Source organism: Pocillopora verrucosa, chromosome 6 (assembly GCF_036669915.1).
Source record: "Pocillopora verrucosa isolate sample1 chromosome 6, ASM3666991v2, whole genome shotgun sequence".
Lineage (NCBI taxonomy): Eukaryota > Metazoa > Cnidaria > Anthozoa > Scleractinia > Pocilloporidae > Pocillopora > Pocillopora verrucosa.
In genome coordinates, this window is record NC_089317.1 from 18,747,256 (window position 1) to 18,875,089 (window position 127,834).

At 38.5% G+C, this 127,834-nt stretch overlaps 7 protein-coding genes and 1 pseudogene across 15 annotated transcripts in view; 2 read left to right on the forward strand and 6 right to left on the reverse strand.

Moving 5' to 3' along the window:
• LOC131797600 (A disintegrin and metalloproteinase with thrombospondin motifs 6) overlaps positions 1 to 9,204 on the reverse strand; it is a 17,802-nt gene extending 8,598 nt beyond the window's left edge. The window contains exons 1-14 of one of the 3 annotated variants that reach the window (XM_059115239.2): positions 9,113 to 9,204; positions 6,754 to 6,825; positions 6,639 to 6,667; positions 6,110 to 6,182; positions 5,454 to 5,773; positions 5,152 to 5,305; positions 4,903 to 5,051; positions 4,679 to 4,762; positions 3,927 to 4,048; positions 3,527 to 3,540; positions 3,067 to 3,172; positions 2,115 to 2,240; positions 1,105 to 1,258; positions 208 to 303 (exon numbers count right to left, since the gene is read on the reverse strand). In XM_059115239.2, coding sequence (XP_058971222.2) covers positions 208 to 303; positions 1,105 to 1,258; positions 2,115 to 2,240; positions 3,067 to 3,172; positions 3,527 to 3,540; positions 3,927 to 4,048; positions 4,679 to 4,762; positions 4,903 to 5,051; positions 5,152 to 5,305; positions 5,454 to 5,773; positions 6,110 to 6,182; positions 6,639 to 6,667; positions 6,754 to 6,811 — 1,485 coding nt within the window. In that variant the 5' untranslated portion in view covers positions 6,812 to 6,825; positions 9,113 to 9,204. Of the gene's footprint in view, positions 1 to 207; positions 304 to 1,104; positions 1,259 to 2,114; positions 2,241 to 3,066; positions 3,173 to 3,526; positions 3,541 to 3,926; positions 4,049 to 4,678; positions 4,763 to 4,902; positions 5,052 to 5,151; positions 5,306 to 5,453; positions 5,774 to 6,109; positions 6,183 to 6,638; positions 6,668 to 6,753; positions 6,826 to 7,916; positions 8,014 to 8,169; positions 8,201 to 9,112 lie in introns of those variants that run through there. The other 2 variants (XM_059115241.2, XM_059115238.2) reach the window with 2 other exon arrangements.
• Positions 9,205 to 10,609: 1,405 nt separating this feature from the next.
• LOC131797599 (A disintegrin and metalloproteinase with thrombospondin motifs 6) lies at positions 10,610 to 32,643 on the reverse strand. Of its 2 annotated transcripts, none has more exons than XM_059115237.2 (27): positions 32,506 to 32,643; positions 29,214 to 29,297; positions 28,524 to 28,558; positions 27,921 to 27,993; positions 26,532 to 26,857; positions 25,575 to 25,725; positions 24,654 to 24,838; positions 23,844 to 23,927; positions 23,231 to 23,355; positions 22,737 to 22,750; positions 22,179 to 22,284; positions 21,233 to 21,370; positions 20,418 to 20,571; positions 19,393 to 19,491; positions 19,107 to 19,246; positions 18,632 to 18,698; positions 18,023 to 18,104; positions 17,096 to 17,223; positions 16,743 to 16,860; positions 15,949 to 16,029; positions 15,352 to 15,512; positions 14,534 to 14,666; positions 14,228 to 14,357; positions 13,776 to 13,986; positions 12,780 to 12,936; positions 11,993 to 12,319; positions 10,610 to 10,812 (listed from the first exon to the last, which is right to left on the reverse strand). In XM_059115237.2, exons 2-26 carry the CDS (start codon positions 29,275 to 29,277, stop codon positions 11,997 to 11,999), a joined length of 3,285 nt encoding a protein of 1,094 aa, XP_058971220.2. In that variant the 5' UTR covers positions 29,278 to 29,297; positions 32,506 to 32,643; the 3' UTR covers positions 10,610 to 10,812; positions 11,993 to 11,996. The 2 variants fall into 2 exon arrangements, with proteins under 2 accessions (XP_058971220.2, XP_066023978.1); XM_066167881.1 differs by lacking the exon at positions 32,506 to 32,643 and adding an exon at positions 29,394 to 29,525.
• Positions 32,644 to 34,590: 1,947 nt separating this feature from the next.
• Positions 34,591 to 59,321, reverse strand: LOC131797616 (A disintegrin and metalloproteinase with thrombospondin motifs 1). Of its 3 annotated transcripts, none has more exons than XM_066167879.1 (28): positions 59,196 to 59,321; positions 52,583 to 52,650; positions 52,204 to 52,229; positions 51,651 to 51,717; positions 51,121 to 51,440; positions 50,247 to 50,397; positions 49,457 to 49,638; positions 49,081 to 49,170; positions 47,822 to 47,955; positions 47,225 to 47,238; positions 46,769 to 46,874; positions 45,620 to 45,760; positions 45,140 to 45,296; positions 44,815 to 44,910; positions 43,889 to 44,028; positions 43,384 to 43,450; positions 43,079 to 43,169; positions 42,316 to 42,443; positions 41,631 to 41,751; positions 40,891 to 40,980; positions 40,257 to 40,411; positions 39,192 to 39,318; positions 38,509 to 38,617; positions 37,829 to 38,033; positions 36,884 to 37,046; positions 35,928 to 36,215; positions 35,362 to 35,669; positions 34,591 to 35,022 (listed from the first exon to the last, which is right to left on the reverse strand). In XM_066167879.1, the coding sequence occupies exons 1-28, from the start codon at positions 59,210 to 59,212 to the stop codon at positions 34,939 to 34,941; spliced, it is 3,645 nt and encodes a 1,214-aa protein (XP_066023976.1). In that variant the 5' UTR covers positions 59,213 to 59,321; the 3' UTR covers positions 34,591 to 34,938. The 3 variants fall into 3 exon arrangements, with proteins under 3 accessions (XP_066023976.1, XP_058971251.2, XP_058971252.2); XM_059115268.2 differs by lacking the exon at positions 59,196 to 59,321 and adding an exon at positions 55,790 to 55,898; XM_059115269.2 differs by lacking the exon at positions 59,196 to 59,321 and adding an exon at positions 54,468 to 54,558.
• A 670-nt stretch (positions 59,322 to 59,991) lies between these two features.
• LOC131797597 (A disintegrin and metalloproteinase with thrombospondin motifs 6) lies at positions 59,992 to 89,515 on the reverse strand. 3 transcript variants are annotated; one of them, XM_066167877.1, is made up of 32 exons: positions 86,080 to 86,227; positions 85,658 to 85,746; positions 80,274 to 80,328; positions 79,417 to 79,439; positions 78,711 to 78,777; positions 77,900 to 78,216; positions 77,435 to 77,606; positions 76,431 to 76,615; positions 75,983 to 76,069; positions 75,376 to 75,491; positions 74,877 to 74,893; positions 74,067 to 74,169; positions 73,035 to 73,169; positions 72,441 to 72,588; positions 71,577 to 71,669; positions 70,746 to 70,882; positions 69,903 to 69,963; positions 69,208 to 69,307; positions 68,688 to 68,806; positions 68,041 to 68,164; positions 67,582 to 67,671; positions 66,134 to 66,297; positions 65,772 to 65,913; positions 65,316 to 65,436; positions 64,640 to 64,847; positions 63,728 to 63,884; positions 63,514 to 63,633; positions 62,807 to 62,929; positions 62,042 to 62,161; positions 61,505 to 61,789; positions 60,850 to 61,149; positions 59,992 to 60,250 (listed from the first exon to the last, which is right to left on the reverse strand). In XM_066167877.1, exons 3-32 carry the CDS (start codon positions 80,326 to 80,328, stop codon positions 60,246 to 60,248), a joined length of 3,894 nt encoding a protein of 1,297 aa, XP_066023974.1. In that variant the 5' UTR covers positions 85,658 to 85,746; positions 86,080 to 86,227; the 3' UTR covers positions 59,992 to 60,245. The 3 variants fall into 3 exon arrangements, with proteins under 3 accessions (XP_066023974.1, XP_066023975.1, XP_066023973.1); XM_066167878.1 differs by lacking the exons at positions 85,658 to 85,746; positions 86,080 to 86,227 and adding an exon at positions 89,364 to 89,515; XM_066167876.1 differs by lacking the exons at positions 85,658 to 85,746; positions 86,080 to 86,227 and adding an exon at positions 81,195 to 81,245.
• Positions 89,516 to 89,824: 309 nt separating this feature from the next.
• On the reverse strand, positions 89,825 to 97,835 carry LOC131777573 (uncharacterized). 2 transcript variants are annotated; one of them, XM_066167884.1, is made up of 8 exons: positions 97,359 to 97,835; positions 95,700 to 95,907; positions 94,256 to 94,566; positions 93,818 to 93,946; positions 93,392 to 93,663; positions 91,777 to 92,931; positions 91,285 to 91,552; positions 89,825 to 90,986 (listed from the first exon to the last, which is right to left on the reverse strand). In XM_066167884.1, the coding sequence occupies exons 1-8, from the start codon at positions 97,503 to 97,505 to the stop codon at positions 90,603 to 90,605; spliced, it is 2,874 nt and encodes a 957-aa protein (XP_066023981.1). In that variant the 5' UTR covers positions 97,506 to 97,835; the 3' UTR covers positions 89,825 to 90,602. The 2 variants fall into 2 exon arrangements, with proteins under 2 accessions (XP_066023981.1, XP_066023982.1); XM_066167885.1 differs by having other exon boundaries at positions 95,700 to 95,888; positions 97,359 to 97,453.
• Positions 97,836 to 100,848: 3,013 nt separating this feature from the next.
• LOC131797560 (uncharacterized) lies at positions 100,849 to 102,220 on the forward strand (annotated as a pseudogene).
• A 2,056-nt stretch (positions 102,221 to 104,276) lies between these two features.
• LOC131777577 (uncharacterized) lies at positions 104,277 to 116,347 on the reverse strand. Its single transcript, XM_066167882.1, has 8 exons — positions 116,038 to 116,347; positions 111,825 to 112,032; positions 110,330 to 110,640; positions 109,314 to 109,454; positions 108,718 to 109,040; positions 107,282 to 108,433; positions 106,222 to 106,489; positions 104,277 to 105,471 (listed from the first exon to the last, which is right to left on the reverse strand). Exons 1-8 carry the CDS (start codon positions 116,206 to 116,208, stop codon positions 105,064 to 105,066), a joined length of 2,982 nt encoding a protein of 993 aa, XP_066023979.1. The 5' UTR covers positions 116,209 to 116,347; the 3' UTR covers positions 104,277 to 105,063.
• Positions 116,348 to 118,752: 2,405 nt separating this feature from the next.
• On the forward strand, positions 118,753 to 120,333 carry LOC136281927 (uncharacterized). The gene has a single exon (XM_066168965.1). It carries the CDS (start codon positions 118,753 to 118,755, stop codon positions 120,331 to 120,333), a length of 1,581 nt encoding a protein of 526 aa, XP_066025062.1.
• The last annotated feature ends 7,501 nt before the right edge of the window (positions 120,334 to 127,834 follow it).

Genomic DNA, 127,834 nt, shown 5'->3' on the forward strand with positions numbered 1-127,834 from the left:
ATTAGTCTGCCGCAAACGTAAGGGTCTAGTAGAATTTCCGTTACACATACAGATTGCGCGGTCTATTTTTTCAAGATTTACTTTATTGGTTAGAGAGCTTATTCAAGGAATTGGTTGGCTCAGCTCAGCTTAAGCTCAGCCGTTTTACGAGAAGCAAGAGATGTAGCAGCAAGTTCAAATTCAGTTGTTTTGAGCTTTTTTACTTACGTGCCTATCACCACATCTCGTGCCATCGACAGGCGGAGCTCCACGAGATATACATTTATACCCATCGTTGGTGCAGTATAAGACACCACAGTCAGCCTAATGAAAAAGCAACCACAGGCCTTTTGAATTTTTCTCAGGTCTCATCTCATAAGCTTTCAAAGTGTTAAACCGTAATGTTTTGAAACCCTTCTCTTACATTCGTTTTACGCACGTGATTGACTTTAAGTGTTAGGTTTGTCAGTATTATCGCAACTGAGAATTGATAAAAGTAAGTCTGCTGACGAGACTGACAATTTTAGTTGTTGTAGGTTATTCTGTTGTATTGTTGGCCCCCCTCCCCTTGCCCAGAGGAGCATGCCATACCATCCCAGTATTTCAGCCAGTACCCACTCGTGCTTTTGTAAGGGGAGAGGCACTATGAGGGAAAATTTCACTGCCCAAGAACACAACACAAGCTTTCCACTATTCCAGACAGAAACATTTTAACATGCAACCAAACAAATGAATTACATCAGAGTCGACAGATTACTTGAGATTACCTTCCGTGGCAGAATTTCTGATAGAAAACAGAAATAAGCAACTTTTTTTTTTATCTATGTCTCTATATCACTGAGCTTTTTCTATTTATTTCAGATTTGTGACCATGACCTTTATACTGACAGACGGTAATTCGGTAGCTAGCACTCGGACTATTGAACTCGGAATGAGATAACAAAGTGAACGCGTTCGTCATTCTTACTTTTGCACGAGCTCGCATGAACAAAAGTTTCCCTGTCAAAAACTATTGTTGCTAACCAGGAGGTCGCAGGTTTGACTCTTATTGAAAGCACTCGGAGTTATTTTTCAAGTACGCCTGTGTTATTCACTTAAAAACATCATCTTTCAATTTTTACTTACTTTCCTCTGGGGACAATGAAAGTATCCTTGACCAAATTGCAACCTACACTGTAGTGTAGCGTTCACAATCTGTCCCGGTAGCTTCTTGTGGAAGACGCTGGGCATTTCTGTGAAGTTATGTGGGTTGTCATCCAGACATTCCGAACCAGATCCACTGTCAGGAAATACCACACCTAGAGTTTTATTCTCAGAGCAGAACCTGACTTTTAGCCCATCCTCTTACATGAGGGGCAAGGGTGTAGGAAGACCCTTCTTGAGTTTTCTGAGCCACGTTTTAGCTTAACTGATTTTCTATTCTGCCATAGATTCGTCACTATTCTACGTTTAAATTGTAATTATAATTATTATGTTTGCTAGAAAGAGTCGATCATATAAAAGGGCTTTTGGTCTCTCATGAGCTTCTTTGCCACTTTTAATTACCCTTAACACTTGATAAATAAATTTCTGGCTAAAAAATTAATAAATGAAAAAAATTTAAAAAATAGATCGTTTTTAGCCTTTGACAGAAAGCCTTCGATAAATATTTAAGATTGGGTGTCTAAATTGTGAGCCGCAACACCACTGAAGGCACGCTATCTTTTGAGGAGGTCGAGAGGGTTTCCTAGTCTTACAAATTATCAATCTTCCTCGTGGTCCTCCCTCCCTCTCTCAAGGAGGTGAGGAGGGAAAAGAGAGCACCCTAAGAGTAAAAATCTTTTCTTAAAAATTGAATGGAATTACGTAGAAAACATACAATTGGCTACAAGCCTTCACATCAGCTTTCCTCTGCATTTTACTCATTCATTATAAGAACAGCTGTGCTTGATCATGTATATTCTGTTTGAAACTATTGGGAGTACTTTAAGATATAAATCAAAATAATCTAATGTTCATCATTCAATGCTGTTGATTGTTTGTCTTCCAATTGGAATTTTCGTTTCGCTGTTCAATTTCTCAGAGCCTTTTACCAACCTTCATCTCTGTTAATTTTCAAATCCCAGGATTTAGTACTTTCTCGTATATATACTTACGTGAGAAATTCTTGAATGCGAGTACGGCTGCAATTTGACCATTTGAATGCATTTTCCCCGTCGCTTACGACGCTTGCCATGATATACCCGTTGTTGCACCGCTCTTCATCATGACCCACGCCAAATCTACATGGAAGATAATGACCAGCTCCCAGTTGGCTTGTTAGCTCAGTTGATAGAGCGCTGCACCGGTACCACAGAGGTCATGGGTTCAAATCCCGTACGGGCCTAAATCTTTTTCAGGCCATATTCCAACTACTAGTTCAGTAGTGTTCATAACTGCGAGGATCGATTCTATATTCTTCTTTTCAACTGCAGTGCATATATATAATTTTCATATTTATATTCACAGCCATTATTCACCACTTGGAAGGTTTTGTTTGGATCCAACATAATGACCAGATTCCAACTAGCTTGTTAGCTCAGTTGGTAGAGCGCAGCACCGGTATCGCAGAGGTCATGGGTTCAAATCCCGTACAGGCCTGAATTTTTTCTAAGTACGAGGATCGATTCTATATTCGAAGGGTAATTAAGTGTTATCAACTGAGTTGAGAACGTAAATTGGCCACCGCAAAGAGTTTGAAGGCTGACGTTTCGAGCGTTAGCGACTGACGAAGGGCTGACGCTCGAAGCGTCAACCTTCAATCTCTTTAAGGTGGTCAATTTACGTTTCCAATTCAGTTAATAACACTAAATTACCCACCGACGCAGCACCACAGTTTCTTTAGATACCCACGCCCTAAATGCAGATAAGTTGCTCAAGACTGCAGGGGCTGTCGGATGAACGAGATTATCCAATTGCACCGTTCGGTATCGCAAAAGAAGTGTATTTATAAAGTCTTTTATTTTATGACTAATACAACAAGTAGTAGATATTATTTATTTGGACCCGTTATCCCTCGTAATTTTCCTGCTAACTGTTCATCACTGATATATATATATATATACTCACGTGTGAGCTGTTTCATGAGCGATAATGATGGCTGATGTTAGGCCAATGTCATTGTTAACAGTTTTGCCAAACTGTGAGGAGCAAGTAGAACCCACGGCAGCTAAACCTAAAAATTGATTAAATGATGAAGTCTTTTGTTCTTAAAAGCTAAAAATCAATAATGTTCGTCTCGTTTTCTGTGTAAGGCAGTAAAAGAGAGTAAACCGAAAGTTAAAAGAATAATTGAAAAATGGAAAAACATTTATTCAAAAGTGATAAGGAGCTGGTGGAGGTCTTAATTCTCATGTCTAGGCTCTGACACGACGATCTAATCGAGGCAAGAATTTCTGAAAGTTAATCTCGAAAAACGTTCATTGTATACTACAAAAATTGGAAAGGGAAATCGATTCAGAGGTGTAGTAACATGACTGACACAGAATTAAAAATCTTTATCGATTTAGACAACAACTCATCCGTTTACCTCCAAAGCCATCCCTGTGAAAAAAAAGAGGACTTTGTTTTAGGTTTCCGCTCACTGTAAACTCTGATTGATCCAAATAAGTCGTCCAGCGGGGATGAGTTAGGCATTCTAGGCTTACGTTTTCGTTTGAAAGAAAAACCTTTCGAAAGCAGACCTAACCGAAAAGCACTATTTTATTTATTTTTTTGCGTGATAAAGCCCTACGCATTAAAATATTTCTAAGCATGTGAAACGTTGCATAAACTTCCCTCAGGCTGGGCGTGGAAAAGATAACAATTTGGAAGTTGTTCCAGAATAAGTCACCGCTTTTTTTGGAAACAAATATAACCCATCCTAGCCCACTTACTCTGTGTCTTTGGATGATGCCCCATTAATAAAAGAGTTTATAATTGTTACTCACCCTGTCAGTAATATAACAATGTCAGCATGTTTAGGATCGTCGTCTGACTCTGGCAGGCTGTCACCCCAAGCTTTCACTTTACTTAGTCTGACATGATTGGAAGCTGAAGAATCGTAACCAAACTGAAAATTGATTGGTAGAGATCATTCACTCAATGTCCGCTCTCTGACAGTGCTTACTGGATGTTATAAAAGAAAGATTTGTAGAAAAATAAACCAATAGAAAAAATTATCAAAACAAAGTAACAAAATCTGGAACAAAAATAAAATTAGAAAAAAACACACTGGGGTTACACACTCAGAAGCAGTGGCTATTCAAATGCACACAATAATTTTCCTAACATCCTTGTGACTACGTTTACGAACACTCATTTAATTTCCATTTACGACTATGGTGCTTTAATCTGCACCGGATATTGCTTGATACTTGTGTTACAGAAATCATGTATCGCTCAGTTCTTTGGAAAGATATCAAATAAAAAGGTTATTGCCACAATCACCTGGAAGAAAATGATCATTTATCACAGTGAAGGACACTGTTCATAAAGAATGAAAGGATGTCATTTTGTTTTCACGTGTTGAATAGGCAATGGTTGCCAGTAGCCAGAATCGACTAACATATCAATGATCTATTCTGTAGACTGACAAAACACCAGAATGATCCAATGCTTACGTAAAGATCCTTACAAGAGGGTAGCTAGAGGCATCGTTTTTGAAGAAACACAGAAAAACAATCCAAAGAGACAACCTTACCCCATCTTTCTTGATCTCCAGTTTAACTACCACCAATGATACCTTTTTCTCTCCAACACTTTCGTCGTGAAACATGCTATCGACCTGACAAGTTTAATAAAAAATGAGAATACAAGATTTAAGATGCATTCCAAAAATTAGGTCATTGAAAAGGGTTTTATTTCAACTAAGTTTAATACGAGAGAAATGCACTGTAAGACAACAAAAGAGTAAGGTTTCTTTACCAAGTGGATCAACATGAGGAGATGTCTTTCCAGATTTTCTTCCCCACGATTTTTGACCACCAAATCGTCTGCTACTATGGCAACTTCTAAATGCTTATGTGATACTGAACGTTTAATTTCCAAGCTTCTTTTCATTCTCTCGTGAGAATCTGTGTTGCAAAACCAAGGTTGATTAGAATTACAATGTTTCACGATTTGGAAGTTTTATATTGTTGGTTTCCCCTTAGGCGTTATCAGTATGTATTCTACCTGATATGTCACATCCTCTACCGATGACATCTCCTAGCGATATTTTAAAGATCAAATGAGGCTGCGCACCACTAAATGACCCATAATCCTTTGCGAGGTGATTGGGTAGTGGCTGTATAAAGAGTGCCTGCTTTATAAGGTTGATCATACCACTCTAAGAAATAAAGAGAGTTAACAATTATGTTTTGTCATCTCATAGGAAGCTTATAGCATGTCATACACGGAAAAAGAGCTTTACTTTAACGTAAAGCAAAAACAGGAACATTTACACTCATTACTCATTGAAGTCTAGATATTTATACCAATCCATCGTGGTTGCTGACGGCAACTACAGAACCAGGACGGGACACTACATGGCCTCTATAGAAGGTATTCTTAGGTGGTGCGGCGTAGGATTTGCTCCCGTTTTCATGGACTGTTTCTACAATAGCTCCAGGGGCCAGTATATGTCTTGATTTGGTGACATTCAAATGGAGTTTGAAACCAAACGCTTCCATGTTATAAAACCAGTTGTTGGGTTGATCTGTGCTTCGCTTCCTGCGACTACGTTTGTGAAGTTCATGAGAAAGAAATTCCCCAGTTTCGTCTGCTTGGAATGGCGAGATGACTTCATACTCAGGCACTAACGATGACAATAATAAAACATAACAGTCATTTGATAAAACACGAGTGCAAATATATAACAAACAATAAATACGACAAGATGAGCAGTGTTTGTTAAGTTTCTGATACAAACTGAGAATTTCAATGCAGTATGGGAGGGGTGGGAGGATTTTGGTTGTCTCACACTAACATTTACGTGATCCCCCTGAGGCTCTGTGGTATTTCAATTTGTGATCCCCCCTCTGTTCCCTCTGAAAAAGATTTGATCGCCCCAAAACCCTCCAAACCCACTTCTCTCAGGCGATGAATAAAAAGGGGCCCCGAAATGAGAAAAATAATTACATTGAATACGGACCTTCTGAGTGGGAGTTCGCTCCAAAATAGTTTGATATCTCCCTTTTTGTCATTCGATGATGGAGTGCTGGAACCTAATCACAAGATCATGAAAAACTTTTATTGGCATTTTACAACTACTTTCAGTATAGCATGTAAACCTCGGTTCGCTAGACTCAATTTGTCCATCAAGATCGCACTAAAAACGTCTGGGGTCCAAGAAACAAAGCTTCGCACTTTGTGTAGTGGACGTAAATGTCGCTGGTTGGAAGTGGCATTTTGAGATGCGCGAATGACGCGAGGTTTGAGTCTCTGGGGCAAGCTTTCCTAAAGGGCTCGCTTTTAGTTTTCAAAAAGGTGGGATCTTCCATTTTGAAGACAGACTGGCCCCTAAGGAATTAATTGTCTCAATCGCAGTAATTATGTTTACATAAATGATTCACTCTTTAACAATAGCTATGGTGAGATCACCCGTAGACGTCGAAAACGCAATAATGAAGTTTTGATTTTCGTGACAATGAGACATTTTCAAATCAAAATCTTATGAATACCTTTCGGTTGATGGTAGACGTGACCGATTCTAGGAAATAAAAGCAAAGTATTGTTATATCTCACTGTCACACGAAACGATAATAAAGCTATGGTTTTCAAATATAATTTTCATACCTGAAACGATACTTAGAACAACGCCCACTTGTACTAGAATTTTAGTCACAGAGAGCATTGCTGCCGAGGATTCTGAAAAGAAAAGTTGAGAAAAATTTTTGTGATCATGTGGATCATGAGGGAACCGACAGTCCTAGACGTATATCTCTTAAGCAATGCACCATTTCTTTGTGTAATTTCAAAGATTCTAGGGTTTGCTTGTAACTAACTAACTGTACAACGCTTCAGTTAGCGTAGTGCGAGGCGTTGGTGATTTGAACTCCATTTAGTCGATTTAATTCAGTTTAGCGACAGACCAAAGTTTGCATATCTGCATAAACTGCATAAAAGTTAGTGAGCTTAGCATTATTTTAAATCTCATGAAGAGCAACAGAACTTTTAAACCGAAGCCTTCTTGAAAGCTCTTGTTTAGGACAGAAAAGTATATCAGCCTATTCTGTCAAAACTCGTTAGGACCATATCCGTAATAGTTTATCCTTTTCGCCTTGTAGATGCTTCATTTTTATCAGAAATTCTGAAAACTGCGAAGAAAAATCTTTTTGTCATCACCTGTTCTCAAACGCGAAATCTTTTTATAGTAGTAAGAAGGTGAGCTAAGAGCAGTGCGTATAAGTACAAAGTGCATTCCCGTGCATCTATAGGCTCGCCGTTGTGAAATATTTCCATGAATTAGTTACTTTTTAAGAATTTTGAGTCCAAAAGGAATGTAATGGTCGAAACAAAAGCCATCAAGTTTTAAACAGATTACACAATTAAGAGTGAGATTTAACTGAAAGTCAAGGCAACATTGGGTGAGTTTCGACATTAAATATGATCTTCTTTGAGTCGAACTCAATATAGAGGTAGATTTCTAAGCGAAGCAATGACAAATCAACTGTAAGACTGGGCTTCACTACCACGAAACTGGAGCCAAGCTGATTTCAGAATAAGTAACTTATTGAGATTTTGGAAAAATAGACTTAAGAATGTTTTCCTCATCCCAGAACATGAAGGTTGTGGTTTTCACCTCAAATGGAAATGGCGAGATCAATGAAATTTAGCCGCACAAGTCCGTCTGTTAGTTTGCAGCTAATAAATTTGAAAATTAAAATGGCGAAAGCTTCTCTGAACAACAGAATATTCTTTGTAAAGTAAAAGATAGACCAAGAAAAGCACAACGTTACCTTGTTGTATGCAAAAAAGCTCGCGCAGTAGTCTAATTCAAAGGGGACCGAGACTGCAGTAAAACAAGAACATGAGAAAATTTCCTTTCATTTCGCTAAAAGGCAGATGTTATTTGTGTTTGTTAGCGGAAAAAGCAATGTAAATTAGGCTTGTCTGACAAAAACGTTTAAACTGTTTTGTACATAGAATGTCAGTTTTTTAGAGAGTAATTTTATTTCCCCCGAAAACTATGTGGGATAGTAGAGCACTTACCCAAATTTTGCAGACTGGTTTGTTACTGTTTTATCCTGAAAATCTTGTTGCCATGTGTTGATTCTCAAATGAAAATTTTCTTTCGTGAGGCTAGTATTTATCAATATTTATGCCTTGGAAGGGTATTTCAAACAAAAAGTGTCAATTTTTTATTGACATTCACTGAGTTAATCATTGCCCTTAACAATTCAGTCTTTAAGTACGCCTGTCAAGGTGAGCTGCGCCTTTATATTTTTTTTGAGAATTTTTGACTAAACGACCCAATGCAACGAGAATTGCCTTCTTTGAAGTAATTGGCACTTTAGGTTCTGAAAGCTGATACTTGCAAAGGCATGGAATCGCAGGAAATCGGGCAAATATCAAAGAACGAGAACAAACAGAAATGATTCATGTAGACCCATTTCAAATTACACGCAAATAGAATTCTAAACCGCTGCATTTCTCGCAAGTGTTGTAGTTATTCATTTAAACAAAACGAAAAACATACAGTACTGATGACAGACTTGTCTGCAACTAACTGCAGTAACACATCTCTTGCTATAGCTTATATGTTCTCTAAATAATTTTCTTAACACCCGGTAAGTCCGGATAACATTCAACGACAAAAAGTAAACAAGTGCAATAACATTTATTTGATTTCTCGCTCCAACACTTTTCCAATTGTTAAAACCGCGCCAGCTTCTGTCATTGTGGTATTCAACTAAGTAACACATGAATTAAAATCCCTGGAGTCACAGCATATTCTTCAATGCAATGAAAAGTTTGTCTTATCCTTGAAATGTGCCTCCCTATTGAAGAAAAGCCGAAAAATCTCTTCGAAACAGGTTGACACCATCTTTTGTTGCTAATTGATCTTTCTCACGTTGTAATGATTTATGGAAAGCCTAGGTATCCTTGCTCTATCTTTAGATCAACAATGCCGAGTTATTCCAATTCCACTTACCTCTTTATCCAATATGTAGATCAAATCTTGCCAACAATTGTGAAAAAGGGCTGTCGAATCATGTGAGAAGACGAGGAGATCGACTGTATTTGTTTTAGTGCTGAATGACAGAGTATTTCCAGTGTTTACAGACCAACCAGGTGCCTATTGTTGACTTTCAGGTACATTTTGTCTTAAATGTGAAAACTGGTGAAATACTGAAAGAATCAATACTCTTAAAATTATTCCAAAGCAACTTATTTTTAAATGTGAAAACTGAACGAAGGATTCCAGCTGTGTTTATACGAAAGGGGTGTTCACGACGTTGTATCTTAAGTCAGCACCTATACTGCTTGTGTAATTTTTATATTTTATTTCATCTATCTCGGCGCGTATGGATAGAAAATTGCTTTTTATTGTTTAAACTGACGTGTTTTATGTTTTTCAGAGTCTATATGTGGTTGCGAAACAGAAACAGAAACCAACGGAGAGGGAGAGTAGGAAAGATTTGTCGTAGTTATTGCAAGGATTGATTAAGGGTCCGACTTTAGGATACTCAAACTTGATATGGATGAGCCCCTGGGAGACTGGAGCTCGCCCCGTTAATAAAATCAAGCAGTTTTCATTTTTTTCGTAAATATCTGGATTTGCATTGGTTTTGCTTCCCTCTCAACCATTCATACGAAATTAAATCCAGACTCAATTTGGTCATTCGCGTATTCACTCTTGCTTCTCTTTGCCTCCTTGAGTTATTTTTCTTTTTTCTAGATAGGCAGTTGTCATAACATTGGTTTTTGTCTCATAAGTCTCGATCGAAAAGCACCGATCGAGTTGCAACTGAAGCAACTATAAAAGAGCGATAACCGCTACGCAAGGAAAATAGAATGCCAAAGCAGGGATTTTGTTGGCGAATACATGTTAATGTTGTTAATATTACGGTGACGACCATGAAATCTGGATATCTCTATTTAATTTAGATTATCTCTCTCTATGGGGACGGCGATAGCGCTCCTCTGGTAAATTAAAGTGTTAAGAAAACCGTTTTTTGACCAAAAAATAAAACGCCAAACCAAACAACTGAAAAGAAAATGCAGACGCTTATATTTTTAAACGTGGTGACCAAAGTATTCACACAGGTTATGCATACTTCCTAAAACTTCAGAATGCGGTATATACCAGACGGACGGTCATAAAATTACGACAAAATTTTTTCAACATGTAAGGTTACCATTTTCTCTTTGTTATGGAGCTACGCAAGCGTATTACATGAACCGCGGGAGCTAAATTATTCTATGAGACCTGCCACAGCACCACTGATATGGTGGAAGGATGATGAAGTACGTGTACCGTTCGCCATCCAAAAGTTACTGTGGGCCATGGTGGGTATGATGTACAATTACATTTTATCTCTAAAATGTAATTGCGGTTAATCTCCGAGTTATCAATTAATTAAAAAAAGCCACTTGATTGCGAAAATAGAAGGAGCACGAGAGCAAGCAAGGTGACAAGTTTTGTTTATTTAGACTGTTTAATATTTCACCCATGATACCTTAACAGTAAGTTTTTTTTTTGCAAACGGAAGAAAAATGGCGCTAAGTATTCGTAACTACATAAACTGTTATGTTAGGTGCTTGATATTTTTTTCCTTAATTCCTTTTTCTTTGATCTTGTTTGAATATTCTTCACATCGTATTCAGAGAGGTTTTATCATCAGTCCAATCCTGCGGAAAAAAATAACGCAGAAAATGTAAAGTTAGTGATTGACATGAAGTATTGCTTCTCCTCTGTATGAAATGTTAGTTCATCGGAAGCTATTCCCTCTCTTCCCTAACATTTCTTTTGGTTTGCTTCATAAATCCCAGATTCTTTTGCTTTGCTTGTGATCCCCAATAAACTCATTCTCTGTAAAGATATCAGCCCTCTTAAGAGTAAGCCAAGAAGCTCCTCAATAGTTTTGCCTTGTGAGTTGGTCAGAACAATAGCTCAGCACGTGCATTTTAAAACTTTGTACATTTCTTAGCCGTCCTATACAAAACAACAACGTGAAATCATCACAATTTGCGTCGTCTGCGAACCGAAACCGCGACGGCAAATTATTTTAATTTCCATATGGAACTCAACGCTTCTTTAAACGTTTTGCTGAAGTTGAGGTGTGGCGCCGTATGAGACGGTAAACAAATGCAGCCATTTTTGAAATTCTAATTTAAGGCAGAAATTCATTTTTAATCGAAGTCTTCCTTGGCGTTGCCGTCCTGACTGTTTAAGGTCCTTAGTTAGCAAACAGAACCGGCTAATAGCAAAACATCATCATCGTGCTACAAAACATACATTCTATATTTTCCTTGTAGATGTATCAAACTCAAAAAAAAAATTATGGCTAGTAAACCAGTTTGGGAGCACGGTCACATCAGTACAATTAACCATCCATTGGAGAGGGGATTCAGCAGAAGGGGGAAAAGGAAAAATAGAATCGATGCTACTTTGAGACGTTGTAGCTTGGTGCTCGGTGCTTACTCATAAACAGAAACGGCTTTTACATCTACTCTTGGAGAATACAAGTCAACATTACAACGAAATGACTATCTTTCACGATTGAAGGGGACTTGGCGAACAGACATTTTAACTTCCGTAGTTTGTTACAATCTAAGAATCACAAAGTAGAGGAAAACGGACAAGCGGCCATGACTGCTCGGACATGCATGCTGAGGCGACCACGTGAACTTATTGCTAGGGTTGCTAAGAGAAAATTCAACATAAGTGTTTTCTTTCATTTCGTTTGAAAGCATTTCCCACATTTTTCTCTGGAAGTCTTATGACCATATTCCATTATGTTCATTCACTCGATCCAGTTTCCCGGCCCCGTTTAGACAGACCAAACCTGAGTATTTGAGGCACACATACCACTTTAGTCGACAAACTTGTAAACAAAATTGATTCCAGCACTTCCCACTCCTTCCCAACAATGTTCAATTTTATCTTCACCGTAAGGCAGGGCACCGTATTTATCGTATGTCTTTAAACCATTGGTACCGGAGAAACATTCACCGTAGAACTGAAGGGCGAACACCTTCAGACTAGGATCTCTCTCTGCTGTCGCCTTGGCGCATTTCGCCACGGTCTCGGACATGTCACGCCAGTTAATGCCCTTTCTTAAGTTTTTGATCGGTAGTGGTAAGGCTCTAGGGTTACCGTCTCTGAAACATCCTAATGGTTCGTACAGGCGATCACCTGAGGATTTGGAAAAGAGTGGTGTATAGATAGAAATAACTACGAGAAAGATCAGAATGACTATAGTAATGATTATACTGATATTAATGAGGGTGATGATAAAAATAATAGTACTCATAATATCAATAACGATGATAATAGTAACATTTTGAAGCAGCTTATTAGTTGGTTTATTGGCTACAGCCTTCGAATAAGTGAAATTTAACATTCTTTTTAAGGATGCATGCAGAAATGATACTTTACCAAACGAAAAATTAACTCGTTCTAACCTTTAGTTTTTCGTTCGTTCGTTCTATTTTCCCTTTTTTTTCGTTTATTTCATCGTTCACCGGTTCGTCCCTTCGCCTGTTGTTAGTTTCTCCACTTTTTCGCTCTATTGCGTGTTCGCTTGCTAATACACTCGTTATGTCTTATTATTATTATTATAATAAAATAATTATAATAATTATTATAATTATACCTGGGCATTTTACATCCTGATTGCAGCCTTCTTGTAAAGGGGGAACAGTTGCTGCCGAACACATGACCTCCGGAACAGGCTCAAACACACCTGTCTCTTTTAAACGCTGACAAGACTTTTTCCTGGTTTTGATTCCCGCTCCGCATGAAGTGGAACACTGTAAATAACAATCCAGATGATTTTGTTTTATCATATAAGCAGCGAGGCACATCACAAGTGATCGATGTAGTCAATGAACTTTCGGAAGGGAACGATGTCTGATCTCCCTCCTAAAAAGGCGTTTAGATTTTATAAGCACGAGACCTGATTAGGTGTGGGCTTTGTTTCGTACCCAGCTGGGTCGTTTTGTACCTAGTCAGTTTAATAGTTTCATACCCAGCTCGGTCGTTTCGTGAGAAAAAAGAAAAGAAAAGTCATAACAAATACTTAATGAGAAAAATATCTCACTTACACGTATAAGTCACAAGTATAAACAAAAGATTATCCTAATAAAAATATCACACTTACCTTGCTCTAGGCAATAAGGTTATAACTATAAGAAATAGAATTTTGTGTGCTTTTTAAAGACTTGCTTGACTCTACTAACTTGCAAAAATTGCTATCTGCCCATGCGCTCGCGCGTGAGGTATTTCAAATAAACGTTTACTGATCGATTCTTACCTTCCAGGTAAGAATCGATCAGCGGTTTGGGTACGAATAAACTCAAACTTGGGTATGAATCGACTGCATTTGGGTACGAAACGACTGTGGGCTCGAAACGACCGGATAACGTAGCGCCTGATGGATAAAAAGAGCTCAAACCCCTCACTCCCCCCCCCTCGTGAGCCGTACCCCATCAATATCTACGCCATCTGTTCAAAGGACGCCAAAATGTCCGTCATTGTATTTTAGTGCGGGACAATTTAGCCCCCTTTTTTCAGATCGACAGACGTATTTACTAGCTCTCGGTGAAACCCTGGTACATTTGTCTGTAATGACTTTCTTAATTTCACTTACGGCTGACCAATCTCCTGGAACGTTTTCAGCAGGGCAGTCTATCTTATTGCAGTCACGTGACACCGGGTCAGACGGTTTGTTGCCGGTGCATTTGGAGTCGGATAGTGTTTGGAATTTTCCTCTGGTTACCTCTTGTCGACAAACGACTTCACGTGTTTGCGCTCCTTTACCACAAGTCTTAGAACATGGACGCCATCCAGATACGTACCAACTAGACGGTAAACAAAAATTTAGGGCCAGACATTATTAAACGGTAATTGACGTCAAAATGATGTCTGATCAAATTACTTGTACGATAACTGTAGGAAAGAAGATGATACGTGAGAGCAAATCAAAATGCGTGTAGCATCATGCATGAGATAGTTTCTACAAATTGATTAATTCATCTCTCTTTTTTCGGTTTCCTTCAGAGTTTAAAAAACATGATGAGCTGGAAATTTTGATTTACTTACGTAGGAGGACAGCTCTGTGTGTTACAGTCCTGCTGTTTAGCGGGTTTTGGAGTCGTTTTTTCGCAAACGGCATCATTTAAATAAGTCGCGTCTGTTTGTAAGATACATTCCACTGTTCTCGTTTGAATTCCTTATAAATGATAATAAAGAAATTAAGGTGAGTTAAATTTTTCAAAACTAAACGAAGTTCTAGGTCACTAGGTAATTTAACACTAGATTACCCTTTTATACTCTCCCACCGACGCAGCACCACAGTTTCTTATTCCCTATACTTATAAATCACTAGGTTTTGTTGAATCTTCCTACCTCCTGCACATGAGTGCGTGCATACACTCCATTCGCCTTTAACCCAATTAGCTGCTCCTGGTTTTAAATGTTCATCGCCAGCAGGTTCATTAAGCGAGTAATCCACTGGCTGCCTTGCAACAAATTGCTTATACTACAAATACACCAGAAGAGAAAAAGTGTTTGAAGCTTAATCTACTGATTGATCATTTAGCAATTTCAATTAGTTGGTCTTCTTTGTGCGTCTATGTACAAAAGGCCTTGTTTAGAGAACGCCATTGATTTCTGTCGATTTGAGTTTGTGCAAGTTGCCCATTTCCAACCGCTGTCATTCATTTCCGTTTCCACGGTTCTCAGAAAATTCGATTAATTAACGACTTTTGATTATGAAATTTCGGTATTGATAGACATTGTTCATGTCGTATGTTAATTTCCAGCTGCAGATTAAGTGGAAACCTCAAGACTGGACACAACAGGGAGAACAAACAGTTTTCTCTGAAGCATTCCTTTTATACTGCCGCATTTTTTCGAAAATCGAAATAAGAGTCAATAAGATTTATTGTCTTGACTTTCTGCCATACCCAATGAATATATGTCTGAGTATGGTGTTGGATTATTTATCGCCTGGGAGGGGGGAGGGGGCGGGGGGTTGGAGGATTTTGGAAGATTGAACGGTTTTCAGGTGGAATGGACGAAGGATCAGTCGTTGCCATCAGAATGTAAAGCGGAGACTTAAGTAAACTGACTGCTAATCAATCTGATGAGGGGAAAGGGGGATAATAAGCATATAACAGAGCTTTATGAGGGTATCAAGTAAATAACATCGACCGCCCTCTTACGTAGACTTGAAGATGTTCATTGGTTGGTCCGGGAATGAAGACTCTATCAGCGTCTTCGTTCTTTTCGTGATAATAATACACAATGGTCCCTGCAGCGGGTTTAGATGTACTCCATGTACGCATCACAGGATATACGTCTTTTCCAGAATCATCTTTTACACCTTAGGTCGTGAATAGAAAAAATGATTAAAGATAAAAACTGTAAAGAAAAGTGTATCACATTACTGCTGTGACTTTTCGGTTTACATTAAATGAAGCTTTGGTTTGGTACTCGTGTTTACTCCCCAGTACAAGAGTACGAAAAGTAGCGGTAGAGTAGAGCGCCTCGCCCAGGAACACGACACAATGAACCGGCCAGGGTTTGCATTCGCACTTCTCTTGCAGAGGTCCAGCGCCTATTATACTCACCAAACACGTATCCTAAGGCGACCATTCCCATCCCCTCAACAGCATCAAGAACTATTGCTTATTGCAACAGTCACCTACTTCAGTTTACCTCCTCCAATGCCTATGTGTTTACAGGAATCTACGCTCATATCTCGGAGCGGTTCCAATTGGAAATTTTAAACTTTATCAATCGAACAGAGAAACCCTTACCCAGAAAATTCCAGTCTTCCACTTCTTCATTGACCGTTATATTCGTTGCACCAATGGGAACGTCTAAAACTGTGCAACTTCCTAAATCAATAAATGGAGAAAATAATTTCTTAGGCTATATGACTACTAAGGGTATGTGGATCAATCAGGAGAGCACGACGGAGCCAATCCTCATAACGGCCTCTCCCTATCCGTAGTTGAGCTACCTGGCAAATTTTGGAATAGTTAAGGATCCTGTAGGGCTGTGATGGCATTTCTCTCCGGCACTGAGGTGCGCCTTTTATTCTCATAAAGATTAATTATTTATCAAATATGGCCTATCAGAACTCATGCTGCTCATGATGTTTGGGAGAGAAAGAAACGTTTTTGAAAAATCGTTCGTGGAGTTCGTCTGATGGATGTTAAAAAGTGGATAGATTTTGGGATTCATCCATTAGCTTCTACTATTGATGCGTGTCATCAATCTAACCTTCTACATGGTTTTGGTCATCCACTTCGAGATCGTTTTCAAATGAGTTAAGTGCTCATGGCTGTTGCTCTAAGTTGTGATTGCCAGGATTGAACGACCAAAAGAACAAAAACGGGAGCAAGAACAAAAGACGTTCTGAAGCTGTATTTCTCATCCCAGATTGCTATCCTATGATGTAGTAATTTCTCACTGAGGTCTTAATCTTTGTACCTAGCCTCCAATAAATCACAAGTGAGAACCAATCTAAACCTGCATGGAGTGATGATAATATACTTTCAGTAAATTATTATCATCTATTCATGTGATCAGCCGTGTTCCAACAAACCTTTACAGGGCGTTAGTACTTTGCCGTAGACCATTTTGCAGGTTGTACTGTCTCCGTTACAAACTTTACAGCGGTCGTACTTCACACCAGATTCCAGAATATTGTCACAACCAACAGACTACGATTAAAATAATTTTAAGCGGGTAAGTTCTTCAACTTGTCATCGATAGAGCTGTCATCGGTATCGATTACTTTAATGAATTAATAGAAATTATGTTTAAATTGATCTTACTCAGTTTTATGATGTATAGTTTTGTTTGTGTTGAATGCCTTTAAAACTTGTCGTTCTTAAATCTAAAGCCAAGTTGGACAACCTCTTAAAGAATGCCATTTTTTTCAATTTATTGACGAACCTTGCATTTGCCTCCGATACAAACATCTTTGATTTTTCTGTCCAGGTTACATCGTGTTCCATCTTTCACAGTTCCATATGGCTGGCCTTTGGTTCCATACTTACAGACCAACTGACAAGGATGTCTGTCTGCGTTGAGTAAAACAGAATAAAAAACTTTAAATACTTCGTAAAGTAGAGATATATGGATTAGGGACAATCCCAGATCAAGTAATTTCCTGGGACGCTTCCTTTTTTGAGTGAAGAACAGGAAAACAGCGCTTCCTTATATTTCCCTTTCCCCATTAAAATGTTCCTTTAATTTTTTCTCTGAATATAGGTCGCAAAATGGAAAGGAAAGTAGTCCCTTTCGCAGTCCTTGTTAAGTCTTATTGCGCAATACACGTTCTTTAAGGAAGGCGCTGCGTGACGGAACCAAACGACACGTGTGCGCAAGGGGCAGGTAAAGCTATCATTTCACGACGACCACGTCACGATGAATGCTCAAACCATTTTTGTCGAAGATGATAGTCTTTCCATTTCCTCAGTAATGTGGCTTTGTTGGTTTTCACTTAGAAGGAACTCTTTGTGTTATTACATAAGAGAAAAGCTGAGGCTTAGTCTATAAGAGCTGCACCAACAGACTCCTCTTAATTAATCTTGCCGTGTGCGCATTTTGCCTAAAATAGAACGAACCCTCTAAGTAATATTTCGTGAGGTAGCTAATCAACAAAGAGGTAGGAGTCAACCAGAAACAAGACCCAAAGATGGTCAAGATTTTCAAATATCCAGATAATTCCAAGTGAAAGACGTGTAAGATCAAGGTTAATTTCTACGGGATACTTTGGCCGTGAAAGACTTTGAGATGACGGCCTCTATATTTCCCAAATGTAGTGAAATCAAAATTTCATAGGTCCCTTTTTTGAATGTTTAGATACATTATACTTACTAGGTAACTTATGGGGATATGATCCTGACCATTTCGCGGTGCATTGTGCCTCTCGATGGGTCGGTGTTCCCTCTGGACAAGCCTGCCATAATAGATCTTACAGTCAGAGTAGATTTCTTACTGATGAGATTCTAAAACGATTTTTATTTGTCGTTTTCCGGCTGAAATTAGTCGTCAAAAACATTTTTGTCTACTACAGTGACCGACGTTTCCATAGCTTGATCGGAAAACATTATCATGTTGGTTCAGCGGAAGTTGCTTTTCATTCGTACTTTTTAGTTCTGCTTCGTTGAAACTGATCAACATATGAAACTGCCCGCGTATAAAACCCAAGTTGCTTTCGGCCTTTGTAATCTGTGATCAGTTTCGATTTTTCAGTCAAGGTGGGTCGGCTGTGATCTATTTGTTGCTTTAGATAGTCTCGTAATGCCTCTATAAATAATAACTATGGTCACGAGGCTATGCAGCAATGTCACTTTTGATAAAGTTTATCTCACCCAATCAACATTCTTCTTATCACAATAATGATAATAATAATAATAATAATGATTACTATTATCATCATTATTTAACTATCATCATTTTCGTTATTGCCGCCATTATCATTACCTCTGGATTGCATATTCTCCAATGTCCTACACTCTCCCCTTCGCAATCCATGCCTCCATTTTTAGGTCTACAAAATAGTCAGAAAAATGAGAAGAAAAAAAATTACTGTAGAAAAAGACAGAGACAAACAAAAAGTGACCGAAACAAACTAACATACGAACGGACGGACGGACGGACAATAGTCAGACATAGAGATAAGGAAAGAGGGAGAACGCCCCCTCCCCCTTAAAAAATCCTACCCCAATCTAAAACCAATTGTGCAAAAACAGTAAAGACACGGGTCTGCTTTATGCCTCTCAGTCTTATTAAAAGGACTCATGATAAATTATGACTGATTATTCATAAACAAACAGAAACAGGCTAGAAGGGCCATCGTCTATTTTCGGCTGGAGGGTTATTAAACCTCATATAAATATATTTCAAGTAAATGCTGTGATCACAAATTGCTGTTGAAAAAGAATACATATATACTTACGGGGGATTAGTGCAAGTTCTTGTTCTGTACTGTGCACCACCACCACAGGAATATGAACATTCTGCATAGCTTGACCACTGACTCCAACCTCCGTCAATCATCGGCGATCCGTCATCAACGCATTCTCCTTTAATGCACCACTTTTGATCACAGGCAGGACACATCAATTAGTGCAACATGAGGGTACACGAAAGAACAAGAAAGTAAAATTGGAGGAACATTTGAGAGAGGACATTTTGTGGAAGAGATTATTCTAGCACAAATGCAGCTTTGTAATATTGTTTACCTGTCTTTCACCGCATTTTGAACCATCTGCTTGTGGCACAACGCTGCTCACACAAGAGGCACCGCCATCCTTTGTGCAATACAAAGAGCCGCAACTCGACTGGAGGAAACAAAATGATGATTGTTATAATTTTATTTTCGAGTTAAAATGGGAAAAGTATAACTTCCTTTGGATCACATAGAACAAAATGGGTGTTGTGCATCTTCCTTTCAAAACTAAAATCTCATCAGCGTTCACTCAAATTTGCATTACGGGAATTTCCAACCGAAGCCGGGTAAAGATAGTTTGGAACACATCAGTTTGCCTCACAGTACTGTGATTGGTCTAAGAATCTCGCAACGTCCTCTCAGATGGAAATCCAAATCCACTGGTCACCCGCTATTCCCCGCGATTAAGATCCTTCACATGCTTTAGGTTTGAATCTACATTAGTTCTTTGACAAGTTAATTTCTGCGCTGATATGTGGTGTTCGTTTCTTGGGTTTTGGTTAACGACACTCGAAAGAAATTGCTCCAAAATTTAATTTACTAAACCGTTAGGTTGGAAAGCATCAAAATCATCCTCAGAATATCAGTCAGCAGAATGTATTCATCACAGGTTAAGGTCAGGAGAATCAAGAGTGCGATCGTCAAAGAACAGTGCCCAGAATTTTGACAAATTTCCACAAGTACTGTTTTGAATAATGTTTGCAGCACACATGTAAGAAGAATTTCATTTGAACTTTATGTTAAAGTTGGGGCTCATAGGTTTTATGAAAATACTAGGGACCAGTCAATTTTTATCGCGTGGGTGGAGGAGTATCGGAGGATTTTGGAGAATCACGTGCCAAAGGAGTATAAAGCGGGAAATATAGAAAACTGACTGTAAATACCGCCAATTGGGAGGGGGGAGTGGGGGAGAATCGTAAGAATATTACAGAGCCTTAAGGGGAATCAGGTAAATATTATCTTGATACAACCAAAATTCTCCGACCCTCCAGGTGCAACAGAGTGACTGGTCCCTTAAGTTTATGAATATCTTGATACCCTCATCCTTGAACACAGTTTATAGCTGGCACCAAACTGAAGTGCGCATTGTGCATCGCTATCGTACACTTGACCAGGTAATTTAGTATGATTAGCTCTTGATCCGGAAACATCTTTGAGAGGATGGTCGTTTAAACAAGACGAAGATGAACCGCTAGAAGGAAGGAAATGTATTGAAAAAACATGGATTTATGAAGAAATCTTTTTCCCAATTGCGAAATAAAAGCCCTAACAATAAAACTTCAGCATAAAGTCACGTTTCCTCGAAACATCAAGTGACTGAATAAACATTAGGGTTGCAAGTCAAAAATCCTTGTTTAGATTAATCTGATGTGCCAATACTCAAGGAATGATTCTCTTACTTACAGCTAAGGCTCTAGTAAGTGCACCTGTTTAACACTTCAGGCGTCTTTTAAATAAGTCTCCCTCTCTCTAAAAAAGTCCGCCCCCTCCTTCTTCGCCTGATTAAAAACTATTCAGGAGAAAGATTTACTCTTTTGGGCCGGGTGACTTTGAAATCCAAAAAATGTTTGTGTTTGAGAACCAGTACAATAAAAGTTTTGAATGTCATAAGTTTGCAGCTAAAGACATGGATGCTATCAAGGTATTAGGTAAATTCGGACGATAATCTCGAAGAACAAATAACTTGCAATATGGCCAAGAGTGGGCTTTTACGAAGCTCCGCCCCCCTCTTTGATTGCCCCCTCTCCTTGGGGGAGGGAAATTCAACTACCCCCACCCCTTATTTGGAAGCCCTATGTTTTTTGCCTTAATAAGCCCCCTATCCCCATCCTAGGAATTGATAGAACATTTACCTTAGGAAAGACTGTAAGGTAGCGCTACTGCAGGGAGACCACCTGAAGGCATTTTTCCCTCCCGTTGTTGTGGTGGACATGATGAACGTGTCGTCTGGACAACCAGCTTCTTTGTTACCGTCGTGACCAACACCAAGGCTAAAGGAAAGTGAAAGAATGAAAAGTGCAAATTGAAGCGACAGTAGGATTTGTCGTCACCATTAGATGTCATTTGAACTTGTTTAATCTAGAAAATCTCTTTCAGCTATACTCTCAAATCTGTCCTCTGTCGTAAAAAGTTAGCGTATACACCCAGAACATGTCTCATCCCGTTTCTGAATGCGTGCCGTGCCTGGGTTACTAATTCAGAGCCTTATTAACCCCTGGGCTGTGTTATTCAAAGCTCGATTAGGTCTGATCAACTGAGGTTAACTGTCAAACCAGCCATGGATAATGATAGGCGATGTAATAAACTATATCCTCCCTTAGAACAATCGTTACTTCGCAGAGGGAATCAAAGTTTAAAAGTAAGATCTACCTCGGATTGCTATCAAAATTCCACTCAAGAACCCCCACTAAGGAAGCAATCATTATTTATTGCCTGGGGGCAGGGGGAGGGGCTTTCAGGCAGAACGGAGGGTAGAGGGGGAAGGGTCAATCGTTGCCAACGGAGTATAAAGGAGAAAATATACAACATTTACTTCTAATTAACTGCTGCCTATTAGACGGGGGATCAGGTAAATTTTGTCGTGATACAATAAAAATTATCCCCTTCCCCGGAAGATTATTAATGACCGGTCCCTTTAAGGTCTTTTTCTGCGCAAGTGCAATAAAATGTGTATCGAAACTTTAAAAACAATAAATAATTTGAAGACAGTCAATAGTTATGATTTGATTTCCATGCGTGCATAAGATTCTCATCGAGTATAATATTTCTAATTAAACTATGATATACAAGTTTACATACGCGTGTGCACTTTCGTGAGCCAAGATTAAGGCGGTCGCTAGGCCCAAGTCACCATTGCTTACACTTGCCCCATACCCTTTGCAGGTTGATCCACTTTGAGCTAATCCTGAGAGAGAATTATTCAATACAGGAGATTGTACAATCAAATGCATAAAGAATCTTACTAACTTTATCTGACACCGGAAAAGATAGAAATCTTACGTAAATGGTTTTCAAGCAATAACACTTTGAGAACTGGGACAGTTAAACAAGCAAATAGCAAAAAAACTAAGCATTGCACTTCAAGAAAAGATAAGCAGGTGATAATGTCTTGTATATGTGATTTACCAAATGCCCGACTGTAGTGATAAAGAATAGCTAGATTCTCAGTTTGTGAAAAAAGTTGAAATGTGGTGCTGTCTTTTGCTTGGGGTAAAAAGGACCAGAAAAAAAAATTTCGGCAGGAAATGACTCTAGTATTCCTATGTACTCTGGAACCTTTTCAAACAAGGGAAAGAGAAAAGAGAAAGAAAAAGAAGAATAACTTCCCTCGCCTTCAACCTTAGATGGCAGCCTTACCTCCAAATCCTTGGCTAGAAGATGAATAAAGACAAAAGTTAATAAAAACAAGAAAATAAAACATAATGATGAGTTTTGAAGATTGGTTTAAATGGCCTTTTCATAAGAAAAACAACCTAGTAAAATCATTGAAAAGCGTTGGTCTTTGACAAAAGAAATGAGTAACATTAAATGTAAAGGCAAATAGATGAATAAATTATGTGATAAGTGAATGGATAAATCAACCGATGAAAGACGGGATGAGCAATCGAAGAACAAACGAGTGAATGACAAAATCCATTAATGCTGTCACTTAGTGTCCCAAATCAGTAGAGCTTTTTTCCCCGCGTAAATATCACTGACACTTAAATAAAGTTATTAATTGATTAATCGATTGGAGGCAGGAATAGATAGATGTTCAGAATTATGGATAGATAAAAGACTGATATATAAAATAATTAACGAATTAAATAACCAACGTACGAGCAAGATAATCGAAGCATTATTATACACACCCGCTGACAAGCAGAACTTGGTCTCCATGTTCTTTATCAGCGTCTGACTCTGGCATATTACCACCAGTCCAAACTTCCATGGCACTCAGCCTTTGTCCTGAAGTTGCCTTACTAGTGTAACTTAGCTGTATAAAAACATAAATCCGTTTTATTCTTCCTTGTTTAGTCTTAAGGAAATGATTATTAGTACAAAGCAAAAAGAGCACTTGGTGTTGCACAAGGTTGCAGGGTTACCAAAGAAAGAAACATGCTTTGCTTAAGCTACACGTGGACAGGTCCAAAACAGGCCTTTCAGAGCACTTTGCTTGCTTACTCACCTCATTTTTTATTCACTTGGTTAAAACAATAATTTTTTTCCCATGAACTAATGGGCTCACATATTAGGACCGGTTTTTATCTGAAACTTCCATGAAACCAATCCTTACAACTGACCATTTCTTCTTAAAACTGATCGGACTGGCTACTCAGTTCCTACAACTGAAGAGCTCTAGACCGGGGCACAGAGGCAGGATTGAACCGAACACACAGTCAGTACTTTTCCTCCTCACTTTTGTTAAGCAAATTTTACATCCTCTTATTTCCTGGCATGCGCTATTATGCCATTAATACTCACTCCATGATGAAGCAGTACTATCTTCACAACTGAGACGGTCACTTTGATATCCCCAATGCTTTCGTCATGATACATTGCATTTACCTGAAATAAAAGTTCGGCTCTACATGTTTAGATGCGGGATTGAAAAAACTGGGTGAGTTCATTGAACTAAGGGCCATTAGCCATCATGTCCCACAAGAAATTAAAGAAAAGAAAACGCTGTTTCCATTATTCGCTGATCTGTGTATTCTTTATGAAAATTTTAATATTTCAGTTTACCAGCCAGCCCCTATTTAAAAATTCCCACCCAGTTTTTCCCAGTGCGCCTTCAAAAACATCGATACAACTAAATATATAGATCAACAGATTGAACACCACAAGTGCAGACGACAGGTTTATCAAGGATCAAAACACAAATGATAAAGTGTTTGCATAGGCTTAAAGACAGCAAAGAAAAATCAATAGTATCAAGATCTTTTATAGTAAATTTGGAGGTATACGCCGTGTAATCTATTCGCGAGATTTAACAGATTCAACGTGCAAAGCCGACACCATAAAAATTGGTATCCCTATGCAGCCTACTAGACACGGCAGCGAAATTATTTCAATGAATGAATAAAGGACCTGGTGCCGCGTCAGTGGGAGGTATTGCTAGGTAATTTGGTGTCGTCACCTAAGTCGATAGTGTAAGTTGGCCGCCTAAAGTTTATTAAATGCTTTACGATAAATAGATTCATAGATATCATAGATAAACAAATAATGATAATGATTTAATAAATAAAAAAGTAAACAGACGACAAAACGAGGAGAGTAATATGAGGTACTGACAATGTTAGCTAGTGTTAAAAGCAGATCCGTGGCTTCTTTATCGCTGTGGAATTTATTCAGATACAGATGATCAGCTGCCAGTAGAACCTCTAGATGTTTGTCTGGGACGGATCTTGATTTTCTAGAACTCGAGAAGCTTCTGCTTGTTTCCTTATCTAATGATGATTTCCTTTTTAACTGTGTTTCTGTTCCAAGGTAAAAAAAAAAAAAAAAAAAAAAGAAGAGTAACATCGTAAGGTTAAAATCTAAGGTCGTAGAGCGATCTCCTATGAGCTGGGTTGTCGATGATGCAAACAGCTCGAACGTTTTTCTTCCTCTTGGACTGCAAGTGAATTTGTTATTGACAAAGTGTCAGAAAACATGACACTAGGGAAGGGTGGTTAAGCATCGCTTTGAACGTTGGACGATTCAGCAAAGAACCTCGCTTTACAATCACTACTTTACGAGTGAGTCTATTCTTTATGAGAGACTTTAAGAGACGAAAAGATATCAACGAGAGAACAAAGATTGTCAGTGGTTGTTTCCTGACAAGTTTGTTGGAATCGACCAAGAGGGGGGGGGGCTTAAACCAAGGGCAAACTTCCCTGTCAGGTGTCAATCAAACAACCCTGTTACGTGTATCTTCCTTGTAATTGGCTGATGGGGATAGGCCGCTGGATGAGGTTACATTTTGATAATAATGGAATTGCGTTTCAATAGAGCTATAAGAATGAGGTTGCACATTTTTGGGATTAAGAAATTGTGATATAAAGGAATATAAAAATGAGAAGATTCGTTTCTACCAAACGTGACTAAGATGAGACCTATAAATGGCCAAAGAATAGACTATTATAGGGTAAGTGTTCTGAGAAGCAAGCGACCCAGCAAAAATTTATCCGAGTACCTCCCACCCCCGTTAAGGCTTTCTTATATACGTCTCACCTATGACTCCAAATCTGCTCTCTTCATTATCCAAAGATCGCCGGAAAATGAGATGTGGCTGAGAACCACTAGAAACACCATGGTACCTTGCGAGGCGGGAAGGTAACGGTTGCATAAAGAAGGAACTTCCAAAGTGATTAATAATTCCTTTCTGGAAACAAGTCAAAATGAAAAAAACAAATAAAAAGACTGAATCCATTTGTTAACCAACAGTAAAATCCGAGAGCAAACGTGAGATTGAAATTGAATTAACATGTGAATAAGTATTCATCAAATGAAATAAGTTACTGTGTAATAAAAACAAATCATAATAAGTCAATTTGCAAACTAAATCGAGGATGATAAGAAAATTTAGTTTTATCAACTGAGTCTAATATATAGATTTAGCCAAGCCTAAAGACGGAGCTCACATTTTTTTCCCCGCACGTCTCAAGGGCACAATGCCTTGCCCCGGCCAGGACAAGAACCCGGGTCGTCCGACTCGGAGCCCAGTGCACTGACCACTGGACTACTGAACAAAGCCGTGGCGTTGGCGTACCGCGGTACAGTTGACCACGCATGTTAAAAGTAGCACCTTGTGCGGTCGTACGGTCGGAGGGTCGTACATCCAAATTTTTTCGGCTTGATGGGTTACTACTATTTTGTATAATTATGGGGCTACGCTCTGCGAGCTCCGCTATAATGTAAATTGGACTCCGTAAAGGCTTTCTGAAGCTGACATTTCGAGCGTTAACCCATCGTCAGAATGTCAGCTCTTCATCATTCCCCCACCAACGAAGCACGATTGTTTCTTTAGAGACTTACCTTCTTAATTCACGGATAGATAGAGTTAATAATCAGTTAAAAAATATTTTTAAATTTTCGAGTTTTGTTACTTTTGAATTAAAAACACATGTTCTGAATATCCTTTCCCATTAATTGTTGTCGACAATAGATTCAAAATGCGGCTCTACTTACAAGTCCATCATGGTTGCCAATAGCAACCACTGAGTTGGGATCTGAAGTCACGTGTCCAGCGTAGAAGGCGGAGTGCGGCGGTTCACTGTATTCCTTGCTGCCATTCTTATTTATCTTTTCAACCACCAGGCCGGGTGCTAGGAGATTATTATTTTTGGTGAGATTTAAATGAAGGGATACACCAAATGCCTGCACTTGATAGTACCAAAGGTTTGGTTCGTCATGACTGGCGTCTCTCTTTCGTCGCGCATGCTCATGCAGTTTGTAGCTGAGAAAGTTACCGGATTCATCCGCTTGGAACGGGCTTGTGACGTCATACTCAGGAACTGCATTTAATTTGAATAAAAAAAGATTAATGAAATACACAGTCGCCGTCGTTCATTGACACCCTTAAATCTGATATGAGTTATTACCGTGTAATCTTCAAGTGACAAAAATGTTTATCATAACAGCAGCCAAGACCTCGACGGTACTGAGAAAACTCACGCGGTAATGGAAGGGACGGAAAAATTCGAACTTAGAATCAGTGTTTTCTCTCTTCTCATTGGTATTGGGTATAATCACGGAAAAGGCCAAAGGACCAGATTTGTCCACTCAGCAAGATTCAGTTCTCATTTTCAATTAATAAGCGTTTAATTTAGGAATCAGGGTTTGAAAGGTAAGTACCGTAACTAATGAATAAGAATCAGTAGGGCATCTCCACTAAGGGCAACACGGGAATACACTTTGAACGAGTCTCATATGACTGAGATCCCTAAGGTATCAAACAAAGAAATGATCTTTGCAGGTGGTTTGCAATTTCAGCAGAAAAGAGGGTAGCAAAGGGTTTATACGTGACGCGTAAAATTTTAAGGCCAAAATAAATATGCGACGCTTATTTTTTTACAAAAAGGCGAGCGTAAATCGTAAATTTAAGACCCCGAGTAAGGCGTGATTTTCCTCCTGAAGTGAATTTTACTTTCATTTCTTGAAACCTCGCACTTGAGAAGAAAAATTTGGAGGTTTCTCTTTTTAATTTGGTACATTTTGTTTTAAAAAAATTCGTGAGGAGGATCAGGATCTCCCCTTTGCTACCCCTAATAATGAAGTTTAACAAACAACGGGAATCAATCCAGTGCCTCTCAAATACTCGTTGGCCCACGGCTACCCACTGAGTTACCAAGTCACAATTGGGAGGAGAGGGCAAATTTAAGAGGTTTCATCTTATCCGTAAAGGAATCTGATCACAATTTTTTTGTGATTTTTCAAAAAAAATTGTGATCTCTAAAAGAAGTCGCAGTTAAACTCAGTTTGGCCTAGTTTAAAAAATCATCGTTCAATTTAACCGTTGTTGGCTCGCCAGTAGGGGATGATATCATTCTACAGTGTAAATGATAACAAATATAATACCTTTTTCATGTGTGTCAACGCCAAAATATGTTCGTATTTCCCTTCTCGTCATATAATGATGTACTTTTAAGGGCTGCAATTTTAAAGAAAAGCTTCAGTTATCTTTCACAGCTATCCGAGAAAATTGAAATGTTAGTACATGGATCGATGATGAATGTTTATGTGTGTTGTTCAGTAAGTTTCTGATGCGTGTGTTGTTCAGTAAGTTTCTGATGCGCACCAACTCTTCACTTTTAGCCATAAGGGGAGAAAATCTGTGGCAGCAGAGGTATTGGAAAGTGCGTGTAAATTATGTTAAACATTTTAACCTCCTCCGCCGTTTTATAAATTGCGTTTTTTTGTTCCTTTAACAACGTAATCAAATACTTCCAAAGTCAAGGTTGAAAGGAAAGTTCTTCTGCTCTCATAAAGACTCTATGATACAGATAGGGCCAATTAAAGAGTTACTGAATTTAAACCGATTCTAATGAAAATATTTTAGGTGAACATCTCACGTTTCGCTATGTAAAAACAAAGAATTGTGGAAATTCAACCAAGCCTGTGTGTACCATAAAAAGATTCCCTCGAAAGAAATGAAATTACCCTGGATCGGCTTGAACATACCTTGTTTATACTCTGTTGATTCAACTTGAGCGCATCTGTAGACGAAACAAAATTTTATCCAGTTAGCTACTGTTCCTTGGATCAAAAAAAATTATGATAATAAATATCGCCCATTTAAGTACATCTAGCCTTTGCAGTTAATTTCAATTCATCATAAGTGCGGTTTGATAAGGTTATTGTTTAGATGATTGTGACGGACTGTTTCCCGATGATACGGTTTTCAAAAACGATTGATCTACGAGTCTTAGTGAGTGGGATGCTCACAAAAACGATCCAATGGTCACTTAAAAGCCGCATTTATCATGAAGTTTGTACACCTTAAAACGTCTAGCGTTAAGAATTCACGTTGGTTTGTTTTAAAATCCTTGTCAGTCCTCAACTACTCCAACAAAATTTATGTTTTGTTCAGTTTTATTTCTATCTGGAAATGTTTTACCCTGCTAAACTACATGTATCTGAAGGTTGTCCTCCCATTTTAGATGGCCACTTTTCAAAGCCTAATAGTTGTTAGTTTCAACCTTTTATACGTTCGTGCAATATATACAACTCCCCTCCAAATGTAGCTGTATACTTGTTAATCTAATGCCATACTAATCTTCTAGCTAGCCATTGTTTTTTCATACTGATTACAAGACGTAATAAATCTGCTGTTTTAAAAAATACTATTGATTATTAAGGATTTTAACGTACCCACTACAAAAATCCAACTGACGAGTATACACCAGCACAATTCTATTCTTATATTCCAAGCCATGAGCAATCATGTGATAAGGGCTGAAAGATAAAAAAGACACAGCTATGTAAGTAGTTTAAATTAATAAAATTTAAATTAAAAATTTTACCTTTCAAAAGAAAAGGTTTTTTTTTTACGTTGTTGACTTTCACTTCAGAACCTTTGAACACTTTTCTTTCTCTGGAGTGAACACGTTTACGTGGATTGACAACCAAATATAGCAAGTCTACTGCCAAAGTATTTCGTGGCTTTTTTCGTTTGCGTTTTTGCTCTCCAAACTCTCCTGGAGATACCGGAGAGAAAACGTCATCTTATAGTATCACAGATAATAATCCTTGTCAAAACAGTTCGACGGACAAAGGGTTGTCGATAATGTGACAATAAAGATAACGGCGTATCCGGGCCTTCGAAGGACAGTTAAAAGAGGCCGAAAAAGGCGGCTAGTCAGAGAATTACAAAGCCGACAAAGTTGTACTAATCTTTATCAGATATTATCAGAAACATGAAAAAATAAAAACCGGCTGAAGAAGAACGCTTTGTTAGAAAAAGAAGTAGAGACAGCAAAGACAACAACCACAAGAAATTTGAACTCGGCCAAGAAATTGTTTTCGGGTGGTAGTTCATACTCATGAATCTAGGTTTTTGTACGCACTTTCTTCGCCGTTCGCATTTAACGTGTCTTTTAAGAAGTTGTGACGGAAAAACCTTTTGTTACACCTAATGTGTTTGAATCGTGATTTGAGTTTGTATGGTCAAATGCAAGAGACCAAAGGATCGCATGTCAAATGATCATATTCACATTGGCTTTGACTTCCATGAAAGGGGAGAACCAAGAATTACCTCGTGTCATGTTTAGTCACGATGAGATAACACACAGTGTACACTGACTATTAGGCGGTATTCATCTTGAGTTGAACCCAGAATTCATTGTGATTTGGTGCCCCTCAAATCAGCTGCATACTGTTGATGAAATTGCTGAAATCGTCTTTGATTCTAAGTGCTGCTAATTTAAAGGTTGCCTTTTCGAAACCTTGTATTGAGCCGGCGACATTTAATTTGACTGAATTGAGTCTAGGAAATTTCCTTGCAGTGAACGGCAATTATTTCCCTTGGGTTACAAATATATGAAACACAGTTTATGAGCATAGTAGGTGACAAAAGAATGGATGACTCTTTAACCTGTAAAAGCATGGTTTGCAATGATCATTGAAGACAAAATATGATTTGAAATTTGTCTTTTATATGGCCTTCCAGACTGAATGCATAGCGCGAAAATCGAAAATTTTATAAAGAAACTAATTTATAGCGAAAACGGTTAAGTTAGTAATACTTGGTATTATCACTAATAATGAGTGCTACTTTCATTTTCTATTACAGTTGGTTGTTTATTTTTTCGGTTAGAGGACTTGATTGACAAAGATGAGAAAGTTATCAGGTTATGAATGTACTCGAGCATCTGTTGCTGTGAATGTGGCTACTTAAAAGAGATTCGTACGGGAACTCTATGTACATATACCCTACAGGCTTCGGTTGTTCGAAAGGCTGATAACGCTATCCAACGTGCGGATAAATCGCTATCCAGCAGATAAGTGCCAACAATACGCGCTACACTACACATTGGATGGAGATTTATCCTGTGGAAAGCGTTACCCACCCCTCAAACAAGCCGGGGCCAGGACTTTAAAATCGCCTTGTTATTGCTTAATTTAGAATCTAAGTAAATGATTTGAACTAGGGGGTAAAACGTCGATCGTGTAGTCTGATTGTCTGAATAAGAATAGCCCTGCGAGATACTGTTATCAGTACAAGCGACTGAACCTTCGACAACCTGAGCGGATGTTACTATCAAAGTCGAGTTAGGAGTTCGAATGTTAAAATTTTGACTCATGAAACCTGATTGGTTAGTTTTGTATTGATGTAATCGGCGGTATTTACTCACTGTAACTCTGCTAAGTAGGAAGACAAAAAATACTCTCGAAAGCCGACAAAAGTCAACAAACTTGAAACCGATCAATACATAACAGACTGCGACTCATAGCTACTCTAGCATTCAATAAGTTCAGTACAATCAGTGTTTTGTCATTATTAAAAGACTTGAAAATTTATTGCGTCCTAAGTACAGAAGGCGTATCTTTTCGGAAATGACCGCCCAACACACTTGAGTTTTGTCGATCTTTTCACCACATGTCAGTCAATATTCGTAAGCCACCCCTAAGATACGATTGGATGAAATATAAATTAACCCCTTGGTTGTTTGAACAAAAAAGAATTGAAGCAATATTTGTTTTTGTCAAAAAATTTAACTTTCGACTTTTTCGCCGCGAGAATTTTTTAATTTTTTAGTAAACTTTCCCTGTTTTACAACTGCTTTTAAATGTGTGGCTAACATGTTATTTGATGAAAACTCTGTCTTACTAGTCTGAGTTGAATTATCCTTTCACTGTGTATCGGTCTCGTTTAAAGTTTCTGTCGTTCTCTCTTTGTGTGTACAGCACAACAGCTGTGGTTTCAGACAAGCGTCAGTCTTACTTTGTCATCTTTATTCCCATGAACCTTTTAATCCAAAATGTTACCTCTCCAAAAAGTAAAGAATATGACAAGTTCCCGGAATATTGTCAAAATTAATAGAAGGCCATAATGGGGTGATGGCTTTTACGGCTAACGGTTAATATCTTTCCATTGTTGTCGCTAGAAATTTTTTTACTGTTAACTTCTTTTATGACTATCGGTTAAAATTTGTCATTTTTACGCCTCACGGCAAAATTTTTGAGGCGTTTTACGGCTAACGGTTAACCCATTGAGAGTCTCTTCATAGCACTCAAGCTTCAAGCAGTACATGTACATGAACTACCAGCGTGTTGTTTACGAAACACAAAATAACAAGAGAGAAACTCATTTCATAGAAAAATAACGATAAAAGATTCGAAATTTTTCTGTTTCCATCAAATTTTACATCACAATTCTGAATTTTTTCGCAAATATTTTAAACAATATTTCATTGTAAACAAGAGATACTAATTTCTATAATTACACAACTTAAACTTTCCATATTTCTTTTAATCTCCCCACGTTACTTTTATATCTTTTTCATTCCTTACCTTTGAATGGGGACTTTTGCTAGTTTACATGTCCATGTCATTAATTGCAAGTGGCTTAGGAACAGTTTTACTTATGCTCGTTTCGCAAATTGAGACGTGAAGGCTTTGGAGTTGAAGTTATAGGGATGCACACCAGGACTAAGGCACTTACCTTTGTAATCTGTTATCAAACCTTGAATTACCGCGTTCAATTTATATGAAACCGAATGTACTTCTCAGGCAGAATTGGCGGCGTTTATAAAGTGCTTCTCAAGTTTCCGTTTAGGGCTCTTCGCGTTGAAATAATTGTTTTTCGTGTCAGAGAGTTTTGAAATCCAGTCACCAATGGTGTCATTAGTATTAAATACATTGATAGACGACGGATGTTTGGTTACTTTTGTATAACGCCCTAAAAACACTCAGAAACCTGAGCCAAGAGCAAAGCACTCATGCCACGGTTAACGTCATAGAAGTAAGATAAACTAATCAAGTCCCACTTAAGAGCGGAAGAGATAAATCTCGGTAAAATACCGGACCAATATTCTTCTTTATTGTGTTTTATTATTTCTGAATTTTGTGGATTATACCTGTAATATATTTCCATAGAAGTGTTAATGAGTTTTTCGGGATCCATTGTTGCCACTCTTCATCAGCTTTCCTGTTAAATCCCCGTCTTTTTTTTTTGCAAGGAAAAAACACTTCATATTTGATGATAACAGTTAAACTACGTGAGAAAACAAGAACTGAGATAAGTGTTCTGCATGAAACATAAACGTTTTACTCGAAAACTTCTAGCACGGCAGTGGAATATTCAAGGATATTTATTTGCTTTGGCTAGGGCGTAAAGAAAAGAAATAAAATCTGAGTTCCCGCTTGGAGTTGATAGTGTGTCGGAGTGCGAAATGTCTGAGGTTCGATCCCTCCTTGACCCTCATTTTTTTTCTGTCCCACGCTCGAAGTAAGACGAGTAACATATTTCTTGAAAATTAAGCTTTTTTTATGAAAAGTATTTCTATTCAGGTTTATGTGTGCAGGTTTTTGGTCTAATTTTTCTATTGTATATTAATTGACACTGAAAACATAGTACCAGAGTCCCACTTTATAAAAGAAAGATAAGTACTGCACATGCAAAGCAAACGTTTTGAAGAGATTATCTTGTATTTTAAGATGCGATAAAAAGATAAAAAATAAAGTAAAGAGAATGGGAATTAAGAGGAAATCTATGGTAAAATTTAAAAAGGAAAATTCATTGTAAGAAATCTTAGACCAAGTATAAAGGGGGCATACGATGGTTTTACTCATAATTTTTTTCAAGGATTTGAAATAACCTTGAAAGTCTTTAGGTACACGACAGGATAGCCATGATTATGGAGCAAACAACGTGCCAAAGACACTTAATAGTGCAATATAATATATAATTCCAACGAATACTCGTTTCTCAAAACATAACACGCATAGCAAGACATTGACACTATAATTAATCATTCTGAGTAAACATGGCTCGCAATGTTGTCTGATGACTCTCAAACTTCGGGAAAAATTAGCGAGTTATTATTTAGATTATAATAAAGTTCGTTTATGATGCTTGCTGTCATTGGTTGAAAGAGCGTCTTGTGTTTCTCCCTACACATCTTTCGTGCTCTAGCCGCTTCCTGCGAGCTTCACAACAGAACAGAACACAGTCAAGGCTTCTCTATTTGTTAAATAACGCTTTTTCTGGATGCGGCACGACCCGCCTCTGGTTTAAGACGCTGGGTTTACCGATTAGTAGTCTGCAGACCTTATGATTAAATTCTCCATTTTTTCATTCGATTAACTAATTTCAGTATATTGGCTTTAAAACGAGGTTTCGGGGAAATGAACAAGGAAAAGCTCCTTTTCACTTTCCTTGGTTTGGTCCTTTAGGACTCGCTTGTAAGCTTGAGGAACTGAATAGCTAGCTGGTTTGCCTTTCTTCAGTTTGAATCAAAATTCTCATAATTAAATCTTTATTCACTAGAATCGTTTATCCTTTTATACTTTCTGCAATTGACACAGTTCACCAGATACTTGGAACTAAAACAGTATTTTTAAGAAATTGTGGGGAGGGAAAACCAAAGCTCATTCAAAGTTTTTACAAAACGAGTACTCAGTATCGGGTGTAATGGAAACTTCAAAGATACGTTTGCCACTTATTTGGTCCCAAACTTTTCGTGTAAAGTTGGTGGTTTAATGGAAAAAGGAATGGTGGTTGAGTAGGATACTGGATTTTAATTCAGCAAATCGCAACTTTCCTAGTGCTACACGGTCAAACACTATAGTTTCTACTCCAACAAACTCAATATGTTGCAGAACACTATCATATAACGGCCATTAAATAATGTCTAAATTCCGCGTGGCCTTAACTAGAGTGTAAAATAATGAGACTCCCAGGTAAAACGTTCTTTTTCTTTTTTTTATTAGCGCTTGATGCCTTTAAAGACCCCAACAAGATCGTTCTACATAAGTTTTCAAAAAGCGTTGACATTTAAAACCTAATTTTCTCAGCTAAATTCTCTAGAGCGGCCAATCCTAGCTCTGCTTCGTGAATTATATTAAACATATGACAGTGACAATTTCGAAATCACTATTTGGCTATGATATTAGCATTGTTATTGTCCACAATGTTTGAAGACGAGTCATGGTCTGGCTCAGTTTTCCTGGTTTTTATCTGCAAGAAAATAAGAGAATGAAATAAAGCCCTCGTAAATGTGCCTAATTCTATATAAGGTGTTCAAGAGAAGTACTCCCGCCTTGACTGGTTGGCGTGACGTTATTTTTCCTCAAGGTATGTGGGATTACATCACGCGCGTTCGACCGACAAACAAATGATGTCGTGGTGCCCAAAAGCAGAAGGTTGGGAAAAGAAATATTTTCTCTCCTTCCTACAAAGCCTGACTTTTCCTGACCCCAAAATATCAACTGGAAAACGACATATCGACCCGTTTCAGCCAGGGTTTAGAATTATAGATTGTGCTCATTATGTTAAAAGAAGCTGGAGTAAACTCACCTGTTTGAATCGATAAACATAGTTTGTAAAGGGAGCTCCCACACCCAACCGGCATTTCCTCAGATCTTTTTGTGGATGATGCCTGTTATAAGTCTCTGCAGCGTCTGGAGAGGACCAGCATTCTCCGTAAAATTGAACTGCGAAGTACTTGTAGCCTTTATCTCGGGCAACGAGTGCGCACTGGCGGATTGTAGAGTTCAAGTTGTGCCAGTCGATGAAGAATCGGAAATTTGCGTAGTTATCTGACATCGCGCGGTCACCTTCCTTGTCTTTGAAGCATCCAACTGGTTCATACTCTGGCAACGGATCTGTAGGCACAATGACGGATTTGTGTTAAAGCAATAAATTGAGAATGTGACTTGTAGTGTATAGTGCAATGGTTTTACTTAAAGAGAAAAGAGGAAGGATATTTTTGTCTATTTGAGTGATGTTTTAGTTGCTTTGCAACAAACCCATTGTCGCCTTCTGTGTTCCTTCTAGTTGACTTCGGATTACAGGTTCAGCCTATAACTTTGAATACACCAAAACTGTTAGAACAAATTAATAAAAGGAAACCACGTCTTTACCAAAGGAATAAACAACACTGAATGGCCCCTGTCCAATAACTCCCGAGCATTTATCTGCATCAGTTTTTCTGCCAGGCTGTTTGTGTTTGTAGTATTTGTTTTTTGCGTCCGCGCCTGACATGCACAAACCATCAAAGCCAAGGGCGAACACACGGTAACCATTCCTATGTGCTAATTCGCCGCACTGCATGACGGCCTGGTTCGGATCTGTCTTAGCCTCTGCTCTGAAGTCACCAAGGGTCTTTGAGAATAAGCCAGAAGGAGTCTTAAAACAGCCGATCGCATGCTCTACAGGTATTATAGGAGAAAACAATCAAGACTGGATTAAATGAAGTTTCTCTCCCATTGTTGTATTTTCTTCGAATGTTAAGGTCTGAGATGCACTTGTAGGCTTGTAAACATGAAAAAAGCGATGCAAAGGTTCAGGCTGAGAGCATTTAGTCATCAAGTGATCAAATGAACCTAGACCAGCACTAGATTTTTAACCCACAGTCTCTTATAAAGAGAACTGTCTCCCAGCTCGAATGCTGCCAAGTTCTGGCCTATCAGGCTCGATATTTGACCAAGTGTGGCATTTGGCAGAGTTTAATTCATTAACTCGTAATTCGTTAAACCGGTGGAAAACTTCAAGGTTTTTTTCCTTTTGAACAAAAGTCCATATTTTTGAGAGGTTCTGATTTACATTTCGGGCCAAACGTTTTACGTTCAAAGGTTTTTGCATTGATGATATTTAGAATTATTGCAAGTATTCCAATTAACCTTACTTTGCCCAGCTTCACTTAGGTTAAAAACAAAGTGTGTGACTAAGATAGGAGAGTCAACATGACAAATAGTTAAGAAATGCTGGATGCACAAAAAACCAAGAAAGACAGGGAGATTGCTCGATTTTCGGCAAACTACAAACCTACATATCTCAGGTCTCAGAACAGTTCTCTAGAGTGCCAGAGATAACTTACTTTTACAAGGGTTGTCATCATTGCATGTTTCATTGGCAGATGGAGGAGCGCTGCCTTCATAAACGCATTGTATGTCTGACACCTCTTCGCTTTCTCCCAGGGCATTGATGCGTGAACATTTTGTGTAGTTTTTTCGGACCCCAGGAAGGCAGACTGTAGAACACTATGAAATGGGTTAAAAAAATAATTTCAATAAATCTAAGTCACCCAAAACAGAAGTGATTGTGTGTTAAAAGGAATAGTTTTATTGACGAATGAGGGAGAAAAGGCCTCAAAAGTCTTCTTTTGATGATCAAGGGGAGAAGGAAGCTTGAAATCCAAAAGTGCTAATTATAACTCTCCAATTTTAGGCTGTTAGCTTCAAAATTCCGAAATGTTCAAAGTTATTCTATACTTATCACGATTAAATGACTGGGCTTGCCGGAAAGCTTACGACAATTGACATTTCTACTCCATTTTTATCTCAATTTCATATTGACGAATGTTAGAATGTGGATAAAATATCTAGTAGGGCATATTTAGCGCAAATGTACTGCTACAAAAGCATAGTAGATATATAGTTCAAGGCCCTTCATAAATCGTAAATGTTTGAATAAAAAAGCGCTTGTCGGAAAGAACTACCTAGCCCCCTGAGAGAGACACAACGCAATAAAGAACAAAGTGGCTTACTGAATAAAGGGGTAAGTTTCTAAAGAAACTGTGGTGTTGCGTTGGTGGGAGAGTATAACAGGGTAATTCAGCAATATCAACTGAGTTGGTAACGTAAATTGGCCACCGTAAATATCTTAAAAGCTGACGTTTGGAGCGTTAGCCCTGATGCTAACGCTCCAAACGTTAGCTTTTAACCTTTTTTTAAAAAATAGCTCATTGTTTAGTAGAAAACACTGTTGGACAACTAGAGAGCCCTAGTGTGCCGTTAGTATAAAAAGTGAAATCATGTCATACCTTTGTCCAGTGAGTTGTTCGGGACGCAGGACAGTTTATCTCATTACAGAAGCGTGTTTCGATCGGTTTTTTGGTGGCGTTACAAACTTCGTCGAACTCGATTTGATAGTCAGTGTCAGTAACTCTTGCGCGACAAACAACTGATCGTGATTGGTTTCCTCGTCCACATGTCTTCGTACAAGCCTGCCAGTTTGAAACGTGCCATCTGAGTCGTTGATAGAAAAATAGGGAGAAAATCTGATTTAAATAAAGATGTTCGTTTTGCCACGAGCGTGAGACAGCATCGGAGCGCAAATTCGTTGGATCAAATTTGTTCTACGAAATTCCTTCCACAGGCAGAACTCGAATGATGAGTTAGGCTGTTGATATAGACGAGAGATAGATAGAGTAGACGTGGAAAGCGTCATGCAAGTAAATAGAATGAGAAAGTTGAAACATTTTTTTCTTTAATTTGACGAACGGGCTTAAAATTTACCAACTTTCCCTCCTACTTAATTACAAAAAATGACATTGTCACGCTCATAACAAACAAACATACAAACAAAAACGCATTAAAATCGATATAAACAACATCAAGAAGAAAAAATTATGGAGAGTATGCAAGGTCCACAAAAATCTGTTGCATTATCATAAAACATTTTCATTTCTATTATGCATCTTTTTCCACCTCAGTGACTTACTCAAAACAAAGCTGAATTTCATCAGGTTTTGAATCTTCTCCACAGCAACTAGCACTCGCAGGGGTCATATCATCGTCTCTTACACAGTGGACATCACGGGTCTGCTGACCTGTGGAAGAGAAAACATTTAATGTTAATTTGGATAAACACTTCGCTGATTTTAGAAAAAGACTGAAGGAATTCTTGATAAAGAAAAGAAAAAATTATTCAAAATGAAATTAAAAGATGTTTAAAATTTTTCTGGTGTACTATTTATCGATTGATCCTTTGTCAGTGTGGCAACAAAAATAATCACTCAATGTTGTCCAAGGAGGTGGCGTGGTTCAGGTAATCTTTACGAAGTTGGTGTTGCGAAATCGCTTATCTTACCCCTAATAAGTGCATTGAGAGCAATCCATCGACATTCGGCCAAAAGTCAATTGACAGTTGACCGACAAACGGTCAGCTATCCTTTGATAATTGACCGACTCGTTGGCCAACTAGTCGGCCGAGCTTTTGCCGGCAAAATGTTTCATTACATTTGCAAGCCTGCTTTGACTTTGTGGCTTTTTTAGCAAGAAACATGTATAGGCGTTGCGTTTCTCTCCATATCCTATTTGCAGTCCCTCTAATTGACCATTTAGGTTGTGAATTGAGAGTAATTATTTATTTAACGGTAAAAGTGACTTCATAAATGGAGAAACCTGTAGAGCAGTCAGTCCAGTTTGTTGTTACCCAGCTACACGTTGGTGGCATAGAAGTCTCGTTCAACTCAAGTGGTCTGTAATATTGGTAGTCAACTGCCACATTGGGAGCCTGTAGGTGAACATACTGCAAAAAATGGAGAAAAATGAAATTGAACCAGTCAATGGAATCCTATGCAACCATAAGCCCTTGTGAAAACGAGAAACTTAAGAGAGGAAGTTTCAGACCCGTAAAAACTACTCGACGAAAGAAAGCATTTTAATTTGCTGGGAATAGAACCATAAGTTTGGATAGTATAGCAGATATGTAACGAATTTAAGAAAATGAACGACTCTTTTAAAATTAAAACACATGTTTAGACAGTTCTTCTGTCATCCTCAGTTCTGAATAATAACCATAGCGACAGAACAAAGTAGGCATTTACAAGGAAAGTCTTTAATTAACATGATAAAGTTGGTGATTAAGAGTAGGTTTCTCCCATTAAATGTAATTAAAATCAAAGAAGCTTTCCACATTCAATGGGAGAAACTTTAATCACCGACTTTATCATGTTCATTTAAAACTTTCCTTGTAAATGCATACGTTGTCCATTTTGTTACACACTTTAAATTCAACTTTGTACTTTGCGTTATTCAGAACTGAAGATTACAGAAGAACTGTCGAAACATGTCTTTTAATTTTAAAAGCTTCGTTCATTTTCTTTAATTAGAATAGAACAATAGTTTGAACATAACAGGGAAATATTTATGGCGTGACGGTCAGGCCATATTCTTATTATATTACCTTCCTCCGTGAAATTGTGAATACTTTAGAATTTTTCATCGAAATTTGAAATCAAAAACTTATTACCAGGTTACCCATCGAGTTTACATTAATTTTCCTCGTTTTCTGATATCCCGCGCACAGCGACAATTTATACATTGTGATCCGAGAATTCACGAGTTAAAAATTAAAACTACCGTAAAAGATCCAAAGCTCTTCTTATAGTCACAGTTGACTTATGCAGTTTGGAAGCTGCTTCAATCTCTCATACAGTTTACATTAATAGTTCCTCGTATAATTACCACTATTCTTAGGGGCACTGCTATTGGTCCATCGATTTCCAACCGGTCTGGACTTCTGTAGTCATTTATATAAGAAATTTTTGTTCCATGTTTGTAGATGGTCTTTCCTGTCCAAGTTGGTATTGGAATCAAATCTTTTTTTTCATATTGAACACCTAAATAAAGGAAAATAAATTAAGGCAACATCGATGAAGCTGCGTTGATACGAACATCAAAACTGATGGCCAGAAATCCACTAAAGATTTCACGCTGTGGAAATCATCTACCACTGTAGCTTAGGCCCACAGCAAGAAGAGAATAGACTACGAATGAATTGAAAATTAAGCATCAGGAAGGAGTTATTCGTATACGTCGTAATCCCGGCTGCCTTCCTGTATCTCAAGTCACATACTTATTCACACAAGGGTGGAGACCTCATTTGAGGTAGTAGGCACACCTTCATAACATAAGCGGTTTGGTAATTAACTTCAAAAATCCTTAAAAAAAAGGTTGTGCTTTATTCACATAATGGCTGTTGATGTTTCCAGAATTTCATCTCTTCAATTTATTGTTGATTATGTTATTGACCATTAATAAGATGAATTTTTTTCACAATTTTTTCAATGGCCAATGACGGTTCCCAAAAAAATCTCACCAATAACGTTGTATTGTTTTACGTTTCTCTGCTGGAAGATCGCATGGGAAGTGTTTGGTGGTAGAACAACGATGGTGTCTGCGGACCAATCTGAAAAGGAAATTCAAATCGGTTAATGCATTATTCAATCATTGCATTTATCAATATTTACATTTAGCTGAAAGTTGTCTACTTTAGCGAACCGAAAGATCTTTCTGCATAGCGGTATCACACCTAAATGGTGGTGGTAAGAATTAAGAATAGAAAAAGTGTGGCGGAATGATGAAACGTGTACGATTTTCAATCCTGGGCCTTTGATCATTAATGTGAAGGACTTTATAATCCTTTCCAGTCACAAATTTTCAACCATTAATTCAAAGAGTACCCTCTTTCTAAGTCAAATGAGTCACTTTGGCATAAATTTAACAATTTCCAGCTCCTTATCACCACGACTAGTAAATTGACCTACCGTTAGACGTGATGAGCACCCCATCCGTTGATTATTTTTACGAACATACAAACTCAAAATCAGAGCATGCTTATCTATTTCTTCGTCTAGTTATTGTATTATAATTCATTATTGTGATGGTTTCAGTGGATCCTAAATTGCTACTATTTTTGTAAGAGCATTGAGATTTTTTTGATGCAATGCGCTAAAAATAAATAAAAATAAACCGCTGATATTGACGATCAAAATCGAACTAACGCTTTCTAATTATGAGATCAGGATCAAATATGTATCATTGCGTAGGGAAACTCACATTTCTTGTAGTCCTTTGTGTAGCTAGAGTTCACTAATATACATGAATCCCCATTTCCATCGCAAACGCCACATCTATCCTTTACTTTTCCAGAATTGAGAATACCATCACAACCAACCGTCTGGAATTTAAACAAATCACGTTAAAATAAGTCAACTAAGAAACTAAATGCAATAATGAAAAAAAAAAAAAAGACATCAAAATAAGTAAACGAATGATGAAATTGGTGAGATAAAGTCCAAAATTTAATTTCCCCCCATAGTTACAGGAAGTACATAGTCAGTGAGGTTATCGCTTGTATTTACTCCCGTATAAAATATACTCCTGTAAATTGCGAATATGCCTGAGTTGCACGTATAACGGCAACAAGTAAACAAAATGAATAAAAAGATAAAAAGAAAAAAGTTAGCAAAAAAAGATTAGAACAGAGCAGAAGAATATTAAAAAAAGAGAAATGATAAGTAATGACACCAATTATGAACAGCTGAAATCTGTGATCGCATGCTATTGATCAAGATTATCTCATAACCGTCCTTGGGAATCTTTCCTTTGAAGACTTTCCGAGGAGAACGGAAAGACACTATTCTAAAATCGTTGCACTTTTTTATAGGCTACTATTTTTCAACTTCTTTCCCAAAATCGAAATTTAGTTGCCCCGTATGATAAACTCGAGATGGCCGTATACCTTGCATTCTCCCTCGATGCATACGTCATACACATAAGGATTTTCACTACATTGAGTGCCGTCTAGCACGTTTCCATAGAAACCGAAAGTGCTCCCTGATCGACAAGCAAGTCTACATGGGTTATGGTCTGAAAGAGAAATATCATTATTTTTCCTTTTATGGATAAATATCAAAAGCCTCTCTACATGTGTATACATCAGCCTGTAAAGGCTAACAATTTTGAGGAGTTTGGACCTCTACAGACTAAAATCACTTCACCCAAGCACCAGACCTACAAGCTGACTGGCGCCTTCTTTGTAGTAAAAGAATATAAGAGTGAATAGAGCTCCCAACAACCTTCTCGGTTTTTTTTTCGGTGTTTAAATATATTTAAAGTATTTCTTTGCAATAATTAGCCTGTTGAGTTAAAGATTGTTGTTTATGCTATCCAAATACGTTTCTGTGGGCCAGGACCTCATCTGAGATAGTGCATCTCTCATTTTTGTTTCTTCAAGATAATTCTTTCGTCTCGTGAGTGGAATTTCCCGACTTTGAACGATACTTTCTGTCTTTTTAACCTGGATCATGAAATAATACATCTTTCCATTGTAATGCAACCTATATCAAAGAACCTTTTTATCGTATTAATTTTTCATTCCAAATGTTGTACCTTACTGATGGAGTTCTCCAAAGATTTTGAAAATGAACTGTCTCTCTGAAGTTATCTTATCTTTCGCTTCTATCAATTACTTAATAATGATTTGAAAAAACTAGCGCACTTACTGGGAGGATAGTAAGCGTAGGAATCAGCGTTTATCCTTTTACACTGATAATCACGAAAAGATGGCTGACCATCAGAAATGATACAAGGGACCTGAAATAAAAATAGTAAGGAGTCCCGAAACCTGTCAATTCTTGGTTTATATGGGGTAAATCACAAAAATAATAATAATAATAATAACTGAAAAGAAAGAAAAAAGGTGTAAAAATCAGAAACAATTTTGAGGGATTCATTTATCAGCTAGCGCAAAGCAGAATTATCAAGGGAGCTTGCTCAAGAGTAAAGTTTTAATTGTAAGTGCTCTTACCTCGTTATTACAGGTTTCCCAGAACGATATCGCAGGACCTTCACAGTCTGCGCCACCATTTTCAGGTCTTGTGAGAATCAGTAAAAAAAAAAAAGAAAAATTAAAAGGAGCTTAGCAACTGCTTTTGAATCACATTTCTGTGAGTGCTTTCCAGTTGCGATAGGAACACGGTCATTCCGGTGGAAAATAACATGAACAGGCTCAGTTTCTATTTTACGAAATTGTTTCGGAAATAATGAATTTTCTTCTCTTGTTTTTTAGTGGAAAATCAATATGTCCATGAGTTGTACCATAAGCTATGTATGTTGGCGAAGATATAAGTGATGTGGGTCACGCCAGGTCTATTCAGGTAATAGCAGGTGACGTATTTTTTTACTGAGAAATGAAAACCACCAGCAAAGGCAAAAGGAACACGTATGCACTTTGTTCACGAGAAAAAATCTCGGTTTTCACCAATTATATCCTAAAAATTAGGACTACATTTGTAGTAGAGTGTTTTTCTTACAGTGGGTTGGTGCATGTTCTTCCTCGGTGGCGAACTCCTCTTCCACACGCTGGAAAGCACTCCGTGTAGTTAGACCACTCGCTCCATCCTCCATTGATGATTGGGGAGCCGTTATCGACGCAAGAGCCTTTAATGCACCACTTGAATTGTAATTACATGCAAGAGAAACATCAGTCGTGAACACTGAGCAGTGGAGTTGAGACTAAATTTATGTTTGGATGTAGGAGATAGAGATTCACAGTCTTGTCGCCTGGCTGGTTATGTTGGTATCTTTATTAGTTGTGTGTTAGTTGTGTAGAAAATGCAAAAAATTTTATACCAAGAGTTCAAGACCATCTTAATTTCTTTCGCTCATCGACTAGACTTCTCCTATGAATTTGATTAACTTTAGTTTCAATCGTTGAATAATTAAAAAATTAAGAATTAGGGTATTCGAGATCGTTGCGAAATCACAAGGGTTCACTATGAGAGAAAATATTAAAAGATGTCCAGGAATGATCGATCATTCCTTTGCCATCTATACTATTCATCATATGGTGTAGCAGTGCTGTAAACCGTTTACATGGATATCTTTCCTTATTCTTTTGCGGAGGGAATACTTTGCGTTGCTTAACCATATAAACCCTACAACTAATTAGTGAATGCCGTTAAGAGGTGTCTCAATTATCGAAGTCTTTCAACGATTATCACTGATCAAACACCGTAGACTTTCATAACTAGAGAAGACTTACAGTACTATGCCTTGGAGGAATGGCTACTGGTGAAAAAGGCAGTGACCCATTGAAAAACATGGCATGACAGCGTCTCTTTAACTGGTTAGAATTTGATTCAAGTCGGCCAGGACTGTGAACTCTAGAGAGAATTAAGACGTGTGCGAGAATTCTGCCACAGGCAGAGTTAGAGGACCATTTTGATGATAAACTTACTTTACGCAGCCCGCATGGTGCTCCATCTGCTACCCTTAAATAGCTCGAAAAGCAGTTGCGTCCGTTTGATGTGCACCAAAGGGAACCGCAGACGCTCTAAAAATAAAATGAAGGAATTTCTCGATCAACTGTTTAAAAAAAAAAATCAACTTGATTCGATTGTCAAACCATTCTTTACAGGCTACCTACCCTTAATAAATTTGCTCAAAATTGCAAACCATCGTTCAAGATTATCTGGTTTCCTTCCTGTATTTTATCTGAAGTGTAAACGAGGAGGTTCTCCCCTTAAAAATTTTTTTTGATTAGATAAGTCTTTTTTTCTTACCTTTCTTTGCGGACATTGTCTGTATCCAGGGCCATACTGGAACAAACATTGTTTATCTGCGTCGAAGAGTTCTCCTGGTAGCTCGGTGTAGAGGTCAGAGGGAAGCTTAGGACGAGTCGAGGGAGGAGGATCATTTAAACATGTGGATTTGCTGCTCCTTTGAAAATGAATAAATAAATAAAAAGGAAATTACACTGTTATGAAAGCAATAAATGGGAAAGCGAACCTTATTATCAACCAGATCAGGAGTTTCTCCATATTGTACGAATTGCTCTGTCTGACACTGCAATCTCTACTAACGATACTGCCCATTGTATGCTTGCAGATAAGGATATTTAAATTTGATTACAGCGACCAAAACAGAGTCAAATTTCCCAGTCTCAACTTATTATATGGGCTTCTTAGGCACGCTTGATGGAGCCTGAAAGTAAGTTACGAGAAGATAAAAGGTGCTTTCAGCACTTTCGAGACTTCTCTTACTTGAGAAAACTTTGAATTTTTGCCTTGCTGCACGATGACCACTCCCAAGAACCAGGTCCTCCTTGTCCTGTCGTTGACATGACGTTAACAAAGTTGGAACAGTTTTTACTTGATCCTTTGGAATCATGGGGTACCCCTAAGCTGCAGAGTGAAACCAATACCTTTTTCAGTCAATAAAAGGGGCAAGTTTCTAACGAAACTTTGATGCTGCGTCTGTGGGGGTGTTCAAGATAATTTGGTTTTATCAACCGAGTTGATAATGTAAATTTGCCACCGCAAAGAGTTTCAAAGCTGACGTTTCTAGCGTTAGCCCCTTGTAGGAGCTAAGGGTTGACGAAGGGCTAACGACAAAACAAAAACTTTAAATCTCTTTACGGTGGCTAATTTACTTTATCAACTTAATTGATAAAACCAATTTTCCCTTAACATCGATTTTACTTCAATAAGCCGTGGTGATTGCGTTTGTAAAGTGTTACTCCGTATATGTAGGCATTCATGTAATTTGACTGATCTCTCGTTCAATACCCGTCTACTCTCATACCTAAAGCTAATTTCCTCAGGTTTTTTCAGGGTAAAGTATTTTTGCTAACGAAAACCACATTACATCTAGCTGGATCACTCCAAATTGTTCTAAGTTAAGGAGACGGAAAGAAATCGTAGCATGGGTTGAATGATCAACCATAACTCATGATGTGTCGTTCTAAAATATTGGAATTTTTTTGTATCCTTCACGAATATGTCTTAGAGCAAAGAGCTGGGGTCTCTATTGGATATTCAGTTTGATTACCGCGAGGCATGAAAATTGATTGAAATTTCTGTTGGAAAACACTGTAATTTTTGCAACTTTTTATTCAAGTGAAAGAGCACTATCGCGGAAAGAAACAAACTGTATATTTTCCGCCGATTTTCAACTTATCGAGGTGCAAAGAGGCAAGGTGATTCTTATCTTAACAATTCGAATGAGTTCAAATTAAATCCGCCGAGTAAAAATGAGTTGATACATGACTGGTATGCATCTATCTTCATTAGAATGAGCAAATCACATTTTAACCGCGCAAAATCCGTAGAGATTAAAACTCACAAAATTTTCATGCAACACGGTATCTTGCTTAAAGGTTCTAAGGGATTTCCAAGTTAACATAAACATACTTATGTGCCACTTCGTGTGCGATGAAAGATGCAGTTTGAAGACCATTATCCCTCACCACACTAACAGTGTTGGTACGTTTACAAACTCCACCAAACGATGCTAAACCTAATTGAGACACGAAATGAAAAATGTCGGTTTGAACACAGAAGTTTTCAGAATATTACTGAAGCAAATTTACCTATATTCATGTTTTAAACGTCAGCACTCGAACAATAGATTTTTTTTTCGTTGATTGCATATGTTAACAACACTTAGTCGACTGAAAACAATGTTCAACTTAGGTTAAGAAAGAAAAACTGCATCTTATTTTAAACGATATATGTTTCTACTTAGGTACCCACTTCCTGGAATAAAATGCATGCTATCCAAATAAGTTTCACCATTGGTCAGCTGTTTGATCATGAATAACATATTCTATGAAAATTTTAAGAAGGGTATGATTGAAATTGACTAACCTCCTATTCCACCGCTGTGAAATGAAACAAAAACAATAAAAAAAGCACAAGATAAGTACAAACATCACTTTTCATGATAACCCAACTGTCGTGGTTAACCATTAGTTAAGATGAATTAAAAGTAAAAACGAAACACTGAAGCGCCCAGGTGAGATTTAAAGCTAACTCTTAAGGTATTTGTCCAAACAAAGTAAGAAGTGTTATTAATTTATCCAGCTTCGCAAAGTAGGTTTAAGATGGTTTAGAATGCGGCTTCACCAAGCGTCGGACGGCATAGTTTTGTTGAAGTAAGCGGCCCGTTAAAACTAGGTCATCATGGGAGTGTTAATGAAAAAAGTGAAAAACTTTTATATGAGGTAGCAAAGAAAAGTTACTGCGGACAACAGAGTGCTAAATGACTTAAAAAGACATCATGGAGGTAATGTTAAGGGTTTACAGAAGACTTGTGGGTATTCTAGCGAGCTCCACTCGCTAAAATTGACGAAGGGCGATCATGACAAGGAAACTCGCAAAGAAAATCTTGCTGGTGTGTAATTAATTTCTGGTAAGATTCGAGGTGCCTACGCATCAACACTTAACTAAAATAACACGACTTACCCACGAACAAGAACAGCAACGTCGAATTGCAAAGGATCCGATTCATCTGGTCTGTTGTTTTCTGAAGCCCATTTTCCCACTTTACCAATAATGTCCAAGTGACGTACACCGGAAGAAGCAGAATTGACTCCAAACTGGTCAAAGATAAAATAAAAATATTATTTTCAGTATTATGTAGTCAAAGAGGACTTAATTATGGGTCAAGGGGTATTTGAACGGTCCGCAAATGAAAGCGAGGAGATAAAAGTGTTCATAAGTGAAACAAAAACGCTGTGTTTATCTTTTTTAAACTTCATCCTGAATCCTTGGAAGCCGAGGATGGTTTACATGGATTAGTAGAGAAAGAAGTAGTAGGAGTTGATATGCTAGGCTTTCAAATGTAGGCGCTGGTGGTAGTGTCGATTAGTGGTGATTAATTTTAGCCGGAATTATTCCACCTAATTGTATGGCTAGTTAGGCATGTGTGCTCTGACACAGTTGAATTTTCTTTTTTGCTGAAGAAGACCGCTTTTTGATGCTATTTAAAAGGTGTACCAAACTGACGTTTGGTCTGTCCGAGATACTCGTGATCACATTCATTGCACAGAATAGAGTAAATAGCGTCGTTTCGTTGTTCTTTCGTGATGGGATCTTTAGGTTTGGCAAAAATATGCCCCAAGTTCTGAAAAGGTTTTTGAGCAACTTTAACGTTGTGGCTATTAAAAATTATCTTGATGGTTTCTGCAACACCCTGAAAGTGTAAGGAGTAACTGCAAAACCAGTCGCTGGTTCCCTCTCATCAGGAGTGTTACTTGTTGTAACTGGTTCTTGCAGTTACGCAGAAATGTGTTGGTATAGCCATTTACCTTTAGGACGTCCGAAACATATTTTCTCTCCTCAGCCTTCGAATCAAATGAAGATGGCGGACAGTCCGCCCTCCTGCGTACAGTTTTAGCTACAGAATTTTTACGGCAAATAGGGGGATGGGAGTCAAAGCGAGGTATCCGTCGGTGCGGGTAGGTTTATGATAAACACCTATCTCTAAATTCCCCTGTTCCGCTCTGCACCCATTTAAATCAATCCTTTATCCTTTTTACGCTCAAGGGTGAATTGGATAGACGGCTCCGCTGAATTCAAATGCGATAGGAGGCATTCCGCTTCATTTCCAGATACTTCTGAAATAAAATCATCGACATATCGCTTCCAGAACAAGGGTCTAACCGGTGAAGTGGCTAACTGAAGACGATTTGGTCTTTCCATTTTCTACATTAAAGAATTACCTCAGTGTTTTTGACAAAGACAAGGCGAGTTGCTACAAAATTGATCTTTTGCTCTCCGATAGTTGGATCTTGGAAAATTCCAGCGTCTACCTGTAGAACGTCAAGGAAAGGAGTGAGCGTCGGAACAAACACAATCAAAGGAAAGGAAACGGAAGAGAAACCAAAGAAAAAGTACAGCAATCAGATTTTGTAGAGACTCTTTCTTTGATTTGAATGCATAACTAACAGATCATGTTATAATGCACAAACTTAAAATCCAGATTTCATCCGAAAGTTGCTTAGCAGTGTGATGACGAAATTTTTACTGTGATTTGCTGATTGGAAATGAGAGATGGAAGGCCATAATGAGTAATATTCTTGGAACCTTTTAACTTACTATGCTGGCTAAAACTAATAGGTATTCCTCGGAGTGATTTCCATGAACCTCGACAATACTTTCATCAGCAAGTATCGCTACCTCCAAGTATTTATCATTTACTGCGCTGTTGTGGTTGTCTTCCTGAACACCGCCTGCTCTCTCTGAAGAGCGACGAGCTCTCCTCTCTCGGGGAATCGTTTCTAATGAGATTCGAAATTCAGAACATTCAAGTAAATGCAATGGATGAAGCTTTGAATGTAACTGAATTAATTTCCCTTTCCTTGGTATGGATAAGAAAGCCGTCTATTTTAGGCAGAAGAAAAACCTTCAGCAAGCTGACCAAAAGTATCTAACTTACGATGCTCCTACGAAAAGCAGTCTCGATTTTCCAGGTTGGATTTAGCTCGTTTTTGTCTTCAATGGTGAGTTTTGTATGGACTTCTTAGTCAGGAATTGATCGTTATGAGACTGAATTCCCAATTGTCTAAAGCGAGATAAACGTGCGTGACCAAGTTGTGATTAGTTTGGGGTTAGCACCTGATTGGTTGAAAGGGTAGCGTGATTTTTCTTGGCGAATCACGGAACAGAAAAAAGCTAAACCATTGTAGTCTCAGATAACTTTCTTATCTCAAATGAAAATTGCTCTATTCCTTCGTCATCAAAACTGCAAAATCTCAAGAAAGATTCTTGAAACGTTTTTCCTCAAAGACGAGATATCTTACGACCAAACAGAGCGTCAGAGGGATTTCTTTTGGATGAAGGGCTCCATGAGATATTCAGTGTCATCACTCACTCCTTTAGCTCTTACCTGTATTTGTTTGACACCTATTGTTCTCTTGTGAGGATCTTCGGTAAATCAAATGTGGTTTTGCTCCTTCTTTATCTCCGAAGTGTCGAGCCAGCCGTTTGGGTAAAGGATGAATTAAGAAAGTGTCACGTGATCTTCTCACTATACCAGTCTACCGATAGAGAAAAATGTAATGCAAATTATACAGAACCGTGGAAAACGAAAATCCGAATCAACCCAGTTTTTGCTTACAGCAAGTTTAACACCCAGACTAAGCCACAAGGGACTTGTTTGCAAGTAAATTCATGTGCTGGGAAATTTAACACTGTATCAGCAAAAGTATTGAAGCTAAAGCCGAACAAAGTGTTCGTGGGAAGGGAAAATAGAGACTTTAGTACGATCCAGTGAGGCCCTGACGTGCGCTAATTTCATCGCGTTTGGTGGAGCTTTTAAAAATTCATAGCTTGCGCAACTCGAAAACTCATCATTATCAATTCGTCTTAATCGTTTCGCCCTCTTTGTTTCATACTGTCTTTTATATTTCCATAATATGTTTTATTTTCCGTTATGGTGAAGATAACTTTATTTTGCTATATTGGTTTTGAAAGTCTTCTTAATCAACGATTTTAAGGTTAGGAGGTCCTCGTTTGTTTGTTTTAGTGTTCAAAAATTGTATTTTCCCTGATAAATTGTAAGTTGCAATTCGTCAGATCGTTTCAATATAATTCAAATTCCATTCAAGATGGTGTATAATTTGGAGCAAAAACCAATACCCATAACGAAGAAATTTGTCGGTACATGTAGCCATTGAACTAACTACAATTTTGCTCGGCGCAAAAAATGACTCATTTTGTAACATAGTTCCCTCTAGGTGCCCTTCCATAGATAATCTTACCAGCCCTTCTCTAACACTCAATGCAACCACTGAATCTGGATCCGAAGCCACTGAGCCGGTCACAAACGCATCCCTGGACACTGGTCTGGAAACCCTTTGTCCATTCCCATCACGGGTTTCCAACATTAAATCAGGAGCCATAAATTTTGTGTTTCTTTTAACGTGGAGATGTAGCTTTTCTCCTAGGGCGTTAATATGATAGTGGTAAGTCGCACCATCGTCTTCTTCGAGGCTTCTCCTAAATCGGCCATTCATTGAGTACGAATTGGCGAAGTTGCCATCCTTTGACTCAAGCGGCACTGTGACATCGTATTCAGGGACTTAAAAGGAAAGCAAAAATGATGCATCACTTCGAGTCGTATGTGTAAAAAGTGATACCTATTCAATATTTATTAGTATGTAAGTCAGCTTTGTGTTAAAATTGTATATGTATGTCTTAGGAGCCTCGTTACACCTGATTGGACATGATGGAATTTAGCACTGTACTTCTAAATATACATATATTCAAACTAAGAAAAATTGTCTCTTACCATTTGACAGGTTCTCTGAGCCAAAATAACGTTTCAATTCCCCTTCTGTCATCAAATGATGGAGGGGCTAGAAAGAGGTGATAACAGAAGAAAAGCAAAAAGTAAATGTAAGTCGTATTGCCCGAAATAAGCGACGACACTAATTAGAAGAATCCTCAAAAATAAAACATTTCAATCACTATTTATAACCCTCCCCCACCAAAATGGAATAGAACTTTTAAAGCTGGGTACTCAAGAAGCAAGACAGTCACTGTGTAATGTTGATGTAGTTTCGTGTCAGCGCAAAGCAATATACATTTTTTTAAAATATGATTTCAAGACATTGACATCTATATAGCTAGTTAAATAACAGTAACTGCTGATAGAGTATTTTCATCGAGTTCACATCGGAAAATTTTACGACAAACCATCTCAAATTTTTCTCTGCATAAATTTCTTTTCTCACTGACGCGTTGCCGAGTGGTTTTATGTTACTCGGCTTCAGCAATACCCATTTTGTGAAACGCACACTAACTTATGAGAAGCAAACTGAAAAACTAAACAATAATCTTACCTTTCCATCGATTGTGCGGTGTTCACCTACATAATAAAAAGAAAATATATATATCACTTAAAGCAAAAACTTCAACTTTCCAACGCAACCTATAAGGGAAACCCATAATATCGTTATTCGTCGTTCGCTAGCTAGAGAGGGACTGAAATAGCGGTTTTCATCACCGGCCAACACTTTTGACTAGGTATTATTAATTGCACGTATAATGGTAAGAAGGCCCAAGAGAATGTGAATTCAAAGATTATTTCGCCAGGCAAGGTTCCCTGTCAGTAGAATTATGATCGAGACACTGAATTACGCTGCTCGGTCCGCTGAGCCCCTCTGAAGGAGATTTGGTAAAAATTTGCTGGGGTTGAAAATGTCGTTGTGTTTAACTTACTGTTATGAAACAGTGATGTCAAATAGAATAAGATACATATCCAAGTGGGAGATTGCTTCATCTTGCCGCTAAAAAAAATGAAAATAGACAAAGACGATAAGTTTTATGAACAACGAAGACTCGATCCACTCCTACATGTAATAGGCTCGATTTTTTTATATCAAAATGCTCATTATCGTAGATACAATCAGTTTTAGAACGGGGAGAACTCTTGAGAAAACAGGTATCAGACAATGAAATACGAAATAAAACAAACCGAAAAAACAAAGAAACAAACAAAAAGAAAAAAATAGAAAAAAATAGTAAATACACGCAACATTTACCCTTTAACTTCTAAAGTGTTTTTTGGCTTCTGTTTCCAGTTCTTTTCTTACTCTATGGTAGTTTTGAATTCGCTTTTTTTTCAGTTTTTTTTAGAGATATCTGCCGAATGAATGAATTTTTAATTGGAACATCTACAATAAATTGCATCAAGTCTGATTGTTTTTGAAACGAAGATAACTGAAGAAAACAAAGGAAAAAGTTTAAGTTAAGAACCAAACTCCATATCATCTCCGTCGAAATGATTTTTTTAAAACATTCATTACTTAGATAAGTATCATCTTTACAACACAACACTTGCATTCTTAATATGCATTTTGGTTTCAATGATTAACTCAATAACAGATGCTGTAAAGAACTTATTTAAAACGCTATAATGTTTTTATCGTGATCTTAATAAAAGCAAGAATTGAGTAGACAAGTGAGACGAAGTATTTTTGAGACTCCTCAGTCATGTACGAAAAACTAATAGATGCGACACGTATGCGGCTTAAGCTGGGATGCGGTAAATTATGTGGGTTTAAAATTGCGGTTCTTTTCATAGATGTGAAGCTTGCCAATAATCTATTCAAATAAATAGGGAATTTTCTTCGCTTAAAAATAACTTTTAAGATTTTAAGTGCTGCTTTTTGGGCGTTCTGCACTTTACTAGGCCAAGGATAATTCTCACGACGAACCAGTTTGCGGGGTACTATACTTTTGAAAAAAATAATAAGATTATAGAAAATGGGTCCTTTTTTTCTCTTTAAATATCATAGACAAACTCTTACAACTTTTTGGTCTCATCAAAAGAATAATGATTGTTCTAAGATAGCGGGAAGACCTGATAGAGATGAATAAATTGAGTAATTAAAACACATCAAACAAAGTAGTCTGAAAGATAGGCCTTGAAGTTCTACGTACAAGAAGTCTTCGAGCACTCAAGCGAAATTCCACATAAAAAAACCGTGTAAGCGGTGGCAGCGATAAAAATGTGATGCAAACGAGACTTCAAGATTAATTTTCAGTATATGAGTATATCAAGCGTGGGGGCTGCTGAGTTAGCGCGTGTAAGTTCGCACAAACCTGCTTAGAGAGCGATGGGAATGGAGTTTCCCACAAAATTGTCAAGTCGTTGAAAATTAGCTAGAATACAAAACAAACTAATTTAGTTGGCAGGAATCAAGTAAGAAATTGTGTTCAGGGATCGCGGATGCTTTTCCTCGTGTATGTCCTCCTGCACACCACAGAGATATTTTTGGACGAACGCTAATCACGATTTTAAACGTGTAAATTGACTATATTTGAGCCAAGGTCTTTCCTTGCCTCATGTTAATTTATTCAGCTCTATTGGGCCTTCGCGCTCTCCTGGAATAACCAGTAAGCTCTTGACTATTGCGTCATTATACCAGCGATCCGCGGAGTTCTTTGTAAAAAAAAAGTCCTAAATACTTTTATCTTAAAAAGCTAAATATAAAAGAGTGGTCTCTAAGACCAGGAGATAACCTGATTCCTCAGTATAATTGGAAAATTGATACCGCCTTGTGATATTGGATCTGTTTTATGGATGATAATAGGTACCTACCTAGAATTGACCATTATATCCTTGATTCTTTTCAGGGGCTATTACAGGTCTCTGAAGTTTCTCGAAAGTGTAGGAAAATGTCAATAATTTTTCTTATAGCTGATGTTTTCATACGGGAACTGTTGTTACATCACATCATCCAATATCAATGACTGAAGAGTCCCCTGCGGCAAAATCTTCTCAGTCAAAGGAACCGGAAACCAGCGATACAACTGCGTCACTAAAAGGTTATCTTGGTCATAGCAGAATTTTGACCACAACAAAAACTTGAAACGCTCCAGCGAGAGTAGCTTTCCTTTACGTGATTTGGCAAAGATTTTTTTTCTTTCGAGGGAAATGAGTTTTAATTGCAATGCAAAATATTTATCTCAACATTTACACACCGAAAGAAAGCCGATGTTGAAAGCTTAAGTTAAACTACAAATCGAAATTATAGCTGAAGCCGGATGAATTTTAGATGAAATTAACTTCTAAGGATTTCTGTTTCAGAGAACAAAAGCCAAATTTTTTCCTAAACAAAATATCAGCGCGTTGAGTGCCGAAGATTCCGTGTATAATTAAAAGATCTTAAGGACATTAACATAGCTTGTTTCTCTATAAGTGCCTCTTTTTTGATAAGCGGGTTTGACTGTTGGTGAAAACGAAATAAAAGAACGGAAAATAAATATTGACAAATTACAAAGGTTTTTTAAAACTGATCCTTGTTCAAAGATTTTACACGACTGCCTCGTTGATCTAGATGGGGCTTGTTGGAAGATACAAATTCTCTGATATCAAAATCATATTAGCATGCAACGTCATTTCAATTTATCTATAAGCATGTTTTAAGAAATCGTTAAAAATTGGTAAAAATTTCTTTGGCGAACAGCAAAAAAGCCAATTCATTGAAGGAAGTTGTTTTTTTTTGGTTTTTTTTTTTCTTCATTTCCGCTGAATTGGCATCGATCAGTGAGTGGCGTTCATTATTCCAGCGATTCCGTGTAACATGATGACGTTTTCTCGCTTCACTTAATCTGTTTCTCTGGAGAAAAGAGAGCTTTACCGTTTAGAGTCGGTTTAGGTAAAGAAGATTTATCAGTTTAATAGATGAAAAATGAAAATGAAAATATTAGAGTTGCCTGGGAAAACAAGAGTAGACTGATAAGAACCCATATATAATCTATCAAATAGCGGAACAATTGTAAAAATGCTACGTGTCATATCAAATTCAGAGATTATCTAAGGAACGGGATGTGGGAGTGAAGACTGATTTACTGAGCCAGTCAAAATGATTTGATTTGAAATGAAATTAAAAAAATAGCTAGAAATGTACTGATACTTACGTGTAATGCAGACACATGCAAGTCCGAACGGTCGCTTCTCAGAAATGCCTTTATCGAGTTTCTCTTTCTGTTCGCGACCAGCGTCTTGACTTATATAGCATATGCGGGAATAATTTAGAACTTTTATTTTGTTTTTTGTATACTGATATATGCTTATCAAATTGCTCTTTGACAGTGATACACTTTTATAACTGTAGTTTATCTCCTCAAATAACATTCTGTTATCTGTGTCTTCCTTGTTTTTTGACTTAAAATCTGAGTAATAAAGTTTTCCTGCATTACCCGCATATGCATCATTAAAGTTAGAAAGTTTTAGATAAATGAAAAAATTACTCACACAATTTTCTCACCATGGTAACTCTTCAACTAATGAAGATTTTAGATTGGCCATCTTAAAAATGTTTTAACTAATCCCAAGTTTCAAAATTAAATGCTTTTAACTTCCTTTTTTATCCATTAAAGCAAGGATATCATCGATTTAATTGACAGAAGATACAGTAGATAAAAGTCATTAGAGTCCATGTTCCGTAAGATATGAGTCTTCCTCTTTGCATCTATGTTCTACTATTTAATTCTACTTTCTTTAAGAAGAAATTGTACATACGCGTAAACTTTATTCAAACAAGGAAAAAAAATATTTGGTCATTTTTTAGTACTCAGTTGTGAAGCAGATTTCCTGCCTTCATTTAGAAACAGTGACTTAGCATTTACAAAATAAATGTCGCGGAAAGGCTTCCCCTTTGGCGAGAATTTTGTTGATGAAACGGTCCCTTTCCTCTTTGCTCCTCTCTTGTCGATGCTAGCTGATAAAAAGGACATGCAGACACTACGAGTAGAGCGGTATGTCTCACCAAAATGGTGATAGTGCTTTTTGATTGTACTTAACTACAAATTAAGTAGTTACATGACAGTTTTTGCTTTAATTCCTTTTTTTTTTTTCACGCCCTTGCGGAGGCTAAGTTTTACCATAAGTGGTTGGTTTACCTCCGCTCTCCCAAACGAAGTCCGCAGCAATCAAACAGAACCGATACGATAGTATTGAAATATAACAAAAATGATGGTAATAATAATGATAATAAATAATAGTAATGACAATGTTTCAAAAATTAACAAAATTCAATAAGTTTAAAAGATTTTACTCGCTGAACAAGACAGAAAGATCTCTACAAAGTTTAACAGGGCAATTAAATAAGCATTATCAACTGAATTGATAGCGTGAATTGGCCACCGTAAAGAGTTTCAAAGCCGTCGTTTCGAGCGTCAGCTCTTCATCGAGGCAATTTTGTCTAACAAATATATCCTAAGATGCCGTGCGTCTCCCGGATGACGTCAAAGTGTGATAAGAACTAAAATTTGGCACACGAGGTGCGGCCACACACTTTAAACCGTCTTGTCACTTCCGCTGTCACGGGGGAAGTACTTATCTTACTGGATCACAAATTATTTTATTTTTTCTATTGTTTTTAAAAGATTAAATCCCGTCACTGACCCCGCTTCATTAATCTTCAAGTACGTTTCTTCGAAAATTACGCAATTTAGTCCAACATTTTAAGCAGCGCGTTCATTGAATTTAGCTTCTCTCCTGCACGTTCCATCTATTCTCTGTTTTTTTTTATTTAAAAAGACTCGCGACTGAAAAAAAAGTATTTGTAAACAAATTATTAGATCATTAATGTAGCTACGATTGTTTGCAGAAGCAATTAAAAAGCATAATCAATGCACACTCCAGTAGTGCAAAATTTGAACTCTACGAAACAAAATTTAAGTCTACGGTTACATCTGAAAGTAAGCAAATAAACGCTACAATGCTCCTAGTGTGTCTTGATTTTTGCATGCCTTGAAGCATTTGTCGAGACAGGAAAACATGACATCTTGTCATGGTACGCGGTTACTTCAAGATGTTAATGTTGATGTCGATTTTGTGGGTGGAAATTGTCTGTGATCAGAAGTATTTCCTTTTGACGTGATCGGGAGAAATCCGCTACAGTCCGCTGACGCTCTACGTGTAGGTGTGCACGTCGAAGTGGTTTGACACAATGAGACACTCTTAGTTCCCGTGACACAAAAGTGATGGTCTAGTAGACATGTTTCTTGTGTATCGCAGATAAATTGCATTTCCATAATTTTCTTCGGGTGCCACCTCACTTCAACGCACCGTTAATTTTCAAGTACCTGAATTGTGCAATGGTATAACTACTTTAAGCGATACCCTCACTGTTTGTATTCTTTCACTTGCGTGTTAGTTCTTTTATATTCCACTATGGGGACTCAAAATTTATTCTTTGTCTCACGCTGGTGACATGACGAAAAAGATCTTTCTCTATTCCTTTAACGAGCTCAAAACTAACCATCTTCCTTATTCTATTAGTAAAAGATTACAAATTATGATGTGAAAGACAGCGACCATTAATTGATAGTGAGTACCTATCGATGTTGAACAAACTGATACAACATAGCAATTCCTTTATGACCCTTGATATATACTTTTCTGTCTGCAGACGACTTCAAAATTAGAATAATAGAAGTGATAATAAAACATGAAATTTCTTGAAAAACTAAGACGGCAGTCACAAAATCTGATATGTTGTCGAGGAAAGATGTTAATTTGGGTTAGTGAAGGAGACTTTTTGTAAACAAAGAAGTTCCATATTATTTAATTTTCAGGCTTTAGTAGCAGAAACTAAAGTTCGTTTTTTCGCTTAACGATTAGCGCGATGGACTATGGATCGAAAGATCTTGAATCGAATCTCTTCAAGTCATGGTGTTGTTCTCTGAAAAGAGAAATGTCACGCCAATAATGCCTCATTTGACTCAGCGTAAAGTTAAATGGTCACTGGTGAAATGTCACAGAAATCTTATGAATGCTTGAGGTCTTTGAGGGTATGGTCCACTTTCAAAAGGACCAGCACCCATTTTTATTCCTGCTTGCTCTTTCGCTTCGAAACGTAAAGGCCTTATATCAAAAAACATCTATACATTTTTTTTTGCGGAAGGCGTCTTGCTAAGACGAACAAATGTCTTGCGTGATACCGCAGAAATGAAAAATGAATGATCTTGGCTAAACAATTTATTAAAAGAAAAGCAAATGAAAAGATAATTGTACCACAAATACGTGTTAATTCCTTGCTCAGCTTCCGTTGGAATTTTAATTTCGCGCCCATTTTTGAACAACATAACTGACGAAAAAATTTAACGCCTAAATGCACAGTTTTGAAAGAGCTAGATCAGCGGTAATTTTTAGAAGGATATGATTTGAGATATTATTTTTCAATGTATTTTCAGAACCAAGAAATAGTGGTACAATCTAAAAGAAGTAGAAAAACAAAAACAACACAAAACCTCAGTTCAACCAATGTGGCCATACGAGATGCTAATTCTTAGTTTTTAAAATCTAATTATTCCTGACCTTCCCTCTCGACGCATTCTTAGTTAAATCTTTGAGTGCTCTTGGATTTTTTTGTAGACGTTTCTATGGATCACTTCGTATGCAGTATAAAATTACTTGAGCAGTGCAGCTGGCGAGTTTCGTCAACACTCCTTCATGAACCATGTTGAATGGCACAAGCCTTCTGACAGTTATGCTGTCATACTTGAATGTTCACAATAGTATATCGGTCGCGTCTTTTCACTAACATTTCCCATTGTTTCTTTAATCATAAGCGAATAATACGATTTTTATGCTGCGAATCCAGCTTTTGTCTAACGAGGTCAAAATTTACCCTCAATTAAGATAACGTATATTCAACTCGGCTTTGAGGTACGATTTAAGCTGCTTTCCATTTGTAATTAACTGCGCACCATCAATCATTCGAAGGAAAAGCGAAGTAAAAAAATTGTGCTTTTTTCTGCAGTTTTAACTCTTGTCAGGTGGTTTAACTTATGAAACGCGCGGGTATTTTGGGATTTGCGTTACTAATTAAGTTACCAATAAAGATCAGTAAATGAAAATACCACGTTGACAAATGTGCCCACTCTGACATTCTAAATCAAACAAACTAGATTCTTGACATGATTAAAATTTCAACTGCCCGACTGTCTTTTGAAAACTCCATAAACTATTAGGAGCACCCTTAGTAGCATTAAACTTGGGATAGACGTTGTGCCCTATTTATTTTGACGAGGCCCGTGTTGAGGAAGACTTGAGAAGGAAGACGCGCAGGAGGATTTAATAAAAATTTCATTTGTTAAAAAACACTACTGTGTAGGTTGAAAATTTATTTTATTGCGTATTTTCATTAGCAGTTTGTTTGATTACAAATCATTCAATTTAATATTTTCTTCCCTTTCTGTCTTAAAATTACGTGAAAATTACTCAAACAGATACCAAAATTTAAGTAGGCACACTATTTTGCAGAATTATTGTTAAATAAAAGGTTATAAGAGAAATTTCTCCGTCGAACGGTTCGTTGAAGCTACCAGAGACATCAAGTCTGTCCACTTATCAAATTAGCGCCAGCTATTCTACAAAAGAAAAGACACATTCTATATCAGTTATTCACACCAACAGTAATGCGGACCGCAATAAGCGAGTTTGGACTCACTCCCGCAATACATAGACCCGGTTATGTATAGAACGCTGGATAACGTAAATTTCAAACTAACTTAGTCTGAAGCATTTCTTTGACAATCAATGGTTATAATATCAAAACTGTATAAAGCGGTCAGTCACGGTGGAAGGCGTTCCGAAATTTTTGGTAATATATAAAACATATATATATAATATATAACAAATATATAATTGACCACTCATTGTATAAAACCTGGCTCAATACTATTAACATCGATTTCGGGAGAGAAACATAGATTAAATTTTACTAGAAAAACTATTTTTAGTTTAATTCGAGTAGTTCCGCTTTAAGTCACTGCTAAATGCAGGTGGATGACAATACAAACAAGCCATTGGGACTCACTCAAAGGTGACCGCGACCCCTTAATTGAGATGAGAATTACAGTGATTAAAGGGAAAAAAAATTTGGGACTTTGACAACCGATCACTTAATACAGGTGACCGCTTAATACGATGCCGCCTTACACAGGTTCGACTGAAATGCAATTCTTACCATTCAACTGATACACCATGTTCGCTCCTTTCAACCCTATTCCTCCCTTGCATTTTTGAGAAGGACCAAGGTCATCGTAGGTGTCCTTAGCATTCACATCAGACCAACATTCTGCCGTGTTCTGCACAGCAAAATATGCGTAACCCTTGGCCTTTGCTACGCGGGCGCACTGATCAACAGTCACTCCGTTCTGTTTGTTCTTTTGATTGCGGAAGTTGATGTATCTAATTCGCAAAGGTTTTGGTCTCTTCTTAGCCGAGGCAACGTAGCAACCGAGAGACTTGTAAGATGGAACTGACTCTAGATGCCAAAGAAAAAGTGTATTGACGAGGAAAGTGTGTGAAAATTATATAACTATTATCGTATATTAAAGTTCACATGGTAACCAGGTGGACAATCAGACATGGTTTGATGCTACCTGGTTTACAAATTAAAAGAATGTAACCGAAGAAGTCACAATTCATAGACCCAACGTCTCGTCACTCCTGTGTTTTCTAATGAACATTGAAAAAGCTAAAAAAAGAGGAATGGCAATAAAAAATTGTTTACACAACACGACTTACACACTCCATATAACGGCAAGTTGACTTCAAAATATTGCAAGAACAAATTAAAAGGTGGCACACGAGACGCAGCCACAAGTGAATTTACTTACCAAACGTAAAAACGACAGAAGAGGCTTTTGAGCCAATGCCTTTAGCGCATTTCTTGTTAGGAGCAGCACCTTTTGTAAAATAGCTTTCACCAGCTTTTGGACCAGAGAAGCAAATTCCGTTCAGTCCGACAGAAAAGTACTTATAACCTTTCTCTTGGGCTAGCTCTGCACATTTCATAATCGTGGGTTGAGTATCTTTGAGATTCACTTCTTTTCTCAGGTCTACCAGTGTGGGTATCACATTTGCTTTGTGATTAAAACATCCGATGCGATAAAACGCTGAAACTGTAACAAATTAAATTAAAATTAAATTGTGTTCAAAAAATAATGGTGAGAATTCATTAGGCTCGAACCTGGAACTAACAAATTGTGAGTGTTTCATTAATTATTCGAAATCTCCACATTAACACTTCCCTTAAAGTAGCATTTGTGGAATTAATTATACCACAAATGGTTTTGGTCAAATTACACTTTCATAAAAAGAGCTTTGAAAATTAAAGAGCACTTCAAATGCTTCAAAAGTCCATGCAATGTTACCTTGACAACGCTGACCCGTAAGGCCTTGAGGGCACGTACAAGTATATTCGTCTGAGAGACCTTTATCGTCACAAGTGGCTCCGTTTAAACAAGGATTGCTCATGCAAGCTGTTATTTTAGCTGAAGTGAAAGGTGGATATATCAATATAAACAGTAATACTTGAAAGAGAAACAGACGCTTTTGAAAGAGCAAATAATTCGACTGAACTTCGAGATATCTTCAGATAAGGCTCCTAGAACGATTATGTATCTGATTTTTCAAGTAATGTGAACAATGTTAAAACAGTATGCTTAAATTTTGGTATTTGTTTGAGTAATTTTCACGTAATTTTAATTTGATATTGAATAAACATCGATAGAAAAGGGAGAGAATATTAAATTGAATGATTTGTTATCAAGGAATATGAATGAATGGAAGTAGAATGTTAATGGGAGAGATAAAGACCGGAATATTTCAACTGCTCAATCTTAGCTGGACGAAACACCTTATTTATACAGTGGTAGAGTACTACAAATTTTATTCGCAATCGATGCATCTTCGTAATACCACTTCGCAAAACTATATTTACACAGTAAAGCGCGTGTAGAAAGATCCAACAATCACTACCTATAAGGGTTAAAATTGCTTTGTGTGATTTTTATGAACTTCTGGCAACAATTAATGTCAATTAATGTAATGGAAAAATGTAGGAGCACATTTTTAAACCGCCAAATGCAGGCTACTTTATTTATTTTCACATGAAAGCGAAAATACAATGAACTTACTTTCGCAGTTCCTTCCTGTAAAGAGAGGGGGACACTTGCAGGTGTGATTGTAATGATGAATGATCCCCGCTGAGCACTCACCACCATTTAAACACGGTTTCTTGTCGCATGGGTTTAATTTTACTATTGATAAATAAAAAAAAAGACATAATAAAGGAAAAATTTAATGGTTTAGTAATTTGAGATGGAAATTCGTAAATCGGAAGCTCTAGGATCAAAACTATGGGGCTCGGGTAGGATTGCTGACTGATGCAGCTCGACGACATCACGTGCCTCTTTATACCTACTTTAAGTGTATTCATGGGCGCCATCGGTACTGTGAAGGAGCTCTGTCAGAACAATGAGGACAAGTTCTTTGATGATTTGGTTTCCCACAACATTTCCAGTGATAGAAAGATGTTTTTCGTCTTGTCTGTATGCAAGATGCGTGTCATATGAACTTCGTAATAGGCCTCGCTCACCGTAGAGTCTCTGTGGCTCAGTTGTAGAGCATCGGATCGCGGAATACGAAGGTTTGAGGTTCGATTCCTTATGTTGACTCAGAATTTTCTTCTTTGGCCCACGCTCATGACAAGACGAAAAACATCTTTTTTATATTTCTTTACCGAGCCCAAAACTTACCATCTACTCATCGTTCTAGTTATTTCATACTTTAAAAGCCTGGATAAACTCCAACAGCGCAGGCCACTTGGCTCATGCACACTTACTTTCGCACTCGACGCCAGTAAATCCCTTGTCACAAACGCACTTGTAACCTGATGGATCCGGTTGACAGCTTCCTCCATTCGAGCAGTTATGTCCAATGGGAGGGCAGGTGGGTGGTCTCGCTGAGCCAAGAAATATAAGCGGACATTATTTTGATACCTCTGAAATAATTTTCTTTTCTTCTTCTAGATACGAGAACAAAATAAAGTAACTTACATCCACAAGGTTTATTCTCGTTACATTTCATTTCAGAAAGAGGTTTGTTCATATATCGGCAAAACTCTGGATCAATGATGGTTAAGTTTCCGGATTCGTCGATTCTTGAGCATGAAACCTCACGACGGATCATTCCAACTGCACACTTTGTGGGGCACTGCAGTTCGGGAAACATGAAAAATCAAACTTTTACTCTATGGGCTAGCTTGATAAAAAGTGCCTCCATCAATACGATCATCATTTTGCCGGGAAAATACGTTATAATTTTGTACTACTAATAAGGCCTTGTAAGCTATGCCATGGGAATCACCAATTCTGATTTCAATCTTGCCCTTTTTGCTTGAGAAACTGGAAACAATTTAGATAGTTCTCTTACGCTAAAAGATTGAATATTCAGGGTGATGCTAGCGTGAGGCTTCTCAAAAGCGAAAGGGAAATACCAAATAGTGGTCCTCAGTCGGATTCTGGGATTTTAGATTCGTAGATACTAGCTTGATATTCCTGGGACACTCACTAAAGCTCATTCGTCTGAAATACATCGAACCAGCTATGACATGTTTGCAAAGAACTGCCTGCTCACTTTAAACAGTATTAAAAAAAACAGCATGAGGGCCTTCCTTTTCCACATAGAATTTAAATATTTCAAATTCAGGGTCCTCAAGCTTTTCTAGGGTATGGAGGACCTTCTCAATATCAAAAAGCTCCTCATATAAATATATTCAAATTTCCTTGATGATGTTACCGAGGTTGAAATCCGAGTGGTTACCTCTTTCCTTTCTTCCCCTATACTCGTAACATGTGAAGGGTATCTTTTTTTTTATTCGTCGACCGAGTGCAAAAGTTACAATCTTTATTTTCATAGAGGTTTATGTTGTCTGATTAGGGTTTAACTTAATATACAATTCAACTAACCGCAGACCAGGGCCCAACATTCCATGCAGCCGGACAAGGGTATCTATTGCAGGCCAGCAGAGCTGGTCCAACGTTAACGGGTTTCGGTTCTGAGCATAAATCAGTTTCTCTGAAGTCGTCCAAGGCTACTTCGTGCAGGCATTTTAGTTGACGTTGTTGATGTCCGTTTCCACATGTTTTCGAACAAGAGGTCCATTCTTGAGTCCATCTGAAACATTGAAATAAAGTTACCGTTAATGTCTTTGGAAACACGGTCTCCACGACACTTATGAAGCGCTTTCATATTTGCATTTTTTCCCCACGCCTCTTTTTCCCGTTGCGATTACTTTATTTTGGTTTAACGACACCACAATGTAATCCGTTATAAATAGATAAACTTTTAGGTTCTGTAGGGCGTTTGCTGCTGGTAAGAACAGGTTGGCTTTGGCAATACATTTATAAAAAGTATTCCCTAATTGAGTAGAACTGCACGTGAAAAAGTTCGAGAAAGATCTGCTTGTTAAAACTTACGAGTAAGGTCGGTCAAACCCGACCACTGCTACGATGCAATGAGTTGTCTAACTCCAGCAATCTTGGACTCAAGAGGTCGGTCACGAAAACCGACGATGATGCTAAAACTTGTCGCCTGCGTAAAACGCTTCCCTAAGGAAATGAGACTTAAATCGGTACAACTCACTTTGCTGCACAAGGCTGCGTGTTGCAGTCTTCGACTGCTGGCATTTCTCCAGGGCAAGCAGAGTTACTGGCAGGACTTTCGTCATCTATCCTAATACAACGAACATCACGTGTTCTTGTACCTGTAAGAAAGAAGAATCTATAAAACCTGGAGCTCTTCCCTCTCATTCGAAGATTTTTTTTTTTGTAATGAGAAGTGGGGACGTTTCAAAAGAAATCTTGGTGCTGCTTCAGTTGGGGGTATAACAGGATGATTTGGTTTTTAAATAATGTAACTTAGCCACCATAAAGAGTTTTTAAAGCTAACGTTTTGGGGGAATAGAAAAATTGCAGGCTCTGTGTGATTTATTGAAAAAAAATTTAGTTTTGGACCATAGAATGTCTGGAATAGAATTTCACCTCTAGATATTAATTTACATTTAGATTGGCGGCTATTAAAATACGTTTTACGCCTCACCGACAGCGCAAGTCCTTGAACAAGTAGACCATTCCCCAACCACCCATTTATAGCCGAGTGAAGAGATTGAGGACGAGCCTTCAATGAGGTATTGATACATCACGCCAGGGTTGTCTCCAGTTTTTGGTGATCTCTTTATGTACTTTAAAAAGGGAAAAAATAACTTTCGTTAACAAATAATTTTTGGTTTAATTAGATCACGATCAATCACTGAAAGAAAGATAGATGAAACACAGTTACGTTGGACGATGACATAATTGATTCAGAATGTCAAAATGGGCGATTGCTAACTATAATTGATTTTCTGAATTTTATTTGTTCCTCTTCAAAAGCAATCATGCGGCGGCCTTTTCCTTATTTACCATTACTCTCAGCGAAGCGTTCGTAGGGCCAACTATAGTAACTACGTCTCTTGCTGCCGGCCTATTTCTATGGGTATACTTTATCACTGTGCCAGCGGCAGGTTTTTCTTGATTTCCGCCCAGATGTCCCCCAACTATGAATTTGCCTTGAGCGTCAATTACACCTACAAAGAAAAGGAAATAAATAAAGTAACCAAAATTGCACATTTTGCAATGCAACTGAAGCAATTCTCCATCAAGTGTCAAAGTTACTCTGGCCTTGCTTCACTACAATACCCTACCCAATCAATCCAATATACAACCAAAACTAATCACGACGTATTCACTTTTGTTTTCCCGCGTTTCAGGCAGATTGCTCGTTCCTTTTTGACACACTACTTACCAAAGATCAAAGAGCAGAATTTCTTTCTTCTTTTTAAGAAAATACTCCATTTTTAAATTCAGATTAGCGTGATTTATCTTGCAATTTTTAATCAATTTCAATTTTTTTTTCACGATTGTAATTTTTATCACCAGGGCTCCTACAGAGAATAGCCATGTTGCTGAATGGGCTACGCTGGCTCCTTAAAAGTAGTTTAGCGCCGGTGATCTTTTATCGACAACGAGATTTGCCTTCACGAGGCGCAGCCGAGTGAGTCCGCAACAAATTTTGACCACTGTGGTGACGAATATCGATAAGAGTACAGACCGCGCTGAATCAATGTCGATTTGTTTTTATCATAATATCGATGTCAAATACACGATTGTTTGAACGATGTTTGAGAGCTGAAAAAAGCATTGCGTGACACGTTGACGCCAGAAGCATTGTGTGTACTGTTATGGACAACGGTAAATTGGCAGTTGGCCAATCAGATTGCAACATTACTGCCAGTTGTGGTGAAAATAAAGTTAACCTAACCTTTCTTTGTGATCTCAATGGTTTCTTGTCACAATTTCTTTGTTTTTAAATTGCAACTAGTGATTACTTTGGTTTGGTTTACGACAATCAATCAAAAGTAACTCTAATTATATGATAAGCTGAATTCGACACGCATTTTGATGGGTTCTCACTGAATCTCTCGGAGGACAGACGCATAGATGACGTCACCACTAATAACTGAATAGACCATTTCACAGTTGTCTACTTAGTTTCCAAGCCTTTGATTTGGAACGAGTCTGAGGATGACCTTGTTGTGATAGAGACCAGTATCTAGTTGGCGTAACAACAAAGCAATTTACATTTGAAATACAGCAAGGTTTATATCATAACAAGGTTAAACTTAGCCTCACTCCTGTTCCAAGGCTTGGCAACCACTCACAACTGTAAAGTGTACTATTTCTGCTACTTTATCCTATAAAAGAGCCGAAGCTATCCTTGGTTGCTCTTAGCACTCAATTGAAATTTCTCCATGTTTTATATCTGATTTTTCATTAGAGTCCCCTTGTTTCGGAGAAATATCTGTACTGACCTAAATAATTTAAAGTGTTGGCAACCATCACGAAACCAGCATTTCTAGTTCCAACTGGAAGTTCTGCTACCTCTATCGCATTCTCGGGGCCTGTTTAAATTAGAAATTAAAAAGAAATTTAATTGAAATTAAACGTATAAAACTACCGTTCTACCACAAATGGCAAATGATATTAACTTTTTCTGAAGCAACAGCCTCAGTTTAAAAAGGAGGAAATTAAACGTATAAAACTACCGTTCTACCACAAATGGCAAATGATATTAACTTTTTCTGAAGCAAAAGCCTCATTTTAAAAAGGAGGAAGAGGAAGTAAATTTGTCAGAAAGACAAAGAGAACAATTAACATAGCAAGTACTGATAACTTTAGAGCAGAAGAACCATACAGAACTATAGTAAATATAGGGGGGAAACCGACCGCCCAGGCAAATAAATAGCGACTGGTCCCTTAGCCCTTAATACCTGCTTCAGCTGGAGAGTCTTTGAAGGTTGCTTTGATCTTACTGCAGGTATCTCCGTCTCCTCCGCAAACACCGCAACGGTCGATTGCTGTTTTTCCATCTAACTCGTTATCACAACCAACCGACTTATACATAAAGTAATGAAATAGATAAAATTAACTCAGTTTTGAATACGTCGAATTTAAGAGGTGATAGAACTTGCTTTAAATTATGAAAGCGTGAAGAACGAAAACATCAAGTGAAGAGTCGTTGCGACAAGTCGCAGGTATGAGTCGCAACAACATAATTTTTCATATGAGGTGAACAATTCTCGAGAATTATTTTTTCCTGGGACAGATTGAATTGGTTTGAGTTTGTGCAGTGATGTATAACATTGATAAATCAGTTGCCATGATATGTCATGGAAGCAATAGAAACGAAACGGTTTGCCGTAGACTTTGCCAAGTCGAAATATATAGGATTGGTCACAAAATCTCTGCGGCTTTTAATTTACTTTTATTGGCTCTCCGATGGAAAAAACTTACTACCAAGCCTAATGGAAATAATTCATACTCCTTCAAGGCGAAATTAAATCGGATATATATTTTTATATTTCACAGATAGGTATATGCACAAGATAAACACGTAAGCTACGATAGCAAAACTTACTCTACATTTTCCTTGAACACAGACGCTGCGGTCCTTTCTATTGTTGGTACATCTGATACCGTCTTTGAAGGTTCCTATTCTCCTTACCAGATTTCCTTCTCTACAGTATATGCGACATGCTAAAATAAATAGGTTTGAAGTTTGTGAGCTCGTTTAGTCTACCTTAACGTGTTTCTTCAACGATGTGAATACAATATTTCACTCAAAACATTTGGACGCGATTATCTTGCTGTACAGTAGAAATTGGGGCGGGATCAAGACAACAATAACAACTTTGCTGCAAAGACAATGCAAAAAAAATTTTAACTGATAAGCAATGGGCAACGGACAATGGAACTACTAGCATGACCTCGAACAATTCCGAACGGGAGCTACCAGAAACTCGGTAGAAATACCAGCACTATCCTGACCGGGAACTAGACCGGGATCTCGGATCTCGGATCTCGGATCTCGGATCTCGGTTCTCGAAATTTTAGTAATTTCTTCACTTTGTCGTCGATCAAATGATATGGTCTGTTACCGTCTCTTGCGAGGTTGTAAAGGAAGTAATTGGGGTTCCTTCCTTTGCACACTTGCTGACCATATACATTCCTGAAGTTTTGTTCCTCACTTGGGCAATCCTGGAAACCAAAAGCATCACCAGAAAATTACGATTCAATCGACAAGGTATCATAGATGTGAGGGGAACCTCAGATAAGCCTATTTGAAGATAAGAAGATCATAGCAAGACAATGGGTTGATGAAGGGAAAATGGATATAGACGTGTCTAGCATATACTAAAATAGGGGATAGCGTTGAAGGCGCGCTCTGATTGGCTATTCAAAATCCGAATATCCTTTGTTATTCACTTCCGAGCAACCTGCGCGGGATTAGCGCCTGCGCTTTATTATCTAAATATTTAAGTTTATGCTGAAACAACTATTCACCTCTGTGTCGGTAGCTAGCGGTAGATATTTACCTCGCCGCAAATGGTTAAATATACAGCAAAACCGTCGTAAAATCACTGTATTTTTCGTTTGTATAATAAATGTCATTCAACAATATCCATCTGACTCTTTTGAATAAAAGCCAAGCTTGGAGTAATGTCTCAATTTATTGTTGAAAGTAGTCCATGATTGTAATAGTTTTATTTCGCCTCACTGTGCGACGGATATTTTTAAAAAACTGAAAAAAAATTACAATGAAAAGCCTTGTCGATGCATGCGTAGTACTAACCTGCGGATTACAAAGCCTGTATTCTTTCCTGACGCCTTTACAATTTTTTCCATAACGAGGCCTAAGGATATTAAAAATGGTAAGCTCCATGAAAGAAGAAGTATTGTTGTAATTGTAAGGAGGCGCTGTAACCAAATGGTTAATTAGCGCTCTGAACTGCGGATCAAAATGTCTGGCTTCTGGGTTATTGTGCCGTATTCTTGGACGGGACACATTCGACAGTGCCTTTATACTCGCAGGAGTATAAATAGGTACCAGAGAATGCTGGGAAATGGGCGGGGGGGGGGGGTAACCTTAAATACACCGCATCCCATTCGGGGGAAGCAACAACATTCAAGCTTCTGGTCGCTTCATGCTTCGGAGACTGGGACCAGCTCCCTCCCCGTTACGTAGGCCTCTAAGCTCGTGAGTTATATTAATCGCTAGGTATTTTAGAAGAAAAAATAATAGGAAAAATACAAACATGGCAAACACATACGACAAAATACTTAGGCAAGCAAAGGTTTTAAGAGGGGTTTGAACTGTTTCTTCAACCCTTTCTCGTTCTAACTCCCATGAGCGACCAAGACAGAACTTCCCCTAACAATATCGATACAATATCAAGTGGAAAAGTGATGAGAACAAATGCTGAATAAAAAAAAAATATCAATTAGGGAATCATTAGTTGATCCAATACCAAATTCTCTGACCTAAGATCGGCATTTACGATTTGAGCCTAAGATTGCTGCTGACTAAGGTTGAAATATCAAAAATTTCTACAAGACACGTGTTTAAGATCCTACCGGGGAAAAAAAAACCTTTCCCTGTTCAGAGAAGAGGATAACAAGAAAAGTAAGGACTTACTTAGCATTTACGCAATGCCTCTCTCTGTACTGGACACCTCCGTCACAATCTCGGGTACACTGAGAGTAAGGGCCCCATTCAGACCAGGTGATATTTTCTACCATGCCTGAATGTTCACATCTTCCCTTAATGCACCACTTAAAAATAAGTAAATAAGTAAAATAAGTAAATGAACAAGCGTATTAACCGCAAGTCTTCGAATCAGTGAAGTAGTGAGCCATCGAGTCAGCGAATTAGTGGGTCAATTTTTTTTAAACGAATTAGACGAGTCAACAGGTCACCTGGTTAAATAACAAACAATTGATCAGCTAACTAGTCAATGAGTCAGTGAGTTAGCAAGTCATTCAATTAGCGAGTTAAGGAATTAATAAGTAAACGGTTCGGTGAGTTGTTAAGTCAACGCCTTCAGTAGCCAACGTGAAAGAGTCAGCGAGTCAGCGAGTCAGCGAGTCAGCGAGTCAGCGAGTCAGCGGGTCAAAGATTCAAATAGTAAATGAGCCAGTAAGTAATCGAATTAGTGGGTTAGCGAGTCGGCAAATTAAGGAGTTAACTAGTAATCAAATGAACGAGTTATATTATTGAACCAGTGAGTTGGCGAGTCATTTAGATAGTCACTTAGTAAGCGAATCAACAAGTAACCGACTGAATAATAAGTCATCAATTCAGAGAGTTATTTAATCTGTAACGTGCTGTTTCATCGTCAGCGAGTCACACATTGGTGATAATTGAATTCAACAACTGAAGTAGGAAAAGAAATTAGACAGATGAATTTCAGATTATGCAAATATAGGCGCCCCTTTTCACAGATAGCCGATGATGTCGCATGCTTACCTTTTGGAATCCGCATTCCGTTCCATCTGCAACAATCGTATTTCTACCCAACAACGTGCCTTCCTTGATACAAGATAAGTAAACACAATTGGACTAAAAAGAGGAGAAATAAAAACGAGATGAGAAAAAAGAACATCATTATTAAAAAAGACAATAACAATAACATTTCAGCACATGTCACATGTACATTGTCTCTGTTTTCGCTATAACTTTTGTTGAGAAACATGCAGTTTTAGCTTGATTGGCGTAGTTTTTGAGGGAAAAATTGGCTGAATCCAAGAATTCATAAAGTTGAATTGAGTTCAAATTCTTATGTCAAAGTTTGACACTGATAATACACGCTTATGACTTACTTGGCCTTCCTCTGCTACAGAAAAAATTAGGCAAATTTATACATCTTATTAACCGAGGTTGAGGTCTGTGCTGCAATTTACGGACCAAGTTTTTTCCGTTTTGATTTATGGCCCAAGTGCGAAGCGCACGGGACTTAAAGAATGAAACAAGGCTCCGCACATTACTGTGCGGACTAAGAAAATGAGGTCAGTAAGATGTTAATCATATCCTTCAATTCAAACAAATGGTTGAAATCAGTGAGACGTATAGTGAAATGCGGCTCGCTAACTTGACCAATCAGCGCATGTACTAACTGGGAAGTATAGTAAAGAACTTTGAGCCAATTCTCTGGTTCTCTTGAAAAGGAGGAACATCAGAATTAAGTATGTGAAGCGCATAAACAAGTGAATCATTTCGTGATTACTGTATTCTCTAAAAGTCAGCCTCAAAGGATGTGCTGACCTAGAACACTCTCTTGAAGGTCTGATTAAAACACTGAATGTAAAATGAAGCAAAATTCCGACTAATTACCGGATTGTATTGTTTCCAGCCTTCCCCATAATGCATTATGCACTGTTCATCGCCACTGATGATTTTCCCGGGAAGTTTGCCCCGGAAACTGGCAAGAATTGTGGGGTGATCACCCACGGGACCATCATCTAAACATTTAGATTTTTTTCTGCACAAAGAAAGTTGTAAGTTGTTGTAAGAACCAAAACAAAAACACAAAAAAGTTCACACTTTACCGATCATGGCGACGAAAAGAAGAAAAGGAGATGCAAGCGAAGAGGATCAGCGGGGAAGAGTTATGGAAGGGAGCGAGAGAAATGCAGCGGCGACGACTTCTTGTTATCTCACCATGTACTATGTACCATACAAGATGTAGCTTATACCGCTGCTCTAACTTTATGTGTCAGCGAACTCATATTCAGGCGGTTTATGCCAAGTACATTCTTCGTATTCACGAACTATCGCAAACCTGAATTACAAGATTTGTATGATTCAAAAAACTTTTCCCGCGGAGTACGGTTCGAAGATGCCTAGAATGTCCTTCCCCCCTCCCCCACCGGTAAGCCCCTGTAGACTATTCTTTATTCCAGATAGACTTATTCTTTATGTACGCACTCGTCTGCCAAGAAACGCTGAATGACGTTCCTGGAGCATTCTGACCACTCTGTGGCATGAGGTCCTCCTGGTAGTGCAGCATTCATGATATAAGCTTTTAGAGCACAGTCGCCACTGGTATGATCGAGGTACATGCTGAAATTATATACAGCAACAAAAGCATACATGAATGACTTTAAAGTTACTACGTTCTACATAGATCATCTTTGACAAGACCTTAGGCCTTTAAGCGCAATGTACAAGTACAGATTGCATAAATGGTTGTTGGATGTCTTTTCCTACTAAGGATTTTCAAATTCTGTTTGGGTAACCAAACTTTGTTCATTTATACAGTGTTTCGTTCAGTATTGAGTGGGATAAAATTAAAACCAAAGTTGGCAGGTTGGCCATTCAGTACAAACGTCGTTATCAAGAGGAATCTGTGAGAACTTAAAGTAAAACGTCTCAGGCGTCTAAGTGTAAACTGCCATAACCCATCAACCCCTATGGCTGACCAAGATGGAATTTCTCCTTACAATATCAATACAATGTCGAGCAGACAACTGACGAGGAAAAAAAATTTATCGATCAGGAGATTATTTACTGATCTAAAACCAAGTTCTCCGACCCAACATCATAAGAGTTGTTTTACAGACAGTAGAGAGAATTAATAATAAGATCTTGGGAGTGAAAGCGTCAAACCCAAATAGCCGACAACTGCAACTGGTAGAGAGTTCTCAACTGAAAACTGACTGGTAGAGAGTTCTCAAGAACGATCGTAAAGCGCAGCACTGGATTGCGTCTCTCAAAGTTCAAATGAAAATCGCTTTCCCGCAGGAATGTCTTGATTCAATAACCAAATTTGGACAGAAATTTTAACATAGTCTTTTCTGTTAAATTTTTTCAACATGTGTTTGTTCCATTCAGTTGGTTTCTTATTGTGTTCTTTGGTTGGGTTTTTCTCTCTCTTTGTTTTGTGAGTAGAAGAATTTTCTAGGGCAAGGAGTTTTTAAACAAGGCCTGAATTTTTTTTCTGGTAATTAAGTAACATACTTATGTCCGGTCTCGTGGGCGAGATGCAATGATGTTGGCAAACCGATTTCCTGATTCACATTCCCTGTAGGTACTGCACAAATCTGATTGGCAATGGCGAGGGCTGAAAAGATAAATATCGCATTTCAGTTGAGCCAAAGAAACCATTTTGAGTACTGCGTCGTCACTAAGCTATTTTGATATTGATTGAACTCTTCAGTTTCCATCAGTTTTTGATCGAAAAAGTTAAGCACTGCCAGTCTAAAATGGCATTTTTGATGTTCGCATTCTGTTGCAGGTTATAAGATCGTTTCTCTTTCTCACCGTATCGACAGAACGTTTGCCAAATTTATATTGTCGTGATAGTCTTTTATCTAAAATATCGGTGTTCCCCAGTTTTTGCAGATAGCCTTTGAAAAACCTAAATTCGCAGGAATGTACGCACTTAACGCAAACTTGGCACGCGGCAGATCTCAGTGGCCATGCGCGCAGGAAAGCCGAAATCAGCCAGGGTATTGCTAGATTCTCTACCCTCCTCTCCCCCCTTGCAGCTCCATGGAAAGGATATCAAACCACTACAAGTTACTCGCCCGCAACTATTGTCATCAGGATCAGATGGATCAGAAGTCATCTGACAGCAGAGGCCGTGTTTAATTTTCATTCAACGAGTCAACCTCACATCAAAGTTACTCATTCCATCGTCTGGAGACATTTTCAGGAATCTACCCTAGCAACAAATTTTGATATACCTTGTTTTAAGCTCGAAGCACGGAAATAGCCGCAGTTACTAAATGTCACATAATGGTATCAAGATAAATGAATAACACTCACCTCCACCGGAGATTTTGCTGAAAAATATTAAAACACAGTCGAGTAAATCTATTTGACATTATAGACATACTACGAGCGCTCTGATTCCGTTTATTGCATTGGTAAACCCATAAAAAATTGAAAATTTCCGTGCTTGTTTTAAGTTTATTTCTTAAAAGCAGTCGACCACACAAACTTCAAACTTTTGGAATGGATAATGCGGTCTGTTGCTCCATCAAAAAATTAGTTAAGTAGACACCTATAATTAAATGATTACATTTTCTTAAAAGGACGTGGTGAAACCTGTATCACACTGGTCCCACGTCAAGTGAAATTTTCGAAATTTTCTTGATCAGTTACTTTGCTCTAATTGGGGTTTGGATAATTGATAAAGCTACATTGTTGGAAGAACATCAAATGAGGAACGCACGGAAAAAAGAACGGGGGAAGGGGGTGTAGAACATGCTGCTGAGACCTAAAAGAGTAGCGACCATAAGAGCAGTAAATATCTATTGCTTACTCTGAAATATAACTGAAGACATCAAATGGAACTTTCTGTATCGCGTTGTTTTCCCTCGTCTTTCGAGCTATCCTGGATAGTTTGATGCTGTTGCTGTCACTTTGCTTGAAACCATACTAGATGCCAAGATGCCAATTGGAGTGAAAATGAAGGAAAAGAGAAAACACAGACAAAAAAGGAAATAGAAAAAATTTTGGATACTGAGAGACCGATCACTATTCATCACCTGGGAGTGGGGGGGGGGGGGGGCTGGAGGATTTTAGTTGTGTCATAATATAACTTATATAACTTACCTGATCCCCCTCTTAGGCTCTGGAAAAATTTACATTCCCCCCCTCTCCGTTTCCCCCTAAAAACTACGTAAACTACACTAGGCCGCAAATGATGATTATTCCTTAAGAGGGTAGAAACACACTCTCTTCCAGTATGCTCACACTAAGAACCAAACAGGCGTAAACTGTGGGGAAATCATCGATATTTCCTGAAGTTATTTGGGTCAGTAGACCACTGCTTTTTGGAGATTTTATTATTTACGATAAACCACAATTTACAATTATACCCATAAAACATCAGAGTATCATTTCCTAGCTCCGACAAGCATACGTACCCGGACAGGATCGATGATAAGGATTCTAGTGACGACATAAGTAATCTTCATTTTACCAATTGAGGGATCTTGAAACATGCCAGCAACCTACATGATTCACATAGAAACAAGGAATTTTTCCGAGAATCGAAAGATGCGCGACACTCCACTGAGAACGAGACGAAAGGAAACAAGCTGTATATTTAAGCAACACGCAAAGTAAGAATTCTACGCTGACGTCGAAATTAAGTGTCTAATTCTGGCCACCTTGATTCTCCTTCCTGCTTCGTTGCAAGTATAAATAAACCAAATATTATTTCATCTATCCTGTGCTGCGAAGCCATAACATACTTTGAAGCAAACTTCAAAATCTCTCTCCTCATGCCCCCCCCCCCTTCTAGAAAAATATGGAAAAAATGTTTTTTTGTCGATAAAACACACCGCATACACGTGAAAAGGTTGGACTTACCATATTGGCAAGAATCATAAAGTAGTTTACCAGGCCCCCGGTAATTGCCTGTAAGTTTCCCTGGGAATATTTCTTCTGGAGAGATGGTGGGCACATCAGCGCCACTTTAAGTGTTTTAAATTTTGGAACAGGACTGTGGGACATCATAGATCTCTTCACTTGGCTATTTTCATCGTCTGAGGGATCTGAAAATTCAAAGTAGTTGCGATTTAAAATACGCCATCGATCTTAGGGACTTGCCTTAGTTATCACAGGAAGGAGATTATCGGGGAAATGTTTTGAGAGGGGATACATGTCTTTCATAGGAAAACAGAGGGGAATTAGTCCCAGAGTATAAAGGGGACTAAGGCAAAGTTTACCGATGAGGGAAGGGAAGAAGGGGGGAGGGGTCAGTAGACTACCGTTACGAAATGAAGAATCACGTAAACAATATAGTGACACAACCAAAATCCTGTGGACCCCCTCTCCCCCCCTTATGACTATTCTCTCTCCCATACAGGCAGTAGCTATGCACCCCATAATGCCAAGAGTCTGTAGTTGGGTGTTTTAGCCGCGCACTCGCTGCTGTATATTTTGCACAATGACTTGCGATATTCAGAGCAACAGCTGTATGTGAACCGCGCAACGGCGTTGTTTATAGTAAAATAGTTAGCATATTTGAACGCATATGATGAAAAGTTGGGTATATTTAATGGAGTCTAAAAACGTGTCAAGCACCTTGAGATACGCTTGATTCTGGAGCACATCTCTCTTAACCCTTTAACTCCTTAGAGCGTATGACATCTAGTTTCTACTCACAGTATCACCTTTGAATCAAATGTAAAGCTCAAGAGAACAAAGGAAATGATCACCAATTTAAAAAGCTCTCTACGGTCCCAAAACTCTTCATGTCAATACAATATAAGATGATCAGTAAGGAGACTGTAAATACTGATGTTAAGATGTAAAGGATCAAAAGGGAAAACAATATTCATTAGAGTTAAAAAAAAAAAAAGCCTCGTTACCTTCTTTTACCATGTGCATGACATCATTTTTGAGAGAAATGACGTCTTCTTTTACAGATCTTCTGTGAACAAGATGAGGCGTTGCATCTTCACTGCTAGTCACGTGCTTAGCCAAATGCGCGGGAAGGGGATGGACGAAAAGCGTGTCACGTGATGTTTTCACGATCCCTGTCTGATGGAAAAAGAGTAACTTTAATTCACTCCATTTCAACTTTTCCTTTTGTGCTTTTATTTGACTGATTTTACTGAATCTAAACTTGTCTTCTTCTTAGTTCATCCGCCGTTCAGTTTCTGTCGGTAGTTATTCTTTCCGGTTGCACATATTAAGAAATTGGCGTAATTCTAGCATTCTTTCTTTAATTCGGTCGATTTTTCGTAGGTTTTTGCGTCATCATTACTTTGATTATTTCTCGTTTTCGCTTTTCAATCAAAGCCAGAGATGGCAAAATAAAAAAAGAACCTCACCAGTCCACCATTGTTGCTGACGGCGACCGTGGAGCTTGGATCGGAGGCGACATGTCCGAGATAGTATGTGTTTTCTGGTACTGGATATGACGTCATGGAACCGTCGCTGTTCTCACGGAGAACCTTGAGACCCGGAGATATTAAGTGTTCATTCCTCTTCAGTTTTAAATGAAGGTTTGATCCGAATGCATTCAGTTTAAAAGATGAAAAATCATTCAATCCAAGGCTACGTTTTGCTCTGGCGGGATGCAGGGAATATGACACAAACTCTCCTTCATCGTTGGATTGGTACGGATTTGAGACTTCATATTCAGGAACTGTGGGGGGATGAAAGATCGAAATTGTTTAAAAGTAACAGCCGGACGAAAAGACACACGCACCAAAGCACGTATAGACAGGCAGACAGACAGACAAACGGACAGACAGAGACCTATGAACTGACCGACAGACAGATATACAGACCGGCAGAGCAAGGCAGACACACAGACAAACAGACACAGACAAATAATAAGAAATGGTTGATGGTAATTTTGCTACCTATGTGGAGCGCAAACGCATGTGGTAAGATAAACGGAAGAACTTCGATAAAAATTGTCGAAAGACAAACATAAGTACAGGGCAAGAATATTATACTTAAACTTTAACCATACCAATAAAACCTTATTAATGAACTATTTTAGAAGTAAGGACTAATTGACTGACTGATTGAGTCATCAAATCAGTTCAATAGCCTAATATTTAGGTTGAAAGACATACAGACAGACAGGATGAGACGTAGAGTGGGTATGAAGGACAAACAGCTGTTTCCTACCTTTGTCATGATCGTCCACGTTGAAGTAATATTGAATCTCTCTCTTTGTCATGTGATGATGAAGTTTCTGTTGAAAAATCAAAAGAAATAAGTATGAAGACAATAACATGGAATTATCCTTAGACCATAACTGGTTCTCTTGTTTTTGTTTGTTTTTTCCTTCCCCATTTTTTCCTGCTCTGCGGGATCATTGGCGTGCAAAAGAGTATCAAGAATTTTAATTCTTAATGTTCCTAATGAAATTAAAATTTCATCAGTCTTATCACTAACCACGCTGCCACCTTTAGTTATCACCCTTCGCACAACGCCCTTTTACATCGGGCGTAAAAACCACAGATTAAGTTTATACATATCAAAAGGTTGAAGTAGCAGCTTGGAATATCAGCGATCGTCGTAAAATTAATCTTTGGTATCAGTGTCCTAGAATATACCATACCGACGACTTGGAATCAGCAAATTATCAAGAAAACAGAACTAAATCAGAAGTAAGTGATGTCGGGAAGAGAGGAAAGGGGGGAAGAACCTGTAACGGACTTCAGTTAGTCCATGGGGATCAACAATACTCCCAGTGGCTTTATTCCACAGAAACCGGTATGACCTTAGGTAAGATGCATGGGCAACTGGGCCAGTAGGTTGACTATGTCAATGCTCGGCAATGTAAATAACTTGTTGAGAATAACTGAGTAAAACTTGCTGTATTCATTACCTCAGTTGGCCCACCGCCTACGTCTGTGTATAAGAAAGAAAAAGTACCAACAGTATTTAGCTGAATGGGTTTTAAACCGATTAACAGGATTAGCCATTATCAATAAGGTTACATCAACTTCTTCCTTGCTGCGTCTGTGAAATGGTGCTTTCATATTAGCAGCTAATGAGTGAAACTTTCCTGTGAATTGAGTTGGGACAACCACTCGCGCGTGCATGCTTTTCCTCGAGCTAAGTTCCTTGTGTCACATTTAAGTTGTGCGCGCGTTCGCTCCATCGGGTTGGCATTGTAGTCAATCCTTTTTCGCCGGAAAAGTATGTCTGAAAACTATTTTTTAATGTGAAAACGTATTCTCACAAAATAACGGTGATACGCTGCTTCTTGTTGAGGAGAAATTATCCAAAAGTTTATGGTCGAATATCATGTTTCTAGGCTACAAACTCATTGGTAGATTTAAAAAGATGAGTGCCAGAATTGCATCATCAAATGCTTAAGTTTCATTTCTGTTATACAGACAACCCTTTCTTCTCTTAATGGAAGAACTTCGCGTGATATTTATTAAAAAGCCTGAGAATAAAGCGTCACTTTTCCCGTTCTTTTGCGTGCGGAGGCAAGCGCGGTACCAGTGGGATAAGACGTGAGGAAAAGTTTCCTGCGCTCATCTGAAAACGCTAAGAACGATGCCCGTTCAGGAGACATTGCATGACTGACCTCGTGTCAAATAGGCTAATTAGTAAATTTACGATATATTTTAAACTAATTGCCGATGAGTTTTGTATTAAAGAAGACACAGTCTAATTTGTGTCAAACACGCTAATATACGTTGAGAGAAATGGTGAAACAAAGTTAATACTTACAAGTTCGAAGCAGTATAATCAGAGTGACGGTGCTCCATACTAAAACGGAATCCATCTTGTGTCAAATAATGATAAAAAAAAAATATCAAGCATTAATATCATCCTCACTTCTGCATATATGAGGAGGAGTAATGGTGTGAGACAAAAGGTTAGACATGTTGACTGATCTTAGGCGAGTCGTGTGAAGTTTAATGTTGACGTGTAAAGTTTTTGTGTCATCATTGGCGGAAACTTTTATACAGCAAGGCTAATAATCGACGTCGCCCAGCTATTTAAGGCAGTTGTTTTCCTTAACTTCCTCGGAGAGCATTCATTATTTTGGCAATGTTTTTTTTTCCACTTTGATAAAGCATTCTGGCTATTACGACCATAAAAGAAATAGCTGAAAATCGATAAACGACTGAGTAACCGTTTTACATAAAAAATTTTTTTCCTTTCTGTTTCGCAGCTGAAATTTATTTTCAGTAGGAATTACTTCGCGAAGATTTTACACGATCGCAGTGCGATAAGCTCTGATACTATAAAAAAAATAATGTGTTCTTTCCCAACGGTTGCACGTTTTGTCAAACAAGTAGAAAAGTAAGAAATTTCAATTTAGAATTTTTTAGGAGACGTTTCAACAATATTTATTGGAAATTTTCCGGGAGTTCAGTTTTAAATTCGCTTCTTTGAACTTTTTTTTTCCTAACAAAGCCTGTTCTTTCCACGGGACAAAGATAAGATATTCACAAAATGAAATAATGAAGGATGACAAAGAAAACAGTCAATAGAAAAGATGTCTAGCCTTTGTTCTGAGTTCCACAGCTAATAAAGTAAATGTCGTGCTGTCAGTAACACGATGTGAATACGACAAGAATTGATAACAATAAGAGTTGGATGCAGATTTTGTACGCACAAAGAGTGACTTTTTGTATTCATTACCTTCGCTGGGATTTTCAAGTTAAATCTGCTTGGCATAGAAAGCTGCTTCACCAACCTTTAGCTTACTAAGTACGATGTTCTCTTTCCAAAAGAATGGAACAAAGTAATTTTAAGGATCTTATCTTTTATATTGAGCTTTCTGTTCCGGTAATGATGTTTGTTTTACGTGGCTGTTGAAATTTGAAACGGCTTATGTCAAGTTTCGAGTTAATCGGATCAGTTTGAGATCAAGCTTATCTAGAAATAAAGTAGACCAAATTAAAAGGAGTTTGAGAGAAAATTTGGGGCGTTATCTCTTAGCCTTTAGGGAAAAAAGGTGAAATAATATTAATTTAGGGCTTTACATCTACAAAGCAAACATATTTAGCATTGGCTATGTTCCGGCTGTTAGCAAAACAAAACGTTATTTGATAATTGAACAACTGAGATTTACTAGGGAACATTTAAAAGGTCAACAAGGAAGAAAAGGCTTGATTATAACAATTCAAAGCTACAGTATAAATGTTGAAGCAGTTTATCTTCGATTCCAAAATCAGGCATATCAACCCCGCGGGAGATATTTCTTTAAAACGTGACTTTTTTAGGTTCTCATCGGACTTTTTTCATCTTTTGAGAAAAGTACCGAAATAAGAAACATCTTTCTTTACTACTTGTCTTCTTTGAGCTCAATCCATGTCACAGTTTTTCGTTTGGTTTTGTTTTTTTTTTCGGCAAATTCCAAGAGGAAACTGCTATAGGTCTTACAATAGGGACGCTTACATAAAAAGCTACAAAGAAGGTTTTCTTTACAGAATGTCCAAATAGACGAACAAAAATTAATAACTAAGAAAAACAAAGCACAGTTTTGTTGCATACACTGTACGCCTTCAAACAGCGCCGGACGGAAATAATTGCAGACATTGGTAAATATTGAGAAGAGTATTTTAGACACATTTGTGTCATATTCTTGGTGAGTTTTGAAATGTATTTTGAAAAAATTAGAGAGTTCATACCATACCAGCTATCAGATGTCCAGCTTTCCAATTCTCGTTGTTGAGAGAAACAGGAGGTTTACAGACCTCAGGAAAAGTAATGATGGAGAAGTATTTCGAATTTTGTTTGGCGTGCTATAAGTACCCTGACCTTATAGCTCTCGTGGCATTGAATTACGTGATAGTGGGCTCATTTGCACATGGAACGAGGCGCGAATTTCTCACGCTAGCTCAAACTTGAACGGAAATTGTCGTATCATCTGTGATATATTTGATATCAGATGATCCTCAGCTTCCGCGGGTTAAAAGCTAAAGTATTGTATTCACGACTCTTTATTAACACCCCACTTAATACATATACACAATGATTGCTTTCTAGCTGAAAACCCACGCTTAGTTAAGAGAGGTAAATCGGGACAACGTTATTCAGAATTTACTCTTACAGAACATGGCCGAACGCCTTCAAAATCAGAGGGTTTACGAAAACTCAGGCTGAAACCTCTGAGATGTACAATAGCGAATTATTTCCAGAGAAATATCATTGAACTGTTATCAGCATCTTTCCTGATAGAATAGAAAAGTGTGTGATGATACGAAAGATTTAAACAAATCTTGATTGTTTTTTCCATTAGTGCCGGTTTCCAATTTGATGTACCCTTTTCTTTTCCTTTCCTCTAAATTGAAGAGACCTACACAAACGAAACCTTGGAACACACCTTAAATAATACCCCCATAGACACAAAGTTCTCCACTTTCACTACACAAAAAAGAACAGTTTACTTCTTTACAGAGAAAACGAATTAAGTGATTGTGATACCGATTGTCATCACATGGTGACATGTATGCACACAAGCTTTCAGTTGAAACTGTGCGTGATGACTCTTGCTTCGTCTGCTTTTTACACTGTCAACTGAATTGTTCTTTTGATTATATATCAATCTTCGACTTCTTCCACCCCAGGTATTTTAAGTAACCCTGAAAGAATATTCTCTTTTCTGACCCCGCCCTAAACAGCAGGGAACGGATAAATTTATCTTGTTTAAGTGCTACCAAAAGTGATCCTTAATGGATCTCATCGTGCCTTTTTTCTCAGTTTCTTAAACAATTTTTTACGCCACAGAAAAATTTTTAGGCATGAAACTTTTGATAAAAAACAACGCTTGTCACAAAATTACTCTACACAAAACATTTCTCATAGCTTAATGTTTCAAAATCTTCAGTCCTATATGTCTCTGATACGTGGAAGGTCAAATGAACAATTATGGTAAAAAATCATTATTCCCATCCCCCAACATGGACAAAAATAGTACAGAAAAGTATTCACTTCAATTTAACATTTTGACCGAATGCCAAGAGGCAATGCATGTAAAAAGAAAAGTGCACTTGTGTCTATGATACATGATTCTACCACAATGATTAAAAAACAAACATTGTTTGTACTTCAGTATCTTCTCTGTGAAGGTGAAAATCTCCGAAAAGCCGGAAATGGTCTTAAAAGATAGGAATAGAATGATGAACCTTATTATGCATGCCTCACCAAAAAAAAAGAAGGGCGCAAAGAAGGAGGAAAGAAAATTTCTGTCATCGGGACGTAAAGAACTGCACGCAATATTTCATGCACGGAATAAAGTGTAGTTGCAGCGCAAATAAACTCAAGTCCATATTGCAGTGAAGTGGGGATAAAATTAAATCCACGTCTTGGCAGTATAAGGTTTTTGCTCTGCTTAAAAAGCTTTTCCTCTCTTTTCTTCTGAATGTTTTTTTGTTTATATGTTTGTTTTTTTCTCTTTTGTTTGTTTTCTAGCGCGAGAAGTTGCGTTTCGGAAAATTGGATGCGGAATCAATGGAGAGGAAAAGGTTTCTTTTCGCTCTTCTTCAGCCGAGTCTAATCTAATATCGTTTTCCAAACTGGATAAAGGAAGGTTATGCTTTCACAGCTAACATCACATACTTTGCTCACGTTGTTTTTATTGTTTGGTTTAAACAGTTACACCCCTTTTGTGTCTTGGATATTTTAGCTTTTCAAATCATAAAGTTCACGTTATCCCGACAACAAGGGTATTTGATTCTTCTTCGAACGCGAATACGTGTTTAAACTGACACCTCACGCAAAAAAAAAAGCCGTGACAATCACGATTTTCCCGCGATCAAAAGACTCTCTGTAGTTATAAAACGGTGAGTCAAACATGGCGCATACCACTTAAAAAATCATACGAAATATGTTTAAAAAGTCCAAGATCCTACCTGTGAAAGGCCTCAAATGGTCAGTTATGCTCAAATATCATTATTCCGGACCCCCAACATTTTAAAGGAACACCGAATTTTCAATTTAATTTTGATATTATAATTGAATTCTGAGAGGGCATGCAGGTCAAACGAAACGTGCAGTGGTATGCATGTTATCAAATTCCGCCACAGCTGCAGTGATCAAAAATAAAATAAAATAAATAAATAAATAACGCGAATTCGCAGCTTCTCTGTCAACCCGAAATTCTCCAAAAAGCCGCAAATGCTTTCAAAAGATAGAAAAAAAATATGATAAACCCTACTATGCATGTCTCGACAAAAAAAAAAAAAAAAAAAAAAAAAAAAAAAGAATGGGGCAAAGATGGAAAAAAAGCTAGAAAATCCGTGTCATTGGGACTGTAAGCATTGCTCGCGATGTTTTAGGGAATAAAGTGTAATTACGTGAACAATTTACTTTCCATAATGAGGTAACGGTCGGAATTTGTCACAGAAGTTGAATTCCTTTTATTTCCTCCGCATACTTGTTGTGGTGTCTTTTTTTCTTCTTTCTTTTCTCGGAATGTTTACTCGTTTATTTATTTGTTGTTTGTTCGTTTTGTTATGATGAAAGTGGCTTTTCGGAAAACTGGACGCGGAATAAACGGAGAGGCAAAGTTCCTTTTCGCTACTCTTCGCTCGAGAACAGTCTCCTAACGTAAAAGGGGTCCTTTCATGCACATATTGCATGAAAGAGTTCGAACAATTCTCGCGTATGGTAGCCAACTATAACAGCGATGTGTCGATTTATGTGTCGAGGCGCGGAAAATTTGGTCTCAATATTTCAAGTCACACCTTACACACCAGCAATTACAAAAAGTATACTGTAAGCTATTTCTACAGAGAACACGAAACCTTGTTTAAATTGATAAATCCGCGCAGAAAAGCTAAATCATTTTTAGACTACAGTTGAGTATCTCACGGAATCGAACCCCTGGGAAGCGGTGATGACAAGGAAACATCCAGTCTTATTTACGTTCCCAAAAACCTCGGGTTGCTCGCTCGAATTTAAAACGTGTGATGATCAATAGGTTTCTCAACGTTCTTGACTGGACGGAAGGAAGCGTAATTCTTTATCCTTAGTCAAATGTTAAATGTTGTCAAACGACGCTTTTAAAAGCAACACAGCATAGAGATTTCAAGTTCATTAGCGACAAAGTATGCTTTTGGGTTTTTAAAATCTAGGTATTTCTTTTTTCTCAGACCTACCGTTATTGCGTTTTCTTGTTAATGAATACCAGCTGTAGTGCCTTCTTCATGAAGCTCTTTTGACTGTCCTTGTATTGTATGATAGTCGTCTATACATAATTACAATGTCACAGAAATTTGATACAAGTTAGTGATGACGATTGAGTGTGAAAAATGAGGTTTCCCGTTGTTGCGAATTGTAAACTTTGACAGCGGATATGACAGAAATTTAATATTAAAGGATAATGATTGTGACGTGTGTTTGAAAAGAACGTGACTTTTCTCGGTCACGAACGTGAACTTAGATGCATATTCCGGCTGAATCTCTCTGAGATGTTACGAAAGTGCCGGAAGAACAGAGTCATACAATGCTAGAGTGTTAAGTATGATAATAATTCAATTACTCGCGGTAAGTATTGTTATAAACGTGCCGTTCAAGATACCTGAAAAAATGTAATTCCATACCAATGTAATGCCTTCAAAAGGGAAATTGTACCCTAAACTATAGAGAACATTATTCATCTCCTCAGGAGATTTCGAGCTCTAGTGTGAAACTGACGAACATCCCTGTAAGAAAAGAGTTCCTAAACCAAAGAAGACAGATCTGGGATTAGCCAGTTCATTTGACCTTGACAAAAACCGTTAACGTCTCATTATGAATAATCTGCTTGAGAGCATAATCTGTGATGTGTATCACGAAGCATGACAACGGGAAATTCCGTCGTTCTTTTTTCTTCATTCTTATTTCCTGAAAGCGTTTACAAGCTTTTAATATTTCGAATCCTCTTCTCGTGCTCTACTGATGCGATTTTTGTTCTCTGAGCGTGCATCGTGGCGTTGGTATCTGTGTCCGGAGGATATTTGTTTATGAAGCTAATTTAATGAACGCTAAACGGTATACCTACATTTCAACTTAGTAATGGTAACGAGTCCTCTGTAGGTTGGCGATAGAGCATCGGAACCGTGCGAAATCGAACGTCTTTTAGGGTTCAATTCCTCTCAGGTGACATAGACGTGATCGTTAAAAAAACATATCACCGCACTCTCATAAAATTATCATCTTCCTTACTCTTACTCTGTGCTGAAAAACCAGTGAGCGCGCAAAGGGTGAAGGGATTAGGCAGGAGGTTGCAGCGATACAATGAGTAAATAGTTGATCTTCTCAAATTAATCGCAACCAAATTCAGTTATCGCAGAAAAAGAAAAAAGCCGAAAAAATGTATCCAGCGGGATTGAATCACTACTTTCAAATGAACTACGATGCCGTACTTTTCATTGGAGCGAGGCTATTTTTTTTTCTATTTTCTTTGCTTCCATCAAATGGCTTCTAAGCTAAACTAGATTCTGTAAGGCACCGGTATGGCTCAATAACAATTGAAACGTGACTTTCTACAAAATTCTTTCCCTGCGATGACCTTTCTTCCTGTGAAGTTGTTAAGAACAATTCGTTTCTTCTGTCCGCTTGTTAACGCATGTTTTATTTCATATATCTCTTCACCTGATTGTGCTATACATTAACGAAGTTAAATCGCAAACATTCTGTTGCACTGAGTATTAGAATTTACTACACAGCAATAGTTTTGTGAACTAAAAGCTCATCAATTGCATGAAAATATGATAAGAACTTCACATCCCACATTCACATGTCCGTAAAAAAGCACATGCGGTTGGTAACGCTCAGAGAAAACAACAAACATCGTTATATTGGTGACAAATAAATAGTACTTTTTGGTAAATGTCGCGTGTTATTAAATTTAATGAATTAAATGTTTTAGCAGCAGACGATTACTTCAGCGTAAATTAAAGGAACTCAACTATATGTTTTATTTTTAAAAGTACACTCGGCCGGACACGGATACGGAGTTTGTTTGGGTAGCCTGTGGTTATGTTTGGTAATGTAACTGAAACAGTTGAAGTCCACATTGAAGGCATGACTTGAACCCATACTTCTTCAAGTCAATATACACGGGCGCTGAACCGTTCATCTTCTGCTGCTGATCCTTTTTTAAGCGCAAATGAGGGGAAAGCTTGTCATGTTCAAACGCAACGATAAGGACGACGGGAAGGGTTCCTGCTTATCTCTCCCGCGCTCCTCCTTATATAAAGATGAGATGACTGGCGCCGGCATGGCTTGGGACGAGTCAGACCCAGGCGGCCTAACCTATATAAGCTAATATGGGTCAAATTGAAGATGACGTTTTCACATTGATAACAAGGTTTTTTTTAATCATTATTGTTGTCATGCAATTGAAAGGTTTCTGTTGAGATATGATGAAATGAAATGCTTTTTGGTCGTGCAAACCTTCGCTTAAAGTGCCTATGACACGAATTTTTTTTGCGTAGATATTTAGCTTATCATATGTACATGTACAAACTAGAAAAGAAAGAAAAGTTTCAGAAATCTTAAAACTCGGTTTTTTCAGGCCCTAAAGTATTCTTATTTTATCTCAAAAGTGTCTCGTAGACCAATAACGAATTAGCGGGTGATGATGTAGAAAACTCTGAAAACTCTCAATCGACTTTTGTATCAGTCAGCGTTGAAATGCTCTTGAAATAATGTCCGACAGCGATGTATACCTACCTTCAGCAAGCTCTACCGAGAGTTGTGACACATCGTACTCAAAAACTAGCGAAGAAATGGAAGTTGTGAGTACGGTTCAGCCCTACGAGGGAGAACCGCATGCATCAAACGAAGATTTCGACCAAGACTGACCATGACGGTTTCTCGCCTGCGGTGTTTAGGTCAAGATTAGAAAAAAAATTCCCGTTACTGAATGTTTAGTTTGCTGCGGTGTGGGAACGGTGTGGGAACAGACCCCTTGATCAGCATTCTTTTTAGCTGAATTCATTGGTTATCTTCCCTTGATTTGACCAGTGGTATGCGTTCGTAACAGGCATCTTCGAAGCCGCTACGGAGCATAAGGCCGACGACATTGAAGAGTAAATCTCCACGATGTCGACGATCAAAACGCGTCCATTTTGTCCATACAGCTAAATCCTTTGGAAAGTAGTGTATAGCAATACCCGTTATATGTGCATTACCCTTGTAGCTAACATCATTTGGCGTTCCGGCCTCGTAATACTTTCGTTCTTTCTTCTGGATTTCTCCTTTCTCCACCATAGTCAGCGGTGTGTCTTCACAGTTTTGTACGTCACAGCTATGTAACATGATCGTTTTGGCCGCGCGCTAAATGGGGACGCTTTTTGGCTGCCAAATCGTACTTTCAATACACAAAAAAATGGCGGAGAACTCGCTAGGCGCTAAGGTCGATCATTTCTAATTTTAAATACAGCTATTAACCAGAAAAAACAAAAGAAAATCTTGAGTCATAGGCACTTTAACACTGAGAGCTTTCAGTACGAAGCGATTTTAAAAACGCTTATTCGTGAAAAACACAGAATGTTAGTCTGGTCCGTAACGCCTCGGATGGATGGTCAGTTGCTATGCATTTTGTAAGAATTTTAAAAGATTACTGTCGCAACACTTAGTGCAATTTTCTGTCTCCTCCCAAAATTTGGTTATGAAATCTCAAAATAAAAGCGATACCCATGTCCTTAGAGATGAGACAACACCGTATTTGAACCGAAAAGGCATAATTGTGGCAGGGGTAACTTTAACTTCTGAATGATTTTGAATTAAACTTGCCGAACGTCCTCTACATGCAAATAAGCGCATGAACATAACATCCGACAATATGAAATTTGAGACCTTTTAAACATCCCTTACCTTGGCTATGGAAAACGTCTCCAAATTCTCAAGTGACTCACATCACAAACAGCAATCCACTTCTCTTGTAACCGCTTATCTTCATGAAGCATTGACGATTGGAGGACAACCATCGACCTCTCTCGTGCATTCAAGAAAAAAATGTTGTCCTTACATACTGCCTCCAGATATGTTTTGCGATTTGGTCACTTATTTGCTTCATATCCGCTTTTCGGAAGTACCTTTGTTTTGAAAACCTGGCAAGAAATGTCTTAGATGTCATTTTTCGACCAATGAGCTGCTCTAATATTGTTTCGACGATTTTCATTGTCAATGATCCACTCCAAAATTAATATTGAAAGTAATATTCGAGATGCTTTAAGGTTTTTTTACAGATTCCTTCTTGGCCGAAATTTTTCTCAGCATTAAGTTTTGTCCAGTCTTGATTTCATTGCAACAGACTGCAAGCTGAAAATCGCCTTTAATCGTTCAAAAACGAACAATTTTTAAAAGAATATTGTTAGGTGTTGGAGATATTGATTAGGCCTTTATTTTAAAGAGTTCATCATAAATGTTTCAGTTTACCAATATACAGACCTAACATTTTCGTATGCAAATGTGCACGTCTCAGTTTTGAAACTATGCTCCTAAGGTCTCTAAGCGGTTTTCTACTCACACAATTTGAACCTTTGAATACTTACACTGTCTCTAGATTTCAAAGTGCTGAAATAACTCTTTCTCTCGAGTTCCTTACGTAAACAAACCTGTAGTAATAATGTAATCAATACTGTGATCCAGAGATAAACATCACCGATAGCTGTGCATGTTGAGAACGATACACTAGACGTTTATATTGGTGAGAAAAGTTAGAGTGCTGAGGTGAAAAGAAATTGTTTCTTTTTTTACGTTTTTTTCTGAGTGTGAGACTATGATACAAACCGTGCGATAACAAAAAAAAACCCTGCTCTTGCCTTTTTCGATGCAAAAATGATATATCATAAGGAAGGTCTTCAAACACAGATTTACCTTCATCCAGAAAACACTTTCTTCAGCTTTTATGGAAAATAATTTTCTGTTGCCTATACATATGGTTTCTTGCCTGGCAACAGTCTACCACGTACTGTATTCTATCATGATGTATGTTTCCTTGTATTTCACTCTTTGCTATTAACCACAGTAATCAGAACGAATTTGTTATCAGTAATTCTACCTTTAAATATGAAATACGATCAAGATGGCTGCCCTAATATTAACCAGTGTTCATAGAGGTGGTGCGTAAACTTCCTGGGAGAGCACAGTCAACAGCTTGCGACACTCTGCCGCATCTGGTCGATTGTGGGGTTTTCCATCCCAGCAACGCTGCATTAGATCTTGCCAGCCAGTTGGAGGCTTGATCGCGTGTTGTACATATGAAGGTCTTGCACACTCTTGGTCCGACATATGTTCCGCTTTTTCAAGGAGGGCTCTCTTACCATACCACATCTCCCAAAGCATTATACCAAAGCTGTATATGTCAGCCTTAAGCTTGTTATCGTACTCTTCGCAAAAGATCACTTCGGAGTCAAGATAGGCATCGGTTTCCATTGTCTTAGTCTCTTCAGAAAGGCGAAAACCAGAGACCTTAACGACGTTTCTTTCTGAAAGCTATGAAAAGAGGTGAATAATGAGCAAAGTTGTTATAAACATAAAAATATTTTCGGGCCTTTTAGGAGCTACAAGGTCTGTTCTGCAAAATTGACTGGAAGCACTCGCAGTTCGTCACTCGACACCGCGAACTGTTGATTAAACAGTACTTAAGCGGAATTTAACATCAATTACATTTAATTTGTAAGTCTTAATTATTTGACTAACGTATTAGATAATTCATGATGAACTGACCCTCACAAGAAGACTCAAATCGAAGCAACTGTAGGAATTAAATTCAGACTTATTTGAAACTCACCAAAATTTTCTCCAGCTTAAGTCTGCGGTGAACAATGCCCTGGTTGTGTATGAACTCTATGGCAGCAGCTATGTCCTTTGCCCAGCACAGTACATTTTTCTTAGCGGAGGTTTTTTCAGAAAATCCAGGAATATTTTCAGGATTCTGAAAAATATGATTCATCAAGTTTTCCTCGCAAGATTCAAAAACATGGATCACCCGCAATCGATCGTCTTCCTTCAGCAATGCTGTTCCATAGAACTTGACAATAAAGGGAGAGCCAAGCTTCCTACAAAAGATATAATTGCATTGACCTTTATTCAAAATCGATAGGATCTCAAAGCACCCGAATATTTCGGCGTTTTTCAACTGCTATGTTATCATACCGATCTAACTAAAGTATCTAATTTTCTATAGTTGTAAAATCCCATTAAATTATTTTTTAGACAGCCCTCTTTTACGTATTAACTGCAGCTATATCAGAATTTTCATTCGATACTCAGAGTAACTAACCTCAGTGTTTCTGTCTTAGAAAGGAAGCCAATCGCGGTGGATTCGTTTAGTTCTTTACTCCATAATTTCACAGCCACCTGTGTTGGTTCGCTCTGTCCAGGTAACCTGAATGTTCCTCGATAAACTGAAGCGAATTCTCCATTTCCAAGAAGTGAAGTTGCATCGTCTCGATCCCACTCCAAGTCATTACGACTTATTTCCATGCTCTGTAATTCTTTAATGGAAAAGAGGGCCATCTTTTCCTTTTCTCTCACACTCATCTCTCCCAAAGGGCCATATAATTCTTTTATTTCCTTCTTAGAGCGAATCTCATCTCTGAGCTGCTGGCATAGTATTTTGTCAGCGACTATGAGCTCGCGCAAACAAGATGATACTTTCGTAAGGTAAACCTTAACATCTTTGAGCTCCTTCTCCACGAACAACGAAAGCTGTTGCTCTTGAGCCACACTGCGAAGGTATTCACGGGAGGCTTGCACGATAAAGCTCTGTTTGTCTTTTTCGTATTTTCTCGAACGTTTCCAATTTGTTACTTTCCCTTTAAATCTCCTAATACCCATGAATGGGACGCTGCCAACTAGAACTGCCAGGCCGACTGGAACCCAAATTGGACTTGTCAGCCCGATCATAACTTTTTGGGCCGCGCTGAAGTCATTTGAAGACTGGCAAGTATGTGATCCACTAGCACCAGCATCCGTGATGACGGAGTTTTTTAGGTATCGGAGAGGTAGTAGACTCTTAGTTTTATCAAATCGCTGGTGGGACAATTGGACCAGAGATCTGCAAGTGTAGGATAGAATTTGGTTTTTTTCTTCCCACGCGGTAATCGTGGTCTGAAGTCGCTTCATAAATGCATCTTGGATAAGATGTTCGGTCACCTCCCAACTTTCTCCAGCGTGTGGAATATCATCAAGCGTCCACGAGGTAAATTGTTCCATAACTTCGCAAGACTGGAGGTCTTTGGACAGTACCCTAACGGCGTTGTCTGCCAGTTTTCTGAAATACTCTTGCAACTCGTATTCAATTGAGCACAGGCGCATCTCAACGTCACGAAGGCGTTCAAAATGTGAAGAGACGATTTTACGATCGGTGGAAGGGCAATGATCCATGACCATTTTCATGTGGTAGGCCATACGTGAAATGGCTAAGTCAAGCCACCTGATCATGAGAGATGAAAGTATACAGACTACAAGTTCATTTTTAACCAAAATGTTTATTGAACTTATTCTTTATCATTCCATGTGGGCGAAACTTCAAGATATAAACAAGTCTGATAACAAACTAAGAAGAAATTCATTGCTAAATTCATGGCGATTTTGAGCGTATCTAGGCGTTAAGGAATTCGGCTTTTACCCAAAGTTTCCCCATAAAGCACTTTGTAGTAGCCACCTAGAGAAGTAAACCCCACAATTTTCTATGCCTTTGCGTATGTGTAAATTATAATTTTCACTGTGCACATGAGTGAACCTCATTAAATCAAAACAAGTGGGCAACATAACTTGGTCTTTTTAATAAGATAGGAATGCATTTAAAATAGTGCATCACTTAAGGTGTAAATTGGGGCCACAATAATCCCACGTAGCTTTTTAAGATCCTCCATAGTCATAACAGAACGTACCTCCACTGCATTTGCAGCGTTTCTTTACTGCTTTGCAAGGCGGTGGATTTAACAGCATCCATCAGCGACGCAAACTCCGCGACGGCTGTGTCATCGTTTGTGGCGTAAGGCGATGAAATGAAAATGGTTTGGGAATCTGGGTCTAATTCAGGCCAATATTCTCTGAGTTGAGATAATTGGTCCCAATTGTTACATAGGAAAAGAGGAAAAATTGAGGAGGTTTCCAGTTGGTCAAGACATAATCTTCTGCATTGTTTGATTGTTTCTTGCATCTAAGGACAAACGTGCACATGGAGTTGAAAATTCCTTCGCGGTAACTATAATAATTCTTATAATAATAATCATAATAATGATAATAAAACATATTTATAATCCCTGCTATGGAACAGTTCGGGTGCGTGAACTCCACTTGTCCATACAGCTTACCCTTAGTTGCTGTGCTGAACTGTCAATAACGCAGAGAACTGCGAAAGCCTCAGAAAGGTACGCCTTTACTTTCTCCTCCACGATGCGTGATTTTTCAAATCCTGGACTGTCAACTACAACGATTCTTTCCTAGACATAACGATGAGAAGTAAGTGAATCTTAAAATAGGTTAAATTACTCTTTTTTAATGAGTATTTTTTGTAATTGTTGTTGTTGAAACATTTATAGACGTTTTTCTGATCAAGAAATTAAGCTACATCAATGCTCCTAAAGGGTTAGATTGCGAACGAAAACGAAATATGTTAGGTGTCAAAGCTAATCCGTTCATGAACATTATGTTGCAAGACCTAATTTGCCAAGAATATTGCTAGATGGAAGCTTTTAGCAACCCTCACCTCACAATTTACAATTCATGCCCTTGGCTTGCTAATCACCAACCTTAAGTAAGTTGTTTGGCCAAAAGATCTCAATCTTATCAAAAACTGAACCTTGGAGATCTTCATTTTGGAAAAATGAGGAGATTTTTTGAGGACAGCTTTGCTGAGAGTTCACAGCCATCTCGCTAAGTTGGATAGTCTTTGAGAAAAGGCCTGTTTTAGGATCTGCGTCTTTATAGTGCACTACCAGCCCAGGGGTTTTTCCATATCTTAGTTCGCAGATAATGGAAGAAGTGGTAAGAAAGGAGTCAGGGAGGAGTTGTTCCCCAAGAATCAGACTCAGCAACGTGCTTTTTTTCGAATCTCTTTCACCTGTCGAGAAAAGCACTGGGTTAAAAAAAATGCAATTCGTTGTTTTTGAATTTCCAGATCAATGTCTATGATGAGTCTTGGTAAAGTTTAACTTGTCAATTTCTCATTAACATGCAAAACAGGTTCTTATCAAAGATATACGTCGTTTTTACGACCATGAAGAATCTAGACGTTAAAGGGAAACTGCCTCGAGCCCTGTTCGTCTAAAGACAATAGAAGCGTTCTTATGACAAAATAGTAAAAAAATTACTTTACTATGGCGAAAAGTCTGGAAACATGGCAGCCACTTTGACTTATCTCCCGCACATAAAAGGGATGATACACATGATGAAAAATGTTCGTCGTGAGTTTTTATTAGTTTAAGAAATCACAGTATACACATTTCTGAAAGAGAAGATGTTTTGGGATCAAGATGAGTTAATTCAATTGAAACAAGAAAACAAGAATAACCAAAACAACAACAATAATATGCAGCGTTTCTGTCTGTCGAGTTTATAGCGTCGGCGTCGTAGCCCTACGACATAAATCGTTTATCACTCGGGAAAAGCAAATTTCTCAAAAACTCATGACAAGGTATGACCACATGCGAAGGATTTGACTTCCCAGTGGAATCAGTCTGAAAGTTGCTCTCTTGGCCAGGTGAGTTGAGCAAACCTCTTACAACGAATGAGGAGACGAGTATGGAAAAAGCTGCGTGACGTCTGTCAACATGCGCTAGTGCACGGCCCCTGTTTCTTATGTGTATATATAAAAATTAAGTTTCACACGACTTACTGCACGATGAGTTACACTTCGTAGTGAGCCGAGGAAATTCATTCCACAGATTAAACGCGATTAACTTCAAAATATTGGCCATGACGGATACGAAGGGATAGTTAAAACGGAGAATATATTGCAATTAAAAATGAATTCTGGCAGATATTAACATGAAACTGTGCAACACCTGTTGTGGCCGTAAAGTAGCTTGCGTCCCGTCTCTTGCTACTCCTTTGCAAGTTAATGGCGTAGTCCTGTGGCGGACAATCTACCTGAGAGCGAATGGAGCAGCTGGCGGGAAACTCAAGTTACGACACGCGCACATGCTTCAACCTCTACTTAATTATGAGCTTTCTGAATTTTTTTCACCAACCAACCTGAAACAAGCACGACGTATTCCACTCTCTCTAATCTCTGTTTGTGGTAGGCCAATTGGTTCTTGAGATTTTTGACTCCCAACTCCAGAAGAGCGTAGTCCTTGTCACTCATCCTATTTAGACATGCCTCTGTGCTCACGCATGATTCTAGCAAGAGCGTTTGTCTTCTCTCGACTTCTTCCCTTGCCTCTGTCAACGTTGAAAAGGCCTGATAAGTGGAGCATGGATAGATTACATCGCTTTGCAAAAAAATATCAACACGACAATATAACTTACTAGACTTGCCAAACTATTTATCTATGTCGGTCACTCAATACTATACAGGATTTACTTCAATGAGATGATTTCTTTGGAATCAGCCCATTTCGGCGTGTTGACTGATCAAGCTGGCGTAGGCTCGGGTACTCTTCCTTGTATACACATTTAATTGTATAGTCGAACCTGTATTTAGCAGTCGCCCATGGAGAATGGCGGGGTAACCGTTGAATACAGGCTGACCAGAAAATGACTTGCGAGATGTTCGTGCGTAATATTTTTATTAACAGTCCAAAGAAGAGAGATAATTCTAATGTTACAGCATTTAAGGGGAATTTACAACCGCTTAATACAGGGTCACCACTTAATACTGTACGGCTTAATGACCTTAATAAAATTTTGACTTTATTGACATACTCGAGTTTAGATTTGAGTTCGACTTCGACTTGGAATTAATTATTCAAGTTGAACTACAATTTACGACGTAAACATACGCATAAAAATGCACTTAGAACTGAAATTTTAAAACAAAGTAGATTCTGCTTTACAACAGAAAAGGACAACACAAAGGAAACTGTCATCTTTATCAAGCAAGATCACCCATCAGCACTTGAATGTTAGAGGATATCGATGGGCCATTGGTTTTTAATAGAATATCAACCTCCACCCATCGAAACATTGAAATTCTTCCCATCAAAGAAGCGGAAACTATCAGAGGAATTTATTTGAAAGAGTAGGGCTGTAATTTCCAATATACAGCGATAACTAGCGCGGATGAGAGTCGTGATAAATTTGTCAACAGCCTATGATCATAGCTCTAAATTGGAGTATGAGCCCAGGTCCGACTGAAACTCGTTGAAGAAGTTCTTCTTTACAAATTTGACGAAGGATGACAAACAAAATGCAAGCTTAACATACTAAACATTTTCGCTTTCTTCGACACGAGCTCTGAATACAATTTAGGTTATGTCCATTGAACCGTGCTAGTCTGATTATCAGGTTTCACCCTCCTAGGTGATTTCGTTTTGTGATATACGCATGAAATAACGAAATGATAAATGTTGAACAGGGAGCTCTAGCAGTGTAATTAAGAAGCTTTAAATCTGGAGTAAATGTTTGGTTTGACAATCAGTTCACAACCAATAAAGTTATTGGTGGTCATTGATTTCCCTTTGGTTCGCTGTTACGCACAGTGTCTGTGAATAAACCAATTTTTAACCTAGACATATAGAATGCCGGCCACAAGACAGCTGGTCGATAATTTCGGACGATAACTTCATCATTTCTCATTACCATAGGCCCGGTATTTAAGGCTATCAGTTCTTGATAATTCAGTGACAGTATGGCAATGTCAGTGCAACCTGAGTTTGAATCAACACGCAGCCATAGATGTTTCATTCTTACCTTCTCTGATATTGTGAGTGCCCTTTTGGCCCTCTGTTTCATCTGGTCTAACGTCTGCAGCCCTCTTGACGATAAACCTCGAGACTTCATTAACTCGGACATGAGCTCAATATCGTCGATTTCATCAATGTCTATCGACGCACTCATGCTGCGTACGCTCTTTAAGATGTCTCGAACAATGAACAGTTCCAAGAAGAGAGAGAAGAAAGTAACTATACACCTCTTAGGTAACGTTCTGTTGAGCTGTTAATCACATACGGGGTTTTATATTTACGCCACTGCAGCTTTACCTTGGACTTACATTGTTACGGTTGAGTAAAAGCGGTTGTTATCGTTGAACCCTCTAGACTGTTCTCTGATGAGAAACAAATCCTTTTCTAACAAATCAGGCCGCAGTATTGATATGGATAGACTAACTGATTTCCAATCAGTGATTCCTATCGCGAGTATTACTTTTCCTCAGCTCTCAAAACTGTGTTATTTCTTTTCAAGATGAGTCTGTCAGCAACAGCTGTGGACGAGATTTACGACATCGCAGTAATGGTTCAAACAATAGCGTGTTTAGGAGTTTCGCATGAAGGCTTAAAAACATTGGACAACATGAAAAGGGCATTGAAACAGAAAATCAAAATATGTTGACGAAAAAATCCAGTTGGAATGTAAGAGAGGTAAGGGCAATAAGCAATGCGAGGGTAACTGCCATCTACGTGTCACGAATCAAGTAATAAACCTTAGACAAAATTATAGCAAACATCAACACCAGATTTAGTCTTCTTGTTACGTGACAACTGTTTCTATAGAGCATTAAAATCACGGGGCAGACACGCACTAGCTGGTATCGATCGATTATGTAAAGTTGTTGCTCGTGGAAAGAAAGTTTGCTTTAAACACAATTTCTTATGAACTGAGCTGTTGATGAAATGAAGCTGCCGCTCGATTCAGGAATGTTACTCCAAGTTTAAAGTTTAAAACACTTTATAGAGTTTCCCACTGATTGCCTCTTGTTGCTCATATCTTTTTAGTTTGTGTATTTTAGAACATAAACGCAGCGAAGTTGGAAAGTTAAAACTTCCGTTACTACTTCTGAAGAAATCACTGCTTTGACGCACAACTCCTCAACGTGCGCTAGATGATCATCTGGCGCACGTTAGTTAAAACTTTGAATTAACCGATTAACAAATGGATATAATTTTATTAAGGTGACAAAGGAGGTTTGCTGATATGTCGTGACGCAACGTGACGCCACAACTAACTAATCAGCGGTTTTACATGGTGCATTTGGTTCAAGTCAACGATTTTGCTTTAATTGATGATAATTCGGGACAACGAAGAGGTATTTTTATTCTGAATGGTTAAGAAGAATGCAATTCTTAGGTTGCGCAATACAGAGCAAGAAGAGGCAATTAGTGCAAAAGAATATAAAACACTTATAAGTTGGCTTTGAACGCTGTCAGCATGCAAACGACTTTAAAAGCGTTTTTAAAATTGTTGTTTGATTGATCGCGATTGTTTTGACGAAACGCACGACGAAATCTATAGGCGCGCCCTTTGCAGCTGAATAATTATGAAAAGTTCTCTCAAATTTTCCTCATGCACATAATTATCAAGTAATCACACGACCTTTCGCGCAATTTGAAATAAAAAAGCACCCCTACATCTTTGTAAAGAGTGCAACTCACACTTACCCTATGGGCTCATGCAGTAGTATTTTTTTATCATATAAACCACGGTATTATATAAAGATTTCCAGCCCTGAGAAAAGCCGTAACAACACACGTGAAAAATTCGATACTTTTTCAAATGTGTTTGATATCGCCAATCAGCTGCTGACACGTCGCTCCCCTTTCGCGCCACTCGGTCAGGTTGATGAACGACAAAGCCTTCGCCACTCTCAATTCATGTTTGCTTGTCGGATCTTTCTCGTATATGGCTGTTAATTAATGAAAAATCCGTCTAGCTTACATACAGTGACATTCAAACTTTCCTAGAAGGGAAAGAAAACCAAATTGTGAAAAAGTTACGTATTCAGTGGCTTTCGTAATGACATTTCTCGCGGCTAAGAACGAAAATCGACAAATAGAAGATTTGTCATGGGCCGACTTTAGCTATGTGGCTGAAAGATTTCTATAGGCAACGAAAAAGTTAATAATTGACAATTTTGAATATTGAAAATTACGCCCACTGCTGTTTTGTAGTGATTCAGCGCTTTTTTTTTCATATTGAGCTTTATCGCCAACGCTCTTTACGATTTTTGTTCGGGGATTATCGATCCTTTTATTTTCATTCGTTGAAAAAGTCGAATTCTCTCGTCAGTTAAATGCTATTGTGTTTATATGATAAACGAAATAATACATGTTTGCTTCTAGATATGGAATTTCGCTTATTGTGTTCAACTCGACATCTCACTAGTTGGCTGCGCTCACTTGTGAGCTATCGAGCTGGACACTCGAAGAGAAATTCCATAAATCTACGCGCACCATGTATTATTTTCTATTTCTCTTTTTTTTTTTCTCGCGGTTATCGGTCTGTTTTAGATCAGAGTTGAGAGGTATCATAAAACCCTTGATGACCGGCCCAACGGGAAATAATGAGTTTTGCTACCCCAAAACTCGCTGTTTCCCTCGGAGACAGTCATTAATTGCCTACTGATTTCCATGTATAAGGCGTTCGTGGTGTTGAAAGAGGCCAAGGAAGAGTACAAACAAAAACGAGTAACCTTACAAAAATTCTTTAAGAACACGGAGACTTGTTTATACACCAAGATGAACGACAAACTTCGTACCCTCTTAGAGCAAAACATTGGACACCTTGACGACAAAATTTATTCTCACAAACAGAGTCTGGAGAGGAAAGAATACGTTGTTCTCGTTGTAGGTTGGTAATCAAGAGTAAAAATTTTTTCGTCCACAACGATTCTTTATGTTCCCAAAGTTTGTGAGTCAGGAAGCTGACTTAAATTTATGATTAAACGAGAAACGACATTTCCTCTCGTTTTGTAACGTGATAAGTACAACTGGGATGTTGGGAGAAAACGAGAGAACCTTTCAGTTCCGCGAGCCGTTGAATCGAGTGATTTGTAACTTATGGGGCTTCTATGGACAACCAAAGTGGGTTTAAAATGTGATCCACTACTTTTATGACATAAGCCTTTACACTTGTTATAATTTTTTTGTTTTGTTTTCTCTTTTATTGAAACATTCATTCAAAAAAGTAATTTTTTGGACCGAAGGCTTTACTTTAGTCGATAGTTTACATGTTTTGGAAGAAGAGTTGAAACAATGAAACAATGTAAAAAAATAACAATAAAAGGAAATCATAGCGTGACAACAATTAACTAATGAAACAAAGCGTGATACTGTTACACAGACACTGGGCTAAAGGTAATTCATGAATCTAAAATTTTTTTAGGAAGCTGAATCATCCATTTATCGTTAAGTTCTATGGTGCTGCACTGATTAGAGAAGAAGATTTTTTGAGAGTAACTCTCGTGATGGAATTCTGCAAGGAAAACTTGATGGGACGCATTTTCTAGAATCAGGACAATATACCTAGTCTGTCCTTGACACCTGGTGCCGCGAGAAGTCTAATTCGATGGGCAAGAAAAATCGCCCATGCTCTCGAGTTCATTCATATTCAGGGAATTGCTCACAGAGTTTCAATTTGGAAAACATCATGGTAACTTGTACGGAAATGACACACGGATGAACATGGGAAGGTTTCCGAAGAAAGGTCTGGACTGGTATGGTGATATTAAATATTCGTTGTTAAATTGAATGAATAAATGGTAAAGGATACATTTGCAGGCTCTAAACAAGTATAAAATGATATAAAATCTTTATCTCAGTCTGAGTCAGCAGTGACTTGTTTCTCTAAACAAGCAGTCTTAAAACATTGTGGTTTCAAGTATTTTTTCACACTTCATTCATTCATTTTCATTTGTTACTTTACAGTTTGTGTTAGCCTGTCTCAGAATCTGTTTGAACGCACTTAAAACTATTGACTAGTTCTCAGCAGGAACACTCATATGATTCGCATTACTTGACAAACTATACTACATAATTTGTCCTGAATTATGATCGTTTTGCACTCCATTGCATCTGTCTGTATTTGTAATTTTCTAAAGCCACTCAAATTTTCTGATGCAAGGCCTCCCTTTTTTATTTGCCTTGAACACCAAGGGGAAATCTTAGGTTTTTGATTTTGCGATCTTAAGTGAGAGAGGGGGAGGGGATGAATCGTCACTTTAAAAGTCACTGCTTAAATCTATGCATGTACATGCGCAGGAAAGGCCACCTTTTTTCCAAAATAGTCCAAATTTTATTATATTTCAGAGTGGTATGTAACAAAAACAGCTCAAACACTCATTAGCTCTGCGCTTACATTTATAATGCATTTGAGCGAGAACCGCCTAAAGGAATTTTCTACTTCTGTCTTTTGTTATAGGCGTTATCTAACAGCTGTCACATGAAGTCAATGTCAGGTTCACTAATGTCAGTGTTTCTAGAGAAGCCAAGATGACCACAGGAACAATGAAGGAAACTTTTTACATTGCCCCAGAAGTGATTAGATCAGGGTTTTACGATAGCAAGGCCGATATCTACAGCTTTGTCATAATGCCCTGGGAGATGTGGTTTGGAGAGAGAGCCTTTACAGGTGTAGAGGGAGACGTGAGAGCGGTTTATGGTTAGTATGCTGAACGTAACAGACCAACACAAGACGACCAAGAAAGGAAGAAACCCCCGCCTGAATGGAAAGGTCTAATGCGGGGCTGCTTGGTTGAAGAAGCAGACAAACGATCAGATACCACAGCATGTCATCAGAGGTTGACCATGCTCTACCGGGACACATCTCCACCCATTTGAACTCTAATAATTTCAAGAAAATCTCTGAAGGTATAGAGCTAAAACCTAGTTTATTGTGACGTTTTGTACATAGTGTCAAGATTATGAAGTTAGTATCACGTATGTATGATGATTTACATGGTTATCAAATCATTTATCATCATATGCCTACCTTCACCCTTTGTCAAATCATACTGAGGGGGTCGAAGTTGAGGAGCAATAGAGTAGAAGTGGTAGAGGTATACAAAATTTAAAAGTGACTCTTTAAGACTCTTTAATTTAAAAGTGACTCTTTAAGACATGGAGATTGGTTTATTGGTGAGTTTTGTGAAATCGAGATTCTCAAAGCGCTTGCAGGACAAACAAAGATCAACATACGGCTTTATTGAAATACTAATACAGCAATAATAATAATAATAATAATAATAATAATGAAATCATAAATTTTAATTCACTAAAATTCTTTTCCTATAATATAGTATAAACTTAATTAAATTTAAATCTGTCATAGGTCTCATTTCACATAGTTATTTCATTCTAATGATTACATTCCATCGACTACAATCTGTTGCTTCCTAATCCTATCCTTAACTATTTCCGAGTTCAACCTAGCTCAAGGGAAATATCATGGAAAATCTTATTTGAAGATTAAAAAAACCTCCATCTTATATATTAAAAAATCTAAAAATATTCTCAAAAAAAACAAAAATCAAAACAAAACTAAAACAAAACAAAACAAAACAAAAAAAAAAACAAACAAAAAAAAAAACTATTCTCTAAATCCTGCTGGTTCTTTTTCGATCTCAAAGTCGCAATGACTAGACCGTGACTAAAGATGAGTTCTTGTTATTTACGATGATACTTCGATTACAAATGGGTTTGTAAATTTTTTTTGTTTCTAAGGGAAAAGTTATCTAATAGCATAGTGATAAAGATTTGGTCTCTGAGTATTGCAAAAGTTTGTGTTTGTTGTGTAAAATGTAGTTCTTTCGTTCACATAGGTAAAATGGTTACGGTTGGTATGTTGCGTTTAATGATGGCCCATGGATGTTTGAATTTACTGAGCTATAAGATACATTTATGTCAATAATCGGCCAATACCTAGAACTTGAAGCAAAAGAGCTCCATCACCGAATTGAATTAAACTGGATTGAGTCAGCGATGGAAATTCATTTGAGGGAGAACATCAGATACATGAACATTACGATGAAGTACCTGAACCATTGCATATTCAAGACATTGACCGTATGGTATATAGACTATATATACTAACGTAACGTTCAGCTAAGTTACGACGAGTTTCGTTGTTATTTGTCTGTGGTTATTTGCGGTTAAAAAAATGGAAATCTTTGTTATTTTAGGAAATCAGTTTCAATAGCGAAAAGTCAGTATTTATCAGCTGTGGGGAAGGAGTCGAGGGGATTTTTAACTTTGTGAGGGGGGAACACATGGTTTTCAGGGGCTAAAAGAGTTTAAAGTAAGACTATAGAAAATTGATTATTGATGAGAGGGAGGGGCGCAGAGACAAAATGAGAGCGCATGTTTTGCCACTCGAGTCATTTAAACGTTGAGGACCACGATTCTTCTTCTGCGACTGATAAGCTGACGTGATTTTTTTCCGCGAGAAAACAAATGTTTTCTCCGAGGGCTGGGGGGTTGCCTAAGGAGAAGGCGACAGCGAGAAGCACCACAGCGATAAAAGTGCTACGAGCTTCGTAGCCATCTTACGGCTGCTCAACCTAGTCACTGAATTCACACCTACGTGACGAAGAAGGTTTGACAGAAACTTTCCTGAAAAGGGCAACTTTATCTGTTTTGGTTTGGGCTAATCGCCGCAAAATGAACACAAGCAATGCGAATTTTAAAAATGCCGCAATTCTGCTTAGTGTAGTGTTACTATGGAGATATTTTCGTTCCCATTTCTTTGCACGCATAAACTTAAAGCGAGTTACAAGCATACGCACTCAGTTCGCCGCTGTGTCAGCACAAGTAGAAAGTGTTGGAAGATCGATAGAAGAAAAGCCTGGATCAAGTCTTTATTTGACTTTCACAGTTTGCGATCTTAAGAAACGATTAAGTCTAACCATCTTTGTAAAAGCTTCGTTTATTAATTTTTAAGGGGTAATGATGGGAATTTGTTTCTTCTTCCCAAGTTTAATCACACAGTTCCTTAATGAAAACGTACGCTGCTCAGTACTAAAATTCCTTCCAAGGGAACTTCCGTTCACGTCATTTGACCCTTTTTATGCTTACAACTCCATCTCTGATATCTGACCTTCTTGCATTATATTTAATCTAAATTCTTAAAAAACAGAATGCTCTTTACGAAATCTTCTAAGAGTAAACGATCACAAGTGTCTTTTACCAGATGGTGAAACTAACTTTAAAATTCGGCAAAAACCTTCTTTACAAGCTGAAAGAAAAATATTTGCCTTTAGAATATTCTTGTTGTTCTTCGTTCAAAATAGTAACACGTCAACTATTTGACAAAAGCCCCAAAAAAAGTAAATTGGAAGGAGATTAAAACACATGATAACCAGCTCATATTAAAGGAAATCTATTAAATCATTGAAACTATTATATGTTTGTATACTTTACGATACTATGAGAATACGACTGGAATATGCCTTTTTAACATGAGAGTAAGGTCGCCCACCCTCTCTATCAGCACTGACTAAGACTAAAATAGGTTTCTATAGTGTACGAACTAAGTTTGAAACGAGAAAAATTGGCGCGGGTTAGGTCATTCTATTTGCTGCAACAGTCATAAGGGATATCGTAAAACACTCTAAATCACTGTTGCTCCAAAACAGTTTACACTTGAAAAGTAAACACGTTCAAGGTAGTTGCCTAATAACCAGTGTTTACGAAGATGGTGCGGCAGATTCCTGATAGAGCTCAGTCAACTTCTCAGAACACTCGCTCGCATCTGGTCGATTATCAGGTTTTTCGTCCCAGCAACGCTGCATCAGATCGTACAAACCAGGTGGAGGCTTTTTTGAGCCTCGGACATGCATAGGTCTTACACCCTCAACCACTTTTTCAAAATGCTCAGGCACATTTCCTTCCACATCAAGAAGAGGTCTGCTACCATACCACATCTCCCAGAGCATTATGCCGAAGCTGTAGATGTCTGCTTTGTAATCGTACAAATGGGACTTGATCACTTCAGGAGCGAGATACAAAGGAGTTCCCGTCATGGTACCCGTGATCGCTTTAGCTTCTTTAGAAACACCGACATCGGCTAGTTTGGCAATATTTTCTTGCGACAGCTGTGGGATAATTAGATAAATTCGATGGAAAAAATATATTTTTAATACCAAAGTCAAAAAATGGTCGTCAGGAAAGGCCGAATAGAGATGAATCAGGCTCTGTTACTAAACCTTTTTTAAATCTACCACCATTTTAAACTATCTTTGAAACGCATTATAAGCAGTTTTAATTCAATGTTTTAACCTCTCTAAGTTGAGTCAGTTTTGTTCATGTTAGTTTCCGATAAAACGTTTAGTGTTGTGACCGCTTGTGATTTCCATTTAAAAAAATATCCTGTAGAAACCGAGGAATTACAATATGGGTGGAACCCAAAACAGACGAGACCTCTTTAAAGAAGGTAAGACATAGTAAAAACGAGACGCCTGGAGGTGTTAACTTGGGATGCGTTAGTCGTTATCTACAGTCACACTGGTTTTACATGGAAAATAATGAAGTTACTGTTGAACCTTCAAAGTGCAGGAATTAAATCGAAAACTAAAGACAGCACAGGATATCATGTGCGGTCGCCCATCCAACCTCAACTAATTTCATTGAGAAACACAAACACGCGGCTAATTTCCATACCTGACTACAACGACACTCAAGCGAATTTATAGCGTGGTCTGCCACAGGTATCCCACGTAGAAAGCAGGCAAACCGGGTGAAAGCGAGTGAATTGGAATTCGATGAAGTGCGAGAGAGTCTCGAAGGACGAAGATGATTATAATTAAAATAGTCACGATAACCAATACTCCCAATTTTGAACTCACCAATATATTTTCCAGCTTGAGATCTCTGTGAACGATACCTTGTCTGTGAATGTATTTCAAAGCATTGGCGATGTCTTTTGCCCATCCAATCACATCTCTCGCAGCTGTAGCGGTTGATGACCTACCAGGTATATTTCTTTCATGCCGGAGAATGCGTCTCATCAAGTTTTCCTTACAGAGCTCCATCACCAGTATTGCTTTCAGCTGCTCCCCTTCCTTGCGCAGTGCTGCACCATAGAACTTTACAATAAAGGGACAATTAAGCTTCCTACAAAAAGAAAACGTAACGTAAACAACCTACACTTATAAAACATTATGTTTATTATCTATACTGCCATCCAAACATTTTCTGATACTAACAGAAAAATTTTGATTATCAGTCAAGAGCTTCTTCTGTTGGCAACCATTTCCCTTATTCTCATGACCTTTATGCTTGATTCAGCGCGATAATGTAAGGAGCAATTAGACGCTAGTCCAACTTAAGAGCTCTTAGGGTGATGAATTGTTGGGAAAATGAATGGTGATATGTCTCCCAGTATAGGTTTTTCCTAATTAATATCCCGATGTGCCTTAAAATATAGCAGGTAATTTAGTGTTAACAACTGGGTTGAAAACGTAAATTAGCCACCGTAGAGGGTAAAAAAGCTGACGTTTCGAGCGTTAGCCCTTCGTCAATCGCTCTGACGAAGGGCTAACGCTCGAAACGTCAGCTTTTTTACCCTCTACGGTGGCTAATTTACGTTTTCAACCCAGTTGTTAACACTAAATTACCTGCTATACTCTCCCACCGACGCAGCATCACAGTTTCTTTAGAAACTTACCCCTTTATTCATTTGCCTTAAAATATACCTAGATCTGTGTGTTCTGAAAGCGTCGGAAAAATATCCTGTGATTAAAAAATAAATCTTCTTATTACGATGAGCTCCTTGAACAGAAAAGAGTTTTATGACTAAGAAAATATCTCATCAGCTACCGTCCAGAATATATTTAGTGCTTTCCCAAGGTTTTTTTTTTCATAAAATAATACAACATTTCACGATTCCTAAAATAATAAACCAACCTGAGTATCTCTGTTTCCGAAATGAAGCCACAAGCGTTAACTTCGTGGAGCTCGTCGTTCCACACTTTCACAGCAACATCTACGGGTTTATCCTCTCCTCGTATCCTCAGTTTTCCTCGATAAACACTAGCGAACGCTCCCCTTCCAAGAGGTGCATCGTCTTGCCACTCCAGATCGTCGCAACTGATGTCCATGGTGCGAACTTCTTTGATGCCAAATAGGGCCATCTCATCCCTTATTTGTACACTCTTCTCGAGTAACGGTTTGTAGAAATCTTCTACTTCTTTCTTAGAACGGTTCTCATTACTCAATTGTTGACACAACATTTTGTCCTCTTCTATGAGCTGAGGGATCCGATCTAAAACCTGCTTTAAAAAAACCTGAGCTTCTCTAAGCTGCTCCGTCACAAACAACTTCAGATGCTGTTCTTCAGCTACTTTATTCAGAAAGTTTTGGGAAGCTTTCGACATAAAGGTACACTTGTCGTTGTTGTATTGTCTTGTTTTATTCCAGTTTTGCAACTCATATTTAAATGCTAAGGCACCAAGTACCGGGACACTGACCACTACGGCAACCAGACAAATTGGTAACCAAATTGGACTTGTGACCCCGATCATGACTTTTTGGGCGAGGCTTAAGTCATTTGATGCCAGCGAGCCACTTGCTGAGTGGGTAGCACCTCCAGCTAGGAGAGAGCCCTCCAGTATTCGAAGTTGACCCTCGACGTAGCGGAACGTCTCCTGAAAGCATTGAATCAAAGAGGCGCGAGTATTGGAAAAGACACGATTCTTTTCTTCCCATTCCTTTATCTTTTCTCGAAGTCGCCTCGTCAGCGCCTTTTGGATGTAATTCTGAGTCGTTTCCCAGCTTTCATAAGTCTTAGGAACTTCATCCAATGTCCACGAACAAAACTGCTGCATAACTTCTGGAGACTTAAGGTATCTGGACAGTGCAGTAACAGCTTTGTCTGTCATCGTTTTGAGGTGCAACTGCAGCTGTTTTCTTTTTTCTTTACCTTGCTCTCTCTCAATACTTTGAAGGCGGTCAGTGATAAACTTCATTCTATCTATCACATTTTTACGATCTTCGGACGAATTACGAATGAACGCTTTCGTGTGAAGGGCCATACGTGCAAGAAGATAGTCAAGCCACCTAAGAATCAAGGACATTTTTTTCAATTGTCTTTTATACTTTGTCACTATATCTACTCATGCAAAGCCAGGCAGAAGAGTTTCTTGGGTTTTTTTGCACTGAGTTAACATTTTGTGCACTGGATTACCTTTGGCTTATGCCTTTTTGTTTCCTGGTAAATGCATTTCACGCAGCCAATCAGAATGGAGATATTTTTCATTCCTATTATCAGAACTAAAAATACATTTTCAACAGATGCAACTTCTTGAATAATTATTCGTCGCTCAAGATTCAAGACAATTTACCTCCACTGAATCTGAAGTCTTGCTTCAATACTTTTCAAAACCATGGACTTGATACCATTCATTAGTTCAGAAAACTCTTTCGTGACCACTCCAAGATTCTGAGCTTTCATGGCTTCTTCTGCTGACATATAAATGATCTGAGATTCTGGATCTAAAAAAGGCCAGCACTCTGTGAGTTTTGTCACGATATGGTTCTTCACTTCATCAGTTTCCTTTGACGGTATACGTTCCCACTTGTTGCAGACGAATAGAGCACAGTTTGAGGAAGACTCCCTTTGTTTGTCAAGAGATACCCTTCTTGCGTGTTCGATAAGTTTTCCTAACTGAAGACAAAGAGACAGAATTAGCTATTTGCCGACTTTTTTTTTGGCTAGTTCAGTAGTCGCTTTTTTTGTAACGTTATGCCTTACGTTATCGCTCTTATCGCTTTCTTATTCGCCTTCTTCTAGCACATTTGACGAAAAGTTTTGAACAGTTACGTTACTCTAACTCATCTTTAAAATAGAAGTTTCAAAAAATAATACGATTTTTGTAGCACATTTTTCCTTTAATTATTTTTGCAATGAGAATGCATTTCGCGCTTTAAAGTGCGTTACCCTATCTGGCTGTATTCCTCCGGCGTTCTCGCTGTTGATGACGTAAATAAATGCAAAAGCCTCTGGAAGGTACTCCTTTACTATGTCATCCATGATGGTAGATTCGCCAATTCCTGGACTGTCGACTATCACGATATTTTCCTAAAAGACACGCAAAATATGAGATGTAACAGGCAAGATATTGAATATAAAAGCGATCTTTGCTTTTATTTTCATTTCAATTTCATTTCTTAATCCGCAGATCGCATACATGATTTTCATATATTCAGTCACTGAAGCAAAACTTTGACCTTGAGGATCGCTCTCTAGAGCGCGTTTCGATTGTTTGTCATCAGACCACAGGCGGCCCAAGCTCACGTCTCAAGAAAAAGCCAACGATAAATTCATGAACGCTTCACGCGTTGTGTGACTCGGTGTTGAGTTACGGGAGGAACCGTTGAAAATTTGAACACGTTATAAGGAATAGTATGGGGAACGAAATATGGTCGATTTACAACGATAAATATTTCGAAATATGAATATTTTATACGTATAATCAATAAAAACTTACTCGTGCCCTGTGTATCCATCGTAGTTTCTGGCGATTTCTGCCGTTTTAAGCTTGCTTTACCATCACTGTTATCCATGTCAAAAGACGAAGTCAAGGCTGCACACACACAATACTAAAACTTCACGCGTATTTCGCTGGAAACGAGCGTTTTCTACCTGAATTTCCAAGGTAGCTTCTTTCTGGTTATGCTTTGAACACGCAGACTGGACACGGCCGCGAAAGAGACTTGGGTACGAGGTCAATTTTCTCTCTACCGCGAGTAGTACGGTCGATTAATGTATATTATTAGGTGTTTATCGTTGGCTTTTTCTCGAGACGTGAGCTTGGGCCGCCTGTGATCAGACCAAGCCCAAAGTAATCACAACAGTCAACCAGAACAAAGGAAAACATCACACAATACAATGAGAACCCAAAGAAAAAATAAGAGAACTACGTCGAATAATTACTGAACTTGCTCATGTCTAACCTTCAACAAATCGTGTGGCCAAAACAATTCAATCTTTTCGTAATCTGAGCCCTTTTCTCTGTTCGTCTTTCGGTGGACGAATTGGGAAATCTGTTTGAGGTAACTCTGCTCGGAGGCTTCGGTTGGCTTTTCTAAGAGGACAGTCTTTGAGGTATCCCCTGATCCTTTGTCTTTAAAGTGCACCACCAGCTTTGGTGTATCTCCATATCTTAATTCACAGATGGTGGATGTGGTACTCAGAACGGAGTAAGGAAGAAGCTCTTCTCCAAGGATAAGATTTAGCAAAGTGCTCTTTCCTGAACTTGTTTCGCCTGGTTAGTATAAACAGGTGAAAATAGGGAGGGAAGAACGAGAAAAACATCGGTAAGAATGGGTCGATTCTACTTAAGTTACGTCGAACAAGAGAATCTGCTTCCCCGGTCCTGTCCTCCAGAAATCCCTTACAAATCAGCATTTCCCTTCTTCTTCTTATTCGTTTTCATAAAAAACTATTCCTTCTGCTGTCCGCCATTAAATAGGTTTCACCTGGAGATCACTGAGTTCGAGGTTGGCCATATTATGTGCCACGCTCAAAAGACAGAACTTCGTTAGAGGAACTATCAATAAATGTTCATAGTTGGTCTGAACCAGCAGATTCCCACTTTTTCCATTCATTTATTCATAAGAAGGGTATTGTATTTATTTATTAACCAGGCTGGCCAAGTTCAGTTGCAACCTGGTTTGATTGTGGGTGGTTGGAATTTAGGTGGAGGGGGGGGGGGGTGTGTAATTAAGAGTGGGATGTTTGGGAAAGGGTGTGAGATAAAGGGACTGGTCAATGGAGCCCCTTGTGACATACAAGAACCAAGTAGCAAACTGGATTATTGAAAAATGGTGAATAAATGAATGAGTGATCTTTAGTCCATCAATAAAAGCTATAAAATTTAAATGATGTGAGATTCACGATTTCTGTAGAATTCAAAAAGCAATCGTATGACAGTCGAGTCTGACTAGAAGATGTTAGCGATAAAGTTCTCACTGTTAATATAGCTTAAGGAAGTATATTCAACGAAAGCATTATTAAGGGAGGATAAAACATACCGAGGGTGATTTGCCCTCAGAAATATGGTTTTATCGTACTTCGTGGCTAGATCATAAGCCTATTAATTAGCTAAGGTTGGATTGGCATAATAACTGAACGAAGGCCTTCTTTCCTTTCCCAGGCTTGAATTTCACCTTTAACTTTCATGAGTGACCAAGACAGAATTTCTCCTTACAATATCAGTACAATATCAAGCAGACGAAGGATGAGAATAAATAAAAATATCATATAGAGGATTATAAGTTGATCCAATACCAAATTCTTCAAACTAACATCACAAGAACTGTATGGCTCACAGTAAGGAGAATTACTAAAGAGATCTTGGGAGTTAAAGGATTAAGTCTATTGGGTGAGGAAGTTGGCGAAACTAAAATTTCAAAGTAATGGCGGTCAAATTGTTTACTCATAACAAACCTGCAACAAGAACAATGTACTCTTTTTTCAGCAGATTTTGTTTGTGGGAAGCGATTTTTTCCTTGAGGTTCTTGATGTTCCGTTCCAAAAGGGCATGAACTTTTTCATCCATACTTTGCAAGCAAGCATCCGTGCGTTCGTGGAAATTGAGCAAGATTGCTCGTTTTCTCTCGTCTTCTTCCTTTGCCTCCGTCAACACTGAAAAGGCCTGATAAATGGCACAAAATGAAATAAATGCTAAGCATCAACATTCGTCTTTGTAAATGAAAGACTACTTTTCGGTCTAACTGGTTAATTTAACCTTTTTACAGTCATTTAAAAAAAGAAAAAACCTTGTTAATAATAACATCACTTCTACATTCACATCGCTGTTCTGCGCGCAACTTAATTTAAGGAGTAGATTGATCAGTAGCACGCTTGCCACGCGCAAAAATCACGGATTTGCTCAAATCTTTTAAGAATATCTCGGTGCGCAATGATCAGATCAGATTGAGACTTTCCAAAACTGTTACACATGTGTTAAAGATGGTTTTGGACTAAACAGAGGTAGAATAAAGTATCTTTGAAAACATTGAATCGGAGCCGAACTGTGAAGTTAGCGACAAAAACATGTCGTCATGTGGAACACACGTTGGCTTCACTATTCACTGTCTTTTTCCAACTTGAGTTTCGTTTATAACCGTAAGACTTAACAGATGGTGAAAATGGTTTCTTTCTAAGCAAAGTGGCAAACAAAAGCCTGGGAGAGACAGATCGTTTTCAATTCATTGTGCGAGTCATAATTCCTATTTTAGAAAACAATTTACCTCAAAATGTAATGCTCATAAGTTGTTTTTCATTTGCCTTCCGTTTTTTCGGTGTTTTTATTGGAACGTTGTCAAGATTTTAAATTAATTCTGCGTTCTAAACAGTTGGCAAACGGTGTGGTCTGCCACGCGATCACACTGGTGAGTGAATTACCTAATCGTATTGTTTACGACGAGTGTAGCGGAGCGCGTCAATGTGTTGACATAGACAAAATCTTCAAATGACAAGCTTGGTAGCAAAATCGATCGAATCCATAAAAAGGCAACTAAAATATTGGCAATAAAGCTTTTCCTAAACATAAGGTCGACAATTTTGATTGCAAGGAAAGTAAGCGATCGAATTTCAAGCAAAAACAAACGCGACGCTGTGGCCATTTTCACGGCTTCCTTTACTTCCAAATTATCCTAAAGTCTACAGAATCAATAAGCATTGTTTTAGATTTCCTTATTAGGAGGTAAAAAAATACATCAGGTGAGGAGAAGAGCAGGAAACTCCCCAAGTACATGCGGCATGTTTCATGCACGCAGTCAAATACTGTGCTGTTCGCAAGCACAAGGCCGTGAAATTGAATACAAAGATTATGGAGTCTGGAGTTTCTGGGATTCAGATGTGGCGATAGCTAAAGAAGAAGGAAAGACAAGAGAAAAGAAGAGCAAATTATGAGAAAAACCGAGAGAAAATTATTGAAAAGGTCGTGGATTGATTCTTTAATAAATTTTTCAATTTAACGTTTAAGCTCGGAAACTGACGCAATGCAACCACCTAAAGGCTATTGTTTGCAGGACGTTATCCATGATTACTTATGTAAATGTGACCGTGAAAGGCAAAACGGACACTTACGGAAAACCGTTCGAACGGCAAAAACGCAGGGATGACGAACGGTTAACGAACGGTCCTTGAAGCGTTCGAACGGTTTGCCTAACCGTTCGAACGGATGAATAAACTATTTGAACGGTTTGGTCAGCCGTTCGAACGGACGAGTAAAAATTTCGAACGGACAGGCAAACACTTCGAACGGGTGAATAAATTATTTGAACGGTTTGATTAGCCGTTCGAACGGTTTGCTTAGCCGTTCGAACGGATGAGTAAAATTTTCGAACGGACTGGCAAGCCGTTCGAACGGATAAAAATATTATTAATCCGTACGATTGGTTGTACGATTGGTTTATCAATCGCACGGATGAATAAATTGCTTAAACGGCGTTCCAACGCATGGCTTGATCATGGAACGGGCAAGGTTGCTGTGTATTGTTTTCATTTGATTTGACGTTGTTGCCAATTTCATTCTCACGATCGAAAATTGAGACTATTCCAATTTCTCATCGAAATAACGTTTTTAATTATTGTCTGAAACTACTGAATATCTCATGAAAGGTGTTGTCATCGTAGTTTCAAAAACTCATTAATAATTCATAAGCCCATTAACCTATCAAATGGCAGATAATACATCACGTGCAGTGACTTTATATCGATAAACCTCATCCTTATTAGTATGCGGTGTTTTATCAGATATAAAGACACTGCACGTGACTTATGAATATTAATTAATTATCAACACAGAAACTAACACGACAAATGGTGGGAACATATTTAATGTTCTTTCAACAAATTTCACACAGTAAATTTATTTTTGCACCAAATTAATAGTACAGTTGTGAAATACACATCTGGAAAAATTGTCTATTCCATTAGTACAGTAATCTGGTAAAGGCATATTAGACAATACATCATCTGAAACTTCGAATTCAAGATCAGTTGGCAGAAGTGACTCAAACTCGTTTTCGCTAATCTCTGCGTTTGACCTTTTGCCAGTAGTCTCCCTATTTTCAGGGGGGCCTAAAATCTTGCTAACCTGGTGTTGTTGCTCAACACTGGACTTTTCGTATTTTGCATACTAATTTAATCCCTAAGGTTTTTCTCGTATGCTAATTTCTAACGTTCACAAAAGCATAATTGTTATGAACTCTCTTGACACACGCTTTTCCGAGAATGTTTTTGAAGCCGTTCAAAAAACTCGCAGCACGTGTTTTATCGGGTCAAAAAACACTCGTCTACGCCTCGTGGTTTTAAACCCGATAAAACACTCCTGCTCGTTTTTTAAGCACTACTTAAAATGACAGCTGAGTTAATCGTTTGTCTCATGATTTAGTCACATGGACGTGGATCGCGACGTTTCGCCTGCTACACTGAATAACTGTAGAGAAACAACGAGTGCAATTTTATCCTTTCGAACGGATGAACAGAACGGGCGTCAATCCGTTCGAACGGATGCCGCAGTTCTCCGAACGGACACTTTTAGTTGGCGAACGGATGAAAAAACCGTTCGAACGAATGTCAGAACCGTTCGAACGGATGTCGCAATACTTCGAACAGATGCTAATGTATTTCGAACGGATATGCAAACCGTTCGAACGGTTTGTCGAACGCTTTGAACGAATTTTTTCAAGCGTTCGAACGGATGACGAACGGATAACGAACGGTTTAGCTGTGCGAACGGATAACCGTTTGTGTCCGTTTTGCCTTTCACGGTCACAAATATGCATGTATCATGCGAACAAAAGCAAATTTTGATGTTTAGCCATGGCAGGAAAGGATGCCAACTCTTCGCTGACAATTACTAAGAGTAGAAAAAAAAATTTGTGGCTTCCTTTTACCGTAGAAGAGCATCAGGTCACTCCGGGCGAAGTCCGTGGTCGTTTATTATACAGAAATTATGCAAGCATTTCTAAGAAAACAAAGAAATGTAAACCCGATACAATCGCCAATATCTTCCCAAATAGTCAAAATGTTTCCGAACTACAATCACAGAGCACAAGGAAAACCCAGGAGTGAAGCAGATTTCACCAAAATTTATCAATCCTCGATGATCTAAGAGCCGTATTTCTCAATTTGAACCCTCGTGACCCGATCGTTGCTCAACCACGCTTGCTAAATTAAGAATATTAGTATGCATGATAACCTCTCACTGTGGAAGCAAAACTTTGCAATTTCTTATTTTGAATCATTTTGCTGACACCCAGTTGTAAGAATCTTTTATGGAAGTATCAATAAGTAATTAGCCGCCTTTTAGATTGCTCTACGTGATGTTAAGTTTGAACTTAGAGAAACATTTGGCAGGTGAATGCATGCTACTATTTCTGTTCATGGGAATAAGGTTTCTTCTAGTACTATTCATTTCTGAGATGCCATCATTGAATAAATCGCCATGGTGTAAAATCGCAAACGATAGCTAAACTAGAATCGGGAGATTTGTTAAACAACTCGCGACTGAATCTTACGATATGATCTGTCTTTACCATTTATTAAAGGTAACATCCAGATACTTCCGCCATTGTACTGAAAATGTCGTTTATGAATTGAGTTTGCTGATAGTCCATATTTTAAAAAGATATTGTAGAGTTCTCACCTCCTTTGCCGTCCAACTTGACTTCCTCTCTGACGACTGGAGTGTCTGTTTTACCTTTGCTTTCATTTCGTCCAACGTTTTCAGCCCCTTGGTCGGAATTTTGAGTGAAGCCATTGTGGTTACCATCTCCGTGATGTCGTCGATCTTGTCGATGTCTGGTAATGCACTCATGTTGCAAATCGATAACTTGAGCGCCTATGATCGAAATTTCATCAGTTTCAAGGTTAAAAAAGCTTTGAGAATTGCGAAAAAGGAAAAACCTAGATCTTTACAGTTTCGTTTGATTTATGATAGTCCAATTCACACAAGGGGTCTGATTACAATGGTGCATTGTTACGGATCCTTGCCACTGACGTCATTGTCTGAGCTTGTCTGGCATTCGAAACATGAATAATCACGCAATAAGTAAATTTCGAGAAGAGTTAATCAAATATAGGTCTAGGTACATAGAGAAAGTTACGGGAAATGGCGTTTTGTTGATTGCAATCAATGCTTGTCTTTTTATAACGTTTGTCGAAGAGGAGCAATATATTCCAGAAATCGCAAGTCCTCAAAAAGGAGGTTTGGCAAATCATTATTGCAAGCCCAAACAATATAAACAGTCTATGCTAACTCAATTAGCATTGGTAATTAGTCCCTAGGGATTTTGGATATAGTAGATTGTTTTGTATCACTCCTTGTCACTTCACTTGAGGCCTGGGGCTGTGTACTGCTTGAAGCGTTCTATAACTTTTTTCGACGGATCAATCCGACATGGCGGAACAATCCGACATGGCGGAACAAGTTTAGATTTGGTTTACTTTCTGTAGATGTGAAATTGTGTCAGGCCTGCGGGGCCGTGAAAGTTTTTTCTTTGCCTGCGGGGCTGTTAAAGTTACTTGCCTGCGAGGCCGTGAAAGTTTTCTTTGCCTGCGGGGCCGTGAAAGTTTTTTCTTTGCCTGCGAGGCCGTGAGAGTTTTCTTTGCCTGCGGGGCTGTGAAAGTTTTCTTTGCCTGCGGGGTTGTGAAAGTTTTCTTTGCCTGCGGGGCCGTGAAAGTTTTCTTTGTCTGCGTGGCCGTGAAAGTTTCTTTACCTGCGGGGCTGTGCAGAAAGTTTTCCTTTGCCTGCGAGGCCGTTAAAGTTTTCGTCCCCTGTGGGGCCGTGTAGGAAGTTTTTTTTTTTTTTTTTTTCTTTTGCCTGAGAGGCCGTTTGGATTTATTTGCCTGCGGTGCCGTGGAAGTTTCCTTTGCTTAGGAGGCCGAGAAATTTTCTTTGTCTTCGTAGCCGCGAAAGTTGCTTTGTCTGCGGGACTGTTAAAGTTTTCTTTGTCTGCGGGGATCAAAGTATTTTCTTTGCTTGCGAGGCCGTGAAAGTTTCTTTGTCTGCACTGTCATTTAAAAATTTTTTGTTTGTGCTTCTGGGGTCGAAAATAGTTTCAGTATTTTGCTTTTTGGAATGAAATGCTTAATGTTCACCTTCGGTTGTGGTAATGTGATGCTGGCGCGCAAGAATAAATTTTTTCTCCTTTAGCCTTTTTTGTTTTTGTGGCTTGAATTTTACTTTGTAGCCCCTCGTTTAAGAAATTGCTTGCTGATGTAGAAAGTTCTGTTGCCGTGCTTTGCTTCGTTGGAGTGTGATGCCTGAGCATCAGTCGCCGTTCATTTGCTTGTGCAACTTTACGTGTAGTAGCTTTTAGTTGTACGGTATGTAAAAAAAAACAAAAAAAAAAACGAAAGACTGCTCTGCCGTTGTGTGTTTTTAAAACATTTTTTGGCCTGAGGCTAGGAGCGTTCATCGTTATTGCTGGAAGTTTGAGGTTTTGATAATTTAATTTAATTTTTATTTAATTTAATCTAACTTAATGTAATGTAATATTTCATAACTTGTAATCTAATCGGTGTTGTTCTTTTTCAGCCTGTATTATACTGTGCTTGATCAGTTATGAGATTGAGTAATGAAAAGAAAGGAAATGAATGGATCAGTGATTTTTTTTATCTTGCCTTTTGAATTCTGTTACATAGGAGGAGAGTGATCTCGCTCGTGTCTTAGAGAGACTTAAGAAGTTGGAAGATTCCCAAAAGAAATCTGTTGAATTAGTGTTGGAGGATTTACAGCACCTAATACGTTCTCCGTTGTTCCAGAAGGACCAGGCAATTGATTACCTAGTGAATCTGACGATTGTGGCCAAGGAAACAAAACACGCGAAAGCTGGATTTTATTCTGCAGTGCTAACAGCAATGCAAAATAAAATGTGGGCCTCAAACATGCAATTTAAGCGCTATCTTGAAGCCCTCTTAGGAGGTAAGGAGGATGAAGTGGTACTCAAGCGGATTGCTGCCGCAGATAAAGCGTTGCGAGTGCCTGGAGTTGGTGCAAATCGTTTTATGCCAAGGGGGAGAGGCAGGGATAGATCACAAGTCCAGTGTTTTCAGTGTGGCCTATATGGACATTATCAGAGGTTCTGTTCCTCGCGTCCACAACCAGGTCCTCAGTCTAAGAGGCCTCGCCTTTATAATCAAGGAGTTGAGGCACCTCAAAAACAATGAATGTATTGACAGGATTAAGGCGTTTTCCCAATGTTTTTTGATCAGTTTCCAGTATTTATGCCGTGTGTTTCTCGGCATTAAAGGCTCCCTTTTCATTGTGTCAATCGGTGTCTGTTGTTGTTTCAATTTTAATTCACTCTTGTAAGTTCTGGATCGGGGTAGAGTAGCTCCTGCTGGTTCATCACATATGATGACCACCAGACGACCTGTTTTCAGGCGTCACCGTAATTCAGCCGCCTGGGAGCTGGTACTTGAGGGTCATCCGTTGAGGAACTGTATTCTAGATTGGATTAGAAATAAAGTCGACATCTTAAGTTTTTCAAGACCTTTTGCGGGAGTTTTCAAGAGAGCTAAATATTCGTCTACTGTTCCACCTAAGAAGATTTTCCCGAATCATGTAAACTGTAAAAATTTAACGGAATTTATATCCAAGGAGATTCGGAATCGTGTTTTTACCGGCGTTGTTAGAGTCTGGGGGGTAGTGGGTGTCGATGATCCCCCCCATCTTGTGTTGCCACTCACGGTTGAGCCTACGAAGCCTCGACTTTGTATTGACGCGAGGTTTCTAAACCTTTGGATGAAAGATATGCCGTTTTCCCTGGATAAACTGAGTGAAGTGACTAGGTATGTTTACCCCGGATCGTTCATGACCAAGTGCGACGACAAGTCCGGGTATGATCATGTGATGTTGACAGAGTCCTCGCAATCATACTTTGGGTTTAGTTTTGGTGGCCTGTGGTTTGTTTGTACGACTCTTCCGTTCGGATGGAAAATCTCCCCTTTTGTTTATCATACCATTGGTCTGGCCGCCACAGGTTTCTTGAGGGCTCAAGGGATTCCTTGTTCTCTCTATATAGACGATCGCTTAAATGGAGAGCTTTTGCGACCGACTGGGTCTTGGTCCATATTACCAGCGGACAGATCTTTGCAGTTCAGGTTGCTGGCAGCTACAGGTGCCATATTCGTTGTCCTTTCTGTGTTGGTTGATCTCGGTTATACCATTGGTATCAAGAAGTCGGTTCTTGTGCCGGTCACATCCCTGGGGTATTTGGGTCTGATCGTGGATTCCGTTCGACAATCGTTTTTGGTGCCGCGCCGTAGGATTGAGTCCTGGGCCTTAATTAGGGAGAAAATTCTTGCCTGCAAGAAAACTGTTTGGATCAAAACTTTACAACGATTTCAGGGGAAATGCATATCTTTCTCTTTGGCTGTTCCAGCCGCGAAATTATTCATTAGAGAAATGAGTAGAGCGATCGCTTCTGGCTTGGATGATGGGCAAGTGTCTATGACCGACGCTTTGAGGGAGGAAATTTCGCATTGGCGTTACCTTGACGACTGGAAGGACACTCTTCCGTGGAGAGACGAGAAGCATGTGCGTATTGCGATTTCTACCGATGCGTCCGGTTATGGGTGGGGTTGTGCAGTTCATTCACCTTCGGATGATCAGATTTTTCGAGATTATTGGAGTCAAGAGGAACTGTGTCTCGATATTTCTACAAAGGAAATGTTAGCTTTGTTGTATGCTATTAAAGCTCTTCCTGACGGAATTAAGGATTGCCGAATTGATGCTTCTATTGACAGTATGGCAGTATTAGGTGCGTGGCAGGGGTCTGGCATTAGGAGATCCCCCCAGTTAACGTCAGCTACAAAACGACTTTATTTTGCTCTATCTTCTCGTAATGTTCAGTTGAACTTATCCTATGTACCATCTAAGGAAAATGTGGCCGATTTTCCGTCTAGGACAATGTCACGTGTGGATTCCAAATTGTAAATGTCAGCTTTTGAGAGGGTCGATAAAGAGTTTGGTGGAGTTGAAGGTCATTCGTTTGACTTGATGTCTTTGGGCTCAAATGTAATGAAGAACAAAGATGGGTTTTCCTTGCCGCATTTTACTCCTTTTCCAAGCCCAGACTCCAACGGTGTGAATGTCTTCAGTCAAGACTTGTGGGTTTTTCCGTCCATGTCCAATCCTTATGTCTTCCCGCCATTTTCTTTTATTGGTCCACTGTTGAAGTTTCTCTTGAGTTTTAAGATCCCGTTCACTATTGTGGTTCCAGAGTTTGTTCCTCATCGCTATTGGTGGGTTGAATTGAAAGCAAGGTGTTCTGGGAAAATTTGTCTTGCTACACAGGGTGACTTGAGTGTTCTGCTATCCCCATCAAAGTCGGGTTATAGTCCAACACCTTGTCCCTTTTCTATGTGGGTGTTTCACGTCTCGGTTCTAGGTGTAGAGTCGGGCTCATTGTTTGTTTCGTTTTTGTTCCCTACACACATTGCCTAGAGTTCCGAAGTTATTCACTCCCTGCGTTGCGTGCCCACGATGCTCACATCCGAACGATGAGGATTTCAATTTCTGTCAGAAATGTGGTTATGTTAGACGTGCTACAATCCAAGGACCACTAAAGAAATTGGATATTGATGAAGGCAGCATTGCCCAACGAGTACGCGAGTTGAATGAGCAACGTAGTTCGTCTCGTTATTCTAAACAGAAATCAGCTCTGGAATTGGAGTTTATAAATTTTCTGAGAAACTTGTCAGTCCCCAAGTCTTTGTCGTCAGCGCTTCCTTCGGATGTTATTGCGTTCCTTGTGTGGAAGGATGGAAAGGGAAGGACACGAGTTCATAGACAGGATTGTCACACCTGGGGAGGTAATGCGGGGCAAGATTGTGAGTGCCCTAAACGTTTGGCATTTGGGACTATAGATTCACTGATTGGCAAGTTACGTGCTATATTTGCAGAGAGTGGTCGAGGCGCAGAATGGCTGTCTTTGTTAGGTGTAGGTAATCCAGCTTCTTGTAGGTCAGTTAAGAATTATTTGAGTAATGTGCGAGAAGAACAACTAAAGGCTAGGGTAACTCCACGCCAGGCAGAGCCTATCTTAGTTAACGATTTGTGGGTTATCTCTGAATTCATTAGAGCCCTTTTGTTGCATTCTTCGACTTTGCGCGCAATTCAGATTTTTATGTATGCCCGCGATCAGGCTTTATTTAAGGCGTTATTTTTTGCTGGTGATAGAGCAGCTGATTTGTTACAAGTAAAAGTATCTGATGTTTTACGTTTCTCGGATAATTCTGGTTTGTTGTTCAATCATGTTTGGACAAAGTCTCTCAGGTCAGGTGACGCAAATGTGTTTGCCTTTAGGCGGGGATCTAATCCTTTGATTTGTCCTGTCCGGGGTTTGGAAATGTATTTTGATGTGTGTAAGCTGTTACGTATTAACCTTGCGCCAGGTTTCCTTTTTCGCTCTATTTCAAAATCTGGCGGAGTTTGTTTCAGCCATTTGGAGTCTTCGGCGGCTCAAGCGCGATTGAGTTTTTATGTTTCCGCGCTAGTTGGGAAGTTATCTAGTAGTCATTTGACAGTTCATGGGTTTCGCAGTGGGGCGGCTGTATCTTTAGCATTGCGAAGCGTAAGTCTCAGTGAAATCATGGACCACATTGGCTGGAAATCTAGTAAGACGGCGCTTCACTATATCAAACTTAAGCAAGTAGTGAATCCAGCAGGCGCGGCGGCTAAACTAGCGGATCTCCCTTTACAAGCGGGGCAGGACTACAAACATCAGGATCATCTTGTGGGATTCTCCCAAGCTTTTTCATGAATTTATTTTATTGAAGTTTTGAACTATTATAGTATAGGTTATTGTTAATGATTAGATATAGTATGTATTAAGTAAGGATTGGAAAGAGGATTAAAGAGTTCTTTGTGTTTCTTTTCTTAGGGTGTGTGATTGTTCATATGAGTGTGGGTGTAGGCTTGGGAAGGCCAGAGCGATTCTCCATACCTTATTACCATCTCATGAATAACAATTCCTAGGGAGGAATATTACACTATGCTAACTCAATTAGCATTGGTAATTAGCCCCGAGGGATTTTGGATATAATAGATTGTTTTGTATCACTCCTTGTCACTTCACTTGAGGCCTTGGGCTGTGTTCTGCGCATCGAAGCGTTTTCCCACCCACCCCACCCCCGGTCGGATTGATCCGTCTCACCATCACCCCTTCGCCTGGCTTGGGCTTTCCCGACTAGAGCGATTCTCCATACCTTATAACCATCTCATGAATAACAATTCCTAGGGAGGAATATTACACTATGTTCTCGTGTTGGAACCCTACACCACGTGGACCGTCAAAAGAGTTTCATGCTTATGAAGCCGAATGAGTCATGTAATTTGGTTGTGAAGGTAAGCAAGCCAACCTGAGATCTATCCAGAGTTCTCTGCCGCCCGAAGAATTTGGAGAGAAGAAAGGCAAAGACACCTCCTCGTGCCTTTGGCTAGTGTTGGCTTCTCGCCCTCTGAGTTCGTACACTAAGCCGATATCCACATCCATATAGTTTTCAGGTTTGAAAAAAGTCACTGCCTTCAAAAATCCTCAGTTCCTTGCCCTGAGAGCCCAACCTCAAAACATTGGCAACAGGAGCGATTAGCAAGTTAATGATATAAACAAGAGAGCCTATTCCCACATACAGCCAACTCAATCCTGTCAACGTATTATGGACATGGCAGTTTAAACATGGTGTATGGATATGCCAAAAGTTTTCCGTTTCCTTGACTAATTATTTTGTAATAGTGTTTATAAGTTGTGGAAAATGGTTGGGTTGAAATATAATACAAAGACTTGCCAGTAGATAGTCAAATGAAAACTTTGTACATATCAATAACATTGATTGTTGCGATTCATGTTAACATGTAGCAACAAATCCACCTCCCAGTAAATTCGGTTATTTGCAAACATGAGAAAATACCATCTAAAACTTTTCAACCTATTTAAAATAGCCAATAACAACATTAACTCAGCTTTTAAATTAAAGAGAAAACTTAATTGGTGTTTGGAATTGATTTTTGTAATGTAAAAATGAAATCCAGGTATTGTCTTAAGTTTTCTTGAAGACGTCCACATTATATGCAATTACAACAGAGGTTACCGAATTAAATAACAGAAAAAATCTCAGACATCGTGTATTTCCAGCCAGAGGACAATTATGAAATAGAAAGAGCCAAAACGAAAAAGTTTTAAAAAAGTACAGGTTCAAACACGAGTTGAAAATTACCTTTCTTTTTAATTTTCTACCCAAACAGAGGAAGTTGAAACGTCAGGGAAAAACGGTGGGGCAAGCAGTCATACTTGGCAACTTTAAGAGAAGATATAAGAGAAGCCCATGCAATTCTGGCGTATCGTTTTACTGATTCACTATGCTCACGTGTATACTCTTCAATCAACCAGTGATGTCTTAACGCAAAGTAGTTTACCGTCGTTTCTTTCAATTTTGGCTCATTATCCCATACCGAAATTATAAGTCGCGCTCAGTAGAATATAAATTCAACTGATGCTGACATCATACACTTGATTTGTAGAAGAAAACATTCCCCATCTTCGAAAATTTGCTCAAAGCATCAGGAACAACGACGAAGGTCACAAGCTGTCTGAAGATACCACTGATTAGCATGCGTTTTGATCGTCTTGGAAGTTGTGAGAACATCCCCCCAGGTTCCAGACCCCCTCAGTTCTTCCCCTCCCCCCTCCCCACCCTCCAGACACTCCTAAGTCTCCTTGAAGAAACTCTTCTACAGCCAGTGCTGAAGAGTCTTATTACAGTTTTTATTCTATATAACAAAGGGATGGAAAATAAACTAACGAGAGCTCCGCTTTTAGGCTTAGCTACAACCATATATTATTTGAACTGAAGCTAGTATCAAACGACGATTGGTAAAGTCAAGGTTTGAATTTTTCCGAGCCTTAGCGTAAGAGAAAACCCAGATGAGACACGACTTACCTCCTCTTCTTTCGCGGATCCCTTGCGGTTCGCTTCTCTTTGTTGATGACCTCTTTTCAGTCTTTTTTCTGGAGCGTCTTTGCATTTCCTTCTCTCGCTGCTCTTCGCTTGATATTTGCCTTTTCACTTATGCGTTTTCTAGTTCTCTTTCGCGTTCCTTTATTTTGACGTCCTTTTGGCGTCCTCTCAAGCTTTCTTGTGCGTTTTTCGCGATTCGCTTTACACCTTTTACTTCTTGCCTTCTTTGGTCGTACTGTCTCTTTCTATCCAGCCTATCTTCACTCAAAACCCTCGCTCCACGAACTTGAATTATAGCAATTTCCACCGGTTGACAAAGCTTTAGCTCTGCCGATACTGTTGCTCTGCGAGTTGATTAGAAATTCCAAAATACTGGGAATTACTGTTCAACTACAACCTCACCAGTTTGATTTCCCGCTCAAAACGTTGGTTGCTAATCATTTGCTTACGCGCCTTCACATCTACTAGCCCACATGTAGCCCTCGTATAATGCCTAACCGTGTACCAGCGGTACGCTGCACTAAGGTTCGACACTCGAGTATGCGTACTTCATGGTCGTCTTCCGGTGTCTCTTGGCGCACACTGATGGGGTATCCAATTACGAACGCAATCGCGCCTGCGCATTGCCTTCCTCCCCAGCCCTTCCAATACGTAATGGCTAAGATAGTGCCAGCAATGCAGTTGGCCGCGCATGCTAAAAGTAGCACCTTGTACGGTTGGTCGTACGGTCTCAAGTCCTATTTTTTCGGCTTGATGGGTTACTCCTATTTCGTACAAGTGTTGCGCACGTGTTGTGCTCAAACTTCCGCTGGACAAGAGTAAGGCTATAACATTGACGTGCCCGTGGTAGAGTTGGCCACGCATGCTGAATGTAGCACCTTGTACGATTAATATTTATTGATATTAATATTTTTGAAGGACGATTTAAAGATTAACGAGAGAGGGAGAGAGAGAGAGATCATAACTTCATTTAAAAGACCACACAGTGACGAATAGAGAATGTCAATTAATAACCGATCCATCATGATGATAATTTTTGATAAATTTCCATTATTCTTTTGACAATGCTCCATTGAAGATTTTTTTGCCTAAGACACTCACGCAGAGAGGACCTACAAGGGCGTTTTTTTCCTTTTTTCGCAAGAAATTCTTCTATTTTACTTTTTCTTCTAGGTGGGAAAGCTAATCGAGCACGCTAGGCAAGTGTCTCTTGACCATTATGGAGAAACCTAATCAACTTGTGCTCTGTTAATTTGTATCAAGTGGGACCAAGTGCCATCAGAAGAAGCTGATGAGGACAATTATGAAACAAGTATCACATCGTCAGAAAACTTGAACACTACTGGCCTAACGTAGACCCTGAATCTCAGATCATTTACATGTCCTCCACCACTACCAGAAAAGCCCAAAGTCTTGGATAATCACAAAAGAGTTCGCTGCACTGATGAATGGAATAAAGTCCATGGTCTTGCGTCGAAGGAAGACTGTTTGTCCAATGGAGGTAAGTGTTCTTAAGTCCATACAAGACACAATAAAAACCGCGAGTGTCATTTTCAATGCTAGTGGTACGTCCTAAATACAGTTTACTGATAAAAAAGTAAAACTAATTAACTATCATCACCCAAATGGAGGTGGCTAATGGTGGATGTTTTCCAAGCCACGATGAGAGGGCATAAGACTGTATGGCACAATAAGTTGATTTTAACTCATTTACTCTTGTCTTAAAGTTCACATGGCAACTAGGTGGACAATCAGACATGGTTTGATGTTACTCTGGTTTAAAGATTTTTAAATCTTTAAACCAGAGTAACATCAAACCATCATTAAAATGAATGTAACCGAGAAGTTACAATTCATAGACCCAACTTCTCGACACTTCTGTCTATTGCCTTCATCAGGGGTGATCTAAACGCTGCAACAAGAGGTCCTTTCAAAATCACTAATTAGCTGCCTTTTTTTCTTATGAGGTGTAAATAGGCCTCAGGAAGTAAGCCGCCATCATCACCCTTTAAAGGGGCGTGGGCGGAGTAGATATGCCAGGCTTCCAAACAAAAAGGCGCTGGTGGCAACGCCTATTAGTGTGATAATTTTAGACTTATCTCACCCGATTTTAGGGTTGGTTAGGCATGTATGCTCCGATAAAGCAAAATTTTTCTTTTTTGCAAAAGAAAACCGACGCTATTTATTCGATTCCCTACAATGACTGTGATAATGAGTATATCGGACAGACCAAACGCCAGTTTGGTATACGTTTGAAATAGCATGAAAAAGCGGTTTTCTTCGTCAGAAAAAAAGGCAGCTAATTAATGAGTGTATAAAAGGACCTCTTGTTGCAACGTTTAGACCACCCTTGATTCCAATATTTACGGGAGTGCGAGACTCCTGAGTTACTCCGAGGTGAACAGCAAAGGATATTCTCAGTTTGGGTATCCGATCAAAGGGTTCCTTCAAAGCTACATCATTTATTTAGGAAATAATAAAGTGAAATAATCTACATTTTATCTTTTAGGTCGCTTTATCACCTTCTTTCACGCATGGTGTTTCACACGAAAGCGTTTATTAATAATTCGTCCAAAGATCGTCAGGAAGTCTTCGACAGAGTGATTTTGATTAAATGAACACCTCCGTGGCATTGAGGAGAAGGAGAATTTAGTTGCTAGGGAGCTACAGGAGTACCTCGAAAACCAAACAGAAAGCGCTGTCACCTCACTGTCCAAGTACCTCACGTCTTCAGATGTTGTGCAAAAATTCATCTCGTGGACGTTGGACTATACTCCACGGGCGATGGGGAAATGGGAAGTGACCAAAATTTGCATCCAAGAAGTATTAATTATAACGAAGCGACTTCAAGAACTTATTGCAGAATGGGAGGAACGTGAACAAGTCTTTTCGGGCGCTCGTGGCTCTCTAATCTAGCACTTTCAACAGCGATACAGCTATGTCGTGGAACAACTTGAAGACCTGGAGAGCTTCGTCATATCAGAAGACGTGCCTGTTCTAGCAAATGACTGCCTGCCTTCAGAGAAATTTTCTGTGGCTAGCAAAGTAGTAGTCGGGGTCACAAGTCCTATTTGGGTTCCAATTGGTGTGGTTGCCTTCGTTCTCAGCGTTCCAGTAGTCGGGGTTGTGGCCATGAAAGAAAAGTTAGGAAATTGGAATACAACAAGAAAGTACGAAAACGACTAATGTGGCTTCATGGCAAAAACTTCTTTAGAACACCTACTTGAAGCGGCTAAAAAACAGAACCTGAAGTCTTTAGTGGTCGAACAGCTTAAGGAGGCTCGATTCTCTCTCGAGCAGGTTGAAAATCGCACGCAGAAAAAGAAATCAGGCTGACAGAATATTGTGCCAGAAACTGACAAATGACAGCAGCTCACAGAAAGAACTAGATATCTACAGACCGATACATGAGAGAAGTTTACAATTGAGGAGAAAAATGGCCGTTTTTGGCATTCAGAATCCGTTGAAGTGGCTGTGAA

What these genes read in the sequence shown, in the direction of transcription:
- LOC131797599 (XM_059115237.2), bottom strand. Translation starts at nt 29,277, where the DNA reads ATGGCTTGGAATATAAGAATAGAATTGTGCTGGTGTATACTCGTCAGT. An exon ending in CGTTGACACACATGAAAAAG is followed by an intron (nt 26,858 to 27,920) that starts GTATTATATTTG and finishes AATTAAATGCAG; the next exon opens with TTCCTGAGTATGACGTCACA. An exon ending in AGAACTTGCACTAATCCCCC is followed by an intron (nt 18,699 to 19,106) that starts GTAAGTATATAT and finishes ACTATTTTGTAG; the next exon opens with ACCTAAAAATGGAGGCATGG.
- LOC131797616 (XM_066167879.1), bottom strand. An exon ending in CTCAGAGAACCTGTCAAATG is followed by an intron (nt 51,441 to 51,650) that starts GTAAGAGACAAT and finishes TTTCCTTTTAAG; the next exon opens with TCCCTGAATACGATGTCACA. An exon ending in TGAGTGTTAGAGAAGGGCTG is followed by an intron (nt 50,398 to 51,120) that starts GTAAGATTATCT and finishes CTCTATCGGTAG; the next exon opens with ACTGGTATAGTGAGAAGATC.
- LOC131797597 (XM_066167876.1), bottom strand. Translation starts at nt 81,230, where the DNA reads ATGCCAAGCAGATTTAACTTGAAAATCCCAGCGAAG. An exon ending in GCCCACGAGACCGGACATAA is followed by an intron (nt 73,170 to 74,066) that starts GTATGTTACTTA and finishes ATATAATTTCAG; the next exon opens with CATGTACCTCGATCATACCA. An exon ending in CAACACTTTAAATTATTTAG is followed by an intron (nt 66,298 to 67,581) that starts GTCAGTACAGAT and finishes TTTTCTTTGTAG; the next exon opens with GTGTAATTGACGCTCAAGGC.
- LOC131777573 (XM_066167884.1), bottom strand. Translation starts at nt 97,505, where the DNA reads ATGAGTGCGTCGATAGACATTGATGAAATCGACGATATTGAGCTCATG. An exon ending in ACGCTGCAAATGCAGTGGAG is followed by an intron (nt 92,932 to 93,391) that starts GTACGTTCTGTT and finishes TCTCATGATCAG; the next exon opens with GTGGCTTGACTTAGCCATTT. An exon ending in TTAAGCTGGAGAAAATTTTG is followed by an intron (nt 90,987 to 91,284) that starts GTGAGTTTCAAA and finishes CTCTTTTCATAG; the next exon opens with CTTTCAGAAAGAAACGTCGT.
- LOC131777577 (XM_066167882.1), bottom strand. Translation starts at nt 116,208, where the DNA reads ATGAGTGCATTACCAGACATCGACAAGATCGACGACATCACGGAGATG. An exon ending in GGCCACACGATTTGTTGAAG is followed by an intron (nt 109,455 to 110,329) that starts GTTAGACATGAG and finishes CGTGTCTTTTAG; the next exon opens with GAAAATATCGTGATAGTCGA. An exon ending in TCAAGCTGGAAAATATATTG is followed by an intron (nt 105,472 to 106,221) that starts GTGAGTTCAAAA and finishes ATTATCCCACAG; the next exon opens with CTGTCGCAAGAAAATATTGC.
- LOC136281927 (XM_066168965.1), top strand. Translation starts at nt 118,753, where the DNA reads ATGACCACCAGACGACCTGTTTTCAGGCGTCACCGTAATTCAGCCGCC.